This window comes from Heterodontus francisci, chromosome 30 (genome assembly GCF_036365525.1).
Source record: "Heterodontus francisci isolate sHetFra1 chromosome 30, sHetFra1.hap1, whole genome shotgun sequence".
NCBI lineage: Eukaryota > Metazoa > Chordata > Chondrichthyes > Heterodontiformes > Heterodontidae > Heterodontus > Heterodontus francisci.
Window position 1 is genome coordinate 5,407,272 of NC_090400.1, and position 144,179 is coordinate 5,551,450.

General features: G+C 44.3%; 2 protein-coding genes across 2 annotated transcripts; both read left to right on the forward strand.

Annotated features, from left to right (window-relative positions):
* Positions 1-4,744: 4,744 nt before the first annotated feature.
* On the forward strand, positions 4,745-74,145 carry LOC137346460 (multidrug and toxin extrusion protein 1-like). Its single transcript, XM_068009911.1, has 17 exons — positions 4,745-4,894; positions 5,514-5,615; positions 16,612-16,680; positions 20,665-20,813; positions 31,276-31,318; positions 34,782-34,826; positions 36,870-36,967; positions 38,658-38,755; positions 38,892-39,005; positions 42,841-42,908; positions 46,621-46,729; positions 49,620-49,695; positions 49,803-49,872; positions 53,967-54,099; positions 66,874-66,968; positions 69,344-69,425; positions 73,907-74,145. Exons 1-17 carry the CDS (start codon positions 4,748-4,750, stop codon positions 74,143-74,145), a joined length of 1,737 nt encoding a protein of 578 aa, XP_067866012.1. The 5' UTR covers positions 4,745-4,747.
* Positions 74,146-95,150: 21,005 nt separating this feature from the next.
* Positions 95,151-102,002, forward strand: LOC137346415 (uncharacterized). Its single transcript, XM_068009869.1, has 3 exons — positions 95,151-95,166; positions 99,368-100,744; positions 101,677-102,002. The coding sequence occupies exons 1-3, from the start codon at positions 95,151-95,153 to the stop codon at positions 102,000-102,002; spliced, it is 1,719 nt and encodes a 572-aa protein (XP_067865970.1).
* Positions 102,003-144,179: the final 42,177 nt, after the last annotated feature.

Genomic DNA, 144,179 nt, shown 5'->3' on the forward strand with positions numbered 1-144,179 from the left:
CCACTCTGTATGGGGACACCCAGGTCAAACAGAGCCAGACAACAAAGTGCCACTTACCTTTGCCAAGCACATGAGGTCGTTTGCCTTCTTGTGCATTGCACTCAGTCTTGGCGGATGACCCCATGGTTGCTGACTTCCTCTGCGATCTCTTTCCAGGCTTGCTTGGTCAGGCGAGAGGACCTCTTCTTCCCATTGCTGGGGTAAAAGACCTCCTGCCTTTCCCTTGCAGCCAGGAGGAGAGTGAGCACGGAGGCATCGTTGAACCTGTGACCACCCTTCCTCACACCTCTGCCATCTCCGGTGCCTTGCAGGTGTAGTTACTTGGCAGACTGGGCTCTTCAGACGTCACTGCTGGCTGGTCAGCTCCAACAGCAAAGGTTTACATGTGCAAGAGGTTGCAGGGCTGGCTGCCATTTAAATATGGTGCCAGCACCTGCTGGCCTGTCAGCTGCCAATGTCGAACAGACTGCCCCTTCCATGTGATTGGGGGGTTGGTGGTGGGCCAACCCGGGCAAGATAGTGAGCCGCTGTACGGATGATTGCAGTGGCTCTTTGTGTGCGGCCCACCATTTTTTAAGCTTGCCACCGAGATCGGTGACATGCTCTTAAAATCCAGCCCCTAGTGTGTGTGTATGTGTGTGTGCGTGAAAGTTGGCGCATACTTTATTATTTATTTAACAACAATAAAGTTAACCTCTTACTTTGAAAACCTGACCGATTGGTTCTGGTTTTGATCATAACAAGTAAGTAATCAAACACCTCCTGAATTGGCCAGAACACCCACTTTAAGAAAGAATTAAACCTGTTGTTGTCAGACAAGGAGAGGGAAAAGAGAGAAGCTTTTTGGCCCCTCCTCACTTGACCGTAGCAATGTAATTGGATGTGTTGTTGGATAAAGATGTTTTATGAAGATTTTTGTTGGTAGATTTTGTTGTTGAATGTTGGCCAAGGGGACTTTGTGTTGGGGAGTTTGAAATGGATGTGACGGTGGGGAATAGTGGGTCCATGTTGGGATGGGGAAGTTAGTTTCAATTTCAGAGGCGCACTGTCTGCTGTCTCTCACCGTGTCCAGTTGCATAGGGTCAATGATGCCTCCTCACTCTCTTCTCTTCCTCTTCCTGCTTTGCCTCTTCTTTCTCAACCTTCACCTCTTCATTGTTCTCCTTCTGCTTATCTTTCCCTTCCTCATCCTTCTCTTCCTCCTTCTCCTGTTCCATTTCTTCCACCTCTTCCTTCCCCTCCTCCTGCTCCACCTCCTCTTTCCCTGAGGTGGCCTCTGGATTGCTGTAGGTTGCGGCTGTGCCCCCATAATGTTCAGACAGTGGAGAACACAGCACACCACCACAAACTGGGAGACCCTCTCTGTCTCGTACTGCAGAGATTCCCGCCGAGCAGTCCAGGCAGGGGAAGTGTTGTTCTGAAGGCCGATTGCCTGCTCCATGATGTTATGCATGGCTCCCTGGCTTTAGGTAAACACCCACTCTGCTTACATGGTGGGTTTGCGGAAGGGGCTCATCAGCCATTTGCAGAGGGGTGGCCCTCGTCCCTCAGCAGCAAACTCTGGATCTTCTCAGAGACCTGAAAATGGTGGATAGGGAAGGGTGTCGTAGGATGACAACATCGTGGCTGCTGCCAGGTATTCACCGAGATGAACTTCTTGGTGGATCACACACCAACTTCACGATTATGGAGTTGTAGCCCTTGCTGTTCCTAAACTTCTCCCCATTGACACGGGAGGCTCACAGAGCCACGTGCTTTCAGTCAGTGGTGCCCTGCATGATCAGGAATCCTGATATCCTAGTGAAGCCACGTGCCCCTGCACCCTGCACTCCCTCCTGAGGGAGAAGAGGATAAAGTCCCCTCGCATTGTGTATTTAGCCTCCATCACCTGCCGGATACTGTGATGCACTCCATATTGTGAAATATTCATCACATCTTCCACTGCCATCTGGAAAGATCCAGAGGTGTAAAATGTGAGAGCAACGGTGAGCTTCACAGCCACTGGGAGGGTTGTCCTCACCCTGGGGTGAGATTCCAGGTTGGGCTGAAGGAGGTGTCACAGCTCTGTGACCACCTCCTTGGTAAACCTGATCCACGTCAGGTATTGGCTCATAGGAATGTAGCAGTTTTCTCCTGGAAGACCAGTGATGGGTTGGGCCTTTGATGGAGAACCCTCCTCCAGCTCCCTCTACCTCCTCTGTTCCACCTGATGGTCATGTTGCAGACTAAGAGGTACAGCAACAAGTGCCCTCATTCCTGGGTCCAGTCCTCCTCTCTCCTCCCTGACTGTAATCACCAACTGCCACAAAACACCTCCAAAAACAACACTCCACACAGCTTCCACCAACTCTGGCTGAACACATGGAAGTGAAAAACACCTCACCTGCAACATGCTGACTGATCCTTTAAATAGGCCTAGTTCAGGGCCCATCTTGCCTTTCTGCACTTGTTTAATCATGACTGTGTGGTCCAAGTTTGCAACCCTGGCATCGCATCACTCAGTTAGGCAGTGTAACATGAGGATAATGTCCATCCACAGCATTACAGCGCACACAGGAGACGTACCTGTGTGTGCCCTTCCTCTGTACTAAAACTGTGTGGGCCGTGCAGGAAGCAGCCAGCAGTGCGACTCACACTCAGTAAGCGGCTCGAGGCCTCGGTAGCGGCGTTACGCAAAACAATTTTTCATCCATCAAATTGTTAAGGGGTTTGACAGGGTGCATGCTGGGAGGATGTTAGCCCTGGCTCAGGAATCTAGAACACGGGGTCACAGTCTCAGAATAAGGGGTCGGTCGTTTAGAACTGAAATGAGGAGAAACGTCTTCGTTCTAAGGATTGTGAACCATTGGAATTCTCTAACCCAGAGAGCTGTGAATGCTCAGACATTGAGTATATTCAGGCAGAGAGTGAGAGGTTTTTGGGCAATAAGACAATTAAGGGAAACGGGGATGGTGCAGGAATGTAGAGTTGAGATGGAAGATCAGCATTAATTACAACTGATTAATTTCCTGCCATTTTTCCTTCTTCGTACAGAGCCTTAAAACATAATATTTTAAATTTAAAAAAGTTTTTTGTGTTACTTTTTGTGTCATCTTAAATGACATCATACTACTTAGGAACATCTAGTACATATTTGACTTGAAAACACTTTGGGCTGGCATGAGGTTGTGACAAATGCTGTAAAAATGCAAAACCTTCTTTTACATGCTCACGCAATGCAGACTGAGCTGTTGGTCTGTGCTGTGTTGTGAGGTCAATAAACCAGATAAAGTTCTAAAGTGAACATCGTTCCCTCCCTCAATTCACCCGTCTGTCACCACCACCCCCCCCCCCCCCCCCCAACTCCCCCAACCCATAAGAAGCAGAGAACCATTGCAGACAAAATGTGAACTTTAGTTTGCACATACAGAAATGCATGTCACAACAGGAAAGATTACAAGGAATAATATTTGGAAAACTTGCTCCTATTATGTGCTTTTAGTACTCATTAACATGTTGCTGGGAATAGTTTCCAAAATTTGAAAAGAAACACTCCAGACAATTCACAGTGTGTTTAGGCTCTCTGTCGCTGTCTTTGTTTTATAATTATCCAGAGCTGTGGAAATCTCAGTGCAGCTCATGATCTCCACTCTTGTAAATGACATGGACAGTTACATATACTGCATTGTACCAATGGGACATTGAAATTATGGTTGTCTGTTGTTGACATTGGGTCACTTATTAAAAACCTGGCTTGGAAGTAGCAAGAACCAATTGTATCGCAGGCTGCTGACGTTATTAGCAGTCTAATATTAGGTCACCTGATATGTCTCTTTTACTGGTAAATAGTCTGCAGATTGGAGAACAATCAATATCCTGTTGATCCAGGGGTAAATGCATTGTCTGCACTGTTACTAATCTGTACAGATTGGGCAAGTGCCAATCCTGTTGATAGATTGTTTGGTTGTGTGAGTGCATCACAGTTGCACTTGAGCCTGTGCTCAATGTCCATGGGTCACTGGATAATGACCTGGAGTGGGAGCCTTGGCTGATTTTTCCACCTCCTCCTTAACCCAGGGCTATCAGATCAATTGTTGCAGCCCCACCAACAGCCCCACTTTGACAATGCTAATACCACAGAGATTAGGATGACATTTGCCCAATCTGTACAGACTAGTAACAGGCCAGACAATACATTTACCCCTGGATCAGCAGGATCTCTTTAATAGACCATTTTATTGATTGTTCTCCAATCTACAGACCATTTACCAGTTAAAGAGACGTATCAGGTGACCTACTATTAGACTGCTAATAACGTCAGCAGCCAGCGATGCAATGGGTTCTTGCTATTTCCGAGCCAGAAGGTTGTGGGTTCAAGTCTCACAATGGAACTCGAGGACAAAAATCTAGGCTGACACTCCAACACAGAACTGAGGGAGAGCTGCATTGTCAGAGGTGCCGTCTTTTGGATGTGATGTTAATCGAGCCTGTCTACTCCCTCAGGTGGATGTAAAAGATCCCATGGCACTGTTTGAAAGAAGAGCAGGGGAGCTCTCCCCACTATCCTGGTCAATATTTATCATTCAATCAAAATCACTAAAACAGATTCTCTGGTCATTATTACATTGCTGTTTGAGGGAGCTTGTTATGAGTAAATTCTCAGCCACATTTCCAACATTGCAACAATGTCTACACTTCAAAAGTCGTTTCTAAATGAGAGAAATATAATAACTGCTTTATTTTCATTTTGCAAGGAAGGATTGGAAAAATGGAGAATTCAATGCAACTTAGCTCTGACAATGCTACCCAGACTCGTGGAACCTGTTGTAACCTGTTACTGAGGAAAATTAGGAGATTGATACCCATCAACTTCTGGCAGGAAGTGAAATGTGTTTCCAGACTGGCTGTGCCAATAGTGAGTTTACACCCACTGAACATCTCGTCATATCTTTCATACTCTGCTCTTTCCAGAAACGTATCTAATTCTCCACCAAACCCATTACATAATTAATCTCCTTCAATTAACACATTTATATAATTCAGCTCACCGTGCCCATTTATATAATCCTCTTCAATTAATCCATTTATACAATCATCATCACTGAGCCTATTTATAAAATTCCCTTCACTGATTCTATTTACACAATCCATTTTAATGAACCCATATAAAAAAACACTTCAATGACCTCATCTGCTAACTTATTCCACAACTCCCAACTTAAAAAGTGATAATGCTCCGCTTGACTTTGTTTTTTAACTGCAAAGACCATAATTGCTAATTTGGTGCCTGATATTTGAACCTTTCATCACAGTGAATGATTTCCCTGGATCAACTTTGCCATTTCCATTCAGAATCCAGAAAACCTCAGTGAAATCACCTCAAAATTGTATCTCCTTTTTGAAAAGAAACAATTGTTTTCAGCAAGAAATATGATTGCTTTAATTCGATTATAATTTTATTTGTAAGTGTAAAAGAGTATTATCTAAATTAACTAACCTGTGTATACTATTTATAATTCATTTTCCTTTTACAGTTTTTAACACAGCTGATGATGCGTCTCATAGATGTTGTCAGCTCCGCATTCTGTGGACATTTAGGAAAAGTTGAATTGGACGCTGTTAGTCTTGCCTTAGCGGTAAGTTTACGTTCAGAATGAGCACATTTATTTCATCATAATGTATCCTCTATAAAATTGTGATGGAATTGCATTGCTTCTGTCAGTTTCAGGTTCAGTGCCTTTATCAGCTGTTTATTACTGATAGATGATGAAATCAGCTCCTTGTAATAAAGCCTGGGATTTACCTGCTGGTCTCAATGGAAGAGAAACGAGAGTGTAGCAAATGGCTTCAGTGGCCCTAGATTTAAGAACAGAAAAATCAGCTCAGAATTCCAGCTCATCACCATTGTCAGTGACCCAACCTGGAGTCTGAAATGGGTGGATGTTCGGGTGAGAATGAGACTGGACTCAGTCGTCATGCTGTTCATGTGCAGCTAATCTTCTGCCTGTCACTTGACTCACACATGAAGACTGCTCACTTGTGCAAAGCTTTCAAGGGTTTCTGTGGCCCATGGAACTGTATCAGGAGCAACAACAGCTTGCATTTATATAGCACCTTTAACATCGCGTTGTAATCACTTGGTTCATGGTTTGTATTATTTTAATTTAGAAATTGAATTTTTTTAAGGAATGGGTTATGACCAGGATGGAAAGTGGTCTCGGGTTCCCTCTCAGCCTTCACCTGGTCTTACTGTAACAGGGTTTAATTTTAAACCCATTGTTTTTAGCTCCTTGTTCACCACTTTCCAATTATCAGGCAAAGAAACCAGCACAAACAGGCTTTCTTAGGTTTAAAGAAGAAAAGTTGAAGTTTATTCAACTTAACTCTAATTCGCTTGACGTCTACAGATACACGACACACCCATGCTAGCATGCATATGTGGTACACACATACAAATAGAGACAGAAAAGAACAGAAGAAAACTAAAGTGGAAAAGTTTGAGGCAATATCTGAAGAGTTTTTGTGACGGTTTTTCGAGCTCACTGCAGAGTCCTTGATTGTAGGTAGATCTTGATTTTTGTTGGGTTCCAGTATTCTTCTTAAACCTTGTTTGATGTAGGAGACTTTTCTCTCTTGGGGTTCTTGTGTCTTTTGAGGCTTGTGAGAAAGAGATGGGAGCAGGCAGACAGGAGGGGCTGTGGCGAGCCAGCCAGGAGAGATCTTCTCAGTCCAGGAGCATTCTGCTTTCTGTCCAAACTGTTTGTAAAAATTCAAAAAACACAGGATGCCCAGCAGGTTAGTCATGTAACTACTGGTTTGACCATGTCCGTTTCTGTATTCAGCCATCTTAGCAGTCAACATGGAATGCGAGCTCCCCCACCTTCAATGTCTGGTGATCAAAAGTCTATTGTGCGTTGAATGTGTCAGGGAATGGCTGCTTTATCCTTCCACATGTTAATATACAAATGTCTTTTCCAGCCATGGCTGATCTGTTTGACAAGTCCTTTCTTCACTCCAGTAACAGTTTAATTTTGTCATGAACATTGATTTTAATGTGCGTCATTCTTGGCAGGTGGGGGCCTAGCATGACAGAAGACAAATGAAACACCTGGTTTGATAAGCTGGCAAACAAACCTAGGGTGGTTACAAATCAAAATGTAGCCCCTGTTTAATTTGTTTCTTCATTCGTTGGTGTCATTCCCTTCCCAGAAGGTTGACTGTGATGAATCTCCACCTCTGTCCTGTCCTGTCCTGTCCTTACACATTCTGCATAGGTCAGCTGCATCCAGTCGATTATATCTGTCATCTATTTTCTTCTCTGCTTCCCTCTCCGACATTTTCCATCGATCTTTCCTTCCAATAATTGTCTCTGTCTACCTTCTGCTCTAATGATGTAACTGAAGTATTGTATCATTCTCTCTTTGATGTTATGCACTAAATTCCTCTTTTCTCCAGCCAATTCTTGCACTTCCTCATTCATCTTTCTGTCTGTGTAAGATATGCAGAACATCCTCCGATATGTCCACATTTCAGATGCTTCCAGCTTACCAATAGTCTCTTTGTTTGTTGTCCGTGTCTCAGAGGCAATAAACATAGAAGACAAAATATATCACCTCAGCATTCTTCTCCTCAGATTCAAGGTCAGTTTCTTTGATGTTAACAAGTCCTTCATTCTGACAAAGCTGGTCTTGGCTATCTCAATGCTCCTTTGGATCTCACAATCACATTTCCCATCATCTGTGATAACCTGTCCAAGGTATATAGACTTTTACACTTGTTCCAGGACTTGTCCATTTATTTCAATTTTCACTTCTGGGGTTCGGTCTCTGCTTGTCACTATTGTCTTGGTTTTCTTCACAGTCATTCTTAATCCATATTCCACACTCCTTACATTCACTTTGTTCACTATTTCTTGTGGTGCCTTTTCTGAATCTGCAATCAGTGCAGTGTCATCTGCATATCTCAAGTTGTTAATGGTCAACCTACCAATGTTGCAACCTGGTAGATGTTCTATGTCTCTGACGATCACTTCAGTGGACAGGTTCAACAGTTTTGGAGACATAACACATCACTGACACACTCCTTTCTTGATTGGGAAACTGTCTGGCAAGCCACTATCAAGTCTCATCACTGCTGATTGCTTTCAATACAGATTCTGAATTATCCTTTTATCACTGTTGTCAATTTCTGATTTGTTTAAGTACTCCATTATTGTCTGATGGTAGAGTCTATCAAGTGCCTTCTCATAGTCTATAAAGCATACATACACAGGTTTTTATACTTCCAGATATCTTTTGATTATACTCTCAACTTAAAGATGACCTCTCTCGTTCCTTTCTTTGATATTTATCCTGACTGACTGTCATCTATCTCTGCTTCTACAGACTGGTCATTTCTTTCCAAAATGATTATTAAAATCATTTTCATCACATGGTTTATGGGGCTTATTGTCCTGTCGGAAAACTCTCGGGCTTTTGGTTTCTTTGGGAGCTTACTGAAGACTGTCTTGCAGGCCACCACCTGCCAAGAATGAGGCAAATTAATTTCGCCACATGGACATTAAATTTCAAATTGTTGCTGGGAAGGAGAGAAGGCCTGTTACAAGGCCTGTTGCTTGGCTAGCAAAAAAACATTTGCATACTAACAGACATTGAAGGCAGGGAAGAGCATTCCATTCCCTGCTAAGATGATACAATACACAGAGCCAAGATGTGGTCAGACCAGTAGTCACATGACTAACCTGCATGGCAATCTGGGGGTTTTCTGAATTGTACAGTTTGAATTGAGAGCTGGCAGAAAGCAGAATGCTCCTGGACTGAGAAGATCTCACCTGGCTGGCTTGCCACAGCCTCTCCTATGTGCCTGCTCTCAACTCTTTCTCATAAACCTCTGAATCCACTGAAGACACATGAACTCCAAAAGAGAAAAGTCTCCTACAGTGATCAAGGTTTAAGAAGAATACTGGGCCCCAACGAAAAGCAAGATCTACCTACAATCTAGGAAGCTACAGTGAGTTCGAAGAACTGAAACAAAAACTCTTCCGATATTGCCTCAAATGTTTCCACTTTATTTTCCTCTGCTCTTTTCTGTCTCTATCTGCATGTGTGTATCATATATGCATGCTAGCTTGGGTGCATCGTGTATTTGTAGGCGTCAACCCAATTAGAGTTTGTTTAAGTTGAATGAATTTCAACTTTTTTTCTTTAAACCTAAGAAAGCCTGTTTGTGTTGGTTCCTTTACATTATAATTGGAAAATGGTGAACAAAGATTCACCAAGCGGGAGGTTTTTTTTTAGAACATTACAGCGCAGTACAGGCCATTCGGCCCTCGATGTTGCGCCGACCTGTGAAACCATCTGACCTACACTATTCCATTTTCATCCATATGTCTATCCAATGACCACTTAAATGCCCTTAAAGTTGGCGAATCTACTACTGCTGCAGGCAGGGCGTTTCACGCCCTTACTACTCTCTCAGTAAAGAAACTGCCTCTGACATCTGTCCGATATCTATCACCCCTCAACTTGAAGCTATGTCCCCTCATGTTTGCCATCACCATCCGAGGAAAAAGACTCTCACTATCCACCCTATCTAGCCCTCTGATTATCTTATATGTCTCTATTAAGTCACCTCTCCTCCTCCTTCTCTCCAACGAAAACAACCTCAAGTCCCTCAGCCTTTCCTCGTAAGACCTTCCCTCCATATCAGGCAACATCCTAGTAAATCTCCTCTGCACCCTTTCCAAAGCTTCCACATCCTTCCTATAATGCGGTGACCAGAACTGCACGCAATACTCCAGGTGCGGTCTCACCAGAGTTTTGTACAGCTGCAGTATGACCTCGTGGCTCCGAAACTCGATCCCCCGTCTAATAAAAGCTAACACACCATATGCCTTCTTAACAGCCCTATTAACCTGGGTAGCAACCTTCAGGGATTTATGCACCTGGACACCAAGATCTCTCTGTTCATCTACACTACCAAGAATCTTCCCATTAGCCCAGTACTCTGCATTCCTGTTACTCCTTCCAAAGTGAATCACCTCGCACTTTTCTGCATTAAACTCCATTTGCCATCTCTCAGCCCAGCTCTGCAGCCTATCTATGTCCCTCCGTACCCTACAACATCCTTCGGCACTATCCACAACTCCACCGACCTTAGTGTCATCTGCAAATTTACTAACCCACCCTTCTACACCCTCTTCCAGGTCATTTATAAAAATGACAAACAGCAGTGGCCCCAAAACAGATCCTTGCGGTACACCACTAGTAACTAAACTCCAGGATGAACATTTGCCATCAACCACCACCCTCTGTCTTCTTTCAGCTAGCCAATTTCTGATCCAAAGCTCTAAATCACCTTCAACCCCATACTTCCGAATTTTCTGCAATAGCCTACCGTGGGGAACCTTATCAAACGCCTTACTGAAATCCATATACACCACATCCACTGCTTTACCCTCATCCACCTGTTTGATCACCTTCTCGAAAAACTCAATAAGGTTTGTGAGGCACGACCTACCCGTCACAAAACCGTGCTGACTATCGCTAATGAACTTATTCTTTTCAAGATGATTATAAATCCTGTCTCTTATAACCTTTTCCAACATTTTACCCACAACCGAAGTAAGGCTCACAGGTCTATAATTACCAGGGCTGTCTCTACTCCCCTTCTTGAACAAGGGGACAACATTTGCTATCCTCCAGTCTTCCGGCACTATTCCTGTCGACAATGACGACATAAAGATCAAGGACAAAGGCTCTGCAATCTCCTCCCTAGCTTCCCAGAGAATCCTAGGATAAATCCCATCTGGCCCAGGGGACTTATCTATTTTCACACTTTCCAAAATTGATAACACCTCCTCCTTGTGAACCTCAATCCCATCTAGCCTAGTAGCCTGAATCTCAGTATTCTCCTCGACAACATTTTCTTTCTCTACTGTAAATACTGATGCAAAATATTCATTTAACACTTCCCCTATCTCCTCTGATTCCACACACAACTTCCCACTACTATCCTTAATTGGCCCTAATCTAACTCTAGTCATTCTTTTATTCCTGATATACCTATAGAAAGCCTTAGGGTTTTCCCTGATCCTATCCACCAATGACTTCTCGTGTCCTCTCCTTGCTCTTCTTAGCTCTCCCTTTAGATCCTTCCTGGCTAGCTTGTAGCTCTCAAGCGCCCTAACTGAGCCTTCACGTCTCATCCTCACATAAGCCGCCTTCTTCCTCTTGACAAGAGGTAAAAACATAATGGCCAGAATTTTATGCCACCCCAGCGAGACGGATGGTGGCCGGAGATGGGTGGCATAAAATGGAGCGGGAGGCTCCGGGAGGCCTTTTCGACCTGCTCCTGCCCCGCCCACTTTAAGTAGGGCTGGGGTGGGGCGAGAAATGGGTCGTCCTCCCCAGGCCAATCAAGGCCCTTAAGTTGCCAATTAATGGCCACAAGGGCCTTCTCCTGCCTCCACGCAGATTTTACCCGTGGCAGGCGGTTGTCCTGGAGCCGTAAAAGGCCCTCTAATAAAAGAAGGTGGCCTCTCAGCACCCCGGAGATGGGCCCCGACAAACAGGCACAGGGTGCCCGATTGAGGGTCAACCCCGCTTCCCTAACAACCCCTTGGACCCAAGACGACCCCTTTCTCCCCACAAATGACCACCCTTGCCTTGCCAGGGCATGACCAATTACCCCTGGCAATACAACCCAAACTTACCTGCACTCCTGGCTCCAAGTCCTCGGCTGGGATGCCGTCCCAGCAGTGGCCACCGCTGCCGGTAGCACTGCTGGGACGAAGAGCTGCCGACCCGATGATTGGCCACAGCTCAATGAGGCGGGACTTCCTCCTTAAAGCAGGTGGAAGCCATGCCTCGGACCAATTAAAGCCTAGGGACCTGTAAAATGCAGAACGGATCCCCAGGCGAGGTGGAAGCGGGTTTGTCAACAACTTTTACGTGGGTGGCCAGCTCCTGTCGGCCCGATGTAAAATCCAGCTCAGTGTGTTTAAAAAAGACCAGTTGAAGGCTGAAAGGGAACCCTAGACCTCTTTCTCACCTGGTCGTCACAGAGATTTGGGTGCTAGTGTCCGGAATTGACTCACAGACAAATGAGAGAAATTGGAAGTGGGAAGTCAAATTGTTCCCAATCAAAAAGAGCAAGATTTCAATATAGGTTTTCTTGTGGTTGTGTGTGCTTGTATACAAACATGTCTGCAACTGAAGCGAGTAGCTCTCCGAGCCAGGGTGAAGTAACTTGGGATAAGTTAAAAGCATTGTCTATGGAGGAGTTGAGGAAAATGGCTGAGCAGTGTGGGATCAGTGTACATGGCAAGACTTAGGAAATCTGAACTCCTAATGCTGGTGGCCAACCATTTTTTCCTTGAATCTGACGGGGCAGAAGCAGTGTTAGAAGTAGACCCAGGCAGGGTACTGCTAGCAAAGATACAATTGGAACAAAGGAAACTTGAATTAGAAGACAGAAAAAAGAAATAGAGGGACAGGAAAAAAAGATAGAGAAGCTGGAGAGGGATAAAGGAAGAGCTTTCCAGAAGGAGTGTGAAGAGAGAGAGAGAAAAAAAAACACATTCTGGAAGGAATGCGAAGAAAGAGAAGTGAAGCGGCTTGAGTTAACTAGGGGCTGACAGAGAACCCTCGTGAAAGCATGGCCAATATGGAGGAGCGTAATTCAGGGCTGGGTACAGAATTGTTAAAACTAGCCCAATTAATTCCAAAATTCAATGAGGAAGATGTAGAAGAATTTTCTGTCCTTTGAGAAACTGGCAAAGCAGCTAAAATGGCCACCTGAGACCTGGTCTCTTTTACGACAAAGCAAACTAACTGGCAAAGCCTGTGAGGTTAATTCCCTGTTGCCAGATGAGAGTTCATCAAATTACAAACTGACCAAAAATGCTATCCTCGGGGCATATGAGTTAGTACCCGAAAGCCTATTGCCAAAAGTTTAGAACCCTCAAGAAGCAAGCTAATCAAAATTATCTGGAGTTTGAAAGAAGTAAGCAGCTGGCTTTGACCAGTGGCTGAGGGCTCTTAAAGTACAGCTCAGCTATGAGAATCTCAGAGAAGTAATTCTGTTAGAGGAATTTAAAAACTCTCTCCCATTCTCAATAAAGACCCATGTAGAGGAGCAGCGGGTTCAGAGAGTCTGCCAAGAGGCTGTTCTGGCCGATGAGTTTCCTTTAATTTATAAGTCAGTTTCCCAGGGGAGAACTTTTCCTAGTCACCCCCACAAATCCGAAAAGGACAAAGGGTGGTAAGGTGATATCTGCCCGGGAAGGTGATATCTGCCCAGGCAGTCCTGGAAGAGAAAGGAAAGTAGGAGACACAGGGGGCCCTCCTCTAGCCAAAAAGAAAGGTGCTGTGAGCAAGTGTGAGACCGAGAGACCTGTGTGCTTCCATTGTAATAAAGCAGGGAATTTAAAATCTGACTACTGGAAACTAAAGGGAAAACCTGCAGGGTTAATCAGGGCACACTCAGCTCAGTGAAGAAAGGAAGCTGATGGTAAGCAAAGCAGAACAAGCTGTGGCTTTAACTGCAGTAAGAGTGCAACACAGGAAGCTTACTACTGCAAGTGCAAGGAAATTTAATAGGATTCCTGAAGGCTACCAGAGTTTTGTGTCCGAGGGAAAAGTAACCCCATACCTCTCGAGTGGGCCAAGCAAGCCCATAGTAATTCTCGGGGACACAGGGGCCACTAGATCCCTTTGACTGGGAAAAGGTCTGACCTTTCCCCTAGAGAGTGCAGTGAACACCAAAATGGTGATGAATGGTATTGGAGGGCAGTGAATGCCTGTAGCTGTACATCGGGTGCTCCTGGAGTGTGACCTAGTTTCGGGAACAGTGACCGTAGGGATTGTCCCTAGTTTGTCTGTGGACGGGTTGACCTGCTCCTAGGTAATGATCTGGCGGGGATGAAGGTGGTAGCACCCCCCAGTAGTGAAAGAAGGACGCAGGAGGTCAGAGAGACAGGGCGGTGGCAGGAGACGGACCCCTGTAGTTTCCCTGAATGTGTAGTGGCTCAGGGGCCATGATCAAATCAGCTTCCCCAGAGGAGACTGAATTAGCCTTGCAGACAAATGACCATGAGGTCTGCCTGCCTGAGACTTTCTTTGGAACGGTAGGAGACCCAGGGAATGAATTAATGTATTTTCCCTAGGTGAGGCTCAGTGAGCCAACCCAGTATTGAGAGTTAGCACAGGCTGCCCAGTCTGAAAGTGAAGCAGAGGGAGTCCCTGATTGTGACCACTTTCGAATGAGGTACTGATGAGGAAATGGTATTCTCCTCACAGACCTGAGAGCAAGGAGTGGACAGTAGTTCAGCAGTTAGTGGGGCGGCAGAGGTACTGAAGAGAGACTGCAGTGGCTGTACAGGCCGTTATACGAAAGACCAAAGGTTGTATCAGACAGCTGTTTGACTGGCTAAAACTCCACAATGATGTGGTGGAGTACTGCAAGAGTTGCCAGGTTGAGGAGAAACCCCAACCTACAGTGAAACCTGCACCCCTAAGTCCTGTACCGGTGTTGGGAGGACCCTTCAGCAGACGGCTGATGAACTGTAAGGAACCCCCACCGAGAACAAAAAAGGACAGACAGGCACGAGGCTGGCAAAAGGTTAGACAGGGAAGGTGAAAAAGTGACCAAGAGGGCAGGTTAAAGGAAGCCCAGGTGGATCCGCTGCAGGATTTCTAGCCTCTGACCTGCTCTTGTAGCCACGGTATTTATATGGCTACTCCAGTTCAATTTAGGTCAATGGTAACCCCCAGGATGTTAATAGTGGGGGATTCAGCAATGGTAATGCCGTTGACTGTTTAGGGGAGATAGTTAGATCCTCTCTTGTTGGAGATGATCATTGCCTGGCATTTGTGTGGCGTGAATGTTACTTGCCACTTATCAGCCCAAGCCTGGATATTGTCTAGGGATAATGAAAACCCTACAAAAAGTGTGGATGAGAAAAGTTTACAGTTTGTTCTCACTGGTTGAAACAAATCCTGGTGGGAAAGGACATCTCTGAAATTTAAATGTGTGGATGCAAGTCATCAACTGTCTGTTTTACAAAAAGAAATGCATGTACAAAGACATTTCAGGGGCCCAAGAAGAAGGCCATCTCACAATGTAACACTTTGTACAGAATATGGAGTTTCCTGATTTAATTTTGTTTGAAAATTCAGTTACACAAAGAAACGGTAATTTTTATTTAGAGAGAGAAGGGAATCCTTTAATTCTGTATTAATTGTAATGTACACCACACACAATGTGTGCTGATACAACAGTCATGGTCTAACTCTGAAGAGCTGTAAAAAATGAACTTTGTCTTGTTTTAAAAAGTGACCAATTGTCCAAAATGGTCACTGAAGAAAAAGAGGATTGGCCTTTTGTGTATTCAAACAGTCTGACAAAGACAAAGGACAAATCTTCAAAGCTAAAAGGTGTGTGAATGGGACCAATCCTACACCTATCCAAAAACATTACAGAATTGAATGTCTTCTTCTGAAACAATTGAGGTGTGAAGTAGCCATGTCCTGGGCCATTGTGCGATCACCATGGGGGAGGAAACCAGAGTGTGTCCGAACAGGAGGCGAGAGATAACAGCTTATCCTTAAAAAAAAAGAGACAGACAGAGAGAGAGGGACCGACAATGGTGAGAAACAAATCTAACAACCGACATTCCAGCAAGTCAGAAAGCACATGCCCTACTGAAAAAATCTGACATCTACATTATACAGCAATGAGGATGAGAAGTAACCTACCATTTTTTAACAGAACCTTCAGTCAAGAGAGAAATCTACAAACATCTTAGGCCTGCATCCATCTAGAACTTGGTTCTCAAGAGAACAGGTTTATCATAACCTTTCCGCCCACTGAAAGCCATCTTCCCTTTTCACTTCTCTATCTGTTTATTCTTTTGAGTGTGTGTGTGTGTGCATGAGAGAATGCATGAGTGGATCCGGTTGCAGCACTTTTGGGATCAGGAATGTTAATCAACAAACGCATTATTTTATGCTCTTGAAAACCTACAAGAAAATCTATCGCTATCTGGTTATTTGAGAATAAACCACCAAAGGGCTAAACTCTAATACAAATACACTTGCTGCAGTCAGGTGGGGAGTTGAACATTGGGAACCACCCGTATCACATCACCTGGTCATTACATAATTCTGTTTAATCGTCTGCAGTGGTTGGGCAATAACTAGGAATTCATTTGAGCCTTTTAAAGTAGACACAGACTAGAACTACGGTTGGTGGTTTAGGAAGTGTATGTTAAGATAAATGTCTACAAAGATTGGCTCCAGTTTCCGCCTTCACCAACTGGCTTTCTGGAATAGAACACAGGGATCATGGTATATGGGATTCTGAGGAAGTTTGGGCAGGAAAAGCTGTGAGTTTTAGATGACCTCAAGTTTAGGGAGGGTGGGAAATTGAAGGTTGGTCAGTTGAGTATTGAAATAGTCAAATCTGGAGGTAAGAAGTGTATTAAAAGTTGGTACCTGATGGAAAGGAGGAGTGAAAAGGGAAAGAATGAGGAACAAAGAAAATTCCTATTTTGTATTTTGTAGCATGTTGCTGGCATCTATGATGATGGTGTTAAATGTTCTTTTTCTATTCTTTATTTCTTTTGTACAGGTAATATCTGCATCAGGGATCATGATAGGTATAGGATTGTCCATAGCATGTGACACACTCATATCCCAGGTAGGTGCCGTTAACTCCAGGCTGTACAGTGGGCAGTGATGAACCTCTTGTGCAGCAAAAATTAATTCATTATATCAGAGAACAATGGGGGTGTGAATTTGGTTTCCATAGCGCTGCTGCAAGTGGTGATATGTAAGCCTTGTGCCCTCCTGGAGATACAGACTGTGCTATCAGCTTCTTCCACCATGGCCCGCATGGCAGGCTGTGTTGAGAAGGGTGCCCATGCGGGCGTCCCTGTGTGTGCCAGAAGAATGTGAAGTAGCGCTATCCTGACAGCACACACCCTACCAGCTGTTGTGATGTCAGACTTCCTAATTTGGACCAAGCAGGTCCAGGGAACAAGTTTTCTTGTCACTCTGCAAACAGCAAGCATTGAGCTGTAAGACAGGTCTGACACCAGTGTTATTTAAAGGGCCAGGCACCCAACTTGCAGGTAAGGTAATTTTGAAGAACTTCTGCTATTGTAAAGTGTCTGGAAGTGTTTTGGAGGTGTTGTGGTGAGTTCCTAGAGAGTATTGCTGTATCCTCACAGGAAGGGTAGAGGATTAGGTGACCTGTCCACACAAAGGCTACAACAGGTATGGGCATAGCAGTGGCAGTACCACTGGGTCCTCAGCATGTCAGAATGAAGCAGAGGCTGTGAGAGGTCAAGCTCTGCTCAATGCCCTCTACCAACTTGGAGGCAGACTTCTCCATGCCCCTTGACACTGACAGGCAGGCCAATAATGCACCCAGAATCTCAGTATGCATTCCCATCAGCGCTCACCTGAATGTAATCCCATCCAAGTCCTCATCTGAGTCTTCTGCAGCAGAACTCCTCTGTGACTGTGCCCTTCAGGGAGCTGGCAAATGAACCCCGGCCTGGCTGCAGCCCACTTGTGCCCAGACGACTCTTCACATGCTGACCCCAACTCTATGATAGCCTCCGAGGTACGTGCAGATCCAGCATCTGAGCTGGTGGCTGCGAGTGTCTGATCAATTGACAGGGTCTCTTTATCAGTGGAATGGTGTTGCTCTCTCTCTTCCACCTTCAGCTGCTGTGGCTGAGCAGGTGGCAGTTTTGCCTGTTTAAAAGCAGAAACTCAGAAGGGGAAGGTTGGTGTGGGGTGGGAAGAAAGAGGTCCATGGACCCCATCAGCAGCTTGCTCTTCATGGGAGATCCCAGGATGAGGGTGAGTGGCAGTTAAGAAGGGGCATAAGAACAACAAAGAACAGTACAGCACAGGATCAGGCCATTCGGCCCTCCAAGCCTACGCCGATCTTGATGCCTGCCGAAACTAAAACCTTCTGCACTTCCGGGGACTGTATCCCTCTATTCCCATCCTATTCATGTATTTGTCAAGATGCCTCTTAAACGTCACTATCGTACCTGCTTCCACCAACTCCCCCAGCAACAAGTTCCAGGCACTCACCACCCTCTGTGTAAAAAAAAAAAAACTTGCCTCGCACATCACCTCTGAACTTTGCCCTTCGCACCTTCAACCTATGTCCCCTAGTAACTGACTCTTCCACCCTGGGAAAAAGCTTCTGACTATCCAGTCTGTCCATGCCACTCATAACTTTGTAAACCGTTATCAGGTCACCCCTCCACCTCCGTCCTTCCAGTGAAAACAATCCGAGTTTATCCAACCTCTCCTCATAGCTAATGCCCTCCAGACCAGGCAACATCCTGGTAAACCTCTTCTGTATCCTCTCTCCAAAGCCTCCACATCTTTCTGGTAGTGTGGCGACCAGAATTGCACGCAATATTCTAAGTGTGGCCTAACTAAAGTTCTGTACAGCTGCAGCATGACTTGCCAATTTTTGTACTCTGTGCCCCGACCGATGAAGGCAAGCATGCCGTATGCCTTCTTGACTACCTTATCCACCTGCGTTGCCACTTTCAGTGACCTGTGGACCTGTACGCCCAGATCTCTCTGCCTATCAATACTCCTGAGTGTTCTGCCATTTACTGTCTACTTCCCACCTGCATTAGACCTTCCAAAATGCATTACCTCACATTTGTCCGGATTAAACTCCATCTGCCATTTCTCCGCCCAAGTCTCCCAACTGATCTATATCCTGCTGTTGTGTTGTCTGCAAACTTACTCATCAGACCAGCTACATTTTCCTCCAAATCATTTATATATACTACAAACAGCAAAGGTCCCAGCGCTGATCCCTGCGGAACACCACAAGTTACATCCCTCCATTCAGAAAAGCACCCTTCCACTGCCACCCTCTGTCTTCTCTGACCGAGCCAGTTCTATATCCATCTTGCCAGCTCACCTCTGATCCCGTGTGACTTCACTTTCTGTACCAGTCTGCCATGAGGGACCTTGTCAAAGGCTTTACTGAAGTCCATATAGGCAGTAACATACCGTCATCCTGAATGCTCTTGGCGACACTGGATGACACGGGCTCTAGTGCAGCCAATCCCATAATGCAGAGAATTATCTGCACCATAGGGTTCAGGAAATGGATGCATCTTGGCTCCCACCAGTTCTGCTCTGCTCCTTTTCTATTGTTTGCCACCTTGTCCTGTGAAAGAGAATATCAGTGATTGTGTAGCACTATGTTCGGGTGATCTGCCTGCCATAGCTGAATAGCTTTAGGTATGTGGAGGCAGCAAGTGGTGAATGTGAGGCTGGCAGCATTGTTAGGTGTGTGAGGGTGAGGTGGATTATCTGGATGTTCCGTGTGTGCCCTCAGTGCTGGGACTGCTGCTGGGTGAGTGATGGGGGTGTGGTGTATTGAACAGATACTGATGGTGTGGTGGGTAGGAGATGTTAATGTTAAGCTGCAGTCAATGACCATGACCACTTGTGTGAGGTCATTGGACTTCCTGTGGAACTGCTGCCAAATCCTCGGGGCCAGAGTCCGGAAGCTGAACCTCCCTGGACACCTGCTCTCACTCCTTTGAGGGTTGTCCTTGAGGATCTCCTGACCCTCTACAGAACAATGGTGTGTGCCATCCTGTCCATCTCCATCACTAATGATTAACCCTCACCCTAACCCCTCCAATCACACACCATCCTGACTGGGAATTTATCATTGTTCCTTCACTATTGCAGTGTCAAAATCCTAGAACTTCCTCCCTAACTGTGAGTGTACCTACACCACATGGACCTCATCAGTTCAAGAAGGCAGCTCAGGAGCACTTTCTGAAGGCCAATTAAGGATGTGCAATAAATGCACATGTTCTGATGAAGGGTCACTGACCCGAAACGTTAACTCTGCTTCTCTTTCCACAGATGCTGCCAGACCTACTGAGTGGTTCCAGCATTTCTTGTTTTTGTTTTGGATTTCCAGCATCCGCAGTATTTTGCTTTACAATAAATGCTGGACTTGTCAGTAACGCCCACATCCCATAAAAGAATCAAAAAAGTCAAAACATTTTAAAAATGCAGCACTGCCCTTCAAATGAAAGCTTGCAGAGGTCAACTGCTGCATTGAAGTAGAATCATCAGACAGATTGGACAACAATTGGAGATTGATTAACAATTGAGCATTCTTGCTCAGTCAGAAAGTGATGAATATTGAAGCTGTAAATAGTACAACAAATAAATGTATTGTATACTGCATATGAATTTGGCTTGCTCTAATCTGCAACAATGGGAAAATTAAAGAGAAGATTATATTACTGAGACAGCAGTGAATTACGAAGAGGTGATTTCTACATTTACAATTGCCTTAAAGAAACTTGTGCTAAAAGAAAAACTTACCTTTATATAGCATCTTTCATCGCCACAGAACATTCTAAAGTGTTTACAGTCTTTGAAGTGTAATTACTGTTGTAATGTAGGAAACACAGCAGCTCATTTGTACACAGCAAGCTCCCATAAACAGAAAAAGTGTTTTGGTTAAGTGAGAGAAATATTTTAATCTTCTAATTTTTTACAGTTTGTTGCAGTCGGTCTGTGTCGAATCAATGGCATCGATCAGAATGTTAATGAACAATATCGATAGAACTCACTTTAACTAAACTTTTGTTCTGATTTTTAGACGGTTGGCAGTAAGAACTTGGAGCGAATTGGAGTGATTCTCCAAAGAGGGATTCTCATTCTCATGATAACCTGTTTTCCCTGCTGGGCCATCTTCGTAAACATTGAGCACATTTTATTGGCTATCAAACAATCTCCTGCAGTAGCCAAGTGAGAGTCTTATCTATTTTTTATGACAAAAGAGAATAAAATGACGGCATTAGTGTGAAAGAAAGAAGCCATCCCAGGTTTGTGGCCCAAAGACAGAGTGTGTTCATGAACATAGAAATTTTGGTCAAAGAGTGTTAGGACTGAGGTTCCAACTTGCATATTTACATATAGGGCTGGATTTTAAGAGCCTGCCGCCGATCTCGGTGGCGAGCTCAAAAAGGGCCGCATGCCAAGGGGCTGCCGCGATCACCCGTGTAGTGACTCATTTAAATAGCTGGAGTGGCCCTGCCCCGCCCCCAATCATGTGGATTGGACGGGCTGTCCGTCCCTGCCAATGGCGTTAGCTGCCTGTGCACAGGTGCTGACACCATTTTTAAAGGGCAGACAGCCCTGCCGATCAATTTGAATTTTTAAAGCAGTATTCCCCACAAAATGTATGAAATAAATTGCTAAAACCTCTTTCACATCCCCCAATAACAATTACATTAACCATTTGCCCTTCCCCCCCCCCCAATAAACTTAACTTTTAACTGTGACCTAGCCACCCCAAACTGCACAAAGTTTAAAGTTCACCCCTTCCCACCAATCCCTACACTCATTACGTTAATTTGACCCTGTCACCACCACCCCCCCCCACACTGAAATCTTAACATTGCCCCCCCTCCCCCAACCAGTGTCAAACTGGCTTTCCCCGGATGGGGAATTGAAGACGTGGGAATGCCAGCTACCGTGCTGAAGATTGTGGCGGGCTTGGAAGATTTCAGGTAAGTTTTTTTTAAAAATGTATTGATGTCATTCATTTAAATTTTGAAATGCTGCTCCCGTCACCCAGTGGCAGGAGGGAGGAACTGCCACGGAGCCTGCCACCGCCAGGAGGATTGGGCCGAGCCCTCCTGGTGTCGGCCTCTGTGGCGGACCGCTGCCGGACCCATATTCTGACCCCCCCCGCCCCCTGCCCTGGAGCCCCATGTCGTGGGCTTGGTAAAATCCAACCCATATGCTGGATCTTAAGAGACTGCCGCAGATGTCGGTGACGAGCTCAAAAAATGCTAGCCCACCTTTGTGGGCCGTACGCCAAAGAGCTCCGCGATCTCCCGTGCAGTGGCTCATTTAAATAGGTGGGTTAGCCTGCCGCCCACCCCTCCCCCAATCACATGGAGGGGACGGGCTGTCCGTGCCCGGCAATAGCGACAGCTGCCTGTGTGTAGGCACTGGCACCGGTTTTAAAGGGCAGACGCTCTGCAGGCCAATTTAAAATTTTGAAGCATTATACCCGCAAAATTAATGAAATAAATACTAACACCCCTTTCCCACCCCAATAACAATTCAATTAACTATTTGCCCTTCCCCACCAAAAACAAATCTGACCTTCCCCTTCCCAGACTGCACAAAGTTTAAAGTTCACCTCTTCTCACCATTCCCTCCACCCATTGCATTTATTTGACCCCGTCATTCACCCCACCCCCCTGCACTGAAATTCTTAACACCGTCCCCCTCCCCACCAGTGTCAAACTGACTTTCCCCAGGCAGGGAATTGAAGACGTGGGAGTGCCAGCTGCGGTACCAAAGATTATAGTGGACCTGGAAGATTTCGGGTAAGTTTTTTTCAACATTTATTCATGTCATTCATTTAAATATTGAAATGCTGTTCCCCTCACCCAGCAGCGGTGGTGTGGGGGAGGAGCCGTCATTGAGCCTGCTGCCACCGTGAGGGTCAGGCTGGGCCCTCCATGGCGGACTGCTGCCGGAACAATTTTCCGGCCCCCGCCACCACTACCACCAAGGAATTTGACGTAGTGGGCTTGGTAAAATCTAGCCCATAATGTGGGGCTAATCTCAGCTGGATCAGTGTCATGCAGAGGCCAAATTATTTCCTCAATAGAGAGTGGGCCAATGAAATACTGAGTTGACCATCTTGCAGTGGATCCCACCTGGTAACAACATTCAGAGCAGCATTGATAGGGAATAGCAACAAGACTCATGATACAATGTGTATTTGGTACACAGAGTGTAGTGCAGTAGTGCTTGATGTGGTATTATGGATATACATGTCGGCATACACATGAATAATGTAGATCCTGCATCATTTCGGGATAATTGAAGAATACAACATCCTTCTTTCTCAGTAAAAGGCATTGCAAGCTTATTTAATCAGCACAATTTTTCCAAACATGATTCTTCTTTTGGCTACAATAGAAACTTTACAATCAACTATTACAATTAAATGTATAATTCTGAACACATTGAAACTCTTCCATGGCTCATTTTCTTTCAAAGCATTATTTGCGATATTGTTCTGGTGGTAAGATGTTGTGCCTCCATCTCGTGGATTTGGTTGTCGTCATCCCTATCTGCAATTAGTTGACCTCTGTACTGGCAGTGTTGTGTGTATTGTTCCTGGTGTTGTCGAAGTTATGCTTCATGTTGGTGATGTTGTTGATGTTGTGTCACTAGTTGGTCATGTTGCTGATGATCTTTTCTGCTTTACCAGTTCTGGTGTTGGCCAAATATGAATTCAATTCCTTCTCATCTGCTTCCTGGTTTCAGTCTCGATGATGATCGATAATCTTGGAGTCTCAGCTTGACCAACAACTTTTGCTGGGTTCCAGATTTTCGGGATCAGATCTTGTATGTGCACAATTTGTCCCCTCAACAGCTCAGGCAATGAATTGGCATGTTTGCTGAAGTGCTGACATCCTTCTACCTGTGCCTCAGTGATTTACTGTCTTACTTCCTCATGGTCATTTGGAGGATGCATCTTGCTTGGTAGAGTTGTCTTGCATTTTCCACCATTCAGTAGCTCTACAGGATTTCATGTTGGTCTTGAGAGATGTAGCTCAGAGTGAAAATAAGGCAAGGTTTGGGTCTTTCTTTGTCTATCGGCATTTTATGAGGGTCTTCTTGACTGTCTGGACATATCTTTCGATAAAACCGTGTCCTCTTGTGTAATGTGGTGATGACATTATGATGCTGTCTGGAATCCCTTGCTTAGTAAACAGGACTTTTACTGCTATGGTGATTGTTGTAGCTCTCAAATCTTTTACCTTTCTGATGAATGGGAACTTTGAATAATAGTTCGCTTCTATAAGATACCATTATTGGTTGTGCGTGAATAAGTCAGCTCCCAGTGAGATTGTAACTCTGAAGCCTCAAAAGTAGCCTTTGTTACCTTGCTGGTGCTCCACACATATTTTTGTTTTTATTTTCTCCTCTGTTTGAAACAGTCTTCCTTTAAGACTCTTAAAAACAGTGCACCTTTAAGGCAGAGAGAGAAGCTTTTGGATTTCTGAGGCACCGTGTGCCAGCTGCACTTGTTACCTAGTCAATGGCAGGAGAGAGAAGTCACCTGGTGGACTATAACAATTTAACTGTGTGTTAAACAGCTAAAACCAGTTTTGAGAGACTCACGAGTGAAGCATGCTACTGAAGAAAAGAGCTGTCTATTTCTCTCAGCAAAAATTCTACAAGGAGCTACAGGCCAAGTTAATTGCCTCAGGAGGAAATAACTTTCTGAAGAGACCATTTGTATTGCTGAAGTAAAGTTTTAACTGGGAGACTGTTGGTTTTAAAATTCAAGTAGGCCTATTGCTGTGCTCATCATTGAAAGAACTGTTTGATATCTGCTGCAGCCAAAGTGTTTTGAATGCCGATCTACGAAGAGACTGTATCATCAAATCTGCATGGAGAATTTGAGTGGCATTTAATTGTTTTCACATTATAAGATCTTACCCATCAGGAACGCAACCCACAAAGACTTAAATGCCAGTTATTTATTTATTCTTAAAAAGTGCATTTTTAAAACTTTTTTTAAAAAAGGAAACCGGTTAACCATGACTTTTGAGTGTATGTGTGTGAATGGGGAGTTAGGTTAAAATAGAAGTTATAAGGTCTTCAGATTTAGGTTTATCTTAATAGTGTTTAAGATTTAGCATTTAATAAATAGTTAATTTGTTGTTGTCTAAAGATACCTGGTTTGGTCTGTTTTATTCTGGGGGTTACTAGATTGTTTAATTTGTCTGTTTTCTGGTTGGGTGGGAAGACTTTACTAATATGCTGTGATCTGTGGAGTGATGGGACTGAATTGATAGTGCATTGCTCCTGCCTCAGTTATAACAATCTATTCTAGTGGATGATGATCACTCTCCACTGTATTTTCTCCCATAGAGATATGCATGGACTTTCTCACATCTGTACAGCACTGCCAAAAGGTCTCTTTCTCTGTTGGCATATCTGATTTCAGCTGATGTCAGAGTTTTGGCTGTGAATGTTATTGGCTTTCCTTCTTGTACCTGGGTCCCTCCCAGTCCTTTTGTAGAAGCATCTACTTGTAGAGTGACAGGTTTCACCCTGTTGTAGTATGACAGACTTGTCTCCTTGCATATTACTACTTTGAGTTCACTGAAACTCCTCTCATGTGTCTCTGACCACCTTCTCTCATCAGCTCTCATAGGTTTTCTGTGTGCTCTGACATGTGAGGTATGAAAGAGCTCATGTACTGGATCAAGCCAAGGAAACTTCTCAGCTCTTTCTTGTCTCTTGGAGCTTTCATCTCAGAGATAGCTGTGACTTTTTCAGGACTTGATTTGACTCCATCAGGTGTGTAAACCATTCCAAAGAACCGGCATTTTGTCACCTTTACAATGCATTTGCCTGCATTTAGCTTGATCCCATATTTTCTGGTTCTCTTGTGATGGAATATAGGTATAATAGGATTAATTGGGTAGAATTTAGATATAGCTAATATATTATACCTTTTAGAATTAAAGATTGAATAAATGGTCAGTTTTCATGACTTGCTGATATTCCCCTTTAAGAAGGTAGATCAAAAAAAATTCAAGGTCCCTGTTACAATAGAATATGAACCAGAAAACATTCTTAAATTGGGAAATTAATTTCAGTGTCTCTGTTGCCAGGGACTTGGAGGATAAACACACATTGAAATATCCTGTGTGACATCAGTAAAAGGTAGCCAAGAATGTAATTAATTGGTGTTGGTAAATGTAGGCAGATTGACCCACAAAGAGGGTTCAACCTACCATAAAACACAATTATAGATAATAAAAACAATAAAATGGAATAGTGCTTCCAGGAACAATAGGTCAAGTAAAAACAATTATAAATATTTTGACCAGATAAATACTCACAAGTTGAAGAGCAGTGGTTTCTAGTAAAACATTAAGTGCAGATGTTCGTTAATGATACTACTAAATATGGATCTTGAAAGCAAGAAAAACACATACAGAAAGGCAACACCACTAAAAGGTCAACTGATATCTTAGAAACAGCATAAACATGAGGGTAATGAAGCAAATATTAGTGTTGAATTCCTCAATCAATACTTCTCACACCATGACTTGGGGAATTTAAGGTAAAAGTTTACTTTAAATTTTGATGGATGTTCTAAGATATTTTGCTGTAACATTAGCAAGGTTAAACTTTTGGATTCTATGTGTTACATCTTAGTAATATTTAATATTGTGATATACTTAAAAGTGTATTGCATGTTAAGTTCTTTAATAAATATATAAAAGTTAGTAATTTGTCTCATGTAGCATTCTGTACACAAGTATAAGAACCTCCTCTCTGTGTCTCTTTAGGTGGGGAGATACATATTGAAGAGACTTTCCCAGACCCTTAAAATACCTGGGATATTTGTGACTAAGCCATAATTGTTAAATATAGGCTATCTGAAAGATGGTAATATTCTGTTAGTTTTCTTTCTTTGAGGGAAAGCTAGTACAATTATTTGGACCCAAATAAGTGTCTATAAGAATTTGTCTGGTTTGAACTTAATTAAAGGAGATTCATAGGGATATACTCCCAATTTGGTTTAGTCCCTATAAGGGGTTAAAGTCATAAATCACTTCATTCTCCATGGCTTCATGTAGGTGGTAGTTATGGCATTTATCATCTGCACCATAGATCTCTATATCATCAACTAAACCAATTGCTGCTTTGTATCTCCGGTATGGCTTTTCTATTTTCTGCTAAACACATCCTGGCTCACTTTAAGGCCAAAAGGTAGATGTAGGAATTTGTACCATCCTGCACATTTTCTTCCAGTGATTGGGCCTTTCAAAAGCTCTGCAGTTTGATCTGTATGCGGGACATGTCTCTCTGTCTGCGAACTCATGTCGTCATCCTCATCTCTTGCATATCTTTCTCGCTCTCTGGTGTGCCTTACTTTGTTGCTGTTTTACTGCATCAACCCTGTTTCCTTTCTCTTGACTAAACTGAATGCTAGCTGTTTGGGTAATCAATGTCTTGATCTGTCTACTCGTGGCTTCATGTGCTTTGGCAGTGTCTACAGCCTGTGATATTGTCAGCTTGTCCTTTTCAATTAGAACTTTTTGTGCATCAGAGTGTGCAGAACCCCAAATGAGCTGATCCACCAGGCTTTTATCCTTGAATTTACATCTGCTGGCTATGTTTCTCAATCTTGTGAAGTAATTTTCAACAGGTTCACTTTGTTTCTGTTGCAAGCTCTGAAATTCATAACGGAGGATCTGATGGTTTGACTTTGGCTGAAGAAGTTTACTGAATTTCTCAAAAATCTTGTCTGGGTTTTTACTGTCGTTCTTACTCATTTCCCAAATATTGAAAAGACTAATCCTTTCTCTCCTGTATGTCCTCAAAAGGATGCAGCTCACCTTTTCCTCTTCACACGTGCCTTTCAGAAAATTACTGAGTGTCAATTTTCACTTTTGCTTCAACTTTATGAATTCCTCCACGATGTTGTCAGCCTCCCAAATCATCATGGTTGGAACTGCGCATTCATTGCTGTGGCGGCAGACATCTTGTTTTTTCCAGGATCAAGTTCAGCATTTACATCACTCATACAGTTTGAGTTCTACTTACAAACACCTTGCTGCTACCATGTTACGTATTGTGGTTCCCAGAGCTCTGAAATAATGAGACTTTTTGACACAGATACTGGAGTGTGGATCTCTTATATTTTACACATCTTTACATGAAATGATACCATGTTTGTTTGGTATACAGACTGTTGGGCAGTAGTGGTTGATGTGGTACGATGGATAAACATGCAGAACAATATAACAGCCATATTGGTAAAGGCAGTTTTCCAGGTGTCCTGGGCAGTTGAATAAAAGAGACATCTGGTCCCTTACATATGTAAATGAGGCAGTACAATGAATGTTGATTTCATGCCTGTATCATTGTTTTACCAGACTAGATATGAGTAGAAACATTAGTGTTGCCTGGGGTGACCATCTCCATGATATGTTCTTTCCCTTCTTGTATTGTGTCTCCCAGTGAAACCTGCCTGAGACTCCGCTATGTGGCAGATCTAACTTGCTGCCTTCATTGCTGGGGCACAGGATGTTGGTACTTCACTGTGCTGCAAGACTTTGCTACTTCAATTTAAGTTTATCTTTGATTCATTTAGGAATGAGATGAGGAGAAATTTCTTCACTCAGGGGCTTAAGAATCTTTGGAATTCTCTCCCCCAGAAGGCTGTGGATGCTCAGTTGCTGTGTATAATCAAGGCTGAGATTGTTAGATTTTTGGACTCAAGGAAAATTAACAGATATGGGAATTGGGAAGGAAAGAGAAATTGAGGTCAATATCAGCCATGATCTTATTGAATGGAGAGCAGGCTCGAGGGGCTTTATGATCTGTTCCTGCTCCTGTTTTTTATATTTTTATGATCAGATAGTGACGTTCGATAGTTTTCCTCTTGTTACCAGCATCTTCTTTACAGAGACATGGCTGCAGAACGACATAGATTGGAACCTGAATATTGAAGGATACATGATATTTAGGAAGGACAGGAAGCTCAGAAAAGGTGGAGGGGTAGCTCTGTTATTAATGATGGTATTAGCACAATAGAGAGGGATGACCTAAGTTCAGGAGACCAGAATGTAGAAGCAGTTTGGGTAGAGATGAGAAATCATATAGGCAAGAAGATTGTGGGAATGGTGTACAGGCACCTAACATTAACCAGACTTTAGGACGGGGTATAAAGGAAGAAATAATGGCAGCTTGTCATAAAAGGTAAAGCGATAATTAACCTGCATATAGACTGGAAAAATCAGATGGGCAGAGGTAGCCAACATGAGGAGTACATAGGATATTTTCAGGATGATTTCTTGGAACAATATGCTCTGGAGCCAACCAGAGAGCAGGGCTACACTAGACCTGGTATTGTGCAACGAGATAGAATTAATTAATGACCTCATAGTTAAGGTGCCCCTAGGTAGCAGCAATCATAATATGATTGAATTTTACATTCACTTTGAGGGAGAGGAGAGTGGGTCCAAGATGAGTATTTTAAACTTAAACAAGGACAGTTATGAGGGCATGAAAGCAGAGCGAGCTAAAGTGAACTTGCAAATCAGGTTAAGGGATAGGTCAATAGAGATGCAATGGCAGACATTTAATAGGATACTTCAGAATACACAGAATGGATACATTTCAATAAGAAAAAGAAAAATTCCAAGGGTGGGACCTGCCATCCGTCGTTAACTAAAACAGTTAAAGATAACATCAAACTTAAAGAGAAAACCTATAATTGCACAAAGATGGGCGGCAGGTCAGAGGATTGGACAGAATATATTAAAGCAAAGAATGACTAAAAGATTGATAAGGTAGGTAAAATTAGAGTATGAGAGAAAGCTGGCTGGAAATATAAAGACAGATAGTAAGAGTTTCTATAGATACTGAAAAAAGAAAAGAGTTAACAAAGTGAGCATTGGTCCTATAGAAAGTGAGTCTGGGGAATTAATAATGGATAATAAGGAGATGAATTGAACAGATATTTTGCATCGGTCTTCACTATTGAGGATACAAGTAACATCCCAGTGTTAGCTGTAAGTCAGGAAATGGAGGGAGGGAGGAACTCCAGAAAATTACAATCACCAGGGAAGTGGTACTGAACAAATTGTTGGAGCTGCAGGCTGACAAGTCCCTAGGTCCTGATGGACTTCATCCTAGGGTTAAAAGAAGTGGCTAGTGAGATAGTTGATGCATTAGTTTTAAATTTCCAAAATTCCCCAGATTCAGGGAAGGTTCCGTTAGATTGGAAAATAATGAATGTAATTCCTTTATTCAAAAACGGAGGGAGACAGAAAGTAGGAACCTACAGGCCATTTAGCTTAACATCTGTTTTAGGGAAAATGTTAGAAGCTATTATTAAAGACGTTATAGCAGGGCATTTAGAAAAATTCAAGGTAATCAGGCAGAGTTAACAAGGTTTTATGAAAGGGAAATCATGTTTTACCAATTTATTGGAGTTCTTTGAGGGAGTTACATGTGCTGTGGATAAAGGGGAATCGGTGGATGTATTGTACTCAGACTTCCAGAAGGCAGTTGATAAGGTGCCACATCAAAGGTTATTGCAGAAAATAAAAGCTCATGGTGGAGGGAGTAACATATTGGCATAGATAGAAGATCGGTTAGCTAACGGGAAACAGGAGTAGGCATAAATGGGTCATTTTCTGGTTGGCAAGATGTAATAAGTGGTGTGCCATGGGATCTGTGTTGGTGCCTTAACTTTTTACAATTTACATAAATGACTTAGATGAAGGGACCGAAGGAATGGTTGCTAAGTTTGCTGATGACACAAAGATAGGTAGGAAAGTAACTTGTGAAGAGGACATAAGGGTAAAGTTAGTGGGCAAAGACCTGGCAAGTGGAGCATAATGTGGGGAAGTGTGAAATTGTCCACTTTGGCAGGAAGAATAAAAAAGAAGCATATTATCTAAATGGTGAGAGATTCCAGAGCTCTGAGATGCAGAGGGATCTGGTTGTCCTAGTGCGTGAATCACAAAAGGTTACTATGCCAGTACAGCATGTAATTAGGAAAGCTAATAGAATGTCATCATTTATTGCGAGGGGAATTGAATATACAAGTAGGGAGGTTATGCTTCAGTTATACAGGGAATTGGTGAGACCACATCTGGAGTACTGTGTACAGTACTAGTCTCCTTATTTAAGGAATGATGTAAATGTGTTGGAGGCAATTCAGAGAAGGTTTACTCGACTACCACCTGGAATGGTCAGGCTGTCTTACAAGGAAAGATTGGACAGGCTAGGCTTGTATCTGCTGGAATTTAGAAGAGTAAGAAGACTTGATTGAAACATATAAGATCCTGAGGGGTCTTGACAGGGTGGATGTGGAAAGGATGTTTCCCTTATTGGAGAATCGAGAACTAGGGTTCACTGTTTAAAAATAAGGGTTAGCCCATTTAAGTCAGATGAGAATCGTTTTCTCTAAGAGGGTCGTGAGTCTTTGGAATTCTCTTCCTCAAAAGGCAGTGGAAGCAGAGTCTTTGAATATTTTTAAGGCAGAGGTAGATAGATTCTTGATAAGCAAGAGGGTGGAAGGTTATCAGGGCGAGGTGCAAATGTTCAGCCATGTACTTATTGAATGGCGGAGCAGGCTCGAAGGGCCGAGTGGCCTATTCCTGCTCCTAATTTGCATGTTCTATTTTTCTTGCAGGTTAACACAACTCTACGTGAAGATATTTATTCCTGGTCTTCCTGTAAGTAAATTATTATAGATTGCACACACACACACATAGTTTGTTCAAAAACTGAAGTCCATAGTGACCTGAAGTATGAACAGACCAAAAGAATCCAAAAGATCACACTGGAGCTCCCTGTGACTAACTGGGACTCAGTGCCCCATATTTAGATACTGGAAGAAGTCTTGAACAATCCAAAGGCAGGTGCCAGCAGAGTTCCAATACCTTAACCTAGTTACTGTTCCCTAGATGAGAGCTGAAGAGTGATAATTGGAAACTGTCTGAACATAAGGAGCATCACAGGTGAATCTAACAAACACAATCTGACACAAACACACAGACCACACAGATTTTCCATGATAACGAACAGTTTATCAAGAATGGCTCATTCCGTAACCTCATTGCCCAGGATTGTTGAGGCCAATAACAATGTCTCAGGTGCTCCTTTGTTCCTGCTCAATGCTCAGCTATCTGAATTGACTCACTTACAGATTGGCTGGTGCATTTACCTACTTAGTCAATGGGGGAGGTCCTTGGTGTAATGAGTTCTTTATGTTGTCTGATGCAACATAAATGAGATGTGTGGAGTCTTCCTGCTGAAGATCTCAAACAGGTTTCTTAACTATTATATACAGTACAGAGCAAACTATTTACAGAACCTTCTTCTGGGTGTTACAGTTGCAGAATGGCTCTGGCTTATAGTAACATGACTGCATCCTAGTACTCAGCTCATTAGCATACCGAGATCTTAAGGAGATATCACTCTTCAGTCAATCATCCAACACTTAGTACCCTTAAATCTCAAAAGAAAGACTTGCATTTATATACCTTTCATGATCTCAGGACATCCCAAATCACTTTACAGGCAGTTAAGTAGTGAATTGTAGTCACTGTTGTAATGTAGGAAACACAGGAGTCAATTTGCAACAACAAACCCCCAGAAACAGCAATGCGACACATAACCGGATAATCTGTTTTTTATGTGATGTTGATTGAGAGATAAATATTAGTCAGGACATCAGGTACAACTCCACTGCATTTCAAAATCTTTGATGTTCACATGACAGAATGGACAGGGTCACCTTTTAGCGAGTCATCTGAAAAACAGCACCTCTAACAGTGCAGCACTCCCTGCACAATAACTGTCGGCGTAGATTTTTGAGGGATTTGAATGCGCAACCTTCTGAGTCAAAAGAGAGTTTACTACAGATTGAGCCACAGCTGATATGGTTATCCAGTGCTCAGATTTTTAAACTTCTATGTAGCTATAGCTTGGGTCATAGAGGACCTGTGTAAATGGTCTGCAGTCAGGTTGAACTTAATCCCAATGCAGGTCTGGGTCAAACCTTTGAGGGAATTGTTACAGACAATTATTAAAAGGGTGTAGGTAGTTCCCACTGTTCACCTCCCAATTGCCTACAATTGTGCTTTGTTTAATTATTCTGGTCAATTCTTCTTCGTAAGTGGGGGGTAGGGGCAGAAGGCAACTATTAGATGTAAGCGTTACTGGGGGGAAGGGGCGATGGTTTATTTTGCGGTGTATTGCGGGTGTCGGGCTTTAAAAATTTAAATGTAGCAGCAGTGCTGGCTGACCTTGAAAAATGCCATTGCTGGCATCGCAGAGCCCACCCCACCACTTGATTAGGCTGGGGGAGGGGAAACGGGACGGCTCAACCGGCATATTATGTTGGGCTGCCACGTGGTAGGTCACATGGCATGGCGGTACGCAGCTTTCACATGCGAACTGCCGCTCCCGGTGGTGGGAGAAGAAAATTCAGTCCATTCATTCACACATGTATACACGAGAATAGATAGATAGAGAGGAGAAGGGTAAATGGTTTAAAGTGACGTAGATATTCGTGGTTCATGGAAAACTTGTTGAATCGTCAAAGTAGGACAGTCTTCTTGAAAGGTGCAGGCCTGGGTGTTTGTAGTCTTAAACTTTTTGAGGTGTTCTAGAATTCTGGTGATTAAGACTTCAGGCTGGAGGTGGTGGTCACTTTAAGTTCTTTGCTGCAGCAAGATCACAGAATCACACAGAATCACGGAATAATACAGTGCTGAAGAGGCCCTTTGGGCAATCGAGTCTGCATCGATGCATTAAAGACACCTGGCCTGTCTACCTAATCCCATTTGCCAGCACTTGGCCCATAGCCTTGAATGTTATGACGTGTTAAGTGTTCATCCAGGTACTTTTTAAAGGATGTGAGGCAACCTGCCTCTACCACCCTCCCAGGCAGGCCATTCCAGACCGTCACCACCCTCTGGGTAAAAAAGTTCTTCCTCAAATCTCCCTTAAACCTCCTGACCCTCACCTTAAACTTGTGTCCCCTCGTAACTGACCCTTCAACTAAGGGGAACAGTTGCTCCCGATCGACCCTGTCCATGCCCCTCATAATCTGGTACACCTCGATCAGGTCACCCCTCAGTCTTCTCTGCTACAGCGAAAACAACCCAAGCTGATCCAACCTCTCTTCCTAGCATAAATGTTTCATCCCAGGCACCATCCTGGTGAATCGCTTCTGCACCCCCTCCAGTACAATCACATCCTTCCTATAATGCGGCGACCAGAATTGCACACAGTACTCCAGCTGTGGCCGTACCAAAGTTCTATACAACTCCCTGCTTTTGTAATCTATGCCTCGATTGATAAAGACAAGTGTCCCATATGCCTTATCACAACCCTATTAACCTGCCCTTCTGCCTTCAGAGATCTATGGACAAACACGCCAAGGTCCCTTTGTTCCTCGGAACTTCCCAGTGTCAGGCCATTCATTGAATACTCCCATGTCACATTACTTCTTCCAAAGTGTATCACCTCACACTTTTCAGGGTTAAATTCCATCTGCCACTTTTCTGCCCATTTGACCATCCCGTCTATGTCTTCCTGTAACTCAAGACACTCAAGATTAAGTGTAGAATTATCAGCATGGCTTCTTCCTTGTATAGGCTGGATCTCTTGCCACAGCCTCTCGCTGGACTGCTTTCCATAATGCTTTCTCCAACGGGCTACCTTTTAAGGTCAAAATCCATAACATTAGCATTTTTGTCAGTTGACACATGACCTTCTCCCCTGGAGTGACCAGACAATGGACCAGGATGTGGAATCCATGGTTATCTATTGATGTCCGGATAAGTATAGCTACCTCAGACCTTCTTTGCTTCAGAATAACCCATTCAATTCAGGAACGTCTCTTGATGGTTTCAGAATATTTGTCTGGAAGGTAACCTTGTGACCTTTCAAGACAGTGAGGCAGATTTTGAATACACAGGCCAGGTCATCTGACTTTCAGTGGCCATCTTTGCAGCACATTGACCTATCCTTTTAAAAAAGTGGACAATTTCAAGAAGTCCACATTGAATAAAATTTGTATCGTGAAAGTTAGGAATATGAGATGTCTTTACTGAGCATGTCAGAATTATTAATGTAACTTTCTTAATACATTATCTGCTGCTAACTATTTTCTGTATTCTTTCTCAGGCAACATTTCTCTATATTGTAGAGGTCAAATACCTTCAGAATCAGGTATAGTTAACAACAATAACTTGCATTTATATGGCTGCTTTACTGTACTAGAATGTCCCATGGCACTTCACAAGGCATTATAAAACAAAATATGACACTGAGCCACATAAAAACATATTAAAGCAGAAGACCAAAAGATCAGGTCAAAGAGGTTAGAGATGAAGGAAGGTGAGGTAGAGGCAGAGATGTTTATAAAGGTGATTCCAGAGCTTTGGGCCTCGGCTGGTGAAGGCACGGCCACCAACGGCGGACACTGAGTTTTGGAGTGAGCGTTAAATTACTTTAATAATTATTGCGGTAAGATATATTTTCAAGTCTTCGGTTTCATTGCATTGCCCTTTCATATAAAGGAAATCAGGCAGAAGATTCATGATATTTGGAAAAAGTGGCTACAATTACAAAGCCTTTGCAGCACAGAAACAGGCCATTTAGCCCAACAGATCCACACTGGTCTTGTGCTCTACACCAACCTCCTCCCAGCCTTCTTCAGCTAACCACATCACATATCCTTTTATTCCTTTTTCCCTCATGTGATTATCCAGTTTCTCCTTAAATACATCTTTACCATTCACCTCAACTACTCCTTGTAGCTAAATAAATGAAACTGGTTTCTCAGACCAAAGGGATCAAGTGAGGGTAATATCTACCTTCATTGCCTGGACTGTAATCTGGTGGAGACAATCGCCCAATGTGGAACCCGTCTAATTTTCATGCCATTAAAATCACAGGGATAAAATCGTGTGGCTTTGACAATGGGCAGGCGAGCTGCTTTACCAGATTATCACCCAGTCTGTGAATGTGAAAATTACCATCATGTCAGTTTTTATTACTGACAGTATATTGTTCCTCAGCAAAATGCTGAGAGACAGCACCTTCACGCTGGCACTTAGATTCTCACTTACCCCAGTGGAGTGATGTCCACCCTTTCAGTTTGTTCTCAGGATGTGTACAGTGCTGGAAAAGCCACATTTATTGTTCATCCTTATTTGCCTCGAGAAGGTGATGGCGCGTCTTCTTCCTGAACAACTGCAGTCCGTGTAGTCCTAGTGCTCCCCTGATGGGAGTTAGGAAATTCCAGGATAATGACCCAGGACAATGAAGAAGCAGCAACAAATGTCCAAGTCGGGATGGTTTGGGACAGGAGAGAAGCTGCACATGATGGCGTTCCCATGACATTGTTGCTTTTGTTTTGTTTTAACGGTAGAGTTATGACCATCGGTGGGTGATATCCTGTCAAAGGGAAACTGGGTGTGAATCTGCAGTGCGTCCTGTAGATAGTAGATACTGCAGTCACAGTCACAGTGCACCAGTGGCAGAGGGAGTGGATACTGAGTCTAGGGGCACCAATACAGCAAGTCAAACTTCATCAGTTTCTATATTCCAGCAGTTTCATGACTTCGAGATTGTAGAGAGGCTATGAGGGATCGGGAGGTGAGCCACTCATTGTAGAGTACTCAGTATCCATCCTGCCTTGTAATCATGGTCTTGATATGGCTGGCTTAGACTCAGCTCCTGGTTACTGGTTACTTCTAAGATATTGCTGATATACTCCCAGTTGGTAATGCTATTGCACACACTCACAAACATGCACATATTCACTTGGAAGCAAGATCTCAAAGAAGGAACCCTTAGCTTCCCATATTTATAGATTGTTTCGTTGGTGAATTCAACTCAGAGTGGGTGGAATGACAGCATCGGGAGAATGGTTAAGTGGTCAGAGGCTATTGACTGAAACCAGTCAATTCAAATCTCCTGCACTCTGGGGAAACTCAATGGTAGATAGGGTTGTTCCCGAGAACACAGGGAATTTGAATTTGCTAACGTATGTGAGTAGTGGGCACCTAGAAACAGGCAAGTTCCAGCAATGAGCCTGATCAAAGTGAAGGAAAAGGGATCCTCTTAGATCAGGGGTACATTGTACCCTTAACATGGCCATTGGGAGAACAGTTGTACCCTACCTTCCCGCTATACTGGCACCATGCCACACACACTGTTGGTTTATTGAACGGCAATCCCAACTTTATTGTTTTGTTCCCACTTCAGGGGATCATCTTGCCTCAGCTTTTCACTGGTTTCATAGCCAACATCTTGAATGCAGTCATCAATTATCTCTTCCTCTTTGTGCTGATGCTGGGAGTGCCGTAAGTAGCAAACAAATTTTAAAAAATGATAAAATATCTATTAATGAAATGTTCACAGAAAACAAACAACCCAAACAACAACCTGCAACAGGACATAGATAGGCTAGCAGAATGGGCAGATAAGTTGCAAATGGATTTTAATACAGAGAATTGTGAGGTGATGCATTTTGGCAGAAGGGGTAGGGAGAGGTAATATAGACTTAATGGTGCAGTTCTAAAGAGTATGCAGGAACAGTGACCGTGGGTGCAAGTGCATAGATCTTTGAAGGTGGCAGGACATACTGAGAGAGTGATTAGCAAAGCATATGGGATATTGAGCTTCATAAATAGAGACACTGAATACAAAAGCAGGGAAGTTATGCTGAATCTTTATAAAGCTCTGGTTAGGCCTCAACTAGAATATTGCATCTAGTTCAGTTCACCACATTTTAGGAAGGATATGAGGCGCCTTGAGAGGGTGCAGAAGAGATTTACCAGAATGGCTCCAGAGCTGGGGGATTTTACTTACAAGGTTAGGTTGGGAAAGCTGGGGTTGTTCTCCCTGGAGCAAAGGAGATTGAGGGGAGATTTGATAGAGGTGTACAAGATTATGACAGGCATAGATAAGTTAGACAAGGAAAAACTGTTGCCATTAACTGATGGTACAAGAACAAGGGGACACAGATTGCAGGTTTTGGGCAGGAAATGCAGGAGGAATGTGCAGAAGTAATGAAACATAGAACCATAGAAAAATTATGGCACAGAAGGAGGCCATTCAGCCCATCATGTCCATGTCAGCCAAAAAAAACTAGCTGCTCAATCTAGTCCCACCTTCCAGTACCTGGTCCACAGCCTTGCTGGTTACTGCACTTCAGGTTCCTTTTAAAAGAATTGAGGGTTTCTGCCTCCACCACCATTCCTGGCAGTGAATTCCAGACACCCACCACCCTCTGGTTGAAAATGCTTTTCCTCATGTGCCCTCGAATCCTTCTACCAATCACCTTAAATCTGTGCCCCCTGGTAATTAACCTCTCCGCGAGGGGAAACAGGTCCTTCCTGTCGACTCTATATAGGCTCCTCATAATTTTGTCCATCTCTATTAAGTCAGCCCTCAGCCTCCTCTGTTCTAAGGAGAACAACCCTTGCCGATCCAATCTTTCCTCATTGCTGCAACTTTCAAGCCCCCGGCAACATTCTTGTAAATCTCCTCTGTGCTCTCTCCAGAGCAATTATGTCCTTCCGGTAATGTGGTGACCAGAACTGTATGCAATAATCCAGATGTTGCCTCACCAGTGTTTTATGCAGTTCCAGCTTTACATCCCTGCTTTTGTATTCTATACCTTGGCCAATAAAGGAAAACATTCCATATACCTTCTTCACCACTCTGTCATCCTGTCCTGCAACCTTCAGGGACCTGCGGATGTGCACTCCAAGGTCTCTCATTTCTTTTACCCCTTTCAATATCCTCCCGTTGACCTGGAACACATGGCCCACGAGGGTGGTGGAAGCAGAGACAATCAATGATTTCAAAAGGAAATTGGATGGGCCCTTGAAGGAAATAAAATTGCAGAGCTACGGGGATCAAGCGGGTGTGGGAATGACTGGACTGCTCCACGGAGAGCTGGCATGGACTTGAATGGCCACCTTCTATGCTGTAAAAAAAATCAATTGTTTGAAGTTGCCTTTAAAATGTGAACTTGGTGTTTTTCAGAGGCTCAGCTGTTGCCAGTGTCATTTCCTGGTACTGTCAAGCTTTACTCCTGCTTGCATACATTCGATGGAAAAAATTGTACGTTGGGACCTGGGCAGGTAGAGTCCAGGGGCAATTTCAACTTTTCAGATTGGTATAAAATGGCCAATATCCAAATAGTCCTACTTTCCTTAACCCTTCTGTGCTTTTCAGACACTTTCTATACTGTGCCAGTAACTCTTTTCTTTTGTGTAGGATGGTCTACTGACAGCCTGCAGGAGTGGGGGCCCTTTATACGCCTGGCAATTCCTAGCATGTTTATGCTCTGTATTGAATGGTGGACATATTATATTGGAACTTTCCTAGTAGGTAAATAAGCTACCCCACTACTAAAATATACACACACCTTTTCACTGTTGTTAACTGGGGCTGAAGGAGACAGAGATCAGTCAATGAAATGTAGTCCAAATAGATACTCTCAAAGCAGATAAGCAAGGCCACTCTTTGCCCTATGGTCATGAGGTTTACAAAGGTTCACAAACTTACACAATATGAAAATATTGAGGGTGAAATTCATCTTGGCTGCTTGTGTAAATGTGTGAGAGTCAATCCACGTGTTTGTCTTTTCCGTGCAGTGTGAAATGAGCTACCAATTCACTATCACTCCCTTCACCCCAATCATCACAAGATTAATTTCTACCCCATTATCTTCCCTCCAGTCAAATCACAATACACAATTCCCCATACAATAGACAAAGCAAACACTGAGGGATAGTTTAAGAGTAATATTATAAGATGGCAAAATCAGCAGAGGGCAAGGAAACGGAAGATTGAAAAGCAACTATGAAATCACACAAATGTATCATTAAAGCAAGAGTACTGAAGCAGTCTGTGCCTGCATGTAGCATGACCAGGAAAACATTCAGGCTGATAAGTGGCAAGTGACATTCTCACCTTCTCCAAGTTCCCCTCCAAGCAACATAACATCCTGACTTGGAACTATATCACATCCCTGTTGCTGAGTCAAAATCCTGGAACTCTCTCACTAACAGCACTGTGGATGTACTGACATCAAATGGACTGCGGCAGTTCAAGAGGGTGTCTCACCACCACCATCTTAAGGTCAATTAGCGATAGCAAACAAATACCGGCCTTGCCAGAGATGCTTGCATCCCATGAACAAATAAGTGATGGAGACAGGAAATGGCCCATGTTACCATAAAATCTGGAAGCAATTTTTATCCCACGAAACACATTAGGAAAGCCAAAACACCAAGAGTCTATTTGTCAAATCAAGATTCATTTTGTACCATCATGTTCTAAATTCTGGACCTGCATTAGACATTAAAATCTATGTTTGATGTAAGTTGACAATATGATCCAATAATTCATGTATTCTTGCTGTTCGGGGACCTGACTGGTTTCCTTTACCAATGTTTGGTGCCTGGTTAACTTGTTTTGACAAAAATGACTCATCCTTTATTTCTCCCCCCACCCCCGAACAGAGTATTGAGGAGATGAAATCTTGACAGATATGAACATCAAGCTTAGCTGACTAAAGGCAAAGAGCGATGCCAAGCCTAATCACCCAAATTCAGTTAATGTTAATGTTTTCCTGAAGAGGAGCAATCATTTTCCATCAAATACTAACCTCTAGGTTGTCCTAAGAATCAGAATTATGAAACTTTTCAGAAGCAATAGCACTTGGAATGTTTGTCTGAGACCGAACAACATTCCAGGTGAAGCCGTTCCTCAAAATCATACAGAAACTTAACCAGAGATTCACAGCATTTGCTGCTTCATCACCTTCTCTGTTTAGTTTCTGTAGCTGATTAGAGGATACACTTAGTTCCACTCTGTGCCCTGAGTGTATGTCAGAATCAGGAAGAAAGGTTTGCATTCATACAGCTCCTGTCACGATCTCAGGATGTCGGAAAACATTTTACTGCCAATGAAATACTTTTTGAAGTGAAGTCACTGTTGTAATGTAGGAAACACGGGAAAGGAGTTTCATGAATCATTGGCCGAAAGTTGGCCTATTTTGAAAAACCTATTTGAGAAATCGAAGGTCTTTGAGTGAAAAACGAGGGTCCCTGGAGTCAGCCAGTGAAGGGACAGATTATATACAGTGGATATTTGGCACTGAGAGGGCTGAATTTTACCGGCCCCTTGAAGCCGCGGGTCGTGGCGTGGGAGCCGGTAAAATGCTGCGGGGAGAGGCCCGCCTAGACCTGCGAGGTTGAGAAGGGCCCGCCACATATTACCGGCGGCGGCAGGAACTCGGTGCAGCCCCCCCCAATCGCCTGGTGGCGGGACCTTCATCAGCATATGTAGATGAACATTTAAAATATTTAAATAAACATCCCTACAGGTGGCGGCTGTCCCACTCCGATATTAGTGCCACCATTCGTGCTCCGCGCCCCTTCGGAACTCTGTACGGAGTTCCGGGCGAGAACCTGGTGGGGACGGGGGAGGAATAAAATTTTCAGTGCAGGTGGGGTGGGGGAGTGGGAGAATCAATTTTTATTGGATGTGGGAATGGTGGGGTTGAAGGGTGAGATTGAAGGTTGAGGGGCAAAGTTCGGGTATTTGAATAATCAACTGATGAACATTTCATTGCCTGAAATGACCATTGGGGGTTTGGGGAAGGGTCTCCATCACTTATTTTTAGATGTATTAAAAATCATACATCTGTACCTTTTAAAAATTAAACTTATTTGTAAGGGCTGTTGCCAGGGACGCGGAGACCACCCCCTCTACATCATTGGGGGCGGCGGTCCGCTCCCTCTATTTAAATGAGTCCCCACATGTAATATCACGGGGCCTCAGGGACGGCGTATCTGCACAGGATGCAGGCCGTTCTTAGAATACGCCACCGTGAACTGCAGCACACTCTTCAAATTCAGCCCAGTGTCTTGATCAGTTCTATTCATCTACAGAATGTGTTGAAGAGGGGAAGGAGTTGAGCTTTAACATCTGTTGTGAAGAATTGTTTTTGTGTGGTTTTACATTTCCAATTCTATTGTTTTATTGTTGACCACTTTACCAATTTTTACATTAAATAAAATGAAAAGAGAGTGAAGGGTGGAGTTGGGGAGTTGGAAGACAGCAGGGAATGTTTTGCAAACCAAGCCATAGGAACAGTCAGACAAAAAGAACAAAGAACAAAGAACAGTACAGCACAGGAACAGGCCATTCGGCCCTCCAAGCCTGCGCCGATCTTGATGCCTGCCTAAACTAAAACCTTCTGCACTTCCGTGGACTGTATCCCTCTATTCCCATCCTATTCATGTATTTGTAAAGATGCCTCTTAATCGTCGCTATCGTACCTGCTTCCACCACCTCCCCCGGCAGCAAGTTCCAGGCACTCAACCCCCTCTGTGTAAAGAACTTACCTCGCACATCCCCTCTAAACTTTGCCCCTCGTACCTTAAACCTATGTCCCCTAGTAACTGACTCTTCCACCCTGGGAAAAAGCTTCTGACTATCCACTCTGTCCATCCACTCATAACTTTGTAAACCTCTATCAGTGTGAATATTTATTGTATTATTTGGAAGGTAATATTATTGTCCTGTATCCATTTCACTCTTGCAGTTTATGATGGGATTAAATGGGACAGCTCTTTCAAATGGCCAGCACAGGCACAACAGACTGATGGTCTCCTTCTGTGCTGTAAGATTCTATAATTCTACATTGTCTCAATCCCTCAACATATTACTGCTCTGTACAGACTGTGCTTATCATATTAAATCAAACAAATCTTAAATAAATGAATGTTTTAGCACATGGCACCAGAGATTGAGGGTCAGTTCAGTACTCTGCTGAGTTACTGATCTCACATGGGCTGTCATGGGGAGTAGCAACTTGGAGGCCAGGCACTGCTCTTCAGAGGAGGAGACAATCAGAGGGGAAGCCATTATCAGACCATTCTTATTACATCCTGGCAGCGGCTTCTGAGCAGCATCGGCAGAATCCTGGAATCCTATCACCTCCCCCACCCCCTCTGATGGAGCTCCCAGGGAGGGAGGAAGATGAGGGCAGGGTAATTAGAAGGGGCACTGACTCCCTACCCCCAAATTAGAAGCATAAGAGATTTGTTTCAGCTCTGTTGAAAGGCTATTATTACATCATTTATTTATCTCCCCTAATATTGGTTTACTTGAATAAAGTTTAACTTACTCTTTGTTCTCTTCCTGTTCACAGGGTTAATTAATCGAGTTCAACTTGGAGCCCAGACCATTATCTTTCAGGTTCTGAACGCAGTGTACACCGTAAGTTGAAGATTCTGTACTTACAGGCCTAATGTATGTTCAACACAACAGGGAAACAAAATCCTTCTTACTGCTTGGAGAATGCATTAAATGAAGGTTAAACCATCTCTTTTTACGACAATTACAATATGGGAGAAACCCAATGCATCTTCAACAATAGCACAAGTACATTTGTAAAATTGCTAACCAGCCACTCAGAGTCACAAAAATTAAAGTTAAGAATGAGGCCATTCAGCCCAGTTTTGCCTGCAATGGTGCTAACTCTTCAACTGGAGCTATCTTCTATAATCCCATTTCTCTGTCCTTTCATCACATTATTTTATATTCTTCCTTTTCAAATATTTACCTAATTCCCTTCTCAGTGATGTTACGGTCTCTGCCTCAGTAGCTCCTTGTGCTATAGTATGCCATGTTCTAATAACTCTCTCTCTGTGTAAACATTTCGTATTACTCCTGCCCTTTGTTTTTCTAATGATAATTCTGAGCCATGCCTCCTTGTTACTGAGTGAAAGCAATTTTCACCATTTAACTTCTCAAAACCTTTTGTATTTTTGGAATCCTTGATCAGATTCTCCTTCAACCTTTCCTGTTCCCTGATGGAGGCTCCATTTTTTCAAGCTGTTGTTTGTTGCTATGACATAAGGACAATAAGGAACAGGAGCAGGAGTCGGCCATATAGTCTCTGGAGTCTGTTCCACCATTCAATAAGGTCATGGCTGATCTTGGACCTGAATTCCACTTTCCCAACTGAACTCCATATCCCTTGATTCCCCCATAGACCAAAAGTCTATCTATCTCAATCTGGAATATACTCACCAAATGAGCATCTACAGCCCTTTGGGGTAGACAATTCCAAAGATTCGTAACCCTGTGAGTGAAGAAATTCCTCCTCATCTCAGTCTTAAATGATTGACCTATTATCATTTGGTGAGACTTAGTCCCCTAGATCTCGACTCTCCAGCCCGTGGAAACAGCCACTCAGCATATACTCTGTCAACCCCCCTCAGAATCATAAAGATTACAGTCAGATTACCTCTCATTCTTCTAAACTCCAGACAGTATAGGCCCACTCTATTCAATCTCTCTTCATAGGACAACTGTCTCATTCCAGGAATCAATCCAGTGAACACTTGTTGCACTACTTCCAAAGAAACTATACCTTTCCTCAGATAGAGACAAAAGCTCTCCATGATACTTGTGATGTGGTCCCACCAAAGCCCTGTGTAATTGCAGCAAGACTGCCTTATTCTTATATTCCAACCTGTTGTACATTATTGCTAGCGTAGTTCGAGTGTTGTTTATAGATGTCTCAGAGTCTTTGTGTGGCTAAATAGTAACTTGTTTATTTTATATGTATAACTATTTACACTGTCATTAAGCATGCCCAGCTAGCACCTCTCATGATGTTTCTAGCAGCTTCTGAGCCTAATACCCATGTGACTATTACATCATCACTACACTGGGAGGACTTACTATCACTCTTTCAAACATTAACCCTTTCAGACCTCTATACTACACAACCCCCTTGCAATAAAGGCCAACAATTTTGTTAAATTAATTCCTGACATCGCTGGCTAGGCCAGCATTTATTGTCCATCCCTAACTGCCCTTGAGAAGGTGGCGAACTGCCTTCTTCAACTGCTGCAGTCCATGTGGGGTAGATACACCCACAGTGCTGTTGGGAAGTGATTTCCAGGATCTGACCCAGCAACAATGAAGGAATGGCGATATAGTCCCAAGTCAGGATGGTGTGCGGTTTGGAGGGGAACATGCGGGTGGTGGTGTTCCCATGCATCTGCTGCCCTTGTCCTTCTAAGTGGTAGAGGCCGTGGGTTTGGAAGGTGCTGTCTAAGGAGCCTTGGTGTGTTGCTGCAGTGCATCTTATTGATGACACACACTGCTGCAACTGTACGTCGGTGGTGGACGGAGTGCATGCTTGTGGATGGGGTGCAAATTGAGCAGGCTGCTTTGTCCTGGACGGTGTCAAGCTTTGTTAGTGTTGTTGGAGCCGACCCATCCAGGCAAGTGGACAGTATTCCATCACACTCGTGACTTGTGCCTTGTAGATGGTGGACAAGCTTTGGGGAGTCAGGAGGTGAGTTACTCAAAGAACAAAGACCAAAGAACAGTACAGCACAGGAACAGGCCATTCGGCCCTCCAAGCCTGCGCCGATCTTGATGCCTGCCTAAACTAAAACCTTCTGCACTTCCGGGGTCCGTATCCCCCTATTCCCATCCTATTCATTTATTTGTCAAGATGCCTCTTAAACGCCTCTATCGTACCTGCTTCCACCACCTCCCCCGGCAACATGTTCCAGGCACTCACCACCCTCTGTGTAAAGAACTTACCTCGCACATCCCCTCTAAACTTTGTCCCTCTCACCTTAAACCTATGTCCCCTAGTAACTGACTCTTCCACCCTGGGAAAAAGCTTCTGACTATCCACTCTGTCAATGCCACTTATAATTTTGTAAACCTCTATCGTGTCGCCCCTCCACCTCCGTCATTCCAGTGAAAACAATCTGAGTTTATCCAATCTCTCGTCATAGCTAATGCCCTCCAGACCAGTCAACATCCTGGTAAACCTCCTCTGTACCCTCTCCAAAGCCTCCACGTCCTTCTGGTAGTGTGGCGACCAGAATTGCATGCAATATTCTAAGTGTGGCCGAACTAAAGTTCTGTACAGCTGCAGCATGACTTGCCTATTTTTATACTCTATGCCCCGACCGATGAAGGCAAGCATGCCGTATGCCTTCTTGACTACCTTATCCACCTGCGTTGCCACTTTCAGTGACCTGTGGACCTGTACGCCCAGATCTCTCTGCCTGTCAATACTCCTAAGGGTTCTGCCATTTACTGTGTACTTCCCACCTGCATTAGACCTTCCAAAATGCATTACCTCACATTTGTCCGGATTAAACTCCATCTGCCATTTCTCCGCCCAAGTCTCCAACCGATCTATATCCTGCTGTATCCTCTGACAATCCTCATCATTATCTGCAACTCCACCAACCTTTGTGTCGTCTGCAAACTTACGAATCAGACCAGCTACATTTTCCTCCAAATCATTTATAAACAATACAAACAGCAAAGGTCCCAGCACTGATCCCTGCGGAACACCACTAGTCACAGCGCTCCATTCAGAAAAGCACCCTTCCACTGATACCCTCTGTCTTCTATGACTGAGCCAGTTCTGTATCCATCTTGCCAGCTCCCCTCTGATCCCATGTGACTTCACCTTTTGTATCAGTCAGCCATGAGGGACCTTGTCAAAGGCTCACTGCAGGATTTCTCACCTTTGACCTGCTCTTGTAGCCACAGTATTTATATGGCTACTCCAGTTCAGTTTCTGTTCAATGGTAACCGCCAGGATGTTGATAGTTGGGGATTCAGCGATGGTAATGCCATTGAAAGTCAAGAGAGATGGTTAGATTCTCCCTTGTTGGAGATGGTCATTGCCTGGCATTTGTGCGGTGCAAATGTTTCTTGCCCCCTATCAGCTCAAGCCTGGATATTGTCCAGGTCTTGCTGCATTTCTACACGGACTGCTTCAGTATCTGAGTCATCACGAATGGTGCTGGACAACATGCCATTTGACTTACTAATTGCTTGTTACATCCACCCACAGATTCATTGATGGAGCAGTTACTTTCAGCAACTAATTGAATGGGGGATAGAGAGAGAATAACTGTTTATATTCTTTCTCCTGCAGATTGCTTTAGGATACAGTCTGGCTGTAACTGTTCATGTGGGTAATGCGCTGGGTGCCAGAAATCCAGAGCAGGCTGTAAACTCTGTTAAAGTTGCTTTGTGCTGCATTGGTGAGTCCAATAGTTTAAACTCATTGACTAAAATTCTATTTATTCAAGTGATATCCAAGTCCGAATGGTGTGTGACCTGGAGGGAACTTGCAAGTGGTGATGTTCCCATGCACCTGCTGTCCTTGTTGTTCTAGGCAGTAGAGGTTGTGGGTTTGGAAGGTGCTGTCGAAGAAATAGATAGTGTCAGAATGTGCCAGGATGAAGGGGTTGGAGATTGGGTCCAATGACAGGGGAACCAATCAAGCACTGAGTGGTGTTCAGTGTTGCTCTGGCTGTCCCAGGTAAATGGTGAGTCTTCCATCACACCCCCAACTCGAGCCTTTCAGATGGGAAAGAGGTTTTGAGTGACCAGATCTCTCAGTCTGTGCTTCGCTATTGTAGTCAAGGTGTCAGTATGGCTGATCTAGTTACCTTTCTGGGCAATGGTGACCCCCTGACCCCCAGGAGGTTGGTGATGGGACGCTCAGCAATGGGGGTATAGTTGATGTTTAAGCAGAGATGGCTGGACTTTCTCTTATTTGAATTGGTAATTAACCTGGCACTTAGATGGTGCAAATGTTACCAGTCATTTATCAGTTCAAGCCTTGGTATTATCCAGATCCTTCTGTAGGCTGTTTCATTATTGGAGGAGTTATAAATGGAGTTGTGTACTGCAAAATTCATCAGCAAACAGTTCCCCTTCCAACCTTGTGAGAGAGGGAAGGTTATTGATGAAGCAGCCAAAGATATCTGGACCAAAACTGTACAGAAATCAGGAGACAAAAGAAAAGGTGATTTTCCACCTCCCTAAACCAGGGGGACTGAGGCCAATGTATAACTTTTACCACCATTCCTATCAATACCATCTACCCCCTCCACCCTGCTCAGCTCAGCTAATTCAGAACAGATTGGGGATTAAAGCTGGGCCATTCCCCAAGTGTCCAACACACAAACTCATTGCCTTTACCAGGGAAGCTGAAGGCAATTATTGATAAAGCTGGATAACTGTGTAAATCCTGCTTCCAGCTGGGAGGAGGCAAGACTCCCAACACAGAGTCTACAGGCGGAGGATCAGCTCTCTCGACATGTCTGAGCACCAGTGCCTCAGGCTCTCATGGCAGATCACTGCTGAAATCTGCAGCCTCCTGGAACAAGATCTCCGTCCCAGCGGAGCAGGTGGGTACACATTTCCAGTGGTTGACAAGGTGTCTGTGACTGGAGGGCCACACCTACCTGTCCAACCTCCAGCCTCTGCCTCTTGCCAAGTTGTGTGCTCTCTTTTCCTGCAAGGAAAGAAAGCAGAGAGATGTGAGTGGCGGTAATGGCTTGGGCAGAGAGGAGGGAAGGATAACATTTGAGGACTGAGTGAGGCATGGGTGTGGAAGCACAATAGGCTGAGGTTGAGTGTTGGCTGTTTGGATGGGGATATGAGGTGCCTGCAGGGAGAGGAATGAGTGGAGCTGCAAGGTGTGTTGTCCTGAGGAGTGCTGTGCAGGAGAACACTGGGCAAGTCAGAGTGTGGGGCTTGGCACCTGAGAGTGTTTTACCACTCACCTTTCCTGCCCTCCTGAGGTACTGGATCCTCTTGGCACACTGTCCACACTCCTGCTGCTGACTTCCTCAGCCACTTCCATCCACACCTGCTTAGTTGGAGAGGGTGTCGTCTTCCTCCTGTCCTTGAGTGAGTTCACTTCACTGCAGCCCCTCAAATCCCACAGCAGGACCTCCAGGTAAGAGTGAGACCCTGGGAGCAGCCTTCCCAGGTCTCCTCTCCATTTCTGTGGTTGCTGCAGATTCAGCAATCCAACTGCTGGCGGGCCCTTTTATTCAGAGTCCCAGGATTCTGTCCCAGTGACAGCGAAGGAGCAGTGATATATTTCCAAATCAGGATGTGACTTGAAGGGGAACTTTCAGGTGGTGGTGTTCCCCGGTGCCTGCTACCCTTGTTCTTCCAGCTGGTAGAAGTTGTGGGTTTGGAAGGTGTTGCCGAAGGAGACTTGGTGAGTTGCCGCAGTGCATCTTGTTGGTGGTACACACTGCAGCCACTGTGCATCGGTGGTGGAAGAAGTCGATGTTTGAGGTGGTGAATGGGGTGCCGATCAAGCAGGCTGCTCTGTCCTGAATGGTGTTGGGCTTCTTGAGTGTTGGAGCTGTACTAATCCAAACTGAGTATTTCCAGCATTTTCTGTTTTTTTTTTATCTTTAGGAAGATGCCATGTTTGATTCCTGATCTGTGCTGAGTTAACTAATCTCAGTTGGGTTCCAGCTAGATTTGTACAATTGGCCTCAACAATCTGGATTAGGGAGGGGAAAATCAGCTCTGGTTCCAGCTCCTGATCATTATTCAATGTGTGGGTCTGGACAATGGGTGAGGACAGGATCAGGTCCAATGGTGATGACACCACAGTCAATAGATTCACATTCACTGTCTAGGCTTATCCAGGAAGAAGGTCCCTGGAGCAAGTTACAGGAGGGGGAGGAGGTTCCATCAAACTCCCAGGCAAACAAAACTGGGGGAGGATGGGGTTCATGTGTTAGGAAAAGGGAGGGAAAAAATAAACAGTGAATTGCAATGCTCTGTAAAAAGTTTATCTCGATCTTCAAATAGACTTTTTCTTCTTTGGCCTCCTTATCTCGAGAGACAATGGATACACGCCTGGAGGTGGTCAGTGGTTTGTGAAGCAGCACCTGGAGTGGCTATAAAGGCCAATTCTAGAGTGACAGGCTCTTCCACAGGTGCTGCAGAGAAATTTGTTTGTCGGGGCTGTTGCACAGTTGGCTCTCCCCTTGCGCCTCTGTCTTTTTTCCTGCCAACTACTAAGTCTCTTCGACTCGCCACATTTTAGCCCCGTCTTTATGGCTGCCCGCCAGTTTGATGAGAATTCTTCATATTTTACATTTATTTTCACAGGGTGCATTACCTTAGTTAATGCAGTGATAATTGGAGCGATAAAGGATGTGGTGGGCTATATATTCACCACTGACAAGTTAGTAAAAACAAATTCTACAAGAATAAAAACTCATCAACATGCATTTTCAAAATGGATTCAGAATCAGCTGAAAGCTCTCTGATATTCCTCTTCTCCTTTTCCAGAGAAATTGTTCATTTAGTTGCAGAAGTAATTCCACTCTATGCTGCTCTTCATTGGGTTACTTCCATGGCTGTGAGTATTTCAGTATCTGTGATTTTCATACAGGTTATCATGTGACATTTCTTTTGTTTGTTACTTTTAATTGTTAACTCCTTTATTTTAAATTTATTGTATTATATCAGTGTAGTTTTACCTTTTTTAATTAGGTCATGGGACATGGGCATTGCTGCCATGACCAACGTTTGTTGTCCATCCCCAATTACCCTTGAGAACAACTGAGTGACTTGCTGGGCCATCTCAGAGGCAGTGAAGAGACAACCACATTGCTGTGGGTCTCAAGTCACATATAGGCTTGACTTGGTAAGGATGGCAGATTTCCTCCCCCGAAGGATGTCAATGAACCAGATGGGTTCCTTTGCCAATCTGGTCATTCCACAGTCACCATTACTGACGCTAGCTTTTTATTCCTGATTTTTATTCAATGAATTGACTTCAACCTCCCCAGCTGCCATGGTAGAGATTTTAACTCATGATGCTAAGATCATTAGTGCAGGTGTCAGAATTACTGATCCAGTAACATAACCAATATTTTACAATAACCCCAAAGCACATTTCTGTTAGATTCTGCATGTCACACTTCATAGTGTTATACTGCAGTTTCTACTCAGTTACCGATGCAATCCAATCTTAGAGAATTTTACAGCAGAGAAATACGCCATTCAGCCCAACTGGTCTGTGCCAGTGTTTTTACTGCACCCAAGCCTCTGATCACTCAAGCTCATTTCACCCGAAGTATCCTAAATATCCTGTATTTTGAGAACAGGAGATATCTGAGTTTCCAAATGATCGATTCGAAGCCAATCTCATAGCTGTACTGAAACGACTGGGTACGACAGCAGCTCGCTGTGGTACACAGGCCTTCAGGAGTATCTGAGCCCCCTTGTCTTGACTGGATCCAGTGCAGTCAGCTGCTTCGTAATATCCGGAGGAGTGAAGCAATTCAGAATGATATCGACAGTGTTGATAGTGAAAGATATCTAAATGTGGTTTCTGTGGGATCGTCCACATGGTAAATGCCTCCATAAAAGGAGTCTCCGCCTGAACCACCACTGAAGCTAAAGGGGGAGAAGGGTAAAGGAATTCATCCCCAATGCCTGCTATCTCTAAATGGTTTGAAGTGTTTCTGTTCTGGGATCACTGCACTTTTAATTTTAATTTATTTGTTTTAAGCTAAAGTTTGACGGAAAGAGAGCAGTTTTTTTTATTCATTCATCCATGGGATGTGGGCATCATTGGCTAGACCACCATTTATTGCCCATCCCTAATGGCCCTTGAGAAGGTGGTGGTGAGCTGCCTTTTCGAACTGTTGCAGTTCATGTGAGATAGGTACACCTACAGTGCTGTTAGGAAGGGAGTTCCAGGATTTTCACCCAGCAACAGTGAAAGAATGGCGATATAGTTCCAAGTCAGGATGGTGTGTGACTTGGAGGGGAATTTGCAGGTGCTGGTGTTCCCATGCATTTGCTGCCCTTGTCCTTCTAGTTGGTAGAAGTCGCAGGTTTGGAAGGTACCTAAGGAGCCTTGGTGCATTGCTGCAGTGCATCTTGTAAATGGTACACACTGCTGCCACTGTGCTTTGGTGGTGGAGGGAGTGAATGGCTGCAAATTTGCAAACAATCAAGCGGGCTGCTTTGTCCTGGACGGTGTTGAGCTTCTTGAGTGTTGTTGGAGCTGCACCCATCCAGGCAAGTGGAGAGTATTCCATCACACTCCTGACTTGTGTCTTGTAGTTGGTGGACAGGCTTTGGGGAGACAGGAGGTGAGTTACTTGCCGCAAGATACCTAACCTCCGACCTGCTCTTGTAGCCACAGTATTTATATGACTATTCCAGTTCCGTTTATGCTCAATGGTAACCCCGAGGATGTTGATAGTGGTGGATTCAGCGATGGTTAATGCTATTGAATGTCAAGGGGAGATGATTAGATTCTCTCTTGTTGGAGATGGTCATTGCCTGGCAGTTATGTGGTGTGAATGTTACTTGCCACTGATCAGTCCAAGCCTGGATATTGTCCAGTTCTTGCTGCATTTCTACACTGACTGCTTCTGTATCTGAGTCGTCGTGAATGGTGCTGAACATTATCCAATCATCAGCAAACATCCCCACTTCTGATCTTATGATTGAAGGCAGGTCATTGATGAAGCAGCTGAAGATGCTTCTGACGCTGAGGAATTCCTGCAGTGATGTGCTCGAGCTGAGATGATTGACCTCTAACAACCACAACCATCTTTCTTTGTGCTTGGTATGACTCCAACCAGCAGAGAGTTTTCGGCCGATTCCCAATGACTTCAGTGTTGCTCGGGCTCCTTGATGCCATACTCGGTCAAATGCTGCCTTGATGTTGAGGGCAGTCATTCTCACCTCACCTCTTGAATTCAGCTTTTTTGTCCATGTTTGAACCAATGAGGTCAGGAGCTGAGTGGCTCTAGTGGAACTCAAAATGAGCGTCACTGAGTAGGTTATTGCTCAGCAAGTGCCGCTTGATGGCACTGTTGATGACACTGTCCATCACTTTACTGATGCTTGAGAGTAGACTGGGTGGTAATTGGCCGGATTGGACTTGTCCTGCTTTTTGTGTACAGGACATACTTGGGGCAATTTTCCACATTGCAGGGTAAATGCCAGTGTTGTAGCTGTACTGGAACAGCTTGGCTGGGGGTGCGGCAAGTTCTGGAGCACAGATCTTCTGTACTATTGCCGGAACATTGTCAGGGCCCATAGCCTTTGCAGTATCCAATGCCTTCAGTCGTTTCTTGATATCACGCAGAAGGAATTGAATTGGCTGAAATCTGACATCTGTGATGCTGGGGACTTCAGGAGGAGGCTGATTTGTATCATCAACTTGGTACTTCTAGCTGAAGATTGTTGCAAATGCTTCAGCCTTATCTTTTGCACTGATGGGAGGTGGGGATTGAGGTGGGGATATTTATGGAGCCACCTTCTCCAGTTCGTTGTTTAATTGTCCACCACCATTCACGGCTGAATTTGGCAGGACTGCAGAGCTTAGATCTGATCCGTTGGTTATGGGATCGCTTAGCTCTGTCTTTTGCATGCTGCTTACACAGTTTGACATGCAAGTAGTCCTGTGTTGTAGCTTCACCAGGTTGACACCTCATTTTGAGGTATGCCTGGTGCTGCTCCTGGCATGCCCTCCTGCACTCTTCACTGAACCAGGGTTGGTCTCCTGGCTTGATGGTAATGGTAGAGTGGGGGAAATGCTGGGCCATGAGGTTACAGATTGTGGTTGAATACAATTCTGCTGCTACTGATGGCCCACAGTGTCTCATGGATGCCCAGTTTTGCATTGCTAGATCTGTTCAAAATTTATCCCATTTAGCACAGTGGCAGTGCCACATAACACAATGGAGGGCATCCTCAATGTGGCTTTGTCCCCACAAGGACTGTGCGGTGGTCACTCCTACCAATACTGTCATGGACAGATGCATCTGCGGCAGGCAGCTTAGTGAGGACAAAGTCAAGTCTGCTTTTCTGTCTTGTTGGTTCTCTCACCACCTGCTGCAGACCCAGTCTAGCAGCTGTGTCCTTTAGGACTTGGCCAGCTCGGTCAGTAGCAGTGCTACCGAGCCACTCTTGCTGATGGACATTGAAGTCCCCTACCCAGAGTACATTCTGTGCCCTTGCTACCCTCAGTGCTTCCTCCAAGTGGAGTTCAACATGGAGTAGTACTGACTCATCAGCTGAGGGAGGGCAGTAGGTGGTAATCAAAAGGAGGTGTCCTTCCCCATGTTTGACCTGATGCCATGAGACTTCATGGGGACCGGAGTCGATGTTGAGGACTCCCAGTGCACCTCCCTCCCGACTGTATACCACTGTGCCGCCACCTCTGCTGGGTCTGTCCTGCCGGTGAGACAGGATATAGCCAGGGATGGTGATGGCAGTGTGGGACGTTGTCTGTAAGGTATGATTCCATGAGTCTGACTATGTCAGGCTGTTGCTACATAATATCAATGACTGTGTTCGAAATGTAAACTACTGGTTATGAATGATTTGAGGACATGTTTATTCATTAGGTTTGGTTTCATTCCTGTACAAACGACAGCAGAATGTTATGTAATCACTAATATATTCTGTTTATCTGTTCTACAGGCTGTAAGTGGTGGAGTGTTAAGAGGAATTGGGAAGCAAAAATTGGGAGCTATCATTCAATTCATTGGATTCTGTCTAATTGCACTTCCCATTGGAATCTCACTGATGTTTGATGCAAAACTTGGTGTCATTGGTAGGAATTTAAATATTTTTTCTTTTTGTTCTTTACCGTCAATTGTCACCCTTCACCCGCTCTCTTTAAAGTACTGAGGATATTGTTCCACCTCGAGATCAGTGCTGGAGAGTGTAGTTGGGTGAAAGGTCTGCCTCTGGGATGCAACATGAGTGTAACCAACACTGTGGAATTCAGGGGCTAATGTCTCTCCGTCCTCACACTGTACTATTATATCCGGCACCTTGCTCACATGGCCATTTTTCATGTGTAACCATAGTCACTGGAATATTGGCAGGAGGTGAGTCATAGTGTCTTAGTTCCATAGAGTCATTTACGGCATAGAAGGAAGCAATTTGGCCATCGAATCTACTCCGGCTTTATTTCAATCAATCCAGTCAATCCCATTCCCCTGCTCTACTCCGTAGTCCTGCAAAGTTATTTCCCTTGAAGGGCCCATTTCCTTTTGAAATTATTGGGGGGAGCTTTATGCTCTCCCCTGTGCCAGGTTTGGAGACGGGTGAGCATATAATCGGGCGGGATGGTGACAGGGTGGTGGGGGGACCCCGCCACCTCCCTGCTTCCACCCAAATTAAGTCTGGGGTAGGAAGCCCTGTGACTAGCCTTCCCACCATGCTGCTAATTGAGGCCCTTAAGAGGGCAGTTAATGCCCAATGAATGGCCTCATTCCAGCAGCAGGTGGGCCTCTCACCACACGGGGAGCCTGTCAAGCAAACCTGTTCAGGTTGCTTGCTGGCTTCGGGGGTGGGTGGGGCTCTCGTTAAAAGGCACTTTGTGCTTGAATGAGGGTCCTGGCATTGTGAAGTGGGGAAGGCTGAGAGCGACCACCACCCCCCACCCCCCCCCACCCCCACCCCGCCCTGGCTGCTGACCCCCCCTAAACCCCCCCTCCCCCACGATCCCAAGCCACAAAACCCCTTCCGTCCTGACCTACCTGTGGCCTGGGTCCCTCGGCCAGCCATGGCTACCAGTAGTTCCAATACCGGCAGCAGCCATCACCTCTGCAGTGACGCTGCTCAGTTAAACAGCTGCCAGCCTCTGATTGGCCAACAGCTCTCAGCAGCTGGAACTTCTCCCACTGGGGTCCTTGATCCCAAGGAAGACCCGCCGCTGCCCACTTCAGTGCATATTAGGAATCGATCCAGCATGCCTTCTCCAGAGGAGGCGACGCTGAGCTCTCACTGGCACTTTTGCCGGTGGTCGAAACCCCCATTGCCCATATAAAATCACGGCCATTGATTGTCTCTGTTTCCACCACCCTCATTACCACTCGCTGTGTAAAAAACGTTCGTCCTCACATTCCCTCTGCATCTCTTGCCTCAAACCTTAAATCTGTGTCCTCTGGTCCTTATGCCATCAGCTAATGGGAACAGTTCCGAAGAAGGGTCACTGACCCGAAACGTTAACTCTGCTTCTCTTTCCACAGATGCTGCCAGACCTGCTGAGTGATTCCAGCATTTCTTGTTTTTATAACAGTTTTTCTTTGTCTACCTTATCTAAACCTGTCATAATCTTGTACAACTCTTTGAAATCTCACCTCAATCTTCTTTGCTCCAGAGAAAACAACTCAGCTTCTCCAACCTAACTTTGTCGCAAATATTCCTCGTCCCTGGAACCATTCTGGTAAATCTCCTCTGCACCTTCTCAAGGACATTTACATCCTTCCTAAAGTGTGGTGACCAGTACTGGACTCAGTTCTCTATTTGTGGCCTAACCAGAGCTTTATCAAGGTTCAACATAACTTTCCCTCTTTTACACTCAATACTTATGAAGCCCAAGATCCCATCTGCTTTGCTAATTCCTCTCTCAATATATCCTGCCATCTTCAAAGATCAATGCACATGAATCCCTTGGTCTGTCTGTCCCTGAACACTCTTTAGAACTGTACCATACAGTCTATTTGTCTCTCCCTATCCCTTCTGCCAAAATGCATCACCTCACACTTTGCTGTATTAAATTCTATTTGCCACTTGGCTGCCCATTCTGCTAGTCTGTCTATGTCCCGTTGCAGAAGATTTGTTTCATCGTTACTGTTTGCCACACCTCCAAGTTTGGCATCATCAGCAAGTTTTGAGAACTTTATTCTCTATTCCAATATCCAATTCATTTATACATATCGAAAAAGCAGTGGTCCAAGCACTGACCCTTGGGGAACACCACTATCTACAACCTCCAGTCTGAAAAACAGCCATTTATGATGACTATCTGTTTTCCGTCCTTAAACCAATTTTTTTTATTAAAGCTGATATCCTGCTATTCCGTAAGCCTTAATTATGTTAACTAGCTATTTGGGTGGTACTTTGTCAAACCCTTTCTTGAAATCTAAATGCACAACATCATTGCATTTCCATCATTAACCTTCTCTGTTACTTCATCAAAGAATTCAATTAGATTTGTCAAGCATGATCTCCCTTTCACAAATCTGTGCTGGCTCTTCTTAATTAACTGAAACCTCTCCAAGTGCCTGTTGATTTTATCCCTGATTATAAATACCTGACCCACCACTGATGTTAAACTGACTGGCCTGTAGTTGCTAGTACTGTCCTTACACCTTTTCTTGAATAAGGGTGTCACATTTGCCTCTCTTCGATCGTCTAGCACCTCACCCTTATCTAGAGAAGATTGGAAGATTATGGAAAGCCCTTCCACTATCTCCATACCCACTTCCTTTAGCAACCTTGGATGCAAGAATTCTAGAATAGGTGACTGAGCCATTCTAAGCATTGCCAAACTTTCCAGTATCTCCTGATTCTCATTTTTCACCCCATCCATTCCTTCTACCATCTCCGCTTTTATCAATATTTTGTCAGCATCCTCTACCTTAGTAAACACCAATATGCAGTACTCATTAAGTATTCTAGCCTTACCTTGAGCATCTAAGTATATATCACCCTCTTTGTCCCGCATAGGCCTAAACCTGCCTCATACTACCCACTACTATTTCCAAACCAGTAGAAGATTTTTATATTCCCTTTACTGTTAACTGCCATTCTGTTCTCATTCACTCTTTGTCAGTCTTACATACGAACATACGAATTAGGAGCAGGAGTAGGCCACTCAGCCCCTCGAGCCTGCTTCACCATTCAATAAAATCATGGCTGATATTATTGTAACCCCGACTCCACATTCCCACCTACCCCCAATAACCTTTCACCCACTTGCTTATCAAGAATCTATCTACCTCTGCCTTACAAATATTCAAGGACTCTGCTTCCACTGCCTTTTGAGGAAGAGAATTCCAAAGACTCACGATCATCTGAGAGAAAAAAATTTCTCCTCATCTCTGTCTTTAATGGTGACCCCTTCTTTTTAAATAATGACCCCTAGTTCTAGATTCTTCCACAAGGGGAAACATACTTTCCACATTCACCCTGTTAAAAACCCCTCAGGTTCTTATGTGTTTCAATCAAGTCACCTCTTACTCTTCTAAACTCCAGTCGATACAAGCCGAGCCTGTCCAATCTTTCCTCATAAGAAAACCCGCTCATTCCAGGTATTAGTCTAGTAAACCTTCTCTGAACTGCTTCCAACGCATTGACATCCTTCCTTAAATAAGAGACCAGTACTGTACACAGTACTCCAGATGTGGTCTCACCAATGCCCTGTATAACTGAAGAATAACCTCCCCACTTTTGTATTCAATTCCCCTCATGATAAACGATACCATTCTAATAGCTTTCCTAATTACTTGCTGAACCTGCAGACTAACCTTTTGCGATTCCTGCACTAGGACACCCAGATCCCTCTGTCTCTCAGAGCTCTGCAATCTCTCACCATTTAAATAATATGCTTCTTTTTTATTCTTCCACATTATACTCCATTTGACAGATCTTTGCCCACTGACTTAACCTATCCCTTTGTAGCCTCCTTATGTCCTCTTTACAACTTATTTTCCTATCTATCTTTGTGTCATCAGCAATTTTAGCACATATACCGTCTGTGCCTTCATCCAAGTCATTTATATAAATTGTAAATAGTTGAGACCCCAGCACTGATCCCTGTGGCACACCACTCATTGCACCTTGCCAACCAGAAAATGACCCATTTATGCCTACTCTCTGTTTCTTGTCAGCTAACCAATCTTCTATCCATGTCAATATGTTACCTCTTACACCATGAGCTTTTATTTTCAGCAATAACCTTTGATGTGGCACCTTATCAAATGCCATCTGAAAACCTAAGAACCGGTTCCCTTTATCCATAGCACATGTTACTTCTTCAAAGAACTCCAATAAATTTTTCCCTTTTCCCTTTCACAAAACCATGTTGATTCTGCCTGATTACCTTGTATTTTTCTAAATGCCCTGCTATAACGTCTTTAACAACAGTTTCTAACATTTTCCCTATGACAGATGTTAAGCGAACTGGCCTGTAGTTTCCTGCTTTCTGTCGCCTTCCCATTTTTAACAAACAAATTACATTTGCTATTTTCCAACCAAATGGAACCTTCCGTGAATCGAGGGAATTTTGGAAAATTAAAGCCAACACATCAACTATCTCACCAGCCACTACTTTTAGGATCCTTGGATGAAGTCCATCTGGACCTGGGGACGTGTCAGCCCGCAGCTCCAACAATTTTCTCAGTACTACTTCCCTGGTGATTGTAATTTTCTTCAGTTCCTCCCTCCCTTCCATTTCCTGATTTACAGCTATTTCTGGGGTGTTACTTGTTTCTTCTATAGTGAAGACCGATGCAAAATACTTGTTCAATTCATCTGCCATCTCCTTATTATCCCTTATTAATTCCCCAGACTGACTTTCTATAGGACCAACACTCACTTTGTTAACACTTTTTAAAAAAATATCTGTAAAAACTCTTACTGTTTGCTTCTATTTTTCGAGCACGTTTTCTCTCGTACTCTAATTATTCCCTCCTAATCAATCTTTTAGTCATTCTTTGCTGTCTTTCATATTGTTACGACCAGGCAAAAAAGGTGTCTAGGGGTCTTTTACTGTCTTCACCTAGTCTTATTGTAACAGGGTTTAATTTAAACACATTGTGTTTTGAGCTCCCTTGTTGTGAATCCTTATTCACAGCTTTCCAATTATAAGGCAAGGAAATGAGCACGCCAGGTTTTCTTCAGGTTTAAAGAAGAAAAGTGAAATTTTATTAAAACTTAAACTCTAATTCCGTTAACGCCTACGGATACACACCACGCCTCACGCCAGCATGCATACGCGATACACATGCAAATAAGGACAGAAAAGAGCAGAAGGAAAAATAAATGAAGAGGTTTGAGGCAATATCAGAAGTGGGTTTCTTGTTACTGTTTCTGTGTTTCCAGCTCACCATAGAGTCTTTGACTGTGGAGAGCTCTTACTTTTCGTTGGGGTCCAATATTTTTCTTAAACCTTGTTCACATAGGAGACTTTTCTCTCTTTGAGTTTACGTGTCTTCAATGGTTCTTCGGTTCTGTGAGAAAGAGATGGGAGCAGACAGGAGAGAGGTGTTCTCAGTCCAGGAGCAAACAGCCTTCTGATTTCAAATTCCTTGTTGGTAATGCAAATTCAAAAAACTCCAACAGTCAGCCAGCCATGTGAACAAACTGGTCCGCCCACGTCAGTTAACCTAGAATGCTGGCCTTTCCATCTTCAATGTCTGGTAATCAAAAGTCCATTGTGGATTAAATTGGAGCAAGGAATAGCCCCTTTATTCTTTGAAGTAATGTCTGTGGATATGCGAATATCTTTCTCCAGCCAAAGTTTCCAATAGTTTTTTTTGAAGCAAGTTCTTTCTTCGCCAGCAACTGTTTAAAATCAATGTTCATGTGGTGAACATTGGCAGGTGGGGGGCTTGCCTGACACCTCCACATCCAGGTGAATGAAATGCGATTTGAAGAAAAACTGCTTATTTCATTACAGGGTTTGAGAGAAATATAAGATACAGAAAGAAAAAACATGCATTTCTCTCATTCATTGCTATTCATTCACCAATTTTAAAGCATATTAAAAATGATCCTTCCTGGGTGCTACGGCTGTTTTAATTTCACCCTTTTTTCCCTCAGGAGAGTTAGAGCTGAACTCTCTGAGTCATGCAAAGACTTTTGATTTCAGGGGATGGGTGGTTCCCTTTTTCTCTGACTGTGGGGGAGGAGTCTTTCTTACTCACCTTTTTCTTCTCTGGGACAACCCTACCTGCAGGTATTTGTGCAGACTTAACTGCACCGCCTGTGACACTTCGAGTAGGTGAGGCATCACCCTCCATTGTTTTTGTGCCTCCTAGAGGTCTCTCTTTGTCTCTGTACATGCTGTTAGCAACTCTGGTGGGGTGCTTCCAGAGTCTGCATTTACATAGGATGGGGGGGGGGTCTAATTTTTCACATTTTTCGGGGTCGGTTGACCGGACAGTTCGGGTTTTCATCCAGAATTTTTCCCATAATTCCTTTAACCTGTCCTCTTGCTCACTTTTTCCCCTTCTCCTTCTAAACTATTTCCAGCCATGTGCCTGCCTGTCCCCTTTTGTACTCGGCAATGGTCCCTTATCATTCACCAGCCCTCGGCTGGAGGGTCCTCCTAACATTAGTACAGGACTTAGGTGTGCAGGTTTCACTGGAGGTTAGGGTTTCCCCTCAACCTGGCACATGTGACAACTACTGCAGTACTCCACCACATCTTTGTAGAGTTTTGGCCAATCAAACCGCTGTCTTATGCAGGCTTTATTCTTTCGTATCCCGGCATGTAGAGCCACTGTAGTCTCATGGGCCCTTCTTAATATTTCTCCCTGGTACCTCTGTGGCACCACTAACTGGTGAACTACTGTCCACTCCTTGCCATCAGTTCTGTGAGGAGAACTCCATTTCCTCATCAGTACCTCATTCTTTAAATAGTACCAATCAGGGACTCCCTCTGTTTCACTTTCAGACTGGGCAACCTAAGCTAACTCTCACAATACTGGGTCAGCTCGCTGAGCCTCACCTAGGGAAAATCCATTAATTCATTCCCTGGGCCTCCGATCTTTCCAAAGAAAGTCTTGGACAGGCAGACCGCATGGTCATCTGCCTGCAGTGCCAATGCAGTCTCCTCCGGGGGAGCGGGTTTGGTCATGGCCTGATCCACTGCACATTCAGTGACACTGCAAGGCGTCCTTCTCCCGCCACTGCCCTGTCTCTCTGGCCTCCTGCAGTCTTTCTTTCACTACTCGGGGGGCTACCACCTGTACCCCTGGCAGATCATTACCTAGGAGCAGGTCAACCCCGTCCACAGGCAAACTAGGGACAATCCCTATGGTCACTGGTACCGAAACTAGGTCACACTCCAGGAGCACCCGATGTACAGGTACAAGCATACACTGCCCTTCAATACCATTCACCACCATTTTGGTGTTCACTGCACTCGCTGGGGGAAAGGTCAGACCTTTTCCCAGTAAAAGGGATCTAGTGGCCCCTGTGTCCCTGAGAATCACTATGGGCTTGCTTGCCCCACACGAGGGGCATGGGGTTAACTTACCTTCAGATACAAAGCCCTGATAGCCTTCAGGAATCCTATTAACCTTTCCTGCACTGGCCCTCGCAAGCTTCCTGTGTTGCAATCTTACTGCAGTTAAAGCCATAGATGGTTCTGCTGTGCTTTGCATCAGGCCCTCATCACTGAGCGAGTGTGCCCTGATTAGCCCGACTGGTTTCCTCTTTAGTTTCCAACAGTTAGCTTTTAAATGCCCTGCTTTATTACAATGGAAGCACACAGGTCTCTGGGTCTCACTGTTGCTCAAAGCACCTTCGTTTTTGGCTGGAAGAGGGCACCCTGTGTCTCCTGCTTTCCTTTCTCCTTTTCGTATTTGTGGGGGTGATTAAGGAAGGTTCTCCCTGGGAAACCGAGTTGTAAATTAAAGCAAACTCATCGGCTAGAACGGCTGCTTGCTGGGCTCCCTGAACCTGTTGCTCCTCTACATGGGTCTTTATTGAGAATAGGAGAGAGTGCTTAAATTCCTCTAACAGGATTACTTCTCTGAGAGTCTCATAGCTGAGTTGTATTTTTAAAGCCCTCAACCACTGGTCAAAAGCCAGCTGCTTGCTTGCTTTCAAACTCCAGATAAGTTTTATTAGCTTGCTTTTTGAGGGTTCTAAACTTTTGGCAGTAGGATTCAGGTACTCATTCATATGTCCCGAGGATAGCATTTTTGGTCAGTTCAGAATTTGATGAACTCTCATCAGGCAACAGGGAATAAACCAAATGGGCTTTTTCAGTTAAGTTGCTTTGCAGTAAAAGAGGCCAGGTCTTAGCTGGCCATTTTAGCTGGCTTGCCAGTTTCTCGATAGACACAAAAAACACTTACACATCTTCCTCATTGAATTTTGGAATTAATTGAGCGAGGTTTAGCAATCTTGTACCCACTCTTGAATTCTGCTCCTCCATATTGGTCATGCTTTCACTATGGTTACTCTGTAGCTCCCTAGTTAACTCAAGCAGCTTCAACTCGCTTTCTTCGCATTCTTCATGGAATATTCTTTGTCTCTCTCTCTCTCTCCTGCCTTTCATTTTCTTCCCGTTCATTCTGGAAATCTCTCTCTTTCTCCCTCTCCTGCCTCTCTCTCTCTTTTTCTCTCCCGTAATTCAAAATTCCTTTGTTCCAATTGTATCTTTGCTAGCAATACCCCGTCGGAGTCTACCTCTAACCCTGTTTCTACTTCTTCAGATTCAGGGGAAAAATGGTGGGCCACTAACCTCAGAAACATAGAAACATAGAGAATAGGAGCAGGAGTTGGCCATTCGGCCCTTCGAGTCTGCTCCGCCATTCATGATGATCATGGCTCATCTTCCAACTCAGTAACCTGTTCCCGCTTTCGCCCCATACCCTTTGATCCCTTAGACCCAAGAGCTATATCTAACACCTTCTTGAAAACATGCAATGTTTTGGCATCAACTGCTTTCTGTGGTAGCAAATTCCACAGCTCACCACTCTCTGGGTGAAGAAATTTCTCCTCATCTCAGTCCTGAAAGGTTTTCCCTGTATCCTTAGACTATGACCCCTGGTTCTCCCCCACCATCGGGAACATCCTTCATGCATCTACCCTGTCAAGTCTTGTTAGAATTTTATAGGTTTCTATGAGATCCCCCCTCACTCTTCTCAACTCCAGTGAATAAAATCCTAACTGACTCAATCTCTCCTCATACGTCAGTCGCACCATCCCAGTAATCAGTCTGGTAAGCCTTCGCTGCACTCCCTCTATAGCAAGAACATCCTTCCTCAGATAAGGAGACCAAAACTGCACACAATATTCCAGGTGTGGCCTCACCAAGGCCATGTATAATTGTAGCAAGACATCCCTGCTCCTGCACTCGAATCCTCTCACTATGAAGGCCAACATACCATTTGCCTCTTTTATCGCCTGTTGGACCAGCATGCTTACCTTCAGCAACTGGTGGATGAGAACACCCAGGTCTCGCTGCATATTCCCCTCTCTCAGTTCTTAGCTGTTCAGATAATAATCTGCCTTCCTGTTTTTGCTACCAAAGTGGATAACCTCACATTTATTCACATTATACTGCATCTGCCATGCGTTAGCCCACTCACTCAACTTGTCCAAATCACCCGGAAGCCTCTCTGCATCCTCCTCAGAACTCACCCTCCCACCCAGTTTTGTGTCATCTGTAAATTTGGTTCAGACTGCCTAGCCTTGCCACGTACAGTGATCCCACACTGCTCAGCCATTTTCCTCAACTCCTCCATAGACAATGCTTTTAACTTATCCCAAGTTACTTCACCCTGACTTGGAGAGCTACTCGCTTCAGTTTTAGACATGTTCGTTTTCAAGCACACACAACCACAAGAGAACCTGTATTAAAACCTTGCTCTTTTTGATTGGGAACAATTTGGCTTCCCACTTCCAATTTCACTCATTTGTCTGTGGGTAAAATTCTGGACCCTAGCACCCAAATTTCTATTATGACCTGGTGAGAAAGGTGTCTAGGGGTCTTTTACTGTCTTCACCTGGTCTTATTGTAACAGGGTTTAATTTAAACACACTGTGTTTTGAGCTCCCTCATTGTGAATCCTTGTTCACAGCTTTCCAATTATAAGGCAAAGAAATGAGCACGCCAGGTTTTCTTTAGGTTTACAGAAGAAAAGTGAAGTTTTATTAAAACTGAAACTTAAACTTTAATTCAATTAACACCTACGGATACACACCGCGCCCCACGCTAGCATGCATATTTGATACACACATTGAAATAAGGACAGAAAAGAGCAGAAGAAAAAATAAATGGAGAGGTTTGAGGCAATATCAGAAGCGGCTTTCTTGTTACTGTTTCTGTGTTTCCAGCTCACCATAGAGTCTTTGATTGTAGACTGCTCTTACTTTTTGTTGGGTTTTGTTGTATTCTTCTTAAATCTTGTTCACATAGGAGACCTTTCTCTCTTTGAGTTTACGTGTCTTCAATGGTTCTTCAGTTCCGTGAGAAAGAGATGGGAGGAGACTGGAGAGAGGTGTTCTCAGTCCAGGAGCAAACAGCCTTCTGATTTCAAATTCCTTGTTGGAAGTTCAATTTCAAAAAACTCCAAAAGTCAGCCCGCCATGTGAACAAACTGGTCCGACCACATCTGTTTGGGTATTTGGCCACCTTAGTGGTTAACCTGGAATGCTAGCCTTTCCACCTTTAATGTTTGGTTATCAGAAGTCCATTGTGGATTAAATTGGAGCAGGGAATAGCCCCTTTGTTTTGTGGATATGCTAATATCTCTCTCTAGCCAAATTTTTCAAGTTTTTTTAAAGCACGTTCTTTCTCGACCAACAACTTTATAAAATCAATGTTCATGTGGTAAAATTAATTTTCCTCATTCTTGGCAGGTGGGGGGGTTTGCCTGACATATTCTGTCCAATCTTTTGACCTGCCACCCATCTTTGCGCAATTATATACTTTTTCTTTAAGTTTGATACTTTCTTTAACTTTTTAAATTAAGCACGGATAGTGGGTCCTCCCCTTGGATTTCTTCTTTCTCGTTGGAATGTATCTATTCTGTGTATTCTGAAATATCCTCTTAAATGTCTGCCACTACATATCTCTTGACCTATCCCTGAACCTAATTTGCCAGTTCACTTTAGCTAGCTTTCATGCCCTCATAACTGCCCTTATTTATGTTTAAAATACTTGTCTTGTACCCATTCTTCTCTCCCTCAAACAAAATGTAAAATTCAATCATATTATGATTGCTGCTACCTAGGGGCGCCTTCACTATGATGTCATCAATTAATCCTGTCCCAATGCACAATACCAGGTCAAGTATAGCCTGCTCTCTGGTTGGCTCCAGAACGTGCTGTTCTAAGAAACTATCCGGAAAACATTCTATGAACTCCTCATCTCGCCTACCTTTGCCCATCTGATTTTTCTAGTCTATATGTAGATTAAAATCCTGCATGATTATCGCCATACCTTTCTGACAAGCTCCCTTTATTTCTTCCTTTATACTCTATTGAAACAAGTGGTTCCTGTTAGGGGCCCTGTATACCACTTCCACGAGTGACTTCTTGCCTTTATCATTTCTCATTTTCTTATTTTCTGCTTCTCTTTCCCTTTCAACATATTAGGATGGATTTTATGTTGCTGCTGCCGAGTACAGTGGTGACCGTACAGGATGGTGACCCGCACGCGTGGGTTTTGCTCTGTGGAGCCACTGTGATATTATACATGCTGGCTCATTAACATGGCCAGGGTGCACCGCCATCTCCCCCCCACCCCCCCCCGATGACATGGAGGCGGCGGGCGGTCCGTCCCTGGTAATGGCGTCAGCGCCACTGCACAGGCGCCAGTGCCATTTTTAATGTGCTTCAAGCCCTTGGAAGAAATTTTAATTTTTAAAGGAAATGAAGTGTTAAAATTTAAGTTACACATTACATAACATCTGCACTCCCTTCGCCCACACCCACAAGGAATAATCGAGTCATTAATAGCCCATTCTCCCCCAAGAAAACCTTGATTCAGATCGCAACCTGTCAACCGACCTTTAATAACTTTAATCCTCCACCCCTTCCCACCATCCCCCGACCAATCCAAAGTATTTTCCCTGCTCCCCCCCACCACCCCCCCACCCTGCCCCTGCACTGCAAAAATTACCTGCACCCACCTCCCCACCAGTGTTCTGCCTTACATCAATGGTTGGAGATCCGACGGCACGGGAGTGGCTGCCGTCGGCTTCAATATGGCACCGGAATGGATGGCAGGAGCGGGTAAATGTTTACTTCAGAGATTTGCATTTTTGTATTTGCAATTATGTAAATTACAGTCCTGCTGCCGAGCGGCGAGGGGGATGTAACGAGGCCTCGCCGCCACCGGCATGATTGGGACGGGCCCTGCCAGCGTCGAGGTCCGTGGTGGGCCTCATCTGGGGCAATCTTAATTCTCTCCCTGCCACAGATCCCGATGTCGAAGCTGCTATAAAATCCAGCCCATTGTATTTGACCTGCTTCTCACTTGAGGAATTCACCTCACATGCATCAGACACCCTTTTTTTGTGTCATCATATTCTCGATCCCTTGTCATCCAATGAAGCCTGGCTTTGGTTCCCCTACCTTTCGCCCCTTGTCTCAATGTCCCTGGCCTGTGCATGAAGCATCTCCTCCTTCAAGATAACCCATTGTTCTGTTACAGATTTTCCTGTCAGTCTTTGGTTCCATTTTACCTTGGCAAGATCCCTTCTCATCCCACTGAAAATAGGCCTTTTCCAATGTGGCACAAGTAGTGTCGTGCAGGCTGACATCAACCATCTGATAAAGGAAAAGATGCAGAATGAAAACTCAACAACATTTATCCCATACTCACTGCACCATTATTATTTTGCAGGGCTCTGGTCTGGAATATTTATTGGCATGGTTGTACAATTAGTTTTCTTGTTGATAGTGATTTACAGAATCAACTGGAGCGAAGCATCCGATGAGGTAAGAGCAGATAATAGAGATTATTTATTACACCAGCAGCACTGTGGCGCAGTAGTTAGCACCGCAGCCTCACAGCTCTAGCGTCCAGGGTTCAATTCTGGGCACTGCCTGTGTGGATTTTGCAAGTTCTTCCTGTGACTGTGTGGGTTTTCGCCGGATGCTCCGGTTTCCTCCCACAGCGATGTGGTAGGAATATGGGATTAGTGTAGGATTAGTATAAATGGGTGGTTGATGGTTGGCACAGACTCGGTGGGCCGAAGGGCCTGTTTCAGTGCTGTATCTTAGACGAAACCAATATTTTTGGTTTAAGTTTTTCTATTTCCCCCATCTCCTTGTCACCTTGTGCCATATACTGTACCCAGCTGGCAGAATAAGCAGTCTGTGCATCCTCACACATCTGCCAACATCATTCTTACTCTACCTGCCAGGGGGCAGTTAAGAGAGTCTCACGGTTACTTTGCCACCCAATAGGAAACTGCAAACGCTTTTCTATAAATTATCATTCTGGATGGTTGGTGTCATCAACTTTAAAAGTTGACCTTTAAAAGGGGCACAACCAATAAACTGTAAATCATAAAAAAAATACTGCTGTCATGCAGGACCCCATCTGCCAAGAATGAGGCACATTAATTTTGCCTCATGGGCATTAAAACTTCAAATTGTTGCTGGGAAGAAGACGAGGCCTATTACAAGGACTGCCAGACCTTAGCTAGAAAGACATTTTTGCATATTAACAGACAGTACTTGAAAGGATAAAGGGGCTATTCCCTGTTCCAATTTAACCCACAATGGGCATTTGATCACCAGGTATTGTGTGTAGAGGAAACATTCCAGGGTCTGCGAGGACAAGACAATCCACAAGGGCCAGGACTCATTAGGCCAGCTGGTCACATGACAAACTGGCCGTTCCAGTTTTTTTTCAACTTCCACAGAGAATTTGAACTCAGAAAGCTCTTGGCTCCTGGACTGAAGCAGACCTTCTCTCCTCCTGTCTGCTCCCATCTCTTTCTCACCAGCTTCGGAATCCAATTGAAGACATGTGGTCCCCAGGAGAGAAAAGTCTCCTACAGTGAACAAGGTTTAAGAAGAATATTGGGCCCCAAAGAAAAGCAAGAATTACCCACAAGCAAAGACTCGACAGTGAGCTCAAAGAACTGCAACAACTCTTCAGATATTGACTCAAACCTTTCCACTTTATTTTTTTCTTCTGCTCCTTTCTGTCCCTATCTGCATGTGTGTATCACATATGCATGCTAGCGTGGGCACCTCGTGTACCCAGAGGCGTTAACCAAATTAGAGTTTTTTTAGTTTAAGTTTTAATAAATTTCACTTTTTTTCTTTAAAACTAAGGACACCTGTTTGTGCTCATTTCTTTGCCTTATTATTGGAAAGAGGTGAACAAGGATTCACCAAGGCGGAGCTCAAAACACAGTGTGTTTAAAATTAAACACTGTTACAGTAAGACCAGGTGAAGTCTGAGAGGGACCCATACACACCTTTCTCACCTGGTCGTAGCACTGCTTACTCAATAAATTAAATTAAAATTTGGTTCCTGGTGTCAATGATGCACTCCAGTCCTGCCAGTACCCACTGGCCCTGGAAGGCTTCAATGTTACCGGGGAACACCGTGCTCTCCCTCTCCAGCTACACCCTGGAAGAAACATTGTTGTGGAAGAGAGGCAGGTAGCCAGCCTGAATGACACCTCGACTGCATGCTGCCTGGATCTGTGGTTGGCCACCTTGATCAGGCCCAGGAGCATTAATGGCAAAGTTCATGGCCTCCCTTCAGTGATCCTTGCCCCCAAATAGCACAGCTGGGATCAGGAATTCACAGTGTGGGGAACCACGGATACAAATCACTCTGTGACACATTGCACAGGATCTATAGAGACACTGTCATCTCTCCAGAAAGAGAGCTCTAAGACAGGGTCTGACCCTTCTATTTTCTGATAAAATGAAACCAAGATTTTGCTGCCTTGTTCCCCTCTGCTACTTGCTTTTGAACACAGCTCAGACTGATGGGATGAGAAATTCCTCTTTCCATGCTCTGGACTCAATCAGCAGGAAAACTGATTCTCAGACTGGTCTGAATTGTTATTTCCCATTAAAAGAATGGAGTTCCCTCACCCCATAAATGGAACTCTGCATAATATGTCACTGGGCTATGTCTTAAAGCAAGACATGAAATGCCAGGTCTCTCAAGTGGATGAGAACATATGCAATTAGTCCTGAATTAAATCCTAACAACTAGCAGATATTTTATATTTAAAACACTTTGAAAATAATACAGATTGAAGAGTGCATTGTACAGAAAGTGCAGCTTCTGTTGTGTCCTTCCTTCACTTTTGATGATGGTTTTTGTGTTTTGTTTGAAGGCTCTGGTTAATGCAGGTGTGATGAAAGACATGGACACTTCAAACAGCGCTTCTGGTGGTCAAACCCAGTATAGGTCAACAGGTAAAAAAGAATGTTGTGCTGATTTTAAATCACTCATCAATTAACGAATGAAAGCAGAGATACTCGTGAATCTGCTATAACTTAAAAATTCACCTAGAGTTTAAAGTCCAACCCCTGCTTGATATCAGCAAAGGCAGCAATAATTTTGAGATCAAAACTCTGTAGTTAACACATACATACAAATAAATAACATTATGTGCCACACAGGAAACTGGAAGTAGGATCATATCAGAGATTGAGAGGCTGTTTCTGTTTTACCACTGATGTCCCAGAATTGACTATCGGCTGCTTCTGAGTTTTGGGGCACAAAACATTCTAACTTATATTGTTGAAGTAGATTCCAGACCAATAATTGTCAGGAATCTAAACCATTGCAGGGACAATTTATTATTAGATTTCTTCTTATCAACGTAAAACAAGAGCAACTAATGTAAGGAACCTGCAGTGCAGACAGCACACAATGGGATTAAATTTCCACAGGGGTTTAATTTGGGTTTTTTCACACTTCTCAATCTGATGCATAAAAACCTTTTGATGGTGAATATATTGGGAAGATATTACCCATAGTTCTCTTCCATTCACACACCTTGGATGCATATATTACCATTTCTTCATCATTGCTGAGTCAATGTCCTGGAAATCCCTGCCGAACAGCCTTGTGGGAGCACCGTTACCACAAGGACTACACCACCTTCCCAGTTCAACCAGGAATGGGCAATAAATGCTATCTTGCCAGCATTGCCCCGAGAACAAATGTAAAGAAAACATTCTGCTTGGCTGTTAATATCTCTGAGATAAAAGGAGTGCACTTCATACATGTCTCCTCCTAGCTGTTCACTTTGACTTTGGTTCCTCTTTAATTAAAACACTAAGATATTAACAGATTGTTCAGTAAGTCTTCATTCATATTTTAGTAGACCAGTAACTCTTGAGCTGTGAAATTCAGACTGACCTGTGATGATTCATGGTCACATCCACCAATGATGGGGTCAATGAACTTTTGATAGTCTTTGGCCATATTGCTGGCAGTGTGACTACATGGCTTTGTAGAATGGTTCTCAGCTAGCAGCCCTTTCTTTAAATTCGTTCATGGAATGTGGGTGTCGCTGGATAGGATAGAATTTATTAACCATCCCTAATTGCCCTTGAGAAGGTGGTGGTGAGCCTCCTTCTTGAACCGCTGCAGTCCATGTGGGGTAGGTCCACCCACAGTGCTGTTAGGAAGGGAGTTCCAGCATTTTGACCAGGTGACATTGAAGGAATGGCAAAAACATCCCAAGTCAGGATGGTGTGTGGCTTGAAGGGAATTTGGTGGTGTTCCTGTGCATTTGCTGCCCTTGTCCTTCTAGGTGCTTGGAAGGTGCTGTCTGAGGAGCGTTGGTGCATTGCTGCAGTGCATTTTGTAGATGGTACACACTGCTGCCACTGTGTGTTGGTGGTGATGGGAGTGAACTTTTGTGGATGGGATGCCAATCAAGCAGGCTGCTTTGCCCTGGATGGTGTCGAGCTTCTTGAGTGTTGTTGGTGCTGCACCCATCCAGGCAAGTGGAAAGTATTCCATCACACTCCTGACTTGTGCCTTGTCGATGGTGGACAAGCTTTGGGGAGTCAGGAGGTGAGTTACTTGCTGCAGGATTCCTAGCCTCTAACCTGCTCTTGCAGCCACGGTATTTATATGGCTACTCCAGTTCAGTTTCTGGTCAATGGTAACCCGTAGGATATTGATCGTGGGGGATTCAGCAATGATATGCCATTGAATGTCAAGGGGAGATGGTTTTATTCCCTCTTGTTGGAGATGGTCATTGCCTGGCACTTGTGTGGTATGAATGTTACTTGCCACTTATCAGCCCAAGCCAGGATATTGTCCAGGTCTTGTTGCATTTCTACACGGACTGCTTCAGTACCTGAGGAGTCGCGAATGCTGCTGAACATTGTGCAATCATCAGAGAACATCCCCACTTCTGACCTTATGATTGAAGGAAGGTCATTAAGGAAGCATTTGAAGATGGTTGGACCTCGGACACTACCCTGATGAACTCCTGCATTGATGTCCAGGAGCTGAGATGATTGACCTCCAACAACCACAACCATCTTCCTTTGCGCTAGGTATGACTCCAACCAGCGGAGAGTTTTCCCCCTGATTCCCATTGACCTCCGTTTTGTTCGGGCTCCTTGATGCTCGGTATTCGGTCAAATGCTGCCTTGATGTCAAAGACAGGCACTCTCACTTCACCTCTTGAATTCAGCTCTTTTGTCCATGTTTCAGACAAGGCTGTAATGAGGTCAGGAACTGAGTGGCCCTGGCAGAATCCAAACTGAGCCTCACTGAGCAGGTTATTGCTGAGCAAATGCCGCTTGATAGCACTGTTGACAACTCCTTCCAACACTTTATCGATGATCGAGAGCAGACTGATGGGGCGGTAATTGGCCAGGTTGGATTTGTCCTGATTATTGTGTGCAGGACATACCTGGGCAATTTTCCACATTCCCAGTTGGATGCAAGTGTTGTAGCTGTACTGGAACCGCTTGGCTCGAGGCGTGGCAAGTTCTGGAGCACAGGTCTTCAGTACTATTGCCAGAATGTTGTCAGTGCCCATAGTCTTTGCAGTATCCGGTGCCTTCAGTCATTTCTTGATATCATGAGGAGTAAATTGAATTGGCTGAAGACTGGCATCTGTGATGCTGAGGACTTCAGGAGGGGGCCGAGATGGATCATCAACTCAGCACTTCTGGCTGAAGATTATTGCAAATGCATCAGCCTTATCTTTTGCACTGATGTGCTGTGCTCCCCCATCATTGAGGATGTGGATATCTGTGGAGCCACCTCCTCCTGTTACTTGTTTAATTGTCCACCACCAGTCTTGACTGGATGTGGCAGGACTGCAGAGCTTGGATCTGATCTGTTGGTTATGGGATCGCTTAGCTCTGTCTATTGCATGTTGCTTATGCAGTTTAGCATGCAAGCAGTCCTGGGTTGACACCTCATTTTGAGGTATGCCTGGTGCTGCTCCTGGCATGCCCTCCTGCACTCTTCATTGAACCAGGGTTGGTCCCCTGGCTTGCTGGTAATGATGGGGGATATGCCAGGCCGTGAGGTTACCGATTGTGGTTGAGTGCAATTCTGCTGCTGCTGATTGGCCACAGTTTTGCATTGCTGGATCAGTTCAAAATCTATCACGTTTAGCACAGTGATAGTAACATACAATACGGTGGAGGGTATCCTCAATGTAAAGAGAGGACTTCCTCTCCACAAGGACTGTGCGGTGGTCACTGCCATCAATAGTGTCATGGACAGATGCATCTGCGACAGGCAGATTGGTGAGGACGAGGTCAAGTATATTTTTCCCTCTTGTTGGTTCCTTCACCACCTGCCACATACCCAGTGTAGCAGCTATGTCCTTTAGGCCCCGGCCAGCTCGGTCAGTAGTGGTACAACGAGCCATTCTTGGTAATGGACATTGAAGTCTCCCATCCAGAGTACATTCTGCGCCATTGCCACTCTGTGTATCCTCCCAGTGGTGTTCAAAATGGAGGAGTACTGATTCATCAGCTGAAGAAGGGTGGTAGGTCGGAATCAACAGGAGGTTTCCTTGCCCATATTTGACCTGATTCCATGAGACATCATGGGGTCTGGCGCAATTTTGAGGACTCCCAGGACAACTCCCTCCCGACTGTATACCACTGAGACGCCACTTCTGCTGGGTCTGTCCTGCCGGTAGTATTGGTCGTGTCTGGGATATTGTCTGTAAGGTATGATTCTGTGAGTGTGTCAGGCTGCTACTTCACTTGTCTGTGGGACAGCTCTCCGAACTTTGGCACAAGCCCCCAGATGGAAGGAGGACTTTGCAGGGTCAACAGGGCTGGGTTTGCTGTTGTCAATTCCAGTGCCGAGGTCGATGTCAGGTGGTCTGTCCAATTTCATTCCTTATTGACTTTGCAGCAGTTAGATATAACTGAATGGCTTGCTGGGCCATTTCAGAGGGCATTCAAGAGTCAACCACATTGTTGTGGATCTGTAGTCACGTGTCGGCCAGACCAGGTGAGGGCAGCAGATTTCCTTCCCTGAAGGACATTAATGAACCAGATGGGCTTTTACGACAATTGACAATGGTTTCATGGCCATCATTAGACTAGCTTTTTAGTGACCCAACTCTAAGTTGGATCATGGAGGGTTCTGATCAGGAAGCAGAAATGCAAAATATGAAAAAGGACAATGTACATTTTTGTGCCAGTGCATCTCCTGTTAATTGCTGTTTTGAGCTGGTCTCTCAAACTTTGTCAGGATGGCAACATAGCCAATACTCAGTCGAATTTACTGTGCTTTGGCAAGACAGATCTCCTGCTTGTAGCTAATGTGTTATTGCCAATGGTTGGTAGTCATGGAAGAGATCATTGTTCTGATCACCAGCCCTCCTAAAAACAATTGGATCAACCAGTAACATCATGTACTTACAACTTTTCCATGTGACTTTCCTTCACAGAAGTGGACACAGGAAACAGAGCAGTGGTTCCAATGCCCAATGTTTGTCAAATGGAACAAAACATAGACAAAGACCGTGTTACAGATGAGTCTTCCATTCTGGACACTGGAGTTACCACAGTTGGTGAAATCTTGTCCACAAAACAACTGATCATTCGTCGTGGCCTAGCTTTCCTTTCAGGACCATTGGTACTGGCAATTGGACTAGTGATACACTTTATTCTTGCAAAAAACATGTAGACCCCAGTGAATGTTGCAAAGACAAAGCAAGATTATTTTCTGCGGCACGAGACATAAAACTGTGCCTGAATTACAATAGAGGGCAAATTTCACACAAAATCTGACTGTGGCTGTTCAGATTCTCCAATCTATTTCTAAATATATAATAAAGAAAAATGTATTAACAATCATCAGTTACGAACAGATTTCCAAATGTCTCATAAACTGTTGATATTTCAGTTGGATGGTGTTAAGATTTCGCGCTTGGAAAGACCATTTTCCCATTCACTTGTTGTCCAGAGTCCCAGTGAACAAGCTGCCTTTCTTGTGATCAGTTTGTGGATGTATTAGACTAGGCAAGCAAGAGCCTAACTTAGTCATAACCATCAGCCAATGTCCCAGACTCCTACATGACTCTCTCTGGATATGTTTCATCACACCAGCAGCACAGACCCTCCACAGGTGGGGATACAGTAGTAGACAGTCAATGGGGGTTACTGGCTCTGGGAGTCATCAGCATTGACCCCAGACCCCTCGCAGTATTATTGCATTAGGTTAAACATAATCAAGGAATCCTCCCACTGATTACCACCTACCATCCGTTCTCAGATGATGAATCAGTTTTGCTCCATGTTGAACACCAGGAGGAAGCACTGAGGGTAGGAAAGGCACAGAATGTACTTTGGTTGGGAGGCTTCAATGCCCATCACCAACAGCGGCTTGGTAGTAGCACCACTGATCGAACTAGCCATGTTCTGAAGGATATCGCTTGCAGACAGGTGGTGAGAGAACAAACACAAGGGAATAGTGTACTTGACCTCATCCTCACCAATCTACCTTTAGCAATTACATATGTCCAAGAATCTCTCAATCTTTTTCACACTGAGGACACCCTCCATCAAGTGTTTTGGCACTGCCAATGTGCTATTTGAGATACATTAAGAACACATCTAGCAGCTCAAAAGTGGGCATCAATGAGGTGCTTTTGTCCATCGGCAGAAACAGAATTGGGTACCACCACAATTCGGACACTCATGGCTCAGTATATTCCTCATTCCTCCATCACCAACAAGTCAGGTGACCCACCCTGTTCTTTGCATGATGGAAGCAACACCAAGCACACCTGAAAATGAAGTGCTGACCTGGTGAAGCTACAGCACAGGAATACATAGATGCTAAACAGTGAAAGCAGCACGCTGTATGTAGAGCTACGCGATCCAACAACAACAACACCAACTTGTATTTAATTAGTACATTCAATGTAGTAAAAGTCCCAAGGCATTTCACAAACAGAAGTGATATCAAACAAAATTTGACACCGAGCCACATAAGGGAATATTAGGGCAGATGAAGACAGCTTTAGAATGCATATATGTAAACATACAAAGTATGGTGAATGAGATTGGTGAGCTACAAGCACAAATAGCCATTTGGGAATATAATGCAGTGGTAATATGGAAAAGTGGCTTAAAAATGGTGATGACTAGGCACTTAATATACAAGGATACAAAGTGTTCAGAAAAGATAGGGAAGGAAAAAGGGGACGTGGGGTGGCAGTACTGATTAGGGAATACATTGTAGTGTTGGAAAGAGAGGATGTCCTTGAGGGGGCAAGGACGGAATGCATTTAGTTAGAGTTGAGAAGCAAGAAAGTTATGATCACGCTATTGGAGGTATTCTATAGGACTCCAAATAAGCACATAAGAACATAAGAAATAGGAGCATGAGTAGGCCATTCAGCCCCTCGAGCCTGCCCCGCCATTCAATAAGATCATGGCTGATCTGTCCCAGGCCTCAACTCCTCTTTCGGGCCTGCTCCGCATAACTCTCGACTCCTTGAGATTTCAAAAATCTATCTAGCCTTCAGAACTCTCTGAGGTAGAGAATTCCAGAGATGCACCACCCTGTGAGAGAAGAAATTCCGTCGCATCTCAGTTTTAAATGTGTGCCCCCTTATTCTGTAACTATGTCCCCTAGTTCGAGATTCCCCCACCAGTGGAAACATATTCTCAACATCTAACTTGTCAAGCCCCTTTAAAATCTTATGTTTCAATAAGATCACCTCTCATCCTTCTAAACTCCAATGAATAAAGGCCTAACCAGTTGAGCCATTCTTGAGAAGACAACCCCTTCATCCCAGGAATCAACCTCGTGAACCTTTCCTGAACTGCCTCCAATGCTAGTATATCCTTCTTTAAATACAGGGACCAAAACTGTACGCAGTACTCCAGGCCTCACCAACACCTTGTACAGTTGTAACAAGACTTCCCTATTTTTAAACTCTAACCCCCTAGCAATAAGGGCCAAAATTCTATTTGCCTTCCCAATTACTTGCTGCACCTGCATGCTAACTTATTGTGTTTCATGTACAAGAACACCCAGATCCCTCTGTACTGCAGTATTTTGGAGACTTTCTCCATCTAAATAATAATTTGCCTTTTTATTCTTCCTACCAAAGTGGATTACCTCACACTTTCCCACATTGAACTCCATCTGTCAAGTTTTTGTCCACACACTTAACCTATCGATATCCCTTTGCAGATTCTTTGTGTCCTCATCATAACATGCCTTCCCACCTATTTTTGTATCGTCAGCAAATTTGGATACACTACACTCTGTCCCTTCCTCCAAGTCATTAATAGAGAGAGTAAATAGTTGAGGCCCTAGGACCGATCCTTGTGGCATCCCACTAGTTACGGCTTTCCAACCTGAAAATGACCCATTGATCCTGACTCTCTGCTAACCAATCCTCAGTCCATGCCAACACATTACCCTCAATACCCTGAGCTCTTATTTTGTGCAATAACCTTTTATGTGGCACCTTATCGAAAGCCTTCTGAAAATCCAAATACACGACATCTACCGGTTCCCTTTTATCCACTCTATTTGTTATATCCTCAAAGAACTCTAACAAATTTGTCAAACATGATTTCCCTTTCATAAAACCACATTGTCTCTGTTTGATTGCATTATGTTTTTCTAAATGTCCTGCTCTTTCTTCCGTAATAATGGACTCTAGCATTTTCCCAATAACAGATGTTAAGCTAACTGGTCTATAGTTTCCTGCTTTCTGTCTCCCTCCTTTCTTGAACAGGGGTGTCACATTAGCTGTTTTCCAATCCGCTGGTACCCTACCGGAATCCGGTGAGTTTTGGTATATTACGATCAATGCCTCCACTATCTCTGTAGCCACCTCTTTAAAAACCCTTGGGTGCAGGCCACCAGGTCCTGGCAACTTGTCTGCCTTTAATCCCATCAGTTTGTCAAGCATCTTTTCCCTCTTGATAGAGATTGTTACAATTTCCTCCCTCCCGTTTACACCTTGCTCATCTATTATTGTTGGGATGTTTGTTGTGTCCTCCACTGTAAAGACCGATGCAAAATATTGGTTTAAATTATCGGCCTTTTCTCTGTTCCCTGTTATTAATTCCCCAGTCTCATCTTCTAAGGGTCCCAGACTTACTTTAGCAACTCTCTTCCTTTTTATATACCCGTAGAAGCTCTTAATGTTTGTTTTTATATTTCTTGCCAATTTACTCTCATAATCAATTTTCTTCCTCTTTATTAGTTTTTTAGTCATCTGCTGCTGGTTTCTAAAAAAATTCCCAATCCTCTGGCCTACCACTTGCTTTTGCCGCTTTGTACGCCTTTGTTTTTGATTTGATACTCTCCGTAACACCCTTTGTTATCCACGGGTGGTTCATCGTTCTCATCGAGTCCTTCCTTCTGACTGGAATAAATGTATGCTGAGTGTTATGAAATATCTGCTTAAAAGTCTGCCACAGCTCATCTACTGACTTCCCCTGTAGTCTATTTTCCCAGCCCGCTTTAGACAACTCTTTCTTCATATTTCTGTAATTGCCCTTGTTTAAGTTGAATACATTGTTTTGAGACCCGAGTTGCTCATCCTCAAACTGAATTTGAAATTCTACCATGTTATGATCGCTTCCCCCCAGAGGATGCTTACCTCCGAGATCTCTTACTAATCCTACTTCATTACACATTACCAAATCTAAAATAGCCTGGTCCCAGGTAGGTTCTGCAACATATTGTTCGAAGAAACAATCCCTGATGCACTCTACAAATTCGTCTTCCATGATACCCTTGCCAATTTGATTTGTCCAGTCTATATGCAGATTAAAATCACCCATGATAATTACAGTGCCCGTCTGACACGCCTCCATTATTTCCTGATTAATAGTTTGTCCTACAGAGAGGCAACTCCTTCGGGGCCTATAGAACACTCCCACCCATGATTTCTTTCCCTTGCTATTCCTTATGGTGAGAGAGAGAGAGAAATAGAGGAGCAATTTTGCAGGGAAATGGCAGAGTTGTGTAAGAACTATAGAATGACGATATTGGGAACTTTAATTACCCAAATAAAAGCAAAATACTGCGGATGCTGGAAATCTGAAACAAAAACAAGAAATGCTGGAATCACTCAGCAGGTCTGGCAGCATCTGTGGAAAGAGAAGCAGAGTTAACGTTTCGGGTCAGTGACCCTTCTTCTTAATTACCCAAATATTGATTGGGATAATTTTCGAATAAAAGATAAGGAGGTGGAGGAATTTCTGAAATCTGTTCAGGAGAACTTCCTTGACCAATATTTTCTCGGTTCCACTTGGAAGGAGGCATTGCTGGAGCTGGTGCTGGGGACTGAGGTGGGCCAAGTTGACCAAGTGCTTGTGGGTGAATGTTTGGGTAAAAGTGATCATTGGAGCACATGGTTTAGATTGTGAATGAAAAAGAGCAAGGGACAATCTAAAGTAGAACTTCTAAATGGGAAGAGAGCTAACTTCAAAGAGATGAGAGGGGATCTAGTCAAGGTAAAATGCAACCAAAGACTGACAGGAAAAACTGTAAAGAAACAATGGGTAAGCTATAAGGAGGAGATGCTTCAGCTACAGGCTCGGTACATTTCAACAAGGATGAAAGTTAGAGGAACCAAAACCAGGCCTCCTTGGATGAAAAGGTAGATGGAGAATATGATGAAACAAAAAACGAGAGTATACCATGCATTTCAGGTGAATTCTTCAAGCAAGAACCTTAAGGCTAGAATACTTAATGAGTACTTTGTATCAGTGTTTACTAAGGCAGAAGCCGAGATGGTGGAAATTATGGATGGGATGAAAATTGATAGGCAGGATGTACTGGAAAGGCCGGCGATGCTGAGAGTGGATAAGTTGCCTGGTTTGGATGGCTTGCATTGCATGTTGCCATGGGAATTTGAGGGTGGAGATAGTGCAAGGGCTTGCCATAATCTTCCAATCTTCCCTCGATACGGGGAGGTGTCTGAGAATTGGAGAGTGGAAAATGTGACACCCTTGTTCAAAAAATGGTGTAAGGACATTCCATGTAACTCCAGGCCAGTCAGTTTAACATCAGTGGTGGGTAAGGTTTTAGATACAACATTCAAGGCAAGAATTAACAGGCATTTGAAAAGTTTTGTCTGAATTAAGGAGAGCCAGCAGGGATTTTTAAAGGGCAAAACGTGTTTGACTAATCGAATGGAATTTTTTGATAAAGTAACAAAGAAGGTTGATGAGGGGAATGTGGTGGATGTTGTCTATGTGGATTTTAAGAACGTGTTTGACAAAGTACCACATAAAAGGCTGGTTAACTAAATTGAGGCTCATTGAATGGGAGAGTCTTTGTCAACTTGGATTTAAAAAATTGACTTAAGGACAGAAAACAGCCCTTTTCCAGACTGGAGGATGGTAGACTGTGTTGTTCCGAAAGGGTCAGCTTTTGGACTACTGCTTTATTGATATATACAAATGAATTGGATATTGAAATACAGAATAAAATTTCAAAATTTGCTGATGATACCAAACTTGGAGGTTTGGCAAACAGCGAAGATGATACCAATGACTGCAACAGGATTTCGATACACTCGACGAATGTGCAGACAAGTGGAAGATGTAATTCAATTCAGAAAAGTGTAAGATGTTGCATTTTGACAGAAGGGATAGGGAGAAGCAATATAGACTTAATCGCACAGTTCTAAGGAGTCTGCAAGAGCAGAGGAACCTGGGGATGCAGTAAATAGGTTTTTGAAGGCCAGAGGACAGAATGAGAGAGTAGTTTGGAAAAGCATATGGAATCTTGGGTTTCATAAATAGAGATGTTGAATACAAAAGTGGGGAAGTTATGCTAAACCCTGAAAACTCTGGTTAGGCCACAACTAGACTATTGCGTCCAGTTCCGGTCTCTACACTTTAGGAAGAATGTGAGGGCCCTTGACAGGGTGCAGAGGAGACTTAGCAGAATAAGGGATTTTAGTTACAAGGTTAGATTGGAGAAGCTGGGGTTGTTCTCCTTGGAGCAAAGTAGATTGAGGTGAGATATAATAGAAGTGCATAGGTTTATGACAGGTTCAGATAAGGTCGACAAAGAAAAGCTGTTCCTATTAGCTGATGGCACAAGGACAAGGGACACAGATTTAAGATTTTGAACAAGAGATGCAGGGCGAATGTGAGGAAGAATTTTTTAGTGCAGCGAGTGGTAATGACCTGGAACTTGCTGCCGACAAGGGTGGTGGAAGTGAAGACAATCAATGGTTTGAAAAGGAAATTGGATGGGCACTTGAGGGAAATATACTTTCAGGGCTACAAGGATAGAGTGGGGGAATGGGACTGACTGGATTGCTCTACAGAGAGCCGGCATGGACTCGATGAGCCGAATGGCTTTCTTCTGTGCTGTTATGACTCCATCCTGTCCTTTAGGGAAGGGAGGTGGGAGTCAAACAATATGGAAAGGGTTGCTGTTCCTGACGTTGTCCTAGACCCCAGAATTTTAGTCCAGGAAATGAAATGGTGAGGACGTCCTCCCACCCCAGGCCAATTGAGTTCCTTAAGTGGCCAATTAAGGTAAGACCTGGCAGCCTCTAGCAGGGTTGTTGGGCATGCCAGTTCTTGGAGGGCAATTTGAGGCCCTTGGAGGGCCCCATGGCAGCATGGCCGCTGCCCGTCAGGACACCACCCCCACCCTTAACAACACCACCCCCCGAACCCCGTCACCAGTGCCTGCGTGACTGACCCCGGTGACACTGGCCCCAATTACCTGTTCGGGGTCTCCGACATCTTCTCTGCTGCAGACCTCCTGCAGTACCAGCAGTGGCCACCGCTTCCAATGGCACTGCTGGTACTGCAGTGCTGCCAGCCCTCCGATTGGCCAGCAGTTCAGGATGCGGGAGCTCGTCCCTTAAAGGGATGGCGTCTCCTACAGCAGCTGCCCGCCACTAAATTGCAAGGGGGTCCATCTGAGGGGCAAGGCGGGCTGTCCCCAACCTTCTGGCATGCCGCCTGGATCCCCATCGCTGGAATAATATCAAACCCAATCATTCTATGATGACCAAAAGTTTGGTCAAAGGTGCAGTTTTTGAGCAGTGCCTTAAAGGAGGAAAGTGTGTTGAGCCACAAAGGTTTCGGGAGTGAATTCCAGAGCTTAGGACTCTGGCATCTGAAGGCACGGCCGCCAGTGGTGGAATGATTAAAACTGGTGTTGCTGAAGAGGACAGAATTGGAGGAGCACAGATATCTCAGAGTTGTAGGGCTGGAGGAAATTTCAGGGAGAGGGAAAGGCGAGATCGTGGAGTGGTCTGTAAACAGAGGTGAGAGTTTTAATTTTGCGGCTTTATTTAATCAGGAGCCAATGTAGGTCATCTGGCACAGGGTTGATGAGTGAATGGGACTTGGTGTGAGTTAGGGCACGGGCAGTCGAGTTTTGGATGACCTCAAGTTTACGAACAGTAGAACCTGGGTCTGGCCAGGTGTGTGTTGGAACAGTCAAATCTTGAGGTAACAAAGGCATGGGTGAGGGTTCTGGTTAAAGATTTGCAACTCTGCCATGTCCAATCATAAATGGCGGTGGACAATTCAGCAATCTGCAGTTCATGTCTTGCAAGTAAATATTCCATGAAAGGTGTTGAAATAGCTAAAATGTAAGTTGAAAGTAATCTGGAATATTAATAGACTTGCTACTTAATATATTCAATCACTGCAGAGCAGCAATAAACAAAGTGGATAGGATGCTGAACAATAGAGTTCAAGCAGTAGAGTGCGAGTCAGAGACTGTCAAGCTAGAATTACGCAGTGCATTGTCAGACAACACATTGTGTTCAGTTTTAGTCATCAAGACACATAGAAGACCTTCAATCCCTTGAGATGAGAAAGTCTTGCATTTATGCAACACCTTTCAGAACCTCAGGACATCCCAATGTAGTTTACAGCCCATGAAGTCCTTTTGAAGTGTGCTCACTATTGCAGTGTAGGAAACACAGCGGCCAATGTGCACACAGCAAGATCCCACAAACAAAAATGTTTTAGTGAAGTTGGTTGAGAGATAAACATTGATCAGGACACCACGAAGAGCTCCCCTGCTCTTCTTTAAAATAGTGCCACGGGATCTTTTGTGGCCTTCAGAGTGGACAGACAGGACCTCGACTACCCACTGAGTCACAGCTGACACCCAGAGGAACCATGAGACTGAATGTTGGAGAATTAGATTTTTTTCAGAAAGACTGGAGGAACTTGGGCTCGAAGAGAAGGCAGCTAAGTGGGGTCAACCTCAGAGAAGAAACTTACAGGAAATGGCGTGGGAAAGGTGAATCAGGAACCTATTTGAACTTTAATCATGACCATGGCCAGGAATACAAGGCAGGTGTAGCTTAATCAGTCAAGAGGCAAACTTAGGATTGAAGTCAGGAGGTTTTGTCATACTTTAAATGGGTACAGTGACAGCATTGAATTTCTTCAAGCAACAGTTCGGGGATTGTAACTTCTTTCTGCTGGATGAGTTAGGATCGTTCAAAGACCCTCCCTGATATCTTGTGGCTGTCTGAGAAAGCAGCAAGATGTAGAAGTCTAATCATTATTGGGAAAACATGACTTTATGAGGTGTTTTCTGTCACTTGGTGTTACAATGAATTATGGAATTCATTATTAACTAGACTGTGGTGAAAAGCTTGTAATATTCCTGCCTTCTAATCTGGTTTGAAGAGTTTTTGATCTTAGCATAATTTTCATTGTCAAGGCAGTGATATATTTATCAGGATCAAGATGTACTTTGGAGATATTACTGCAAAGTAAACTGTAATTATCAGCCATCAAAAAATGACAGGACAAGAAAAAGAGCCAGGAATAGTTCAACTGACATTGCAGACTACTTACCTATTCAACACTAAAATAAAAGCAAAATACTGCGGATGCTGGAAATCTGAAACAAAAACAAGAAATGCTGGATTCACTCAGCAGGTCTGGCAGCATCTGTGGAAAGAGAAGCAGAGTTAACGTTTCGGGTCAGTGACCCTTCTTCGCAGTTCCGAAGAAGGGTCACTGACCCGAAACGTTAACTCTGCTTCTCTTTCCACAGATGCTGCCAGACCTGCTGAGTGAATCCAGCATTTCTTGTTTTTGTTACCTATTCAACATCTGTCCAGAAGGATTCCACACCACCCTCCTCCTCGTCCCCTTTTTACAGCATTTGCAATGTTTCCAAACGATTCCATGGGTGTTTACTTCCACAACTCTTCCTGGAAGGATATTTCATCGTTGATTACTGTGTGAAGAAGAATTTCCTGACGGTTTACAAGCTTGAACCTGTGTCTTCTTATCCTACTGTCACAAAATAATTTAAATTCAGATTTCGACAAGAATTAACCCTCCCACAGTATTCATAGTTGTTGTGCTTTGTTTCTGGTAGATTTAGTGTGAACGGTCTCACTGGGAAAAATATAACACTCTTCCCTGTCTTTATTCTTGATTTCTTCGTGGCCTGCCCTCCAGTACCTCATCCACTTTGTAAGCATCAGCCTTCTTTTTTTTCTTTTGGGCCTCCTTATCTCGAGAGACAATGGATACGCGCCTGGAGGTGGTCAGTGGTTTGTGAAGCAGCGCCTGGAGTGGCTATAAAGGCCAATTCTGGAGTGACAGGCTCTTCCACAGGTGCTGCAGAGAAATTTGTTTGTCGGGGCTGTTGCACAGTTGGCTCTCCCCTTGCGCCTCTGTCTTTTTTCCTGCCAACTACTAAGTCTCTTCGACTCGCCACAATTTAGCCCTGTCTTTATGGCTGCCCGCCAGCTCTGGCGAATGCTGGCAACTGACTCCCACGACTTGTGATCAATGTCACACGATTTCATGTCGCGTTTGCAGACGTCTTTATAGCGGAGACATGGACGGCCGGTGGGTCTGATACCGGTGGCGAGCTCGCTGTACAACGTGTCTTTGGGGATCCTGCCATCTTCCATGTGGCTCACATGGCCAAGCCATCTCAAGCGCCGCTGACTCAGTAGTGTGTATAAGCTGGGGGTGTTGGCCGCTTCAAGGACTTCTGTGTTGGAGATATAGTCCTGCCACCTGATGCCAAGTATTCTCCGAAGGCAGCGAAGATGGAATGAATTGAGACGTCGCTCTTGGCTGGCATACGTTATCCAGGCCTCGCTGCCATAGAGCAAGGTACTGAGGACACAGGCCTGATACACTCGGACTTTTGTGTTTCGTGTCAGTGCGCCATTTTCCCACACTCTCTTGGCCAGTCTGGACATAGCAGTGGAAGCCTTACCCATGCGCTTGTTGATTTCTGCATCTAGAGACAGGTTACTGGTGATAGTTGAGCCGAGGTAGGTGAACTCTTGAACCACTTCCAGAGCGTGGTCGCCAATATTGATGGATGGAGCATTTCTGACGTCCTGCCCCATGATGTTCGTTTTCTTGAGGCTGATGGTTAGGCCAAATTCATTGCAGGCAGCCGCAAACCTGTCGATGAGACTCTGCAGGCACTCTTCAGTGTGAGATGTTAGAGCAGCATCGTCAGCAAAGAGGAGTTCTCTGATGAGGACTTTCCGTACTTTGGACTTCGCTCTTAGACGGGCAAGGTTGAACAACCTGCCCCCTGATCTTGTGTGGAGGAAAATTACTTCTTCAGAGGATTTGAATGCATGTGAAAGCAGCAGGGAGAAGAAAATCCCAAAAAGTGTGGGTGCGAGAACACAGCCCTGTTTCACACCACTCAGGATAGGAAAGGGCTCTGATGAGGAGCCACCATGTTGAATTGTGCCTTTCATATTGTCATGGAATGAGGTGATGATACTTAGTAGCTTTGGTGGACATCCGATCTTTTCTAGTAGTCTGAAGAGACCACGTCTGCTGACGAGGTCAAAGGCTTTGGTGAGATCAATGAAAGCAATGTAGAGGGGCATCTGTTGTTCACGGCATTTCTCCTGTATCTGACGAAGGGAGAACAGCATGTCAATGGTGGATCTCTCTGCACGAAAGCCACACTGTGCCTCAGGGTAGACGCGCTTGGCCAGCTTCTGGAGCCTGTTCAGAGCGACTCGAGCAAAGACTTTCCCCACTTTGCTGAGCAGGGAGATTCCACGGTAGTTGTTGCAGTCACCGCGGTCACCTTTGTTTTTATAGAGGGTGATGATATTGGCATCGCGCATGTCCTGGGGTACTGCTCCCTCGTCCCAGCACAGGCATAGCAGTTCATGTAGTGCTGAGAGTATAGCAGGCTTGGCACTCTTGATTATTTCAGGGGTAATGCTCTCCTTCCCAGGGGCTTTTCCGCTGGCTAGAGAATCAATGGCATCACTGATTTCCGATTTGGTTGGCTGTATTTCCAGCTCATCCATGACTGGTAGAGGCTGGGCTGCATTGAGGGCAGTCTCAGTGACAGCATTCTCTCTGGAGTACAGTTCTAGGTAGTGCTCAACCCAGCGGTCCATCTGTTTGCGTTGGTCAGTGATTATGTCCCCCGATTTAGATTTGAGGGGGGCGATCTTCTTGATGGTTGGCCCAAGAGCTCTTTTCATGCCATCATACATTCCTCTGATGTTTCCGGTGTCTGAGGCCAGCTGAATATGACTGCATAGGTGTTGCCAGTAGTCGTTTGCGCAACGCCTAGCTGTTCTTTGTGCAGTACTTCTGGCTGCTTTAAGTGCTGCGGATGTTAAATCGCTGGGGGCTTTCTTGTAGTTCAACAGTGCAATGCGCTTAGTGGCTATGACAGGTTCCAGCTCTTCATTATGAGATTGAAACCAGTCTGCATTTCTCTTTGCACTTTTTCCGTAGGTGGTCAAAGCTGACTCAGAGATGGCGTCTCTGATGTGGGCCCACTTGGTCTCAGCATCCCCTGTGGGAGTGTTTTGAAGGGCTGTTACAAGTGAATTTAGAAATTTTTGTAACAGCTGTGGGTGAGAAATTCTGCTTGTGTTGATGCGCGGGTGGCCCTTCTGCTTGGAATGATGCAACTTCTTTGGTCTGAGTCTAACCGTGCTGCACACCAGGGAGTGGTTGGTGTCGCAGTCCGCACTGTGGAAGCTGCGTGTGATTTAAACACTGTTTAAGGCGGCTCGCCTTGTGACAATGAGGTCTAGCTGGTGCCAACGACGTGATCTTGGGTGCCTCCATGAAACCTGGTGACAGGGTTTAGTGTGAAAGAACGAGTTGGTGATGCAGAGGTTATGATAGGTACACAACTCAAGCAGTCTCTGCCCGTTCTCATTCATCCTTCCAACGCCATAGCGCCCAAGGCAGGAGGGCCATGAGTCATGGTCGGCCCCAACCCTGGCATTAAATTCCCCCAGCAGGAATAGGTGTTCGGTGTTGGGGATGCTGCTAATGATGTTATGGAGTTGTTCATAGAACTGGTCTTTAGCTTCAGGTGGGGAGCAGAGTGTTGGAGCATAGATGCTGAGTAGGTGTACTGGACCAGAGGTGGTGAGCAGTCGGATGGACAGTATGCGTTCCGAGCCATTTGAGGGAGGCTCTATCATGCTGAGCAAGGAGTTTCTGATGGCGAAGCCCACTCCATGCTGTCTTGGTTCTTCAGGATCCCTGCCCTGCCAGAAGAAGGTGTAGTCTTGCTCTGCTAGAGAGCCACTCGCGGGGAGGCGAGTCTCCTGAAGTGCTGCAATGTCCACATTGAATCGACTGAGCTCGTTGTTAATGATGGCGGTCTTCCGAGAATCGTTGATTTGTGTAAGGTCTTCCGACAGGCCAGGACACATAGTTCTGACGTTCCAGCTTGCAAAGCGAAGGGCTGGTACCTTCTTTCCTTTTTTCATGTTGTTTGGTGCGGTGTATCAGTCTACCTTTCGGGCAATGACCCTGAGCTCCAAGCACCCATTGAAGCAGGCAGACTGTGGCGGGACAGAACCTTATTGACCGGGGGCTGCCCGGTTTGAGGCGGGCGGTAGCTGTCCAGTGAGGTGCAATGACCTCTCCCACCGACAAAGGCAACCCGTGGCGCCCAGTTTCTACGCCAATTTATCTGGACTTATAACCCGTAACTGCTGCCTTCCGTGTTGTGTCAGTCGCTGTGAGGCAACTATGGAGTGACCTCTCCATGGCGCATGCCTGGGCAAGTTTATGGAGGTTGAGAGTTGCCCAGTTGTCAAAACCCCCCTCTCGGCCTTTCTGGTGGGGTCCAAAGGAGTGCAGGACACGACGTTTGGCACCAGTATGGCTGCAGGAACTGCCGGAAACATGCCAAAGGTGACACATGACCGCCTATGGGGTTCCGCTCCGGATTATCTGTTAGGGTTTACTCCCTTAGCCTTGGTCTCTCCCGAGACGCCCACAAGGCAGTGGGGTTGTTGGGGCCCCTACACAGGTGTAGGATGGTGCCGGTGGGAGGAGGGGATGCAACGGGGAGGGGTAGAGGGAGGGGGTGGGTGCAGGGGAAGGGGGTGCGGGGTGAAGATGGTGCGGGGGGGGGGCGGGCTGGGACGGGGTTGTGAGGGGGTGAGCTGAGAGGGTGGAGCAGGGAAGGGGATGGGGGGGCGGTGGAAGGGGGGTAAAGGGGGGGGTGAGGGGGGGGGGGGGAAGCTGGTGCATGTAATAAGCCATTTCCTCAGTGCCCACCATCGACGTCCGGAAAGCTCATCCACGTCCTTCGGGAGGTGAAGCATCATTTGGCAGACTTAGAGGTGATTACATTTGCTAAGGGTTTTTTTTTTTGCAATGGTTTAAATAAAGGCATGCAGCATTGCCGACAGTGCGCTGCAGATGCTCTCCGAGCCATCTCCCGCGGGCGCTTTGAAGTTGCGGCCGGGGGGGCCGTTCGTGGATTTTTTGGGTGTTCGGGGCACCTTTTCTCAAGACTTCTCTCGGGTCCCGCTGCTCCTTCTTCACCTCAATGGACTTACCGCACGCCGTGGCTGCAGACACTCTGGACTGTGAAGACAGCAGGATCGGAGATTAAAGTATCGACAGCTGTGCTCGTCAGTTTCATCCGGATCAATTTCATTGAGAAAACAAAGAGCAGGTGTGGCTGGGGGAGGGCAGTGGGCCCAGGTAACATACACTAAACTAACTGTTAACTTTTAGATAGGGCTAAAATGAACTGATTTAAAGAGCCAGGGGAATTTAAACAGTTTAAGAGGGCAGATTGGGGGAGAAAACGTTAGGGATGGGAGCAGATGGCCATGGATAGAGTTGAACAGCAAGGGAGCTTCCTAGGGAGCTTCCAGCCCAGGAGCCATCTTGAGTAGGTTAGCATCAGCCGAGACATTGAATATCAGCAGGAAATGGACTTTTGGTACATCACAGTGCAGCTCAATGCTGTGCTCTCACACATGCAGTTCAATAGGAGGTCTCTGGATAATTACCAGGGGAACAAGTCCTTGCTGATTTTATGCTTCTTATACCAGAGGCAGTCAGGCTAACTGTACTGTCACTATCAGTGTCTTGGGATAGATCAACAAACTCAATGCAGGCTGCAGATTGAACTTGGAGTCGTCCTGGTCTCTATGGCTTTGCTCCTCATTGTTAGCCAAGCTGAATCAATGGGATGCTTCCTACATAGAAATACACAGATAGGTTGATCCCCAATGGCAATGGGCTGAATTTTCCCAGTTGGGTCACGATCTCAATGTCAGCCTCAATTCCAGGTCAGGAACCCAGAAGCGATCTTCCCAAAGACATCCCAATGCCTCAGAAATCTGATGCTCTCCACCAATTCTCCAGGCACGTATTCAATCGCTTAATCCTCCTATTCCTATGTTCACTAGCACATGACACTGGGAGTAGTCCTGAGATTACTGCTTTTGAGGTCCTGCATTTTAATTTCTTTCCTAACTCACTAAACTCTGCTTTCAGGACTTCATCCCTCTTCTTACCTATGTCATTGGTACCAATGTGGACCACAACCTCTCGTTATTCACCCTCGCCCAGAAGGATGTCCCGCAGACACTCTGTGACATTCTTGACCCTAACACCAGGGAGGCAACATATCACCCTGGTGTCATGTCTGTAGCCACAGAAACGCTGGTCAGTTCCTCTCAATAACGAATCTCCTATCGCTATTGCCCTTCCACTATTCTTTCTTCCCTCCTGTGCAGCTGAGCCACCTGTGGTGCCGCAGACTTGGCTCTGATTGCACTCTTCTGAGGAACCATCACCCTCAGCAGTGTCCAAAATGGAAAACCAGTCAGCAAGCGAGATCGTCTCAGGGGTCTCCTGCACTACCTGCCTGGTTCTCTTACACTGCTTGGTGGTCACCCATTCCATCTCTGCCTGCATGCTCCTAACCTGCAGTGTGACTACCTCCCTGAACATGCTATCCACGTAGTTCTCAGTCTCGCGGATGCACCATAGTGTCTCCAGTCACTGCTCGAGTTCCAGAACCTGGTGCTCAAGCTTCTGCAGCTGGTGACACTTCCTGCAGATGCGTTTGTCAAGAACACATGGTGAGTCCATGAGTTCCCACATACCACAGGAAGTACATTCCACTCGGCTGATGGACTGATCACAATGTTGTAAATATTTTTAATATCAATTAAAAAATCCCTGATCTTGTCTGATCTCGGAAGCTAAGCAGACTCAGGCCTGGTTAGTCCTTGGTTGGGACACTGCCTGGGAATACGAGGTGCAGTCGGCTTTGCTGCCACCAGAGGCTGCTCTCAGCTCTGTACCTTCCTCACTGTCATTATTCAGCCACAGAGTCATAGAGTTATACAGAACAGAAACAGGGCCTTCGGCCCATCGTGTCTGTGCCGGCCATCAAATACCTACCTATTCTAATCCCATTTTCCAGCACTTGGCCCGTAGCCTTGTATGCTATGGCGTTTCAAATGCTCATCTAAATACTTCTTCCTGCTGTTCCCTCCTGCACAGACACACACAGGCACACCTGCACAGACATGCATACTCCTGCTTTCCTTTGATTATTTCTTAGGAGAATATTCTCCTCCTGCAACGTAAAGCAAGGGGGTGTTGAGACAGAGGGGGAAAAAATAAAATAGCAAAAAAACAGACACTGGCTGAGAGACACTAGGACTCAGCAACAAAGCGAACAGACAAGGTGCATAGAAAACTAGGCGGGACAAACAGCAGCAGAACAAAGAATAGTGTAGAAAGAGCAGCAATTAGATGGAGGAGGAAAGCAAAGCTGACTAGCATGCTGTTGGAATGTGTGTGTGTGTTACTGTGAGGAGGGTTACTAATAAGATTGACAAGCTGCAGGTACATGTTGCCACGTGGGGTTATGATATAATGTTTATGACAGAGACCCGGCTTAAACATGGGCAGGAATGGGAACTGAAAATTCCTGGTTACAATGTATTCAGGGGAAATAGAATTACATAGAATATATAGCACAGAAACAGCCCATTTGGTCCAAACAGTCCATGCCAGCAGCTATGCCCCACTCAGGCCTCCTCCCTTCCTTCCTCATCTGACTATCTGCATAACCCTCTATTCCCTTCTCTCTCCTCTGCTTATCTAGCTTCCCTTTAAATGCATCTGTACTATTCAACTCAACTACTCCCTGTGGTATCGAATTCCACATTCTCACCAGTCTCTCAAAGAAGTTTCTCCTGAATTCTCTATTTGATTTCTTGGTGACTGTATGATATTGATGGCCTCTAGTTTTACTCTTCTCCACAAGTGGAAACACTCTCTCTGTGTCTATCAAAACCTTTCATAATTTTAAATACCTCTATTAGATCACCCTTCCGCCTCCTATTTTCCAAGAGAAAACAGTTCCAGCCTGTTCATCCTTTCCATATGAATATAACTTTGCATTTCACATTGTCTGTAAATCATTTTTGCACTCTCTCCAGTACCTGTAACAACATTTGTACTCCCAGATCCCTTTGCTCCTCTACCCCTTTTGTTTACTTATTTACAAGTAATATTTGACCTTATTTTCTTACGAAAATGTAATACTGCACACTTATCTATCTTGAAATTAATTTTCCAACTATACACCCACACTGCAAGTTTACTAATATCTTCTTGTAATTTGTTACAGTCCTCCTCAGTATTGAATATACCTCTCAATTTAGTGTCATCCACAAATTTAGAAATTGTGTTTGATTCAAGTTTAATTCATGAATATAAATTATGAACGACAGTTGGCCCTGCACTGATCCTTTGTGAGACCCCACTTCCCACCTACTGCCACTCTAAATATCTATCTTTAACCCCTACTCTGCTTCCTGTCTTGCAGCCAGTTAGCCAACCATTCTACTGCTTCTCCTGACTTCGCATTCTCTGACCTTATTCATTAGTCTATTATGTGGCACCTTATCCTTTTGCAAATCCAGTTAAAATCCATCTACGACATTATCACATGTTAATGCTCCTGATCTGCTCATCTCTATGTCAATTTTCACATAGAACACAGAACAGTACAACACAGTACAGGCCCTTCGGCCCACGGTGTTGTGCCGAACCTTTAACCTACTCGAAGATCAAACTAACTACCTACCCTTCATTCTACTATCATCCATGTACCTATCCAAGAGTCGCTTAAATGCCCCTAATGTATCTGCTTCTACTACCACCGCTGGCAGCGCATTCCACGCACCCACCACTCTCTGTGTAAAGAACCTACCTCTGACATCTCCCTGAAACCTTCCTCCAATCACCTAAAAATTATGCCCCCTGGTGATAGCCCTTTCCACCCTGGGAAAAAGTCTCTGACTATCCACTCTATCTATGCCTCTCATCATCTTGTACCCCTCTATCAAGTCACCTCTCATCCTTCTTCACTCCAATGAGAAAAGCCCTAGCTCCCTCAACCTTTCTTCATAGGACATGCCCTCCAGTCCAGGCAGCATCCTGGTAATTCTCCTCTGCACCCTCTCTAAAGCTTCCACATCCTTCCGATAATGGGGCGACCAGAACTGAACACAATATTCCAAGTGTGGTCGAACCAGGGCCTTATAGAGCTGCAGCATAACCTCGCGGCTCTGAAACTCAATCCCCCTGTTAATGAAAGCCAACACACCATATGCCTTCTTAACAACCCGATCAATTTGGGTGGCAACTTTGAGCGATCTATGGACATGGACCCCAAGATCCCTCTGTTCCTCCACACTACCAAGAATCCTGTCTTTGAGCCTGTATTCCGCATTCAAATTCGACCTTCCAAAATTAATCACGTCACACCTTTCCAGGTTGAACTCCATCTGCCACTTCTCAGCCCAGCTCTGCATCCTGTCAATGTCCCCTTACAACCTACAACAGCCTTCCACACTATCCACAACTCCAGCAACCTTCGTGTCATCGGCAAACTTACTAACCCAGCCTTCCACTTCCTCATTATGCTTTGGGTAATAATCAAGAATACCACCCTCGAGATCCTGCTTTTTAATTTAGATCCTAACTCTTGATACTCCCTGTTTCTACTTACATCGTTTGCTCCAAAGTGGATCACACAACATGGATTGTCCCCCTCCCTGTCCAAATTCCTCTCCAGCTGCATTGAGATAACCCTTACCCTGACACCGGACAGGCACATAACCTTTGAGAGTCTCGTTCGTGGCTGCAGAGGATGCTGTCTATCCCTCTAATTATAGAATCCCCTATCACTACCACATTTCTATTCTGCCCTTCACCCGCCTTGGACAGCCTTCTGAGTCACGGTGCCCTGGTCTGCATTGTTGCTGCCCTCCCCGCTCTCTTTATCCTTGTCCTCACAGGTAGTGAGTACATTGTACCTGTTGGACAGAACCAGTGTCTGCAGGGCCTCCTTCTCAACCTCTCCCAAATCCCTGCTCCCCAGCTCCCTGACAGCCACATCCTGCCTATCCTGAACCTGTGCTTGTGTATTGGATAAACTAGTCAGCAATTCCTCCCCTTTGATTATGTCTCGGAATGTCTCTAACTCCCACTCCAGCTCAATGACTCTCAGCTGGAATGACTGAAGGCAGAGACATTTCCTGCAGGTGTGGCAATCCAGGACAGTCTCACTGTCCACAAACACTCATATTCTACAGTCCCAACATATAACCTGCCCTGCCATCTCCAGCCATTTTTATTTATTTGTTGATTGACAGCCTGATCCAGTAGTCTAGCTAAACTGCTTTTGTTATCAAAAACACATCACTTACTGTTTACTCACATGAGAGGAAAATAAATCATAAACAAATCACTAACCTGCTGTCAAGCGACATCACAGGGTCCAGAAATTATTTACCCTGGCCGAGTGGGCACTGCTGGAACATCTCACGCATTTTGAAACATGGTTTCTGTATTTTAATTCTTTATCTTTGTTCCTTACCTTATCTTAGTCTATATTTATGGATATGCAATTACTTTTAGGCTGTTTAAGGTTTTTTTAAGCAAACTGTCCAGTTACTTCTCCCCCTCCATTATATATTGGAGTGTCTCCAACCCACAGTCCAGCTCGATGATTCTGAGCCTGAGAGATCTGAGATGGAGACATCTACTGCAGATGTGTTCACTCAGGACAGTCTCACTGTCCACAAACTCCCACAGTCTGCAGTCCAGACACACAATCTGCTCTGACATATCCCAGTCTACATTATTTATATTCCCTATATCTACTATAGTTTGTTGCAAGTCTTTTTTCTTTTTCTGCACTCAGCACTAAAACATGAGACTAAAATTTTAAATATTGACTCAAGCTGACACAAACTACTACAATTGTCCAAGTCAAAATGAAACCCCTCCTTCCCCCTCTGCACCAAATTCCACCTCTCACCAAATTCTCAGCTTCCCACTGAATTAACATTGCACTCTGCACTGCAGCAGAAATCTTCTACTTTTATTTACCTTTGAAGACACAGCCATGTTACAATTGCTCAGCCAGCTTGCAGCACCCAGTAATTTCCCCATGTTCAGGCAAACACTTACAGCTGATTGACTTAAATAAAAACAAAATACTGCGGATGCTGGAAATCTGAAATAAAAACAAGAAATGCTGGAACCACTCAGCAGGTCTGGCAGCATCTGTGGAAAGAGAAGCAGAGTTAACGTTTCGGGTCAGTGACCCTTCATCGGAACTGTTAGCTGATTGACTGTTAACTGCTTAACTGCTAACTGTCTTGTTGCTATTAAAGTTCAAAGTTAAATTCTAAATGTCTGACCCACTTACTGACTGCTTAGCAAATTCTACACTTTGCACTCAGTTCAAAATGCACTCAGTTAATGTTGCAATCTGTGATTACACTCTGTGCTATACTCTCCATAGGGAGAATGAAAGACAGAGAGGTGGGGTGAGGGGTGGGGGGTGTTTGTGAGGGGCCAGTGGCAGTATTGATCAAGGATAATATTGTTCTACAGAGGGATGTTGTTGCAGAGGTTCAGACTGAATCTTTTTGATTAGAGTTAAGAAACAGAAAGATCTATTATGTTGCTGGATGTTTACTTTAGGTGCGGAAATAATGAGAAGATAGAGGAGGGAATCTGGAGGCAAATTTCAAAGAAATGAAAAAAAAAAGAGCAGTAATAGTCGGAGGCTTCAATTACCCTAATATAGACTGTGAAGATTTGTTTAAATGCATAAAGGAGAACTTCTTCAATCAATATGTTTCTGGCCCAGTGGGGAAGGAAGCAGTGCTGGATCTAGTTCTGGGGAATGAAGTAGGGCAAGTGGAGTGTGTTGCAGAGGGGAAACACCCAGGGAATAGTGATCATAAGATAATTAGCTTTAAAGTAGTTTTGGAAAGGTAAAAATAGCCAACTGGAAGAGAGAAAATTTCAGTGACTTGAGAAGAAATCTAGCACAGGTGGAGTGAAAACCAAGATTGGCCAGGAAAATGTCAATGAGAAATGGCAGATATTTCAGGTACGAATCACATGTATTCCCATAAGGAGGAACAATTACAAAATATTCCTTGATTATTGGTGCAGCTTATTAATACAGCTTGTGAGAATAAGAAATACTGAAATGTTGTTTCTACAGCTTGTGGAAAATTACCAAGAAGTCATTTTTACACAACATAATGAAATCACTGAAAAAGAGAACTGATAAGGGGATGTAAGTTAAGACCTTGAGACAGTACAGCAGTTAAAAATTGTGCTTAGGCAGAGAAAAGAGAAACAGCAAGAGTTAGAACAAAGGATGTAGTGAATAAGAAACTGTCCCACTAAGATAAAGGCTGACAGCTGCAAGTTAACACACACAATGGAGAGCCAAATAAGGTAAAACAACAACAAGAGTTAGGGGCTAGAAAGTTAGAGTAGGGGGAGAAGTAAACAGAGGAGGAGACTGTAGCAACTATAGGATAGGTTAGTGTCATAATATGTTGTAACCAATAATGTAAACTAAAGGCGTGGAAAAATGGATTTGTATTGTATAAACATGAACTGAATATGTTGATCGGTGTGCCTGCTTGTAGGACACCCGATCTTGCAAGAACGTTAAATAAACTTACTTCTTCAGAGTTTGACTTGGTGTAAATTATTATTAAGTGGGCTATGTTTCTCACAATTGGGGGCTCGTCCGGGATCTCTTCATCATTGCCGGGACCGCGGCCGATGACAGACGAGAAGACGCGTCCCGTTAATTTAAAAATGGTCTAGTTTCTCTCGTCGGTAGCGGACCCGAGTAATCGACTGAAAACGATCCTAGGGAAGTCACTCTGAACGGGTATTTAGTGCGGCAGGTACACACGTGAAGTCAGGCAACTCCGTGCACGGACCAAGGTAAGAAAAACGACTTTTAAGTATTATCTTGGTGACTTATGGTTAACTGTAGGATAAGACCTTCTAAGTACTAAAAGTCCTTGAGGAGTGAATTTTACAGTCCTGCATTATAAGACCCTTCAGCTAGGAGGTGAGTACTGTATGGTCTAAGACCCTTCAGTTAGGAGGTGAATACCGTAAGGTATAAGACCCTTCAGCTAGGAGGTGAATACCGTAGGGTACAAGACCCTTCAGTTAGGAGGTGAATACTGTATGGTATAAGACCCTTCAGTTAGGAGGTGAATACCGTAAGGTATAAGACCCTTCAGCTCGGAGGTGAATACCGTAGGGTACAAGACCCTTCAGTTAGGAGGTGAATACTGTGGGGCAGTATAAGACCCTTCAGCTAGGAGGTGAGTACTGTATGGTATAAGACCCTTCAGTTAGGAGGTGAATACCGTAAGGTATAAGACCCTTCAGCTAGGAGGTGAATACCGTAGGGTACAAGACCCTTCAGTTAGGAGGTGAATACTGTGGGGCAGTATAAGACCCTTCAGCTAGGTGGTGAGTACTGTATGGTATAAGACCCTTCAGTTAGGAGGTGAATACCGTAAGGTATAAGACCCTTCAGCTAGGAGGTGAATACCATAGAGTACAAGACCCTTCAGTTAGGAGGTGAATACTGTCGGGTATAAGACCCTTCAGCTAGGAGGTGAATACCGTAAGGTATAAGACCCTTCAGCTGGGAGGTGAATACCGTAGGGTACAAGACCCTTCAGTTTACCATGGGAAATAAATCGTCTAAAAAGGAAGACGGTGGGAGACAAGGAAAGTCTGCCGGCAACATCCCTCCGGAAAGTCCATTGGGACGGATGTTGGAGTATTGGGATTTAGAGTCAAAAACCAAGGAGAAAAAGACCCAAATATGATCTAAGGACAGCAAGAAGGACCACCCCTAAACCCGACGATAACGACGACGATAGAGACAGAGAGTCTCCTAAGACAATGATGCCCTTGAGAGAGGTACCAATAGGAAATAATGAAATTGGATTTGTTAGTGCACCATTAACGTCAGGAGAGGTAAGAGTGTTTAAAAAGGAAATGAAAGTCCTCGTAGAAGACCCCTGAAAATTTGGGAAAGAGAAAACCCTCCCGGGGTAGGGGGAAACGAACCAGCCGAACAAAAATACCCTAATCAAGACCCGCAGTGGCAGAACAATAACGTCGGCCATAGGGGCCAGATGAAAGACCTTAGAAATCTGATAGTAAAAGGCATTAGGGGATCTGTCCCGAAATCACATAATTTGAATAAGGCCTTCGAAGTAAGACAGGAAAAGGATGAGACTCCCTCAAATTTCTTAGAGATTACGGGACACAATGAGGAAATATTCAGGTTTAGATCCAGAAGACCCGGTTGCCCAAGGACTCCTTCGAGTCCATTTTGTAACAAAATCATGGCCAGACATCCAAAAGAAAATTCAAAAGATAGATGGATGGAGTGAAAAACAATTGGACAAACTGCTCAGAGAAGCACAGAAAGTTTTCGTTAATAGAGATGAAGCCAGAGAAAAACAGTGAAGCTTAAATGAGATGGTAATTGTACAAGTGTTCCACCCTTTTATGTTGTAAACAAGTAGTTGAAGCCCCTGCAAAACTTATGCCTTTACAGAGTTACCGCAGGCCCCTCTTATGGCACAAGCAGGCGGCATATTGAGTGCGACCCCTCTGGGTGTTGAAGGCTGTTTCTAGACAAATAGAGACTATTAAAGGCACCTAGGTGGGATCAAAGGATTGATTTTTTAAAAATGTTTTGAAGAATCAAAAGGGGGACTGTGAGAACAGAATTTAGATTTTAGAATTTTTAAGAACAGGATTACATGGGAACATTTAAGATGAAACAATTAATCAGTCATGTATTGCTAACAAGCTAGCTGACTTCATAACTTCAGGGCTGCAGAGGCAACTTGGCCTTGCAGCTGGTACAGCGAGAGAGAGAGAGAGACATTGTACTTCAACAGCACTCTTCTTATCACCCAGACATGACAATCCCAGGGGAAAGTTAGAATGAAAAACATACTGATCAGGCTAATACACGTCCCCTTGTTAGAGGGTGGCTCAGCCTACCCTTCTGATTCAGCAGTTGCTGAGTTTTTTATATTTGCTTTTATATTATACTGTTTAAATGTTATTTGAGTAAATAGATCCACATAATCCTAGTGAATATCAGTAGAGAGAAGGTTACCATAGAATGATAAAAGGGGGGAATGTGGAAGTGAGCAGAAAGGCATGGCACTGGTACTTGAAACAAGGTTACCCTGGACCAAATGTTTACCTATAGCGATACTCAGAATTCGGACAGCCCCTAGAAAAGATGTGGGACTGTCCTGCTATGAAATGCTATTCGGATTACCCTATATGGGAACCAGGGGCGAGATGCCAACCTTAGAAACTAAAGATTCGTTTCTAAAGAACTATATACTGGCGTTGTCTTCCTCATTGTCATTCCTCAGGAAGCAAGGCCTGTTAGCACAGACCCCACCTCTCGAATTTGCAGTGCACAAGATCCAACCAGGAGATTGGGTTCTGGTGAAATCGTGGAAAGAGACTAAACTACAACCGAACTGGGAAGGACCATACCAGACTCTGCTAACCACTGAAACAGCCATAAGAACGGCAGAAAGAGGTTGGACCCACTACACAAGAATCAAGGGGCCGGTACAACCCCCCCGGCCGAGGAAGGAAGTTGGACAACCGAATTAACAGAAGAACCATTGAAACTAAAGCTAAAAAGACTTTGAGTAACGAACTTTTTTTTATATAGCGGCGCGAGCGCGGAAATACTGTCTGTAATATTGTGTGCCTTCTCTCTTTCTCTCTTTCTTTTCAAAAGTAGCCAGGAAATAAAATGGGTTGGATGTTTTTGTATGCAGTATTAGTCATCCCAGTAATGGGAAAAATAACAATGTGGGACGGAACTGACGGGGACAACGGTACACGAATTGAAATCCCCAAGAGCCAGGACCCTCAGGTGGTAGAAGTAGACTTATGTTTCCTAATCCCATGTGGGGGCATACATAACCAAAGAAATTATCATGTGGGTTCCCTCCATTATTATGGGGATGGACTACTAACAGGAGACCCACTCCCACCGATTATATCCATTCACCAGAGCCCCATAAAACCAGGCCCAGATTGTCCAGATAAGGAATGCAACCCTATTTGACGATAAAAAGAACCGAGTGGACAGAAACGCCTGGTGGAATATCCATCCAACGCCAGCGGAATGGCTCAATAACAGAAGAACAACAAATCAAAAATACCCACTTCCAATTAGACAACAAGGTGTCTGGAGTAACAGTTAGAGAAGGGAAAAAGAAAAGGTGAATTAAAATGTTGTTTTCAGGTAACAATAGATAAGACTGGTAAACCATCTAACAAACTAAAAGGGACCTCTCATAATGACCCTAACATAGTAAAAATAATAGAGGTAAAAGACTTGAGAAAGACAATTGAGATAGAAACTGGTTACGGGGACACAAATGCCTGGGTAGAATGGATAAAATATACTGTAAAAAGTTTGAACAAAAACAATTGCTATGCTTGTGCATCTGGTAGACCGATAGCTCAAGTAGTACCTTTCCCGCTGGGGTGGGAGCGTGACCGAAAGGGCATGGAATGCATGTTAGCCCTATATCAGGATAAGACGGCTTGGGGTATTCAAACTTGCATATCCTTGTCAATAATGTTCCCTCCCCTAGAGAAAAAAGATTCAAGGACTCCCCCTTCATTTTTAGCCACCGGTGTGAATCACACATCATGCGTAAGTCGACACGGTGCAGAGCTAACCAGAAATATGGGAGAGTTGAAGTCATGCATAGAGACTGAGGATGTAACTGGAAGAGTCAGGGGAGGGAACTACTCATCATTGAATGTCCCCAGAGCGGATTTATGGTGGTATTGCGGAGGAAAAATCCTGAGACAGACCCTACCCTCCCAGTGGAAGGGGACGTGCGCAATTGTTCAATTGGCAATACCATTCACCTTGGCATTTGAGAAACAAAAGATAATAACGAGGGAAAGGGGTAAAAGGGAAGCGATAGCGAACTCTTTTGACGACCAGGTATACATGGATTTCATAGGGGTCCCAAGAGGGGTACCTGATGAATTCAAGGCCCGAAACCAAATAACCGCCGGTTTCGAGTCTTTGTTTTGGTGGGTCACGATTAACAAAAATGTAGATTGGATAAATTATATTTATTACAACCAACAAAGATTTAGAAATTATACTAGAGATATGGTAAAAGGTATAGCTGAACAATTAGATGCCACTAGTAGAATGGCTTGGGAAAATCGACTGGCTCTAGATATGATCTCAGCAGAAAAAGGAGGTGTGTGTATAATGTTAGGAGGGAAATGTTGCACATTTATCCCAAATAACACAGCACCTGATGGTTCAATCACCCGAGCACTGCAAGGGTTAACAACTTTAGCAGAAGAGATGGCCGAAAATTCAGGAGCAGACACTTCCCTGACGGGGTGGCTTGAATCCTGGTTTGGAAAATGGAAAGGCATGATAATCTCGGTTTTTACCTCCCTGATGACGGTTGTCGGAATACTAATAGCCATCGGGTGTTGTATTATTCCTTGTGTAAGAGGGCTGACACAGCGGTTGATTGAGATAGCTTTGACGAAGCAGATGTCAATACAAAGAGGCCAGGAAGAGAGTATGTACCTGTTAGGTAATGACAAAGTGGATAGTATCATCGGAAATACAGACATTGAAAAGGCGGCTGAAATAATGCTCAGAGAATTTGAGAGGACATATGAGAACCCTCCGCAGTATGTAGAAAACAACAAGGATTAAGTAAAAGAAAAGGGGGAATTGTGAGAATAAGAAATACTGAAATGTTGTTTCTACAGCTTGTGGAAAATTACCAAGAAGTCATTTTTACACAACATAATGAAATCACTGAAAAAGAGAACTGATAAGGGGATGTAAGTAAAGACCTTGAGACAGTACAGCAGTTAAAAATTGTGCTTAGGCAGAGAAAAGAGAAACAGCAAGAGTTAGAACAAAGGATGTAGTGAATAAAAAACTGCCCCACTAAGATAAAGGCTGACAGCTGCAAGTTAACACACACAATGGAGAGCCAAATAAGGTAAAACAACAACAAGAGTTAGGGGCTAGAAAGTTAGAGTAGGGGGAAGAAGTAAACAGAGGAGGAGACTGTAGCAACTATAGGATAGGTTAGTGTCATAATATGTTATAACCAATAATGTAAACTAAAGGCGTGGAAAAATGGATTTGTATTGTATAAACATGAACTGAATATGTTGATCGGTGTGCCTGCTTGTAGGACACCCGATCTTGCAAGAACGATAAATAAACTTACTTCTTCAGAGTTTGACTTGGTGTAAATTATTATTAAGTGGGCTACGTTTCTCACAAGCTGAAAGTGTGTTAATCACAAAAAACAAACATTTTTAATAGTGTCTTGCCCACCTGTGAGGAACCTCACTTAAAATAGCTGAAAATGATTTTTTAAAAAACCTACACCTATTCATTGATTTACAGGAGACAGTTTTAGTAAATTAAATGTACTGTCATATTTAAAAGCATTTCACATGTGTCTATTCATGTCCTCGTGGCTTTCAAAAAGCTTATTTTAAGAGCCTCCTCCAACAACCGCAAATGGGCACAATTTGTGGAAAATCGCCATGGTGATTAATTCAACCGTGGTCGTGACCAGTTTTGTGGCAGGGCCGGCTCAGAGTGCGATCCTTTTTAAACCAGGGAACTGTATTTGCACATCAGATTCCTTGATCTTTTATGCTGCTTTGGCTCATTTCAGGTGGAATGTGGTGAAGAAGCAGCTCAACCGAGCGGAAACTCCAGGCCAGAAAATCATATCGCAGTTTGCTGATGATAGAAAACTGATCGATGTTGTCAATAGTGAGCAGGATAATAGCAGACTTCAGGAGGACAGAGATTGGTAAAATGGGCAGGGATATGGCAACAACACAGCATCTTGTATTGAGAGAGCACCTTTAACATTATTAAACATCCCAAGCAGCTTCACAGGAGCATTATAAAGTGAAATTTCACACCCAGCCACACAAGGAGAGATGAGGGCAGATGGCCAAAAGCTTGGTCAAAGACATAGGTTTGAAGAAACTTCTAAAAGGAGGTAGAGAGGTGGAGAGGTTTAGGGAGGGAATTCCAGAGCTTAGGGCCCAGGTAACTGAAAGCACAGCTATTAGTGGTGGAAAAATTAAATCAGGGATGCCCAGGAGGACAGAATCCAATGAAAACAGATCTCTCGGAGGGTTGTGGGGCTGACAGAAATTGGACATAGGGAGCGATGAGGCCATGGAGGGATTTGAAAACAATGAAGAGAATTTTAAAAGTTAGGCATTGCTGGAACGGGAGTCAATGTAGGTCAGTGAGCACAGGGTTAATAGTGAATGGGACTTGCTGTGAGTCAGGACACAGGCAGAGTTTTGAATGGCCTCAAGTTTACAGAGGGTAGAGAGTGGGAGGCAGGCCAGGAGTGCATAGCAATAGTCAACTCTAGAGGTATCAAAAGCCAGGATGAGAGTTTCAGCAGATGAGCTGAGGCAGGGGCGGAGTCAGGCAACATTAGGGAGATGGGCAGATACATGGTCAGAAGCTCAAATAATGCACCAAAATCACAAACAGTCTGATTCATCCTCAGACAGTTGCCAGGGAGAGGAATGGAATTGATAGCGAGGGAACAGAGTTTGTGGCAGGACCAAAGAACAAAATGACCCGGATATTGCGGACCCAATAGCAGTGAACACTAAGATGTTCGACACTACTGAGGGTCACAACGGCACCACAACTTCCAGTGATCACACTTGTGCCGAAAACCGGACGTTGTGCTTCACCTCAATGGGCTCCAGCAGAGCGCACACTGATGGTTCAACCGGGCCGGTTTCTAAAGGGGCAGGTACTTGACATTCAGGAACTTGTGCTGATTGCCCAGACGTATAGCAGGGCTGATACTAGCAGGTGCAGAGCCTGCTCAGGAGCACATCCCTTGAAACCAATGAGAGTGTTAAAACACTCTGGCTCCCCGGGTCTTCTCCATAGCCCCTCCCCCGGCCCTTCTCTGCACCTCCTCACCCCCTCCCCCACATGCACCCACCCTCCCCCACCCTCAGCTCCTCGTATTTTGTTTTGGCAGTTAGTGGTGTAATCCACAGCTTCGCCGCTGACAGGAAGATCTGGGCGAATGTCTTCGGTCTTCCCAACATTTTATTGGAGCAAATTTCTGCCTATCCAGTGCCGGATGTCAGACAAGCAGTCTGATAATTTAACAGTGGTGGAGGAGTGAAGAGAGAGATGGAGATGAGGTAAAGCTGGGTGTTGTCAGTGTACATGTGGAAACTAATCTGGATGAGTGTGCAGTGATACACTTTGGGAGAAACAGCATGGAGAGGCTGTATAATCACAATGGTACGGTTTGGAGGGGTTGGAAGAGCAGAGGAACCTAGGAGTCCATATTCACAAATCCTTGAAGGTGGTAGGACAAGTTGATAAGGCAGTTTAGAAAGTGTATGGGATACTTAGTTTTATAAATTGGGACATTGAATACAAAAAATAAGGAAGTCATGCTGAACATTTACAATTCACTGGTTAAACCTCAGCTGGAGTATTGTGCACAATTCTGGACACCACATTTCAGAAGGATGTCAATGCCTTGGAGATGGTACAGTGGTCGTTCAACAGGATGGCAACAGAGATAAAGGGCTTCAGTTACATGAAGAGATCGGAGAAGCTGGGTTGTTCTCATAGAGTCATTTATGGCACAGAAGGAGGCCATTCAGCCCATTGACTCCATTCCTGCTCTCCACAGATCTATCCAGTCAGTTCTACACCCCTACTCAATCCCCATAGCCCTGCCAGTTTATTTCCTTTGAGTGGCCATTCAATTTCTTTTCCAGGTCATTGATTGTTTCCGTTTCCCCCACCCTTGAGGACAACGAGTTCCAGGTCATTACCACTCACTGTGGAAAAAAGTGCTTCCTCATATTTCTCCTGCATCTCTTGCCCAATACCTTAAATCTGTGTCCCTTCATCATTGAACCATGAGCTAATGGGAACAGTTTTTCCTGGTCAAGCTTATCTGTGCCTGTCATAATCTTGTACACTTCTATTAATTCTCCCCTCAGTCTCCTTTGTTCTAAGGAAAACAACCCCAGCTTTTTCACCCTATCATTGTAACTAAAATCCTCCATCCCTGGAACCATTCTGGTAAATCTCCTCTGCACCCTCTCAAGGACCCTCACAACCTTCCTAAAGCGTGGTGACCAAAACTAAATGCAATATTCCAGTTGTGGCCGAACCAGATCTTTATTAAGGTTCAACATAATTTCCATGCTTTTGTACTCAATGCCTCTGTTTATGAAGCCCAAGATCTCGTATGCTTTACTAACCACTCTCTCAATATGTTTTGCCACTTTCAAAGATCAATGCACATGCACCCTCAGGTCCCTCTGTTTCTGCACACACTTCATAGCTGTGCCATGAAGTACATATTGCCTCTCCCTATTCCTTCTGCCAAAATGCATCACCTCACAATTATCAGTGTTAAATTCCATCTGCCACAAACTTTCACTCGGCAATTGGACATGTATTTGAAGAGAAATAACTTGTTGGATTCATCGGAAAAAAGCTGGGGTGGGACTAAATTGGACAGTGCTTTCAAAGACCCAGTACAGGCACATGGGCAGAATGGTCCTTTCTGTGTTGTAAGATTCCACAATTCGAAAGTCGCAAGTTTTTTAAGTAAAGAGAATCCAAACAGGCTATCACCTACTGACACACTATTCTGAAAGTGCCCCGTCCTGTCTGATCTCTGGAACTAAACAGAGTCAGGCCTGTTTAGTACTGGGATGGGAGACTGCCTGAGAATACCAGGTGCAACAGGCTTTTCTCCTCAGCAGAGGCTGCTCACTGTTCTACACATTGTCACTCCCTTTATTTGCGAGTCTTTTTGCTCTTTTTCATTCTCTTTCCCCTCCAGCAGCCCATGAAATCAGTGATTTAAATTTCCCACCACATTGCATCCCCAATCCCTGCTTGTTGAGGTCACCCAACAATCACCAATAGGAGCTACAACCTTGTGGAGTGCAGTCAGGAGGGACTGGAGAGCTGAGAGACTGGGTTTCCAAGTCTCCCCTCTTTCCCGAGCCCTCCTCCAGTCTCCACTTTTCAACCGTCACTCCCCTTCAGTCCTCACTTGCAGCCTAACCAGTCTCCACTCTTCACCTGCTCACAGGAGTCTTGCTGCTGGAATCACTCCTACCTTGCAGACTATAGAAGGTCAGTTTACTGTGAATCATATTTCACAAATGTCCTTTAGGGAAGAAAATCTGCTGCCCTTACCTGGTCTGGCCTACATGCGACTCCAGACCCACAGCAATATGGTTGACTCTTAAAATGCCCTCTGAAATGGCTTAGCAAGCCATTCAGTTGTACCTAACTGCCAAAAAGACAATAAGGAATAACTTTGTATACCTCAATTAGGTGCCCCCTCAGCCTTCTCTGCTCTGAGGAAAACAACCCTAGCCTTTTCAGTCTCCCTTTATAGTTAAAATACTCCAACCCAGGCAACATCCTGGTGAATCTCCTCTGCACCCTCTCCAGTGCAATCACATCCTTCCTGTAGTGTGGTGCCCAGAACTGTACACAGTACTCCAGCTGTGGCCTAATCAACGTTTTATACAGCTCCAACATAACCTCCCTGCTCTTATATTCTATGCCTCGGCTAATAAAGGCAAGTATCCCATATGCCTTCCGAACCACCTTATCTACCTGTGCTGCTGCCTTCAGTGATCTATGGACAAATACACCAAGGTCCCTCTGACCCTCTGTCATTCCTAGGATCCTACCATCCATTGTATATTCCCTTGCCTTGTTAGACCTCCCAAAATGCATCACCTCACGCTTTTCAGGATTAAATTCCATTTGCTACAGCTCTGCCCATCTTACCAGCTTATCTATATCATCCTGTAATCTAAGGCTTTCCTCCTCACTATTTACAACACCACCAATTTTCATGTCATCTGCGAATTTACTGATCATACCTCCTATATTCACATCATTAATGTGCACTACAAATCGCAAGGGTCCCAGCACCGATCCCTGCGGTACACCACTAATCACTGGCTTCCACTCGCAAAAAAGCCCTCGACCATTACCCTCTGCCTCCTGCCACTGAGCCGATTTTGGATCCAATTTGCCAAATTTCCCTGGATCCCATGGGCTCTTACCTTCTTAACCAATCTCCCATGCGGGACTTTATCAGAAGCCTTACTGAAGTCCATGTAGACTACATCAACTGCTTTACCCTCATCTACACATCTAGTCACCGCCTCAAAAATTCAATCAAGTTATTTAGACATGGTCTCCCCCTGACAAAGCCATGCTGATTATCCCTGATTAATCCCTGCCTCTCCAAGTGGAGATTATTCCTGTCCCTCAGAATTTTTTCCAACAGTTTCCTTACCACTGATGTTAGACTCATTGGCCTATAATTACCTGGTTTATCCCTGCTACCCTTTTTGAATAATGGTACCACATTCACTGTCCTCCAATCCTCTGGTACCTCTCCTGTGGCCAGAGAGGTTTTGAAAATTTGTGTCAAAGCCCCTTTTATCTCCTCCCTTGCCTCACATAACAGCCTGGGATACATCTCATCTGGGCCTGGGGATTTATCCGCTTTTAAGCCCGCTAAAACTGTTCATACTTCCTCCCTTTCAATGCTAATATGTTCAAGTATATCACAATTAACCTCCCTGATCTCTACACCTACATCATCCTTCTCCATTGTGAACACAGATGAAAAGTAATCATTTCAAACCTCAGCTATGTCCTCTGGTTCTACACACTGATTGTCGTTTTGGTCCCTAATGAGCCCTACTCTTTCCCTGGTTATCCTCTTGCCCTGAATATACTTATAAAATGCCTTGGGATTTTCCTTTATCTTGCCTGGCATTGTTTTTTCATGTCCCCTCTTCGCTCTCCAAATTACTTTTTTAAGTACCTCTCTGCACTTTCTATACTCCGAGTGCCTCCACTGTTTTCAGTGCTCTGAATCTGCCATTAGCCTCCTGCAAATATCCCTCCAAGTCACAAACCAACCTGACTTGGAACTATATCGCCGTTCCTTTACTGTTGCTGGGTCAAAATCCTGGAACTCCCTTCCTAACAGCACTGTAGATGTACCTACCCCACATGGATTGAGTGGTTCAAGAAGGAAGTTCACCACCACCTTTTCAAGGGCAATTAGAGATGGGCAATAAATACCGGGGTGGCCAGAGATGCCCACATCCCAGGAATGAATTTTAAAAATTGACCGGATGATGCAGGAGTCCATCCATGCCGTGTCCCAGGCATACGAGCACATGGCTTCCTCCATCGAGAGATTGGTGACCCTCATGGAGAACCAGATTCCACAGATGCGCCAGAACATGCACACCATTGCCTTGGCCATGTGCTCAACGCAGCAGCGGCAAGGAAAGAAAAGGATCATGAGCTTGGAGACTTCTCCCATTCCTCGTCCTTCTCTGATGAGCAGAGAAGTTGCAGCGAGCTTTGAAAGGGAGGAGGAGAGGCTGCACAAACAAATTTGGAGGGCTCATATTTGGAATCATAGTAATTACTCATCTCTGGGATAACATATTTAAATTGGGGTCTTGCATTTGGCATCAGATTAATTGCTCTCGAGTCTGGGATCTTATCAATTGGAAACCTGATTGTTGGGATCTAAATCTGACACCAGTTACAAAGAAATTAAAAGAACCAGGTCTCTTGTCTAATAAGGTACAGTCAATACCATTGTTATGGCATTAGAGGTTGTAGCAGAGTTTTTGGGAAAGCAGAATGTTTCCCTGAGTGACTTGATAACTTTAACTAGGAACAAATTAAAAGAAATGGCAGCGAAATTGGGGTTGGAATTGAAATCAGGTGCCAAATAAAGCAGAGATCATTGAAATAATAGCCGAACATCTGGAATTAGTAGAAGAAGATGATGATGATAATACAGATGAAGGGAAATATGAGGAACAAGAAAGTGAATATGAAAGACATGAAGGTAGTAGGTCCCAGAGTGATGCAGTGGAATTGGCTGGGATTCAGTTAGAAATGAAATAAAACGGAGATTCAACAGGAAAAAGAAAAAGCAATAGCAATAAGAAAACTTGCACTTCAGAGAGAAAGTGAAACAGAAGAGAGGGAATTTAGGCTAAAAGAGATGGAACTAAGACAAAAGGCTAGTCTTGAATCCAGGGAAAATTCGGATCAGGAAGAATCTGAATTTCGATCAGGACCCAGCGAGAAGTTATTTAAAGTTAGACAGGCTCTTCCCAGGAAGAGGAAAGGGATGTAGAGGCATTTTTCATATCTTTTGAAAAAATAGCCAAACAGATGAAATGGCCGAAAGAAAGCTGGACATTGTGCATGCAGGGCAGGCTGGTAGGCAGAATTCATGAAGTTTATGCAATCCTTTCCGAAGAGGCTTCTGCAGATGATGAGATGGGAAAAAAGGCTATTCTCACTGTGTGTGAGTTAGTCCCTGAAGCTTACCGTCAGAAGTTTATGAACTGACGGAGATTGACTGGGCAGACATATTTAGAATTTGAGAGGGTGAAGCAAATGAATTTTGACCGTTGGATACGGGCATTAAAGATAGAAACCACATATGAACACCTTCGAGAATTAATTCTCTTAGAAGAGTTTAAAAACTCCATTCCTTCAGTAGTGAGAACTCATATAGATAACCTGAAAGTTTTGAAAGCTAGGCAAGCAGCAGAGATTGCTGATGCTTTTGAGCTTGTGAATAAGTCAACCTATTTTGTCCATCACCCCCCATAAACCCGAGATGGATAGAAAGTGGGAGAGTGAAAGGAAGGAAAGTAGCTGGGGACAAGAAGGAACAGCTGGGACAGCCCCAGGATCACCTCCTCAGGTCAGAAAGGAAGGTGCTGAGGGTAGAAGTGAGGTTCGCAAGCCTAAGTGTTATCATTGCAACACAATGGATCATCTTTGTTCAGAGTGCTGGAAATTGCAAGGTAAACCCATAGGACTTGTTGGGGTACGCAAAGTTATTGCAGAGGAAAAGACTCTGACTGAGAGTATAGAAGACCAGGCTATAGCTTTAATGGCAGCTGTGAATGTGAAACCAGATACTAAAACTAAGAGGAGTGTAGAGGTTAAGAATAAAATCCTGAAAGTTATAATGAATTTTTGTCAAAGGGGAGAGTAATTCCGTATCCTGTAAGTGAGGCAGGAAAATCTATCATTATACTCAGGGATAAAGGAATGACCCAAACGCTCTTGCTAGGGAAAGATATGAGGTTTCCGCCAGACAGCGCCTTGAATGCTAACGTTTTAGTAAATGGAATTGCCGGGGTGTGTATACCCGTACCTTTATATAAAGTATGCCGAGAGAGTAACTTAATATCTGGGATAGTAACTGTAGGTGTTGTCTACAGTTTACCAGTAAAGGGAATTGATCTACTCCTAGGAAATGATTTGGCAGGATCAAAAATATCAGTTTCTCATATGGTTACAGAGGAACCATGTGAAATTAAGGAAACGGAGCAATTTCCGGGAATATTTCCTGCGTGTGTAGTTACCCGAGCAATGGCTAAACAAGATCCATTGTTGGAGGTAAAAGGGGCACCACAAATAGATAATCAGGCATCTGAAACCTTATTTGGGGATTGAAATAATCCAAATGAGATGTTTAACAGATCGTTGATCATTGCAGCACAGCAAGCTGATGCAGAGATCTACCAAATAGCACAGACGGCTCTGTCAGAAGCTGAGGTGAAAGGAGTTCTGGAAGACTATGACAGGGCAAACAGGGTTTTGGGGAGGAAATGGAGACCACCTCATAGACCAGCCAACGAAGACTGGACAGTTGTTGAACTGTCCTAAACTGTTGCACCACCTAAATATCGTCTAGGATTATTAAGGTTAGCACACGACATTCTTTTTTAAGGACATAGGGGAATTCGGAAGACCAAATCACACATAAGCAGACATTATTACTGGCCGGCTCTTACAAAGGATGTGAGACAATTTTGTAGGGCATGCCACACCTGTCAAACGGTGGGAAAACCACAACCTACCATAAAACCAGGGGATGAGGTATTAGTGTTGTTACCATCACAGGGAGAACCATTAAAAGCACGGTTCAGTGGCCTATATAGAGTGATCAAAAGAGTGGGTATGGTAGATTACTTGATTGACACCCCTGATCGCCAGATGAAGAACTGCTTGTGTTACATTAATTTGCTCAAACCACAATACCGCAGGGAGGAGGATAAACCAGTACAGGTATGTCAGGTAATCGGGACAGTGGAGAAGGAAAAGGATAGTGAGGATGAGGCAGAATTAGGCCTAGGAAATTCTCAGATTGACCCTTCAACTATCCCATTAGTGAATGCAGAATGGCGAGGAAAATTAAACAATAGGCTTTTAAACTTAGAAGCAAAACAGCGTGAAGTCCAAACCAGGGTTTTCACAATGTTTCAAAAAGTTTGTAGGGATAAGCCAGGATGTACAACCTCAGCCACACATCATGTGGGTATAGGGGGAGCCATTGTGGAAGCAGAGGTACAATGCATGCTGAAGGGCAGCTTAGATGAACCTCGTCAGGACAGCTGGAATTCACAGATGGTCTTGATGTCTAAACTGGTGGGACGGCTCAAACTGTCATAGACGTTAGAAAAGTCACTGTGGTAAAGAAGGCAGACTCCTACCCAAATTCTCAAGTAAACAACTGTTTGGGCAGAGTGGGCAAAACAATGTGTCTTAAAGAGACAAATGTGTTGGAAGGATACTGTCAAATTCTCTTGACACCCCAGGGTGAGAAAAAAATCAGCTTCTGTTACACCGGACAGAGTTTTCCAGTGTCAAGTGATGCCACATAGGTTAAAGAGTATTGGAGAAACTTCTCAGAGAATAGTGAACCCAGTAGTGGTTAGTGCTCCGAGCTGTGCAGCTCACCTGGCTGAGGTGATGGACAATAGGGACACTTGGAGGGAAAGCATGAAACAATTGGAAGACGATGCTTGTAAATTTAAAATGGGTTAATTGGAACAACCTATTGAAAATGTAAAGCCGAAATGTTCTGGTAACTTGTTGCTGTAGTCTGAACATTTTTTTTAGAAATGAGTATATTTGTAAAATACATGAACAAAAAAGTTAGTGTTTTTTCAATTTGTATTTTTTTTTACCCATTGTAATGAAACGCATTTTTTTTTTAAATTATTCAGTCATGGGATGTGGTCATCGCTGGCGAGGCCAGGATTTATTGCCCATCCCTAATTGTCCTTGAGAAGGTGGTGGTGAGCTACCTTCTTGAACCGCTGCAGTCCGTGTGGGGTTGGTACAACCACAGTGCTGTTAGGAAGGCAGTTCCAGGATTTTGACCCAGTGACAGAGAAGGAACGGCGAAATAGTTCCAAGTCAGGATGGTGTGTGACTTGGAGGGGAATTTGCAGGTGGTGGTGTTCCCATGCTTCTGCTGCTCTTGTCCTTCGAGGTGGTAGAGGTTGAGGGTTTGGAAGGTGCTGTCTAAGGAGACTTGATGCATTGCTGCAGTGCATCTTGTAGATGGTACACACTGCTGCCACTGTGCGTCAGTGGTGGAGGGAGTGAACGTTTGTGGATGGGATGTCAATCAAGCGGGCTGCTTTGTCCTGGATGGTGTCGAGCCTCTTGAGTGTTGTTGGAGCTGCACCAGTGGGGCAAGTGGAGAGTTTTCCATCACACTCCTGACTTGTGCCTTGTAGATGGTGGACAGGCTTTGGGGAGTCAGGAGGTGAGTTACTCGCCGCAGGATTCCTGGCCTCTGACCTGCTCTTGTAGCCACAGTATTTATATGGCTACTCCAGTTCAGTTTCTAGTCAATGGTAGCCCCTAGGATGTTGATAGTGGGGGATTCAGCGATGGTAATGCCATTGAATGTCAAGGGGAGATGGTTAGATTCTCTCTTGTTGGAGATGGTCATTGCCTGGCACTTATGTGGCGCAAATGTTACTTGCCACTTATCAGCCTATGCCTGGATATTGTCCAGGTCTTGCTGCATTTGTACACGGACTGCTTCAGTATGTAAGCAGTTGCGAATGGTGCTGAACATTGTGCAATCATCAGCGAACATCCCCACTTATGACCTGATGTTTGAAGGAAGATCATTGATGAAGCAGCTGAAGATGGTTGGGCCGAGGACACTACCCTGAGGAACTCCTGCAGTGATGTCCTGGAGCTCAGATGATTGATCTCCAACAACCACATCCATCTTGCTTTGCACTAGGTAAGACTCCAACCAGCAGAGTGTTTTCCCCCTGATTCCCATTGACTCCAGTTTTACTAGGGCTCCTTGATGCCATACTCGGTCAAATGCTGCCTTGATGTCAAGGGCAGTCACTCTCACCTCACCTCTTGAGTTCAACTCTTTTGTCCATGTTTGAACCAAGACTGTAATGAGGTCAGGAGCTGAGTGGCCCAGGCGGAACCCAAACTGAGCATCACTGAGCAGGTTATTGTCAAGCATGTGCTGCTTGATGGCACTGTTGATGAAACCTTCCATCACTTTCCTGATGATTGAGAGTAGGCTGATGGAGTGGTAATCGGCTGGGTTGGACTTGTCCTGCATTTTGTGTACAGGACATACCAGGGCAATTTTCCACATTGCCAGGTAGATGCCAGTGTCAACTATACTGGAACAGATTGACTTGGGGTGTGACAAGTTCTGGAGCACAGGTCTTCAGTACTATTGCCAGAATATTGCCAGGACCCATAGCCTTTGCAGTATCCAGTGCCTTTAGTCGTTTCTTGATATCACGCGGAGTGAATTGAATTGGCTGAAGTCTGGCATCTGTGATGCTGGGGACTTCAGGAGGAGGCTGAGATGGATCAGCAACTCTGCACTTCTGGCTGAAGATTGTTGCAAATGCTTCAGCCTTATCTTTCGCACTGATGTGCTGGGCTCCCCCATCATTGAGGATGGGGATATTTGTGGAACCACCTCCTCCAGTTAGTTGTTTAATTGTCCTCCACCATTGACAGCTGGATGTGGCAGGACTGCAGAGCTTGGATCTGATCCGTTGATTATGGGATCGCTTAGCTGTGTATTGCATGCTGCTTATGCAGTTTGGCATGCAAGTAGTCCTGGGTTGTAGCTTCACCAGGTTGACACCTCATTTTGAGGTATGTCTGGTGCTGCACCTGGGCATGCCCTCCTGCACTCTTCATTGAACCAGGGTTGGTCTCCTGGCTTGATGGTAATGGTAGAGTGGGGGATATGCCAGGCCATGAGGATACAGATTGTGGCTGAGTACAATTCTGCTGCTGCTGATGGCCAACAGTGCCTCATGGATGCCCAGTTTTGCATTACTAGATCTGTTCAAAATCTATCCCATTTAGCACAGTGATTGTGCCACACAACACGATGGATGGTATCCTCAATATGAAGGCGGGACTTCGTCTCCACAAGGACTGTGGGGTGGTCACTCCTACCAATACAGTCATGGACAGAAGCATCTGCAGCAGGCAGATTGGTGACGACAAGGTCAAGTATGTTTTTCCCACAGGTTGGTTCCCTCACCACCTGCTGCAGACCCAGTCTAGCAGCTATGTCCTTTAGTACTTAAACAGCTCGGTCAGTACTGGTGCTACCGAGCCACTCTTAGTGAAGGACATTGAAGTCCCCCACCCAGAGTACATTTTATGCCCTTGTCACCCTCAGTGCTTCCTCCAATTGGTGTTCAACATGGAGGAGTACTGACTCATCAGCCGAGGGAGGGTGGTAGGTGGTAATCAGTAGGAGGTTACCTTGCCCATGTTTGACCTGATGCCATGAGACTTCATGGGGCCCGGAGTCGATGTTGAGAACTCCCAGGGCAACTCCCTTCTACTGTAGACCACTGTGCCACCACCTCTGGTGGGTCTGTCCTGCTGGTGGGACAGGACAGACCCAGGGATGGTGATTGCAGTGTCTGGGACATTGTCTGTAAGGTATGATTCCGTGAGTACGACTATGTCAGGCTGTTGCTTGACTATTCTGTGGGACACTTCTCCCAACTTTGGCACAAGCTCCCAATGCTAGTCAGGAAGACTTTGCAGGGTCGACAGGGCTGGGTTTGCCGTTGTTGTTTCCGCTGCCCAGGTCGATGCCGGGTGGTCCGTCCGGTTTCATTCCTTTTTATTGACTTCGTAGTGGTTAGATACAACTGACTGGTTTGCTAGGCCATTTCAGAGGGCATGTAAGAGTTAACCACATTGCTGTGGGTCTGGAGTCACATGTAGGCAAGGCCAGGTAAGGACAGCAGATTTCCTTCCCTAAAGGACATTAGTGAACCAAATGGGTTTTTACAACAATCGACAATGGTTTTATGGCCATCATTAGACTGGCTTTTAATTCCAGATTTATTAATTAAATTCAAATTCCACCTTCTGCTGTGGTGGCATTCAAACCCATGTCCCCAGAGAAATACCCCGAGTCTTTGGGTTACTAGTCCAGTGAAAATACCACTATCCCACCGCCTCCCCCATTTCAGGAAAGGGGTTTCATTGCCTAAGGGGTGGAGGTGTCATGGTCCTGTAGTTCTTTTGTTGCAATATGCGGTTTGGCTTTAAGGCTTGCAAGGGATCAGTATTGCTTTAAGAGCTGGCAAGCCTTTGGAGTTATAGGAAGGTGCATTTTCATTGCCTTGGAAACAGCCATTAGGAGACTGCGATTCAAAGGGTGCATTCTCGTAACCATAGAGATAGCCACTGCGAATGAGCCTGATGCGATACATTTGTTACAATTCAGTTTTGAACTGGCTTATGAATTGAAGACAGTTTGTCCCAACTGAACACAGAGGCAGAAGACAGACAGCTGCGACGAGCACCTGAAAAAGTGCTCTCAACCATTTAAACTGAAAGAATAGGATTTTTAGTCTGTTTAACTATTATCTCTCAAACTTCAAAGGAAAAGTCAGGCCAAAAACAAAGATCTCTGGTAATTTAAATTGAAGAAAGGGAAGTAAGACTGTGACAATCTTTTATCCCTCAAAATCTTTAAAGTCAGATTGATTCTGTTGAAAGTGTAGGCAAGTCGTTAATTGTTGAAATTCGCTGGAAAAGGTAAGCAACATCCTGTGAAGACTTCAAGCAGCATTGGACTGTGAATTTGCAAGGACTCTAATTTCTTTTATTTTAAATGGTTGTTTATATCTTCATAGTGTTTAAGAATTTAGTTCTTCTAATTGAAGAATTAATTTGTTAATTTAAAGACACCTGGTTTGGTTAGCCTCATTCGGGGGTTAATAGATGGTACAAATTGGCTGGGTCTTTCTTGAATTTGGAAAGTTTTCACTGATATGTTAGCCGATCTGTGGAATGACGGGATTGAATTAACAGCGCATTAATCCAACAATCAGAATTGTAAATTTTGATTGGGGATTTTGACAGGAGCGGTCAGTTGTAAGAGTATGCTTGATTGGGTTTGGTCCCTATAAGGGGTTAAAGTCATAAATCACTTGAGTTGGTGCCCAATGTGTCACTTCAATCTTTCCCGCCCTCCTGAGGTCCTGGAGCCTCTTGGTGCACTGTCTCCAGGCTGGAGGGAGCACACTGCTGCTGCCTACTTCCTCGGCCAGTTCCACCCACACCTGCTTGGTTGGAGAGGGTGTCCTCTTCCTCCTATTCTTGAGTGAGCTTATCTCACTGCAGTCCCTCAGGTCCCACAGCAGGACCTCCAGGTAAGAGTGAAAGACCCGGGGAACAGCTTTCCCCAGTCCCCTCTCCATTCCTGTAGTTGCTGCAGCTTCAGCAATCCAAATGCTGGTGATCCCTTGTAACCCATGCCGTGATCCCTTTAATTTGAAATCCTTCCTTTGACAGAATGGACTTGACATCCCACCCACCCTCACTAATTGGTTGGGTAGCCTAGCAGTGGGATGCTGATGCTGTTTCTCTGAGAAAGAGCCTTGACAAAGTCTGCCCATTCGGAAATCAGGTTGCCGAATCAAAAATGGTCCTGGCAATCCACTAATTGTATAACATTCCACCCGTTAACTCTGTTTCTATCTCTAAACCTGCTACCTCATTGTTTTCTCAATTCATTCATGGAATGCAGATAAGCCAGCATTTATTGCCCATCCCCAATTGCCCTTGAGAAGGTGGTGGTGAGCTGCCTTCTTGAACTGCTGCAGTCCATATGGGGTAGGTACACCCACAGTGCTGTTAGGAAGGGCGTTCCAGGATTTTGACCCAGCGACTATGAAGGAAAGGTGAAATAGTTCCAAGTCAAGATGGTGTGAGACTTGCAGGGGAACTTGCAGGTGGTGTTCCCACAGGCCTGCTATCCTTCTTCTGGGTGGTGGAGGTTGTGGGTTTGGAAGGTGCTGTTGAAGGTGCCTTGGCAAGTTGCGACAGTGCATCTTGTAGATAGTACACACTGTAGTCACTGTACGCCACTGATGGAGAGAGTGAATGTTTAAGGTGGTGGATGGGTGTCGATCAAGTGGCGACTTTGTCCTGGATGGCATTGAGCTTCTTGATTGTTGCTGGAGCTGAACTGATCCAGACTGAGTTTTTCCAACATCCTCCGCTGGGGGAAACAGGTCTTTCCTGTCTACTCTATCCAGGCGCTACATAATTTTTGTACATAATTTTTGTACACCTCAATTAAGTCACCCCTCAGCCTCCTCTGAAACAACTCTAGCCAATCCAATCTTTCCTCAAAGCTGCAATTTTCAAGCCCGGGCAACATTCTTATAAATCTCCTCTGTACTCTCTCCAGAGCAATTATGCCCTTCCTTACTGTGGTGACTAGAACTGTACACAATACTCCAGCTGTGGTCTGACCAGTGTTTTATACAGTTCCAGCATTACATCCTGATTTTGTATTCTATAATTCAGCCAATAAAGGAAAGCATTCCATATACCTTCTTCACCATTTTATCTACCTGACCTGCCACCTTCAGGGACCTGAGGACATGTACTCCAAGGTCTCTCACTTCTTCTACTCCTCTCAATATCCTCCCGTTTATTGTGCATTCCCTTGCTTTGTTTGCCCTCCCCAAATGCATTACCTCAAACTTCTTCAGAATGAACTCCATTTGCCACTTTCCCGCCCACACAACCAAACCATTGATTTCCTTCTGAAGTCTGTAGCTGTCCTCTTCAATATCAACTGCATAATAAATGGTAGAATACAGAGAAGTGTACAGGAACAGAGGGACCTTTGAGTGCATGATGACAGATCCCTGAAGGTGGCTGGAAGGTAGAAAAGATGGTTAAGAAGGCACGTGGGATACTTGCCTTTATTAGTTGAGGCATTGAATATAAGCTGGAACTGTATAAAAAACTAGTTTGGCCACAGCTGAAATACTGCATACAGTTCTGGTCACTGCACTAAAGGAAAGATATGATTGCACTGGAGAGGGTACAGAGGACATTTACGAGGATATTGCCTAGGCTGGGAATTTTAATTATGAGGAAATACTGGTTAGGTTTGTTTACTTTGGAACAGAGGAGGCTGAGGGGAGACCTAATAGGTGTGTATACAATTATCAGAGGTCTAGAAGGAATGAATAGGAAGGTCCTATTCTGCTTGGTTGAGGAGTCTGTAACCAGGGGTCATAGATTTAGGGTATGAGGTAGGAGGTTTAGAGGGTATGCGAGGGGGTAATATTTTCACCTAGAGGGTGGTGGGGCTGTGGAACAGACTGACTGAAAGGGTGGTAAAGGCAGAAACCCTTGTAACATTTAACACGTACTTGGATATACACATGAGGTGCTGCAATCCACAAGGCTGTGGACCAAGAGCTGGAAAGTGGGATTCGGCTGGTTGCCTACTTGATGAATGGAGATGATGGGCTGAATGTCCTTCTTCTGTGCTGTAAATTTCTATGATTATGGCCTCAACATTCTGGATTAGGGAGGGGAAAATCAGCTCTGGTTCCAGCTCCTGATCATTATTCAGTGTGTGGGTCTGGACAATGGGTGAGGACAGGATCAGGTCCAATGGTGATGACACCGCAGTCAATAGATTCACATTCACTGTCTAGGCTTATCCAGGAAGAAGGTCCCTGGAGCAAGTTACAGGAGGGGGAAGAGGTTCCATCAAACTCCCAGACAAGGAGTCGACACCCAGTCAAACAGAACAGGGGGAGGAGGGGGTTCATGTGTTAGAAAAAGGGAGGGAAAAAATAAACAGTGAATTGCAATGCTCTATAAAAAGTTTATCTGGATCTTCAAATAGACTATTTGATGAGAATTCTTCAAATTTTACATTTATTTTCACAGGGTGCATTACCTTAGTTAATGCAGTGATAATTGGAGCGATAAAGGATGTGGTGGGCTATATATTCACCAATGACAAGTTAGTAAAAACAAATTCTACAAGAATAAAAACTCATCAACATGCATTTTCAAAATGGATTCAGAATCAGCTGAAAGCTCTGATATTCCTCTTCTCATTTTCCAGAGAAATTGTTCATTTAGTTGCAGAAGTAATTCCACTCTGTGCTGCTCTTCATTGGGTTACTTCCATGGCTGTGAGTATTTCAGTATCTGTGATTTTCATACAGGTTATCATGTGACATTTCTTTTGTTTGTTACTTTTAATTGTTAACTCCTTTATTTTAAATTTATTGTATTATATCAGTGTAGTTTTACATTTTTTAATTAGGTCATGGGACGTGGGCATTGCTGCCATGACCAACGTTTGTTGTCCGTCCCCAATTACCCTCGAGAACAACTGAGTGACTTGCTGGGTCATCTCAGAGGCAGTGAAGAGACAACCACATTGCTGTGGGTCTCAAGTCACATATAGGCTTGACTTGGTAAGGACGGCAGATTTCCTCCCCCGAAGGATGTCAATGAACCAGATGGGTTCCTTTGCCAATCTGGTCATTCCACAGTCACCATTACTGACGCTAGCTTTTTATTCCTGATTTTTATTCAATGAATTGACTTCAGCCTCCCCAGCTGCCATGGTAGAGATTTGAACTCATGATGCTAAGATCATTAGTGCAGGTGTCAGAATTACTGATCCAGTAACAACCAATATTTTACAATAATCCCAAAGCACATTTCTGTTAGATTCTGCATGTCACACTTCATAGTGTTATACTGCAGTTCCTACTCAGTTACCGATACAATCCAATCTTAGAATTTTACAGCAGAGAAATAGGATATTCAGCCCAACTGGTCTGTGCCAGTCTCATAGCTGTACTGAAACAACTGGGTATGACAGCAGCTCGCTGTGGTACACAGGCCTTCAGAACTATCTGAGCCCCCTTGTCTTTACTGTATCCATTGCAGTCAGCTGCTTCTTAATATCAGGAGGAGTGAAGTAATTCAGAATGACATCGACAGTGATGATAGTGAAAGACGTCTAAATGTGGTTTATGTGGGATCGTCCACATGGTAATTACCTCCATAAAAGGAGTCTCCGCCTGAACCACCACTGAAGCTAAAGGGGGAGAATCGTGAGGAAATTCATCCCCATTGTCTGCTATCTCTGAATGGTTTGAAGTGTTTGTTTTGGGATCACTGCTTTTAATTTTAATTGATTGGTTTTGAGCTGAAGTTTGACTGAAAGTGGTGAGAGCAGTTTGAAACATGCAGCCTGCAACAGTGGACGCAGCCTCATGGAAAAAAGTTGACATCACATGACGGGTATCACATTGCGGTGGAGACTGCAGCACAGAGTCAATAGTTACATAGGTTTTTACATAGGAACAGGAGGAGGCCATTCAGCCCCTCGAGCCTGATCCACCATTTAATCAGATAATGGCTGATCTGGACCTGAACTTCTTGTCCCCTCCTTGGCTCCATAACCCTTGATCTCCTGACCCAACAAAAATCCAGCAATCTCAGTCTTTAAAGCTCCAGTTGTCCCTCAGCATCCATAGCTTTTTGGAGGGAGGTCTGAACAACATGTGCACTTTGAGTTAATGAATTCAGATAAGACTTTCTACTTGTTACCTTTAATGTTAACAATACGAGAAAGCGAGTTGACCACATGAGCTATTCCTACATAACATCAAGACTGTGTTCAAAATGTAATTATGAATTATTTGAGCACGTTAAGTAACTAGATTTAGTTTTCTTCCTGTAAATTACAGCAGAATGTTGTGTAATCACTAATATATTCTGTTTATCTGTTTTACAGTCTGTAAGTGGTGGAGTGTTAAGAGGAACTGGGAAGCAAAAACTGGGAGCTGTCGGTAACCTAGTTGGATTCTGTCTATTTGGGCTTCCCATTGGAATTGCAATGAGTTTGCTCAAAAACTTGGTGCAATTGGTAGGAATTTAGTTTCGTTTTCTCTTTGTTCTTTACTGGCAACTATCATCCTTCACCCACTCTCTAAGTACCGAGGGTACTGTTATACCTTGAGATCAGTGCTGGGTGGAAGCACAGCCTGTGGGATGCAACATGAGTAACTAGTGCAGTGGAATTTTGTTGCCAACGTCTATCAATCCTCACACTGTACCATTATATTTGGCACCTCGCTCACATGGCCATTTTTCATGTGTAACCATAAATACTGGAATATTGGCAGGAAGTGAATATCACAGCTGAGTTATCATAGAGTCTGGGTCATAGAAGGAGGTTATTCAGCCCATCGAGTCCATTCTGGCTCTCTACAGAGCAATCCAATAAGTCCCATTCCCCAGCTCTATCCCCCTACCCCTGTAAGTTTACACCCCTCAAGTTCCCATCCAATTTCCTTTTGAAATCATTCATTGTCTCCACTCTCACCAGGCTCATAGGCAGTGAGTTCCAGGTCATTACCACACATTGTGTAGAAAAGTTCTTCTTCACATCCCCCCTGCATCTCTTGCCCAGAACCTTCAATCTATGTTCCCTAGTTCTTTATCAGATCATCTTTTTTTTAAAAATTCATTCATGGTATGTGGGTGTCGCTGACCAGGCCAGCATTTACTGCCCATCCCTAATTGCCCTTGAGAAGGTGGTGGGGAGCTGCCTTCTTGAACCACTGCAGTCCATGTGGGGTAGGTATTCCCACAGTGCTGTTGGAAAGGGTGTTTCAGGATTTTGACCCAGCAACAGTGAAGGAACAGCAATATAGCTCCAAGTCAGGATAGTGTGTGACTTGGAGGGGAACTTGCAGGTGGTGTTCCCAGCTATTTGCTGCTTTTGTCCTTCTAGGTGGTAGAGGTCGTTGGTTTGGAAGGTGCTGTCTAAGGAGCCTTGGTGCATTGCTGCAGTGCATCTTGTAGATGGTACACACTGCTGCCAATGTGCGTCAGTGGTGGAGGGAGTGAATGTTTGTAGATGGGGTGCCAATCAAGCGAGCTGCTTTGTCCTGGCTGGTGTCGAGCTTCTTGTGTTGTTGGAGCTGCACCCATCCAGGCAATTGGAGAGTATTCCATCATACTCCTGACTTGTGCCTTGTAGATGGTGGACAGGTTTTGGGGAGTCAGGAGGTGAGTTACTCGTCACAGGATTCCCAGCCTCTGACTTGCTCTTGTAGCCACAGTATTTATTTGGCTACTCCAGTTTAGTTTCTGATCAATGGTAACCCCCAGGATGTTGCTAGTGGGGAATTCAGCAATGGTAATGCCATTGAATGCTCTGCTAACTACTCAATATATTCTGCCAGCTGAAAGATCTATGCACATGGACCCGCCCAACCCGTTCCTCTGTACCTGCAAACTGTACCATGTAGTCTATATTGCCTTTCTCTATCCCTTGTGCCAAGATGCATCACCTCACATTTCTCTATCAAATTCCATCTGCCACTTCTCTTCCCATTTGTCTGTCCTATGTCCTGTTGCAGTTGATTCCAACATCCTCACTGTCTGCCATACCTCCAAGTTTGGTGTCATTGGCAAATTGAAATTTTCTCTCTATTCCAATATGCAAGTTATTTATATATATATATATATCAAGAAAAGCTGTAGTCCTAACACTGACCCTTGGGGAACACCACTGACTACCACTCTCCAGTCTGAAAAACAACCAGTTACCAAAACTTGCAGTTTTCTGTTCTTAAGCCAATTTTTTATCCAAGCTGGCATTGTCCTTCTATTCCACGAACCTTAATTTTAGTAACCAGCCTTTTATGTGGTGCTTTGTCAAAGACTTTCTTAAAATCCACATAAACATCCATTTCTTTCCCTTCATCAACCTTCTCTAATTTCTTCAAAAATAAATTAGTCCAGCACAATTTGCCTTTTACAAATCCATGCTAGCTCTCCAAGTGCCCGTTGATTTTTTTCCCTGATTATTGTTTTTCAAACCAAAGTGGTTAAGAAGGCATATGGAATCCTTTCCTTTTTTAGCCGAGGATTAGAATATAAGACCAAGGAGGTTATTCTGGAACTATATAAAACTCATTGGTTAGGCCACAACTTGAGTACAGTGTGCAGTTCTGGTCACCTCATTACAGAATGGATGTAATTGCACTAGAGAGGGAACAGAGGAGATTTACGGGAATGTTGTGAGGACTGGAAAAATGCAGCTATGAGGAAAGATTGGATAGGCTGGGGTTGTTCTCCTTGGAACAGAGAAGGCTGAGGGGAGATCTGATTGAAATGTACAAAATTTTGAGGGGCCTGGATACAGTGGAGGTGAGGGGTCTAGTCACCTGAGCAGAGAGGTCAGTGACGAGGGGAGATGAAAAAAAACTTTTCACCAGAGGGTGGTGATGGTCTGGAACTCATTGCCTGAAAGGGTAGTTGAGGCAGAGACCCTCAACTCATTCAAAAAGAGTCTGGATAGGCACCTCTAGTGCTGTAAACTGCAGGGGTACAGACCAAATGCTGGAAGGTGGGAATGGAATAGTTGGATTATTTTTCGGCCAGCACAGACATGGGCCAAGTGGCCTCTTTCTGTGCCTTAAACTTTCTACGATTCTATGAAACCTTACCCAACACTGATGTTAAACGGACTGGCCTGTAGTTACTAGGAATGTCCTTATACACTTTCTTGAATAAGTGTGTCACATTTGCCACTTTCCAATCGTCTGGCACCTCCCCATATCTAGGGAACAATGGAAGATTATGGCAAGCCCTTCTATCTCCGATTCCACTTTTTTCAGCAACCTGCAATGCAAATCTTCCAGACCAGGTGACTTATTCACTCTTAGCATAGCCAGCCTTTCCAGTACATCCTGCATATAAGTTTTTACCTCATTCATTACCTCTACCATCTCCACTTCTGATATTTTGCCAGTATCCTTTTCCTTAGTAAACACTGCTACAAAGTACTCATTAAGTATTCTAGCCTTGCACTGTGCCTCGAAGCATATAACACCCTCTTTGTCCCCAATAGACCCCTTCCTGCCGCTTACTACCCACTTACTATTTCTATGCCAAAGCTTTAGTGGGTTCATAGGAGCATAGAAGCAGGAGTAGGCCATTCAGCCCATCGAGCCTGCCCTGCCATTCAATACGATCATGGCTGATCATCCACTTCATCAATGCCTTTTTCCCACACGATCCCCATATCCCTTTATGTCATTTGTGTTTAGAAATCTGTCAATCTCTGCTTTAAACATACTCAATGACTGAGCTTCCACAGCCCTCTGGGGTAGAGAATTCCAAAGATTCACAACCCTCTGAGTAAAGAAATTTCTCCACATCTCTGTCCAAAGTGGCTTCTCCCTTATTTTGAAATTGTGTCCCCTGCTTCTAGACTCCCCAACCAGGGGAAACATCTCTTCATAGGACAGTCCCACCATCCCAGGAACAAATCTGGTGAACCTTCGTTGAACTCCTTCTATGGAAATAATATCCTTCCTAGGGTAAGGGGGCCAAAACTGCACACAGTACTCCAAGTGTGGTCTAATCAAGGTTCTAAAGAATTGAAGCAAGACTTCACTACTCCTGTACTCAAATCCTCTTGCAATAAAGGCTAACATACCATTAGCCTTCTTAATTGCTTGCTGCACCTGCATGTTAGCTTTCAGTGATTTATTGACAAGAACATCCAGGTCCCTTTGTACATCTACACTTTCTAATCTCTTACCATTTAAGAAATACTCTGCACATCTATTCCTTCTACCAAAGTGGATAACCTCACATTTTTCCACATTATATTCCATGTGCCACATTCCTGCCCACTCACTAAGTCTGTCCAAATCCCCTTGAAGCTGCTTTGCATCTTCCTCACAACACACGTTCATTCTCACCTAGTTTAGTATCATCCGTAAACTTGGAAATACTACATTTGGTCCCCACATCCATTGGATATTGTGAACAGCTGGGCCCAAGCACTGATCCCTGCGGTACCCCACTGGTCAAAGCCTGTCAATGCGAGAATGACCCGTTTATTCCTACTCTCTGCTTTCTGCCTGTTAACCAATCCTTAATTCATGCCAGTATATTACCTCCTATCCCATGTGCTTTAATTTTGCTAACCAACCTCCTGTAGGGAACTTTATCAAAAGCCTTTTGAAAGTTCAAGTATACCACGTCCACCAATTCCCTTTTATTAATTCTGTTAGTAACATCCTCAAAAAACTCCACAGATTTGTCAAACATGATTTCCCATTCATAAATCAATGTTGACTATGCCCAGATTATTATCCAAGTACCATTTATCACATCCTTTAGAATAGATTCTAACATTTTCCCAATGACTGATGTAAGGCTAACAGGTCAGTAATTCCCTGTTTTTTCTCTCCCTCCCTTCTTAAATAGTGGGGTGACATTTGCAACCTTCCAATCTGAAGGAATCGTTCCAGAATCTATAGAATTTTGGAAGATGATCACCAATGCATCCACTATCTCCATAACTACCTCTTTCAACACTCTGATGTAGAATATCAGGTCCTGGGGACTTATCAGCCTTCAGCCCCATTAATTTATCCAATACAACCTTCTTACTAATACTAATTTCCTTGAATTCCTCATTTCCCTTAATCCCTGGGATCTCTAATTCTGGGAGATTTCTTGTATCTTCCTCAGCGAAGACAGACACAAAGTAATCATTTAGCTTTACTGCCATTTCTATAATCCCCATTATAAATTCTCCTAACTGCCTGTCATGGACCCACATTGTCTTAGCCAAATGTTTCCTCTTTACATACCTATAGAAGCTTTTACAGTCCATTTTTATATTTTTTGCTCGCTTACATTCATATTCTATTCTCCCTTTCATTATCAGTTTCTTTGTCCTCCTTTGCTGTATTCTAAAATCCTCAAGTTTACTTGTATTTCTGGCAACTTTATAGGCCTTTTCATTTAATCTTATACAATCCTTAACTTCCTTTGTTATACATGGTTGACTGCCTTTACTTTTGGGGTTTTTGTGCCTTGAAGGAATGTATAGTTGCTGTAAACTATGTAATATTTCTTTAAAGACAATCCATTGCCTATGTACTGTCATACGTTTGAATGTATTTTCCCAATTCACCTCAGCCAATTTTCCCTTCATACCTTCATAATTTCCTTAGTTCAAATTTAACATCCTGGCTTCAGATTAAACTACCTCACTTTAAAACATAATGTAAAATTCAATCATATTATGGTCACTCATCCCTAAAGGTTCTTTTACAACAAGATTATTAATTAGCCCTTTCTCATTACATAGAACTAGATCTAAAATAGCCTGTTCTCTAGTCTGTTCCTCAACATACTGCTCTAGAAAACCATCCCTAACATTCTACAGAAACTCGTCCTTCACAGCATTAGTGCTCATTAAGTTTACCCAGTCTATATGCAGATTGAAGTCACCCATGAATACTGTGTTACCCATGCTACATGCATCTCTAATCTTCTGATTAATACCATGCACCACACTACACTTTCTGCTTGGTGGCGTCTAAACCAACTCCGACCAATTCCTGCCCCTTGCTGTTTCTTAGCTCCACCCAAACAGATTCCACATTTTGTTCTTCCGATCGGAGATCCTCCCTTTCTAACATACTGATCCCATCCTTTATTATCAGTGCAACACCAGCTCCTTTTCCTTTTTGCTTGTCCTTCCTAAATGTCGAATATTCTTGAATATTCAGTTCCTAGTCTTGGTCACCCTGTAGCCACGCTTCCATTATGGCAATTAGATCATACCATTTACCTCTATTTGGGCCTTTAAATCATCTACCTTGTTGTGAATGCTGCGTGCATTCAGGTAGAGTGCCCTTAACCTTGTCTTGTTCGTATTATTCTGTATTTTAACCCCCTTTATCTTAATAACCATTCTATTCTCATTCTCTTTGCCAGTCGTATTTTCGTTTTCACTTCCCCCTCAACTTATTGTATTTGACTTGGTTCTCGCTTGACAAATTCACCTGACATGCATCTTACACCCTCTTGTTTTGTTTCATCATAACCTCCATCTCCATCATCATCCAAGGAGCTCTAGCTGTGGTTCCCTTACCTTTTGCCCTTTTTGGAATGTATCTAGCTTATACCAGAAACATCTCCTTACGACAGATTGGGACATGAATATTGAAGGGTATATTGAAGAGCTAGCTAAAGTGAACTGGCAAATCAGGCTAATGGATAGGTCAATAGAGATGCAGTGACAGACATATAAGGGGATATTTCAGAATACACAGAATAGATACATTTCAATGAGAAAGAAAAAGTCCAAAAGTGGGACCTGCTATCCATGGGTTAACTAAAACAGTTAACGATAGTATCAAACTTCAAGAAAAAGCCTATAATTGCACAAAGATGGGAGGCAGGTCAGAAGATTGGATAGAATATTTTTTAAAAAACAGCAACGAATGACTAAAAGATTGATAAGGAAGGTAAAATTAGAGTATGAGAGAAAGCTAGCTAGAAATATAAAATCAAATAGTAAGAGTTTCTATAGATATTTTAAAAAGAAAAGAGTTAACAAAGTGAGCATTGGTCCCATAGAAAGTGAGTCTGGGGAATTAATAATGGATAATAAGAAGATGGCGGATGAATTGAACTGATATTTTGCACCGGTCTTCGCTATTGATGATACAAGTAACATCCCAGCGTTAGCTGTAAGTCAGGAAATGGAAGGGAGGGAGGAATTCAAGAAAATTACAAATCACCAGGGAAGTGGTAGCAAACAAATTGTTGGAGCTGCGGGCTGACAAGTCCCCTGGTCCTGATGGACTTCATCCTAGGGTGTTAAAAGAAATGGCTAGTGAGATAGTTGATGTGTTAGTTTTAATTTTCCAAAATTCCCTAGATTTGGCGAAGGTTCCGTTAGATTGGAAAATAGTGAATGTAATTCCTTTATTCAAAAAAAGGGAGGGAGACAGAAATCAGGAACCTACAGGCCAATTATCTTTACATCTGTCTTAGTAAAAATGTTAGAAGCTATTATTAAAGATGTTATAGCAGGGAAATTCGAAAAATTCAAGGTAATGAGGCAGAGTCAACATGGTTTTGTGAAAGGGAAATCATATTTAACCAATTTATTGGAGTTCTTTGAGGGAGTTACATGTGCTGTGGATAAAGGGGAACCAGTGGATGTATTGTACTTAGATCTCCAGAAGGCATTTGATAAGGTGCCACATCAAAGGTTATAGCAGAAAATAAAAGCTCGTGGTGTAGGGGGCATGGATAGAAGATTGGCTAGCTAACAGGAAACAGAGAGTCGGCATAAATGGGTCATTTTCTGGTTGGCAAGATGTAATGAGTGGTGTGCTACAGGGATCTGTGCTGGGTCCTCAACTTTTTACAATTTATATAAATGACTTAGATGAAGGGACTGAAATTTGCTGCTGAAACTAAGATAGGTAGGAAACTAAATTGTGAAGAGGACATAAGGGGACTACAAAGATATAGATAGGTTAGATGAGTGGGCAAAGACCTGGTAAATGGAGCATGATGTGGGAAAGTGGGAAATTGTCCACTTTGGCAGGAAGAATAAAAAGCATATTATCTAAATGGTGAGAGATTGCAGAGCTCTGAGATGCAGAGGGATCTGGGCATCCTAATGCATGAATCACAAAAGGTTAGTATGCAGGTACAGCACATAATTAGAAAGCTGATAGAATGTTATTGTTTATTGCGAGGGGAATTGAATACAAAAGTAGGGAGGTTATGCTTCAGCTATACAGGGCATTGCTGAGACTACATCTGGAATACTGTACACAGTATTGGTCTCCTTATTTAATGAAGGATGTCAATGCGTTGGAGGCAGTTCAGAGAAGGTTTACTAGACTAATACATGGAACGGGTGGGGTTTCTGACGAGGAAAGATTGGACAGGCTAGGCTTGTATCTGCTGGAATTTATAAGAGTAAGAGACGACTTGATTGCAACATACAGGATCCTGAGGGTCTTGACCGGGTGGATGTGGAAAGGATGTTTTCCCTTGTGGGAGAACATAGAACTAGGGGTCACTGTTTAAAAATAAGGGTCATTTAAGACAGATGAGGAGAAATATTTTCTGAGGGTCGTGAGTCTTTGGAATTCTCTTTCTCAAAAGACAGTGGAAGCAGAGTCTTTGAATATTTTTAAGGCAGAGGTAGATAGATTCTTGATAAGCAAGGAGGTGGAAGGTTATCAGGGGTAGGTGGAAATGTGGAGTAATCAATTCTGACATGAACTTATTGAATGGAAGAGCAGGCTCGAAGGGCCAAGTGGCCTACTCCTGCTCCCAGTTCATATGTTCAACATCACCCATTGCTCCTTTACAGTTTTTCCTGTCAATCTTTGGTTGCATTTTACTCCGGCTAGATCCCCTCTATTTGAGATTGTTCCTTGCTATTCTCCATTACTAATGTGCCTTATGATACAATGATCACTCTTACACAGGTGTTCCCCCACAGACACTTGGTCTACCTCATTCCCAGCACCAGATCCAGCAATGCCTCTTTCCAAGTTGGATTGAGAACATGCTGGTCAAGGAAGCTTTCCTGAACACATTTCATAAATTCCTCCCCCTCCTTTCCCTTTATGCTAATGTTATCCCAATCGATACTTGGGTAATTAAATTCCCCCAAAAATCACCATTCTCTTGTTCTTACGTACGTCATTTTCCTGCTGATTTGCTCCTCTACCTATCTCTCCCTCACTATTTGGAGGCCTATAGAATATCCCCCAGTAGTGTGATCATCCCCTTTTTCCTTCTCAACTCTAAATGCATTCTGTCCTTGCCCCCTCAAGGACATCCTCTCTTTCTAAGACTACAATGTCTTCCTGAATCAGGACTGTCACTCCACCTCCTATTTTCCCTTCCCTATCTTTTCTGAACTTTTTGTATAATAAGGGTCCATTCCTCACCATTTTTAAGCAGCCTCGGTGTTATTGCCACTGCATCATATTGCCAACTGGGAAACAGCCCCGAAAATCAAATTTTTCTGCAGCACCTGTGGAAGAGCCAGTCACTCTAGAATTGGCCTTTATAGCCACTCCAGGCGCTGCTTCACAAACCACTGACCACCTCCATTGTCTCGAGATAAGGAGGCCAAAGAACATATTGCCACAAGGCTATTTGTGATTTTAGCTCACCAAGCTTATTCACCACACTTTGTGCATTTACATATATGCTTGCTAAACCTCTCTAATTCTCATAGTCCTTCTTAGTCTGTTCCTATCCAATATGGTACTACTTCCTTCTTTAATACATCCAACAGTCTCACTCCTTTATGCACTTTATTCCTCTTTTCTAATTCAATATGCTGGTGTCCGTCCCCTTGCCAATTTAATTTAAACCCTCCTCAATCATATTTGTGACCCTCCCCACGAGGACATTGGTCCCAGTCCTGTTGAGGTGCAACCTGGCCCTTTTGAACAGGTTCCTCCTGCCTCAGAACTGGCCCCAATGACCCAAGATTCTGAAGGGCTCCCTCCTGTGCCATGCCTGAAGCCACACATTGATTCTCCCTATCTTCCTATTGCTACTCTCACTAATGCATGCCACTGGGACAGTTCTAACTTTAGAGGTCCCACTTTTCAACTTCCTCCCTAGTTGATGAAATCTGATCGTAGGACCTCAGTAGCTGCTGGGCTGAATTTTATAAGCTCACCGCCGTTCTTGGCAGCAAGCTTTAAAGAAAGCGCGGTGCACGGGCGACTTGTGTGCCACTAAGCCCCCGCGATATTACACACAGGGGTTCATTTAAATGGAGGGGGCAGAACGCCCACCCCCGATGACATACAGCCCACTGCACAGGCACCAGAGCCATTTTTAAAGGGATTCAAGTCCTCCAGGAGCATTTACATTTTGAAAGATACATTTATTTGCCATTAAGTTTCCAATGTTCAATAAAAGATGAAAGACCTTCGACCACGCCCCAGTGACCACACATTTTATTTTTGGGCCTTTCCCACCAAAAGAAAATTTATTCCCAACCTGACCTTTTCCCCCCAAACTTGGGTCACCTTTGTCCCTCAACCCCTTCCCACTATCCCCTCAGCCAGTGGAATAAGTTTTCTCTGATCCACCCCCTCCTACCTGAAAATTAAACTCCTCCCAGCTCCCCACCAGTGTCTTGCCTTGAATCCCCAAACAGGGATCAGAAGACACGGGACTTCCAGCTAAAGGCCAGAATATCGGCATGGCACAGCTGCCCGGTCCAGACAAGCTCATTTACATGTATGTGCATTAATTTTATTAGGTAAATGAAGGCTCCGCTGGTAAAATGCAGCGGGGTCTTGGTGTCGGGGGTCGAGGTGGGCCTCACCTGGAAGAATTTTCTGGGTTCCCCCCCCCACCACAACCCTCGACATTGGAGGGCTGGTAAAATTCAGCCCACTATCGATATGTCAATGGTACCAATGCGTACCACAACGTCTGACTCACTTCTTTCTCCCTGCAGAATATTCTGCACCCTCTGTGATGCCTCCCTGGTTCCAGGGTAAAGGACAGCACACCATTCAGGACTCAATGATGGGGTTGGGGGGGGGGGGGGGGGGGGGGAGTTGGTGGTAACAGAAATATCTGTGTCCCCCTAACTATGGAATCTTCTAGAACAACATTGCTACTCTTTGTTGTTCACACCTGTGCAGTCACTTGCCCATTGGTGCCATGGTCTGGACTTCAATCCTTTCAGGAGTCATCACTCCAGCTGTCTCCAAAGCTGAGTACCAGTTTGAGTGGCGCACACCCTGAAGACTCCTGCACTTCCTGCCTCTTTCTACTCTTCCAGATTGCCACCCATTTACTATCCTGAAGACTCACTGCCTGTGGGATGGCTCCCTCCTGGAATGTACAATCCAGAAACTCCCATGCTGCCTGATGCTCCGCAGTGACTGTAGCTGCCTCTCAAGCATAGAAATCCTGAACTCAAACTGAGGCAGCTGGAGACACTTCCTGCACACATGGTCCCCCAAGACACACGACGTGTCCTGAAGTTCCCACATGGCACAAGAATTACAAGCAACATGTGTTAGCTGGCCATCCATGATCTAAGAAAAATATCTCTCTTCCGACTGTTATAATCTAGTTAGTATCTTGTATAAACCCTGTGCTAATATTATTCAGTAATAGTTTTACTTACCCCAACAGGAATTCTATTAATCAAAGCTAAAAATTTTATACAGTACTTTTCCTGGTGCTCGATCAAATGACTACCCTAGATCAGAGAGGGAAAAAACCCTTCAAAGCTCACCAGCCAATCACCTACCTATTATGCTGTGACCTCACTCCTTGTTTGCTCTGGAAAATACCAGAGTAGGTCCACTCTTTCCCCACTCCGAGTTATTCACCACCACTGCTGTAGTCAGGTTCACACTGTCCCCCACTCACTCACATGGGCCAATCCTTGGGCTGCATTTTACCGAGCTTCCAAGGTGATGGCCTGCATGTGCAGACTTTACTCCGTGGAGCCACCCTTGCCAGGAAGAACCATCCCCCTCCCGCCGATGTGGTGGGGGAGTGGTGGGGGGTGCGCTCCATCCACAGCAATGGCGACTGGCGCCACCGCACAGGCACCATTTGTAAAGGGCTAATTAATTTTATTTGTTAAAGTTGTAGGCACTGTGAATTGAAAAATGAAAAAACACTTAAAAAAAAGTTTCAATAACCTTTCCCACACCCCCAATGAAAAAATAATTGCTTGCCCTCCCTGACACCCCCCCCCCCAACAGAAATCTTACCTTGCAGTCCTAACCTTCCCTCCTGCAAAGTTTACAAACTTTGAACCTTACCCTTTCCCACCATCCCCTAGACCAATCAGAAAGGTTTTAGCCCACTCCCCGCCCCCCCCACCCTGAAACTTACCTCCTCCCTCCCTCCCCACCTGTGTCCACATCAGATCTCCAGTCGGAGATCCGAAGGCGTGGAAATCCTGGGAACCTGCCAGAATATGGCAGCGGGGCGGCTGACGGGAGCAGGTAGGTCATCAATTAACATTTTAAATCCTGCGCCCTACGCTGAGTGACAGGGGGGTGGTGTCGACACAAGACCTTGCTGCCGCCAGTTATATGGGGTGGGGCCTTCCCGGCGTCAAGGTCTGTGGCGGGCCTCCCTGGAAGCATTTTCTGGGCCTCCTCGCCATGACCCAGCCCCTTGTTTTGCAAAAGACACACAGCAGTACCTCTTCCCTCACAGACCAAATTCCTCAAGTTACAGATGTTTAATGGATCCAGGCTAAACAGTGAAGAGTGAAATTTAACACAGATCCTTTTCTAGATAGTCAGTTTCTTCACAGAATGCAGCAATACATATCTCTACCTTCTGTTCACCAACCACACTTGTATCCAGCAGGCTCTCTTTATATCCACTTCAAATCCTTAATTGAACAATGCCTTTCAGCTCTTTACCTTTAACATAATTAACCATTAACAGATTCCCCTTTCTTTGAAGGAAACTTAAAAAATTACAAAGCAAAACAGAAAAATAATTGATTTTCCATATTTCATATAAATTATATTGCGAGCTGTCTCTTCTAGGACCTCCAACAATTTCTTGGAACAAGCATTCTTTTTAGTAAAAAAGAGATAATTGTGACCTGCGTCGACCCATTTAATCTTTGAGATTTTTCTTTCCAACATTTCTTTTATACCAGCAAGGTCAATCCTTAATTTTTTCTCAGTGACACTCTTTGTTGAATGAATGTTATCCCGAAGTAAATGGTTATCCACGTAACATTCAATGGGAAAACATTTCTCAGAATGTCCCTTGTGTAGGATTTCTTTCAAAATGTTAGAAATGTAAAATCCCATATCTATCACTTCTACTAACACCAGTGTTTCTGCAGCTATAGTGCTGTTAACTACTTTAAATTTCTTGGCTTCCCAAGCCAAAGGATCAACACTTCCCATGTTTTCCCACCAAGAATATGATAAATCCAGCTGTACTCGAATATCCGTCTGGAAGATTAGCATGAGAAGCATCACTAAAAATGACTCATTTTATGTCTTTCAGATAACTCAATTCTGGAAAATTGAGTGTGCCCATCTCGGAGTTTAATTTCTTTCCTGTTTTATTTGCCCTCAAAAACTCAGTTGTAATGTGTTTCATCACAGTACTAAATTCCAATATATCATAACTGGTATCAGGTCTTGTCTGGTTACATAACCAGCTTAACAGTCAGGTCAGGCTTTTTAGCTGCTCGGTTTCTTCTTTGGACGCAAGATCATCTTTCTGTGATGACCTGGTCTGATTTATGGGGATCTAATTAACACTTTCTAGATATGATTGTTCATTCAAGGTTATTCCTGACCTATTCTGATTAATGTCTAACCCTATATATTGAAAAGCCCCTGAAGCCTGACTTCCAATCTTAAATTCCCCTTTTTACTTAAAAAAGGGGTGGGGGGGGTGGGGAGGCGCACCCCGAGGCTTCGCCACTGCCAGTAAAATGGGGTGGGCCCTTCCTAGTGTCAAGGCCCTTGGCGGGCCTCTCCTAGAAGGATTATCTGGGCCCCCTCCACCATGACCCCAGCACAGAGGGCTGGCAAAATCCAGCCCCAAATTCCTTCCAACTCTTTGTTTTGCCTCTCGTCAATTTTTCTTCTAATTTATTTGCAGCCGCCATAACTTCCCAATCAGAAGAGTTTCTACTTCTAGTAGTGTTCCTAGATGGTTCTGTTGTCCTTATTCCAGTCAAGCTACACCCTCTACTTGCCCTCTTATTTCTTTCTGGACTACTGCTACAGGATCACTCCCTCCCACAATCAGAGGTTCTTTTGCCAGTACGTGATTGTTTCCTAGTACCAGAGTCATTTCATTTCCTTGTTTTCCACAGTTTCACCTCATTTTGCCAGTCCATAGATCTTATCTCTTGTGCATTATCTTGGACGTTTAGCCAATGTTTGAATTTGCCGGTGGCTTTCCCTGCTCTCCCTACAATGGTCACATCCCTCCATTCAGTGAACCCCTCTGGTATGTATGTTACTCAAATACCGACTTTAGGCAGTTGTCCTTTGGGAAAAATAGCCCTATCATGTGTCACTTTGTCTATCGTCATCCAGCCTGTTATTTACCTCATTCTGTTCCTTAGAACAGTCAAACATATGACTATATGAGGTTTAGGCTGCCTCATCACCTTCTGATAATTGTTCAGATGCTGCAAGTTTATAATCAATCCCGATTAACCTAGATGAATGAACCCAAATAGTTTCACTACCATGTTGGAGGATCACTGTCTTCCCATCTCACCCCATCACTTTACCCAAACCTTTCCACCCTCTGACACTCTCTTTTATAATGTACTAAATCCCCAGGATTAAAGTTTATCTCTGACAGTCTTATGCGATGCCAGAAGACTCGTCGTGTTTTTTCTGATACTTCTGCCTCGATGAATGCCCTTCTCCCTGCATGTAGGACATTCAAGTGCTCAAAGAAGGTGGAGCTAATTGAAGTGCCTTTTAAGGCTAGGGGATAATCACACAGCACAGAATATATTTTGGAATTCTTCCCAAAGACCAACCGATATGGACAACAGCCCCCAACCATTTGGAGCAAATTCTCCACATGGACTGCCCACACCAGGGCAGATATTAGCTTGCAATTTGGCTGGTCGGCTAAGAACTGATGGAGCTTCTCATCAATCACTGATTTCTCACAGAGTCCATTACTGAAAAGACTTTCAGCTGCAACCTTCATCACTAGAATGTTTATATTTTTGCACCTCTCTAAACTAGTCATTAACAAACTCCCCACCCCCCATTTTCAGTCAGGAATTGAGCTGTTGTGCCCAGTCCAGTTTCTATCCATTTTACATGTGTTATCTACAATTACTCTTTTGTCTTTACTATGCATTACTGTACAAATACTGAATCTTGTTGCTGTGTCTATGAAATGCAAAATGAAAATGTTTCTGTCCTTGTTCCACACCTTTAAATCCACAGCTACTACTTTATGAGAGTCTATTGCTAATGGAAGACTTACAATAGGCTGTGATGGCATCCTCTGATACCTTTTTGCATATATCACATTCTTCACTTATCCCTTCAATACATTTTGGGTACTCATCACCAACAATTCCTGCATCTTTTAGTAGGATTTTTAATCTGTGACATGAGGGATGAGCAAATTGTTGATGTAAATTTAAGACAATATGCTTTTTGTCTCAAATGCCTGTCACCTGATGCAATTAACACCTCTAACATTCTGATTAGAGATGCTAGTTTCTGTTAAAGGGACACAGTAATGTCCTGTTTGGGTAAATTGCAAATCTACTGATGTTCCAAAGACAATTGCTTTATCGTGTCCCATGTCTAGTTCATCAGCATGGGTATCTCACTGGACACCACATCTGTACTAATAAAGTAGCTTACTCCAGTTATCCTGCATGGAATCACCAGCCTTTTCAGTGACTTTAATGTGTTCTCATCCCTGAACCAAGTGGCACTTTCATACTCCCTGACCTTACTTTGATTCTTCTTACTTAGTGAATCTAAATAACATGTCAACCAATCCATTGCACATTAAAGGCCTGCGACTCAACCCGTACTCAATGACGTGTGTCGGGTTCGGGTTGGCTCAGGCCCCTCTTCCGGGTCCAGCTTTCGAACTCGGGTCAGGTTGGGTCGAGCTGTACACACATGGTAAGTGCTCTGCTGGTATGTATTGAAAAAAAAAAACTGACTGGAGCTGGGAGTCCAGGATGAAACGGAGTCTGTGCAGTGAGCGAGTGACATCACCATGACATCATCACACATGCACTGCAGCTTCCTGCAGATTCAGTGTCCGGAAGGTAAGTAAAGGGACAGTTGGGTCAGGCTCAGGGCAAAATCGGAGGGACTCAGGCCAGGTTCTTTTTCCCAACCTAAAGCAGGCCTTTATTCCACATACTGTGGATGTGCAACCATTGTCTAACACAGTGCAATTAAACTTATACACTCATTGCCAGACTAAAGCTTCTTGTGACCAGTATAGTTCCCTCAGCACTTCTGAGGCTTCCATTGTCATGAATCATCTCAAATACCCTGTTGTTCCATTTTGGATAGTTTAACACAATGAATCACATCTAAAACACCTGTTCATTCCTAGGGTTCATTCATCTGTTGCTGTTACTCCATTCCTGTTATCTGCCAGATCTGCCAAAATTGTCCCCATCTTCATTTCATTTGTCAGTGATTCTATTGCTGTATTGATGCCTGCACCTCCTGTCTGAACAATCTTGAAATACTGCAACCAAAGAGTCCTCCGTGACACCACCAAATGCCCCATTTGTGCCATGAAGGCTACTGGAAATGACAGCTTTCCCAGGAACTTTTTAAAGCATCAGACACCTGATCCAAAAGTGTGTTTGTTTCTGAGAACCTAACTCCAGTTAAGACCAGGAGCCGAGCCACGTGCAACACGGTAGCACAATCCAACAATTTGAAAGGAAGCACTGAATAAGGAATTTCCAAATAGAATTCCTGCAGTCTGTTATCTGTTGTGCTAAATTCCATAATATTATCTCTCTATGGAATAACCATTCATCTTTGTAAATTTATCAAAGTCTGACCATGCCTGGTATGCATTTGCTCATCTTTCTTATAAATGTTATCCATAAACCTTAATAGAATCTCCAAACCTTCCTCAGTGTCCAACTGACAGGCCTCCAGCTCACAAAATACTTTGTACCTGATCTTGCTTTTGTTAAGAAGTTGCAGTGCCGAGGCACTGGTTTTCTCTTTGGTAAGGATGTAATCCATGTCCACATATCCACTTCACTTTTCCATTGGTCATAAGGTTCAGATTCAGCAAACATCAGTGGGAAATCATACCCTGACATTTTACACTTGGTTTTAGCCATTCTTCTCAAAAATAATTTAGTCACAACATTGCATCAGAAAAAAAAATTCCAAGTTTCCAATCTTCACCTTTAGATAACCATCATCTGCTACCATGTTAAATGGATCCAAGTCAAACAGTGAAGAGTGAAACTCAACACAGATCCTTTTCTTGATAGTCAATTTCTTCACAGAATGCAGCAATACACATCTCTGCCTTCTGTTCACCATCCACACTTGTATCCAGCAGGCTCTCTTTATATTCACTTCAAATCCTTAATTGAACAATGCCTTTCAGCTCTTTACCTTTAACAACATAATTAACCATTAACAACACACTCTGTTGTCGGAGTACTCAGTCGAGCTGGACTTCGTGCTACTTACTTTTGAGTCAAAGGCCTCGTCCGCTCGCACACATCATCAACGCACACATATTTCCAGCATGGGTCATTAGATATTAATCAGGACTGCGATCCCTGACTGAATTCTTCACGTCCTGAATCCAGGGGTGCTGAGACCAAATGTGGCACAAGTAACACCATGCAGGCTGACACCAGCCATCTGATAAAGGAATAGAAGTGGAAGGAAAACACAACAGCATTGCCTCCATACTCACTGCACCATTATTATTTTGCAGGTTTCTGGTCTGGAATATTCATTGGCGTGGCTGGACAACTAGTTTTCTTTCTGATAGTGATTTACAGAATCAACTGGAGTGAAGCATCCGATGAGGTAAGAGCAGATAACAGAGATTATTTATTACACCAATATTTTTGGTGTAAGTTTTTCTATTTCTCCCATCTCCTTGTCTCCTTGTGCCATGTACTGTACCCAGCTGGCAGAATGAGCAGTCAGTGCATCCTCACACATCTGCCAACATCATTCTTAATCTGCCTGCCAGGGGGCAGTTAAGAGAGTCTCATGGTTACTTTGCCACCCAATAGGAAAGTGCAACTTTTTAATATAAATTATCAATCTGGATGGATGGTGTCATCAACTTTAAGAGTTTGCCAGTGGCACCTTTAAAGTGGCAGAGCCAATAGACTGTAAATCATTAAAAAAATCAACAAATTAGATTAAAATTTGGTTCCTGGTGTCAATGATGCACTCCAGTCACTCCAGTGCCCACTGGCCATGGAAGGCCTCAGGCTTACTGGGGGATACTGTGCGCTCCCTCTCCAGCTACACCTGGGCACAAACATAGTTGTGGAAGAGAGGCAGGTAGCCAAGCTGAGCGACCCCTCTACTGCACGCTGCCTGGATCTGTGGTTTGACAACTTAGCCAGGCCCAGGAACAGTCATAGGAAAGTTCAGGGCCTCCCTACAGTTCTCCTTGTCCCCAAGCAAAACAGCTGGGATCAGGAATTCACAGTGTGGGGAACCACGGATACAAATCACCCTGTGACACATTGCACAGGATCTCCAGAGACACTGGGCTGAATTTTACCAGCCCCTTGATGTCGGGGTTCATGGCGGGGGGCCCGTAATATTCTGCACGGTGAGGCCCGCCTCAACCCCCAACGTCAAGAAGGCCCCGCCGCATATTACCGGCAGTGGGGGGACCTCGGTGTGGCCACCCCCACGCTGCTCGGCAGCGGCAACCCAATTATCATATGTAAGGGGCTACTTACCTCTCCTGATTATGCATCACACTGCCTCTCGCTCCACACTTCCACATTCTACTTTGAACAGGTGGCCATCACATCCTGTCCCGTTCACGAACATAAAAGCCAACAGGACATCTGAAGCAGGAATACCTGGACAGTAAAGCTAAGTACAGGGGTCTGAACTCTGCATACTTGAAGGGAGGTGAGAGGGGGTCTGGGATTACTGGAGGGAAAGCTGTGCAGGCTTGATGGGAGGTACTGTGTACCCTCCCTCCATAAACAATGTACGCTCTGCGTTTGTTTGTGTGTGAAGGTGCAATAGCACTCGAGTCACGCTGTGTGTGGGCAGGGTGCCAGACAGTGTCGGATCGTTAAGGTGATATGAATGCAGCTGGTCTTGATGTGGTCATGCTGTGCCACTCTGAGTGTTGGCCAAGATGGGCAATGCCATGCCGTGACGCATAGTTGATCCATGAAAGCATCAGATGTACCCATCAACACCAATCCATGCCCTGTTAGGAACCTTTGAATAAATGAAGGATACAACTTTATTTACCACATGGAGATGGGTATGGATCATCCTAGATTGTGAGATCCTCTTCTCCTGAGAATCCGTATGCACTGGAGGCAAAATCAACAGGCAGGTGCAGTCCACATAGATGCCCCCAGTCATGAGCAGCAGCCCCCAACGGGAGTTCACCATTACAGTTTGCCACGCATCTACAGGCCCCACATGACATGCCATTGGATGTCAGGGCTCCAGTGTCAGAGGCAATTGCATATGTAGAGAGGATGGTGACACATCTCTGTGCCCTGCTCAACGGTGACGTGCAGCCCATGGGCTTCGGTGGACATCCTACTCCTGTGGTCCTCATAGTGGTAGTGACTCTTAAGCTAGATGCCTGTGCAGCATTTCAGGGGCCCATCGGAGACCTTTGTGGGGTCACACAGTCAGCAGTGCATCGCTGCATCGGGAGGTCACCAATGTCCTGCACCGGAGGGCCAGTGAGAATGCTTGCTTCAGGACGGACCCTCACAGCCAGGCCCAATGGGCCATCGGTTTTGGCACAATTGCTGGATAACCAAAGGTTTTAGGGTTCATAGACTGCACCCATGTGACCATCAAGTCGCCCGCCAGACTGCCACCTGAAGATGTTACCATGAAAAGAATCCTCTTAATCTAGGTGCAGCTGGTATGTGATCACCAGAGATGCTTCATGCAAATCTGTGCCAACTTCTCAGGCAGCTGCCATGATGCCTTCATCTTGCACCAGTCTCAGCTGCCACTGCTGTTCACTGAACTGGTTCAGATGGAGGGGTGGCTTCTTGGAGACAAAGGCTATCTCTTGCAGATATGGTTCCTGACACCAGTGAGAGACCCCACCACTGCTGTAGAGGAGAAATGCAACACCAGCCACTAAGCTACAAGAGCCATCACTGAACAGCTGATTGGCATGCTAAAAATGCGCTCCCACTGCCTGGATAGATCGGGTGGTGCCCTGTGCTATGGGCTGAAATGGCCAGCTCCTTTCTTTGCTGCTCTGCACAACTACACACCCAATAGGGGCCAGGCCTGGTATGATGAGGGAAGACATCAACAGGATTCCTCCTCGGACTACGAGGACACTGAGGACCTACAACAAGAAAGGCGCGTGGGAGGGCAGATAGCACCCAGGCTCTGCACGCAGGGCTCGCAGTGAACTAGGGATGTACGGCAGTGGCTTATCAGACAAAGGCTGTGTGCTTCATAGGAACTGACATGAGCTCTGCAAGCCACACATCACCCTCGCTCACCTGCTGTGCACCAGTCCACATCTGCAGCATCCCTGTGTAAACCATTAGAGGCAGCAGCTGACTGAACCAATGTCCATGTCACTGCATCTATGGAGACGCTCATGAGTAATGGTGGCATGGCAATGGTGTTATTGCATACGATAGCTTTCCTGAAGGACCAACAGTGCAAAGGGATGTGACATTGGCGCTACATGCTGGCACACATCATTCACACAGAAAAAAAGGACACACATGTTGGTGAAGAACATTTGGTGAAAGATGTATTTACATTGCTGTGACGCCCGTGCATTCCCATTTATGTCAGTGTGTCCTCTTTAAATGTTTGCGAGTGCCCCTTCTCAGTGCAACCTCTGTGCTGGCAGCCTGACTGGAGGAAGGTTGCTGATCTGATTGCCGTTTGGCTGTGGATGAGTTTGGCAGTCGTTCTCTGCACGCACGAGGCCTGGAGGGCACTGGTCAGCTGGGGGAATGATCGTTCATCCTCTTCTGACATTGGACCCTTTGATGCCAGATGGCCCCACTGCTACTTACCTTCCCTGCCACCTCCAGCCAAGCTGCCTTGGACAGGCAGGAGGGCCTCTTCTTATCATCACTGGGGAAAAGGACCTCCCGCCTTGCCTGCACAGCCTGGAGGAAAGTGAGCAGGGAGGCATTGCTGAACTGTGGGGCCTCCCTGGAGCACCCCTCTGCCATCCTCGGTTTTTGGTTTGGTCCTTTAAATGCAAAGGTGACTCCACAGTGTAACTGCTCTAACCTCTGGCTGCAAGTTTTTCTTGCAAATGTTTAAAAGGCCATGCAGGACTAGTGAGGAAATCTGTCCTGTTGTCCTGGTTTTTCCTCTATTACACATTAACACATTCTCACGTACACTTTGCTTCTGAAGCAACTGATCATAATTATTGATGGAATATTTCTAGTTGGCAAAGCAGCTCGAATATGAACATATTTTTCTCCATCTTTACAAAGATTGTTTAATTGCGTTTATTTGTCTTTTCACAGAACAGTTAACAGACAAGTGAATACAGATTCCAAATGCATATTAGTCTGCAGCTTTTCACACTCAGATGATTACAAGCCCATAGTATAAAAATATTCTTCAATTATGGTTTTATTTCTCTTGTGAATTTGCCTTTTATGGTACATTTAAGTCTCATGTCCTGATATGTGCAAATGTAAGATTATTCACCCAGGTGCAGCACGCCTACTTGAGTGGAAGAAGTGGATTGCAACTTCACAGGACACTGGGACACAGCAGGGTAAGTATGTGGCAGCAAAGCAGAAAGTACTGGGCAAACTCAGCAGATCAGGCAGCATTTGTGAAGAGAGAAGCAGAGTTAACTTTCAGGTCTGTGAACTTGGTCAAGTTAACTCTGCTTCTCTCTTCACAGATGCTGCCTGACCTGCTGGGTTTCTCCAGCACTTTCTGCTTTGCTGCCAGATTGACAGCAGCCCCACTCTTCAGCAGTCAGGTGAGTATTTCTTTGGCAGCTGTCAGGAAGCAGGTGCTGGGGAGCTTTAAATAGGGCCCCAGCACCTGCTACACAGCTGTCAAAAGGTCCCTCACTGCTCCGGATGTCCCGCCTCTCCCCACGTAATATGGGGGAGAGGGAGGCATGATGCAGTACTGCTAATAAGCCCCCACACAAATTATCATGGGGGCTCAGCGGTGGCACTTCTGGACGTGAAGGCTGCTGACTCAAAGTGCGCCTTTGCGATTTGTGGAGCACAAGTAAAATCCAGCTCATTGTATCTTCTCTCCAGATGGTGAATTATGTATAATGCTCCTTTAAAGAAAGGGTCTGAGCATCAGATTTTCTGGTAAAATCAAACCAAGATTTGGTTGTGTAGTCCACCTCTGCTACTTGCTTTTGAACACAGCTCAGACTGATGGGATGAGAAGTTCCTCTCTCCATGCTCTGACTCAATCAGCAGGAAAACTGATTCTCAGACTGGTCTGAATTGTTATTTCCCATTAAAAGAATGGAATTCCCTCCCTCCATAAATAGAACTCTGCATAATATGTCACTGGACTATCTCTTGATGCAAGATTTGAAATGCCAGGTCTGTAGACTGGATCACATATGCAAATAACTTAAATCCTAACAACTTTTATATTATATTATATGAAAAGCAGATTGAAAATAATAGATTGAAGAGTGCTTTGTACAGAAAGTGCTGTCTCTGTTGTGTCCTTCCTTTGCCTTTCGTGATGATTTTTGTGTTTTGTTTGAAGGCTCTGGTCAATGCAGGTGTGATGAAAGATGGGCACACCTCAAACATCGCCTCTGGTGGTCAAACCCAATATAGGTCAACAGGTAAAAAAGCATGTTGTGCTGACTTTAAAACACGCACCAATCAACTGATACAAGCAGATTGAGAAGCTTTTATGGTACATTTTCTTTCAAAGTGGGGCTAAAGTGTGGCGAGTGGAAGAGACTTAGTAGTTGGCTGGAAAAAAGACAGAGGCGCAAGGGGAGAGCCAACTGTGTAACAGCCCCGACAAACAAATTTTTCTGCAGCACCTGTGGAAGAGTCTGTCACTCTAGAATTGGCCTTTATAGCCACTCCAGGCGCTGCTTCACAAACCACTGACCACCTCCAGGCGCGTATCCATTGTCTCTCGAGATAAGGAGGCCAAAGAAGAAGAGAAGAAATTCAAAGTATAATTTAGTTCATCTATCAAACTCAATTATGCTGCAAGAAATTCCCACTGTCAAATACGCTCAGGAATCTGCTCTAGCTAAGAATTCCATTTTCATTCCCACCTAATTTAAAGTCCAACCCTTGCTGGACATCAGCAAAGGCAACAATAATTTTGAGATCAAAACTCTGTAGTTAACACATACATACAAATAAATAACATTTTGTGCCACACAGGAAACTGGAAGTAGGATCATATCAGAGATTGAGAGGCTGTTTCTGTTTTGCCACCGATGTCCCAGAATTGACTGTCGGCTGCTTCTGAGTTTTGGGGCACAAAACATTCTAACTTATATTGTTGAAGTAGATTCCAGACCAATAATTGTCAGGATTCTAAATGATTGCAGGGACAATTTATTATTAGATTTCTTCTTGTCAACATAAAATGAGAGCAATTAATGTAAGTAATCTGCAGTGCAGATAGCACACAATAGGATTGAATTTCCACAGGGGTTTAATATTTTCACAATTCACAATCAGATACATTAAAACCTTTTGCTGGTGAATATATTGGGAGGACACTGCCCGTAATTCTCTTCAATTCACACACCATCCTGGCTTGGATATGTATACCACCGTTTCTTCATCATTGCGGAGTCAATTTAGTTTAGTTTAGATTTTAGTTTAGAGATACAGCACTGAAACAGGCCCTTCGGCCCACCGAGTCTGTGCCGACCATCAACCACCCATTTATACTAATCCTACACTAATCCCATATTCCTACCACATCCACTGTCCTGGAAATCCCTCTCTGGGAACCTTGTGGAAGCACTGTCACCACAAGGACTGCAATAGTTCAAGGAGAAGGTCTATCACCACCTTCTCAGGGCAAGAGGAATGGGCAATAAATGCCTTCTTGCCCAGCATTTCCCCTGGAACAAAAAGAAAGAACACATGTGCTTGACTGCCAATATCTATGAGGTAAAAGGAGTGCACTTCATACACTCCTCCTGCCTGT

Coding starts and splice junctions, on each gene's coding strand:
- LOC137346415 (XM_068009869.1), top strand. Junction 100,745..101,676: donor AGAGAGTATGTACCTGTTAG/GTAATGACAAAG, acceptor GCTTATTTTAAG/AGCCTCCTCCAACAACCGCA.
- LOC137346460 (XM_068009911.1), top strand. CDS start 4,748: ATGGAGAATTCAATGCAACTTAGCTCTGACAATGCTACCCAGACTCGT. Junction 39,006..42,840: donor TATTGGAACTTTCCTAGTAG/GTAAATAAGCTA, acceptor TCCTGTTCACAG/GGTTAATTAATCGAGTTCAA. Junction 46,730..49,619: donor AGTTGCTTTGTGCTGCATTG/GTGAGTCCAATA, acceptor TTATTTTCACAG/GGTGCATTACCTTAGTTAAT.